The 144,179-nt window shown below is 34.6% G+C and overlaps 4 protein-coding genes across 6 annotated transcripts; 1 reads left to right on the forward strand and 3 right to left on the reverse strand.

Moving 5' to 3' along the window:
- The first annotated feature begins 17,901 nt into the window (after positions 1–17,901).
- Positions 17,902–62,993, forward strand: LOC124359848 (exostosin-3). 2 transcript variants are annotated; one of them, XM_046812934.1, is made up of 17 exons: positions 17,902–18,169; positions 32,202–32,339; positions 32,584–32,710; positions 34,069–34,220; positions 34,614–34,980; positions 39,292–39,564; positions 44,029–44,321; positions 45,240–45,491; positions 46,978–47,085; positions 47,213–47,306; positions 52,424–52,554; positions 56,657–56,782; positions 57,955–58,082; positions 58,218–58,342; positions 59,550–59,698; positions 60,991–61,095; positions 62,593–62,993. In XM_046812934.1, the coding sequence occupies exons 2-17, from the start codon at positions 32,217–32,219 to the stop codon at positions 62,695–62,697; spliced, it is 2,658 nt and encodes an 885-aa protein (XP_046668890.1). In that variant the 5' UTR covers positions 17,902–18,169; positions 32,202–32,216; the 3' UTR covers positions 62,698–62,993. The 2 variants fall into 2 exon arrangements, with proteins under 2 accessions (XP_046668890.1, XP_046668889.1); XM_046812933.1 differs by lacking the exon at positions 17,902–18,169 and adding an exon at positions 31,768–31,923.
- A 105-nt stretch (positions 62,994–63,098) lies between these two features.
- LOC124359849 lies at positions 63,099–70,656 on the reverse strand. The gene is made up of 2 exons (XM_046812935.1): positions 69,995–70,656; positions 63,099–66,007 (listed from the first exon to the last, which is right to left on the reverse strand). The coding sequence occupies exons 1-2, from the start codon at positions 70,482–70,484 to the stop codon at positions 65,967–65,969; spliced, it is 531 nt and encodes a 176-aa protein (XP_046668891.1). The 5' UTR covers positions 70,485–70,656; the 3' UTR covers positions 63,099–65,966.
- Positions 70,657–71,430: 774 nt separating this feature from the next.
- Positions 71,431–93,936, reverse strand: LOC124359850 (probable 4-coumarate--CoA ligase 2). 2 transcript variants are annotated; one of them, XM_046812938.1, is made up of 10 exons: positions 93,433–93,936; positions 89,529–89,645; positions 86,395–86,602; positions 85,869–86,193; positions 83,371–83,545; positions 81,965–82,025; positions 79,243–79,334; positions 73,801–74,028; positions 72,637–72,808; positions 71,431–71,616 (listed from the first exon to the last, which is right to left on the reverse strand). In XM_046812938.1, the coding sequence occupies exons 1-10, from the start codon at positions 93,646–93,648 to the stop codon at positions 71,498–71,500; spliced, it is 1,713 nt and encodes a 570-aa protein (XP_046668894.1). In that variant the 5' UTR covers positions 93,649–93,936; the 3' UTR covers positions 71,431–71,497. The 2 variants fall into 2 exon arrangements, with proteins under 2 accessions (XP_046668894.1, XP_046668893.1); XM_046812937.1 differs by having other exon boundaries at positions 81,848–82,025.
- A 236-nt stretch (positions 93,937–94,172) lies between these two features.
- Positions 94,173–119,940, reverse strand: LOC124359851 (4-coumarate--CoA ligase 1-like). The gene is made up of 9 exons (XM_046812939.1): positions 119,806–119,940; positions 118,909–119,116; positions 114,324–114,648; positions 112,011–112,182; positions 102,500–102,677; positions 101,009–101,100; positions 99,057–99,284; positions 98,048–98,216; positions 94,173–94,480 (listed from the first exon to the last, which is right to left on the reverse strand). Exons 1-9 carry the CDS (start codon positions 119,836–119,838, stop codon positions 94,323–94,325), a joined length of 1,563 nt encoding a protein of 520 aa, XP_046668895.1. The 5' UTR covers positions 119,839–119,940; the 3' UTR covers positions 94,173–94,322.
- Positions 119,941–144,179: the final 24,239 nt, after the last annotated feature.

A 144,179-nucleotide genomic window follows, 5' to 3' on the forward strand; every position in this document is an offset into this window, starting at 1 on the left:
GCCAAGACTACTGTGAGATCGCAGATAGAGTAGTGAAATGTTTGCTACCCTTCACGTCTTCGTACTTGAGTGAAGATGGATTTTCATCCTTTATATATCTAAAAACAGGTATATAAAGAGTGCCCTCTGTTGATAATGGTTGCGTTTAAAATTGAGCGCCATTTCACCAGACATTACAAGTTTAAGTCGATCAATCCAAGCCCACCCATCTCATTCATCTGTTCAATAAAACTGTTTTATACCGTCGCAATACCGTAATTACATTTAAAAGATATAAAATTCGTTCTGGTAAAGATTTTTAAAATTTTTGTCTATGTTTTTGAAATAATCCTGGTTTTGTTTCTGCGGTACTTTGGGATTATACCGACCACACCAGTATGAAGAACACAAAAATAGAAATTTATAGAAACAAACATGATAGAACGAAAAAACAACTCTTCAATTACAAAATTACAAACTTACAAGCATTTCCAGGTATTGTGATCGGTATTGTTGTCGCTGTTATCTTATCTTTCTCGAGAATCCTGATTACGGCAGGCCGCGCGGCATCACGTGATTTGCACGGTACATAATTGCCTTTCCATTTCAATTCAATTTATATTTCTGATTAGCCCCTCTAGAATTTGATATTTTACTGATAGGTACTATCTCGAGGGATGTTTTTCTTTCGTCGACATCAGCGCGGGGCAGCACCGAAGGTGCTGTCGAAGCCCGCGCTGATGGCCGGAGGCACTCGCATTTTGGGTGGCGGAATGTGATCAAGAATAAAAACAAGTTTTGAGTGTTTTTTTAATAAAGAGTTTAGTTTGGTAAATGTTTGTTTTTGTTAAATTTTTGTGTTTGGAGAAATGTAGAGGTAAAACACGAAAGTACAACAAAGCGATGCACCAGCTGAACGGGCGGCGAGGCTCTGCAATCACGTTATCTACTAGACGCTCGACTTTGACCTCTGTCTGAGGATGGGGAGGGGTTTGCGATAAGACAATTCCTGTTTTTATACTGACGAAATAGTCTTCTACGCTAATCTAGTAATCAGTAGAAGCAAAATGTTAAATAACGATTCATGTCTGGGTGTGGTCGGTATAATCCCAAAGTACCGTTTCTGCTGCTATTCAACACATTTAGCGTTTAACTTTATGAAATTAATAATATTTTATTACATATTTCAGTTACTACACTAAATTAAAAAATCTTTAAACAAATTTTTCAATTGATCTTTAAAAGTCGATTTTTGTTGTATTTATTGTAACGGTAAAACAGCAACTCTTACCTAAAAATGGTCTATTTTATGTAAGAATCGTAAACCTTAAACACTTCTGTTATAAAATATTAACTGGTCACTAAGAACCTTGCTGGTCATTTTTCTATTGACTAGTGTCATGTTTTTCAACTTTCTGGCCATCCTTGGACTTAACGCTTTCTTCCGGCCACATTTTCCGATACAGCTGGATTTATAAATACCACTGATATCAAGTGTTTTCTTGATCCTACTAACTGACTTCTGTGAAATATTTAGTCTGTGTGCTATTTCAGTTTGTGTGTAATGTTGTTCTTCCAAAAGAACCTTGGCCACAGCACATTTCCTTGGTGAAAGGTCCGCCTTTTTACCCATTTCCTGATAATTTTATAAATAGCCAATAAGGAAGTAAAAAAGTGGTTTCATATACTCACAAATGACCTTAAACTTACTTTAATAATAACAGAACACACTAATAGAAAGATCTACTGAACCTAAAACATGTTAACCACATGAAAAATTAACTGTAGCCTGATTGTGGTTATGGAGCTGGTAGATTTGTAAAGGCAGATTATAAACAAAACAGGCAGTGTTGCCACCCGCCAACATAAAATTACCAAATTTTCCGCTAATACTATTCTAAAGTAACACACGAATGAGGGTATATACTTTAACATATACCAAAATGAAATTAAACATTTTTTTAGTAAAAATTGAGAAGAAAAAAACACAAAAATGTACTTTAGTCTAATAATTTGGCCAGCACTGTAGTTTCAAATGTAACAAATAAATGAACAAGCCTATATGTTGTGGAGTAAAGTCTGAAGAAGATTTACCGAATGTTCCAATAATTTAATAAAAAAACTCAATAAATTGTCAAAATAAAATGTGCTATACATAACAAAAATATAATTCTTAATAAACAAAAATCTATTAATTTAACTGTAGAAAAGGAAATCTTATATCAATTAAAAATCTATAAAATTTGCGAAAATAAATAATTTAATAGTAAAAAATTATTAAAGATCATTGATTATTTAACTGGAAATTTGATAGGGGTAGCTCATAACATTTGTAATTTTAAATACAAAATTACCCCAAATATTGTTTTTTTTTTTTTTTTTGTGTCGCAACTATGAATGACACTCGTTTATACAGAAAGGAACTAGTAAAACAATATGGAAATGTTAAGTTAACAGCAAACAATGATGGAAGATACATAAATTATTCTGTACATTTTAAATATGGATATGAGTTTGATGGTAATAAACCTAGAAAAACATATGAAATTCTCATACATAGATACATTCAGACTTCTACAGAAAAGTTTGGAACAGGATGAATTTAAACATACTAACAGTTAATTATAATGTTTTTAACTAAATAATAGAACGAAATCCGAATGGTGAAGAGGAAATCTTTAATAATCTTTTATGTGGTAAAGGAATATTTTCTCATGAGTTCATCGATTGTATTGATTTACACTCAATTTTAACTGACGGAAGCTTATTTGAAAATTATTATTAATATTATTTAGGACAAATTGGAAGAGAAAACTTGGAAATTATTCTGATTCATTCAATATTTAAGATGTTCTATTACTTACAGATATTTTTTAAATGTTAGATAAGTTTGCTTAAACTGTTATAAATTAGATCTCGAACATTAAAGAAGAGCTGTTTAATAATGCACATTGTTGAAAACAGCTATTTGATTGAAGAATATTGCTTGTGCTATAAAAAATAACCTAACCTCCTTCATTACAGTTTTAATAATATTGAAGTTAGAGAAATGGCTTTTAATGTTGAACAAAAAGTGAAGTGTTGTGCGTAGGCTATTGCTTTTGGTAACATTACAGAAGCAATTAGACAATTTCAGGTTGCCTACCCAGGAGTTGAACCACCTAGCAATCCAACAATAACTAAGTAGAAAAATCTTTTGTTAGAAACTGGAAGTGTCGTAAAAAGTACTCTAGAGGATCAAATTAATGAGGAAAGAGAAGTAGTAGTATGCGCATCAATGCTCCACTCTCTAGGTAAACCGAAATCACTAAGGAAGGTTGAATTTGAAACTGGTGTTCCAAAGTATTCAATACAGAGAATAATTAAGAAAAACAAAATTAAATTTTACAAAAGGCACCTAGTCCGTAATCTTCTTGAAGATGATCTGGACAGGAGAGTGGAATTTTGTTCTCGTATCATTGAGTTTGATGAGCTAGATCCTAATTGACATACTCAAATTTTTTGTTCCAGACCAGTCCACTTTCTACCGCAATGGGGCTGTAAATAGGCATAATTGTAATTATTACAACACCGGTAAACCACACATTTTTGTAAAGACTTTTAGGACATTCCAAAGAGTACAATGACTGGGAATAGGTATAGATAGGTTTTAAATGAACAAGTCTTGCCTCATTTTACAGTTCCAGAAATGGATCAAGCGATCTTCCAACAATATGGTGCTCCTCCTCATTTCACGAATCCTGTCAAGCGATTACTCGTAAATGACAATCTTCATGGCCGTTGGACTGGTCGTGGAAGTGATTTTCTAGATTAGCCACTCCGATCCCCAGATTTAACTGTGTGTAATTTCTTTCTGAGGAACAAGTTTGTACTCGTAGCTTCAATAATGATGAGGAATTAAAACAATCAATTGAAGAGGCACTTCTCTGGATACTGCAGAATGTCTTTGTAAGAGCTTACGATTCATTTGTTAAGCGCTGTTTCAGTGTGTCGCTGTGGATGGATTAGAGTTCGAATAATTGTGGACTGTAATTGTAGGGTTTTTAATAGGCTATGTTCTAATTTTCTGATTGAAATACTTTATTTTTCTAGAATATGACAATAATTTTACAAAACCAAAAATACTGTTTCTTTTTACTATTTTTAAAGTATAGTTTTTCAAAATGCCACAGTTTGGGTCAACAATGGCTAGGGAGCTGAAATTTTCACAGAATATTTTTAAAACTTATTTACTAAATTGTGTAGAGTTTAAAAATGTTCGGTGCATAAATGGGCAAGTAATATACATTCAAATATTTGAACCTCTTCGTGGGACACCCGGTATATTGTATAAAGCATATTTAAAGGATTGTGATGAACCACAACCAGAAAATGTTCATCATAAATATTATTTGCATTATATATTAACGCAATATTATGTGTGTTTGTGCCACAAATTTTATCACAAAATTTACCTAATGATGATATAAAATAGTTGGATCCTAAAATATATACGATAAACACGGAAGAACGGAAAGATATAATTTTACAATATACTGTTATAAAATACATACAAGATACATATTTCTAAGGTCCATAATACTGTTGTCAGAAGTTCATCTCTGAATAAGTGTTTATTTATGTCCACACTCAGAGACTTAGATAGCCGGATTGAGTGAAAAAAATTAGGAGATTCCCGGTACTCAACTTTGACAATATTTGAGATGCGATAGTGAATATTTTTAAATTGTTAAGCCGTAAAATATTCTAGTTTATAGAGCACAGGACATTTACATCATGGCCTAATGGTCTGTGGATTTGAGCTTTAGGTTTTGTACAGTGTTATAAAAATAGGTTTTGTAAATGTATTTGTTTATTTTATAGGGAATACATATATTTGTAAAAATTATAATTTATTTCAATATTTCCTTTCCGCATTCTAGTGTGTTTTAAAATGAGGTGACGCTATATTATATAGAAGGAGTATGTCGCGTATCAGGTTGCGTTGGGGTTGCAAAATTTCAAGTCTATAGCTCATTCCTTTTTCGAGATCTCTTGTGGACAGACTGAGAAAAACAGAAAAGAAATTCTTCTTCTTCCGTCAGACAAAAGAAAAATTGTGTCAGTTGAGTGATAATAAACCCAGCCACTTTCCATGGTTGGGCATCCACCTTTGTAGAACTTGTTGTTGTGTTAGTAGAAATGAAGTTCTATGCAAAGTTTCTACAGATTTAATCTTTCTAGTGAATCTACATTTTTGTTCATTGAGTTAAGTTTCATAGTTTCAATGATAAATAATAAAAGTTGCTGTGAACTAGGAAAGGGATTGATTACAAAGAAGTCATATCTTGTCACCGACATTTACAATTGATTTTCTACTCTATAATTTTTTCCTCTTTAATCTAAGAACAAAATTCTACACACAAAATCACCAAAAAATAATATTGTATACTTTTGGGTAATTAAGTTACTTGCGTTAATATATCTCATGTTATCATCTCATGTACACTCAGTATGTGTACAAATTTATTTATTCTACTATTTCCTTGTTGCCATCATGTTTACCTATAAGACCAATGTAAAAATATTTGCTACAGCTCATCCAAATCCCATGATTTAACATGCACCACCATAGAACTCAGCGTTTCCTATATAGAAATGAAGCTTCATGCAACATCTCAAGTCTATAGATCAGCTCGTTTTTGTGAAATTGTGCTGACAGACAGAAATCCGATTTTTCTAGCCGCTCAAGTGATAGGCTTTGCTGACGCTCAGTCAATAATGTATTGAAAATCATAATAAATACAGCATGATAACACTCAAAGAAACTAAAATTCTCAAGCTTTTTGTCATTAGTGTTAGCTGACATGTCACACCGTGGCAAGATAGATTAGAGGCGTAATTAAGGTCGTATGCTCCTACTTGTATTTTCCTTTTTGTGTCATATACCAAAAATGCTTTAATTGTATGAACCGCGTTCAATTGTGTTACAGTTTAGTATAACAAGTCTTGTCTTCAATGATATTCTAAGCCGGCTATGTATAATATCGACGAGTGCATTATAATGATATAATATATGAATTAATCGTGTTTATTCATAACTCATATAGCACATGTACACACACTCTCTACGCATAAAAGGGCAACCGAAAACGGTTTGTCGAATCACCTAGAGTTTTTATTCCATTACTAGCTGTTTCTCGCGGCTTCGCGCGCTTTTCGTAAGCTTTGTCCGTGTATATGCACTTCTGGATCAAGTGAAACGCCGCCGATGTAGAGTTAGATTTATTGCCACGATGAATAAAATCTGTATTATGTTTACAGCCATTGTACACGTACATGTACTTTTTTATAAAGTGATCTAACATTCAATCTTTAAGTTCAACCAGAAATGTATCTTAAAGACAAAATAGGCTGTACATTACAACTTAGCGCCTTCATATAGTGTTTGGCTATTTAATATACGTAACTGTCTCGTAATTGCAGTTTATAGTGTTCAGGCGCTTTGAAAACTTAGAAAACTAAGAAAATCTTTTGGAGCGCTAAATATATACGAGAAACCGCATCATACAGTCCAAGAGCGTAATTGCGTGATATAACCTACTGAGACCCCATACACCACTGTCAAAATTAGACCATAATATCTGTGTTTTAAAAACGATACCTAAATTATTTCAGCTTATGGTATAAATAGCAACTGTCTTCATTTTTACCCCTAAGCTGCCGAAAACATAGAGCCAACTCTCGAAGAACTCCGCGCTCTGAGACAACCAAGTTCGAGGTCGTGCAAGACAAGTAGACGATTTTATTTGCTCCAACTCTGTGCGTTTTATGTGAATCTTAATTATTGATTATCTCCATACTTAGTCACCTTATCAGAATGTATTGAACTCCGGGGACTCCACTTATTACCCTAGTGTTATTGAATCACGGGTTGTTGCTTCTTTTACAAATGTCTACAGGTTTTGACGCAAGGTCCTATCACTACTTAGAATTATGGGCCACATTATTTCCTAATTTGGTACATAAAAGTCAATACTTTAAATTAATGGCGGCAATACTTTCAATACTCTTTCTTCATGGCGGCATCGCATCTTTTACGTATCATTTAATGTGTATCACATCCCAGCCAGCATTAAACTAAGCCGCAGTCTCTGTATCAATTACAGCATTTACATTTAATGCGATTATTATTTAAAAGGCCTTCCTTATGGTTTTCCTTAATCTTTTGGATTACTTTTTGGAGTCAAGAATTTCTATTAAAAAAGAGCTACAATGAATGCTACAACATCTTCAACTGTTTAAGAGTAGCGTCATCAATTTCAGGTACTAGCGAAAAAGTGGTCTCAGCGTAAAGAGCATTCTTACAAGCCACTTCTCCGAGATACCGGCAAAGCTGCTGGATCAGAGTACGGTGATTTTCCAGTATGCAAATGTCTTTATATGCTATCGCTTCTGCAAGAGCAATGTCCCCTCTGCTCATCATCCCTTCAACTTTTTTGGACTCATGCATATTCTTACTGCCTCAATAGCTTATTCTTTGCAAAGTGCACCACAAATAATAAATAAATAGCTTCATCTTCATTTTAGCGATGGATTTATAAAATTAAATTGTTCAACTTTGACACACCATGTATGGAGTGACCGAGCTTATTGACGGCTTTTTCACAATAGAAATATAGATTAGATGTATTTATTTGGAAATTGTTCTCACATTCGTACTAGTTTTTATGCTTGAGTAAAACCACACTCGAGGTAGTGTACTTACTCGTATTTGACGAATATCTTCCAATATTTCCTTAAAAGTTTAAAGATAATCAAATCAATAACGATTGCTAGTTAATCAATTGAAAAAGAGCAATCGTTCGAGACTGTGATTCGGATCTGAAATTAGTTTTTAACCAAACTACTCTCATCGACTTTTGGATTCAAAGACGCCAAGACTACTGTGAGATCGCAGATAGAGTAGTGAAATGTTTGCTACCCTTCATGACTTCGTACTTGAGTGAAGATGGATTTTCATCCTTTATATATATAAAACAGGTATATAAAGAGTGCCCTGTGTTGATAATGGTTGCGTTTAAAATTGAGCGCCATTTCACCAGACATTACAAGTTTAATTCGATCAATCCAAGCCCACCCATCCGTTCAATAAAACTGTTTTATATTCGCAATACCGTAATTACATTTAAAAGATATAAAATTTGTTCTGGTAAAGATTTTTTTAAATTTTGTATATGTTTTTGAAATAATCCTGGTTTTGTTTCTGCTGCTAGTCAACACATTTAGCGTTTAACTTTATGAAATTAGTAATATTTTATTACAAATTTCAGTTATTACACTAAATTAAAAATCTTTAAACAAATTTTCCAATTGATCTTTAAAAGTAGATTTTTGTTGTATTTATTGTAACGGTAAAACAGCAACTCTTTACCTAAAAATGGTCTATTTTATATAAGAATCGTAAACCTTAAACACTTCTGTTATAAAATATTAAACATTTCTAAAATCATTTTTACAGATATATGGTTTATTATAGTATATAAAACAGTGGTACTTAAAGGTTTCGAAATATATTAGGTGGTACGGCAACAAAAAGGTGTAGGAACCGGTGGTATAAAGAGTCGCATACAAGCTGGCTTTGAAAGACACTTGAAAATAAAATTAAACGTTGGCTTCTTTCGTTCTACAGTCACATATTAACCACCGGCGGCTTCCATTCGCCTTCAAGATTCAAAAGTTACAGCTGTGTTACCCAAATAAAAATCCAATTAGCTGCTATTATATAGCTATCGATCTCTTGCCCTTTTAAGTGTATGCTATAAGGCGTTGGAAAGGCTTATTTATAATGTCATATGTCCTCGATGCCAGCATTCCTAACGATCAAGCTGGATTTAGGCCTGGTCGTAATTGCGGTGACCAGGTCACTACTCTCATTAAGGATGGATTAGAAAAAAAAAGAAAACGCCAGGCAAGAACGTAGACAGGAAAAACTTTTGGGACGGGGTTAAGACAACTGATATTTTCCGTAGTAGTAGGTAGGTAAGGCTCACTTTTTGTTCGTTAAAAGGTTCTTGACCATTTCTATGTTCAGAACGACCTTTCAGCAGTACATATCAGTAATAGTACATCATTTAAATAATAATAATAATAATAATAATAACCGTATACTGAAAAAGTAATTTAAAATAATTTGAGGGGGGAGGTCCGAGCCTCTTTGACGGGAACCACATTTCTTCAAGAGGAAATTAATTGAGGCAATATACATTAAATTGGCAGACCAACCAATCAGTCAACCATCAGTCGAGATTAGGCCGCTTTGGTTGCCAATTCTAACAAATGAACTAAAGAAAAAACCAAAAAAAATCAAACGGATTAGATATTTGTAATAAACCAATGCGGAGTCACAATATGGTTTTAAGAAGTTCATCTCGCATGAACCAATAATAACGAAAGGGCCCATTCCTGTCCCCCTTCCCTTTTATTTCCGCCATCTTATTTTAGCCAGCCGTGACGATTACCATTGGCTAGTCCCTCTGGTCAGTCGTAGGTGGTTAGTAGACGAGTGAAGACGTATTGTGACCTGTATTCCGTAGTTAAGTTTTAATGATTAGTGTTTTGTATATGTTTTTATTAAGTGCATGTTTATAGAGTTAGTGAAGTTGACAAACAACATGTAGGTTGTGATTCCTGACTTAGGGGTGCCACAACGCTTTGGTAAGATTTGTTTATTTTAACCTAGTTTGTAATTATGTATTAGGTTAGTTCTTTACCTGAAGAAGAGATCAGATTGCAGATCTCGAAACGTAGTGTTACTGATTTCTTGTTTCACTGAACGATGGCAAATGTCCGGAAAAATCCTGTTTCCTTCAAAGAGTGATCAGGATTGGAAAATCCACAACTGAAAAGCCTCGCTCAGTAAAAGTGACCTTTAAGGACTCAACAGAAGCCATTTCGTTCTTCAAAAATTTCCACCCAGATTCCTGCAAAGAAACCTTTCCGAACTGTAAACTAGATATATCTCATGATCGTACGCTAATAGAGCGGTCTAATTTGGCCGAATTCAGGAGCGCCCTCGATGCCAGAATAAAGGCTGGTGAACGGAATCTCACTATAAAGTACCAAAATGGGACCCCAAGTATTGTTCAGACGTCAAAAAACTAGCTTCGTCTCACCGGCATATCTCAGCCTACTACCAAAATGCAAATGGTTTAAGGAGCAAACTAGATGAACTAAAACTTTCTATAGCCATGTCTACACATGATATAATTATTATTACTGAAACCAATCTTTCTACTGATGTAAACGATGCTGAACTATATTTTGGCAACTACACTATTTATAGATGTGACAGACAGGGCCGTCCGAAGGGGGGGGCGAACGGGGCGGTCGCCCCTGGCGCTGCGGCCAAGGGGGCGCCGCGCAGCGGCTAGGAGGTGCCTTACTCATAGTCAATATTAAATTTTTAAAACAAAATTTCAACGATGTTCTACTATATACATACAAACCACCAATCCGGTGCCTTAATATTTGTTAAAAAGAACTTGGTTTGAACCATATACTTAAAAATACTGTTTATTTTTAGTAAGTTAAGTTTGGCAACACCGCGCGGCAAAAAACAACTTAGACCATTTGACAACACCGCACTCGCAACTCCAACTGTCACTGTCATTGCGTCTACACCGTATAGGTTAGGTTGCTAACTACTCTCGTGTGTTTAGTGTTTGTAGAAACTTAGAGCTGTGAAATTAAGCGAATGTGTACGTGAGAGGTGAGCTTCGTATTGTATTAGTACCTAAATATACAAAAGCTACAGACATGTGGTAGTTAAATATGTGTTGGTTGTCATATGTATTGGTAATAATAATGTAAATGTTGTTTCGACCAAGGTACTATGTGCACTCTAGCTTGCATGTCGTAGCGTACGCATAAAAACTACGCAACATGTAGACCAACAGATTTAAACATTATTTTTTAATTTTATTTTAAGTAAACAAGCATAATTTTTTTAAGAAGTTTCATTTTATTTCAGATTATTTTATTAAAATGTCTAAAAAACTATCAGGTGCTCAGAGACGAAAATTAACAAAAGACAGTGAATTAGGTCACAGTGCTCTTTTAAGTAAAGTACCCAAGTTGACAAAATTCTTCACAATAGCTGAGGGCACTACCCAACAACCTACTTCATCTTTACTCGCTACTTCAAATACCCAGGACTTCGACCATGAATGTGAACAAGACCTAATTTTAACTGAGGTAGAGGAGACTGCTGAAATACTGAAGGAGGAAACCAGTGACAAGCTTAAGAAGGGAACTGTTGAAATGTTAAACTACCAAAATAAAAATTTTTCAAATGACCCGTCAACTTGGCCTGAAAATTAAACTGTCAGAGAGAGAGATGAAATCATAACAAGGGGTGCTCCGTCATTTAAAAAAAGTAATGATGACTATCCACTAAACAGTGAAAAGCGTCATTTTTCAAATGATTTTCAATATCGCCACGCAGAAAATGGCGAGAAAGTGAAAAGGCGGTGGTTAGTTTATTCTTGCTCTTCTGATGCAGTGTTCTGCTTTCCATGTCGTTTATTTGACAATAATCCACACTCCAGTTTTGGCAAAAAGCAAGGATTCAATAATTGGAGAAAATTTCATGAGCGAGCTTCATCTCACGAAACGTCATCTGAGCATTTTAAGTTTACCCAGCAATGGATTGAAGCTGAACGTAGAATCAACCAAAATGCAGCAATTGATACTGAGCTCATGGGCCAAATACAAAAAGAAGCCGAGAGATGGCAAAACATACTAAGAAGAATTATTGCTATTATTATTTACTTAGCAGAACACAACTTGGCTTTTCGTGGAAACTCAACAAAACTTTTTACAAAAAATAACGGAAACTTCCTTGGCCTTATCCAGTTACTAGGAGAGTTTGATCCGGTTATGATGGAACATTTAAGATGCATTGAAGAGAGTGAATATCGAGTTCAAATGTTGTGTCAATATTCAAAATGAGTTGATAAACTGTCTGGCAAAGGAGGTGAAAAACAATATAATCGAGAAAATAAAGCTGTCACGGTACTTCTCAGTTATGTTGGATTGTACGCCAGACGTAAGTCATAAGGAACAAACATCTCTCACCATTCGCTATGTTCACGAAGAAGAGGAGATCGATGGTGAAATTGTTATTGAAGAAAGTTTTATAGGCTACACGATTACTGAGGAGTCAACAGGGGAAGCATTGACCCAATTGTTAACAGAAGAGGTAGAGTTATGTGGTTTGGACATGAGTAACTGCCGCGGGCAAGGGTACGACAATGGCGCAAACATGGCAGGAGCTAAAAAGGGGTCCAATCACGAATATCCTCAGAATATCCCTTAGCTGTATTTACATCCTGCGGATGCCACAGCCTCAACTTGGTTGTTGCAGATGGAGCCAGATCATCCGTCAAGTCTACTCTACTTTTTGGAATCCTTCAAAGGATTTACACTATTTTCGCATCATCTCCAAAACGTTGGTTCGTTGTCAGTGACCATGTTAAAGGTTTAACTTTGAAAAAGGTTTGTGAAACAAGATGGGAGGCTCGAATAAGTTCTGTATCTGCCGTTCGATACCAGTACAAAGACGTCCTTGACGCTCTTGTAGAACTGAGTGAAACTGTCAATGACCCTACAATCTCATCTGAAGCTAAGTCCCTCCAAATTCACATGGACGACTTTTCATTTCTGGTTTGCCTTATTGTTTGGCACGATGTTTTGTTTGAGGTAAACTTGATAAGTAAAACCTTACAAGGTAAAAGCACTGATATTGCTTTAACATCAAATCTGCTGCAAAAAACTTTACAGTTCATAGATGATTTTCGTAAAGACGGTTTAAATGACTCAGTTTCAAAAGCCAAAGTGATTTGTAGTGAAATTGACGTGGAACCATTGTTTAAAGAAAAACGCCAAAGAACAAAAAATAAGCTTTTTGATTATGAAAGTAAAAGTGACTACAAATCAACCCCAGAAGAAGAATTTAACGGGGTTCGGTATGCCCTATCCTTCCCATGTTAATTTGGCCAATTTTATGTACCTTTTTCTCAGAAACCTTTAAAGCTATCATCATAAAACTTTAGGACACTACTATTTAGACCTTTGTTAACATTTAGAGCAGAAGACATTATAAAAATCTATTTTAAATTTTTATTAAAAAAATTATAATTATAAATTATTTTACAAAAAATTAATAAATTATTATTTACAACAAATTAAATAAAAAACTTCTTTTTTAACTTTGTTCCGCTCTAAATGTTAACAAAGGTCTAAATAGTAGTGTCCTAAAGTTTGATGATGATAGCTTTAAAGGTTTCTGAGAAAAAGGTACATAAAATTGGCCAAATTAACATGGGAAGGATAGGGCATACCGAACCCCCTTAAAAGAAACGTTTTCTACCCACTATTGGACATTATGCAGGCTTCCCTAAAAGAAAGGTTGATTCAGTTTTCAAACCACAACTTGAAATGGGGGTTCTTATACGACCTTAAACAACTCCCTCACGCAGAAGATTTGAAGGAATGTTGTGAAAATTTACAGAAACACCTATCGTTTGGGCAAACCTCTGACATAAGCGGAAAAGAACTTTATCAGGAACTCCTTCATGTCAAAACTATTTTGAATGGAGTAAGCCTAGCTAAGGCAACCCCATTACAAGTTTAAAAAGTGATTAAGAAGACAGACAGAAAGGACCTATACACAAATTTATGGATTGCACTTCGAATCCTTCTAACTATTCCCATATCTGTTGCCAGTTGTGAAAGAAGCTTTAGTAAGCTTAAATTAATAAAACCTACTTGCGTTCTTCAATGTCTCAGGAGAGACTGTCATCCCTTGCCATGCTGTCTATTGAAAATGAAGAATGTAAAAGGCTGAAGTTAGAAGACGTTATCAAGAAGTTTGCTAGTGCAAAGGCCAGGAAGATTTATTTTTAAAAATAAAACTATCTCTGTCAAAGGTAAATAATAGTTATGACATTAAGATTGAAATAGTTATGCATTGCGTTTATATCTGTTACTACTATTAATAGCCCTAAAGTTCCATAAAAGTATTGTATGCCAAAGAGCCAAAGTAATAATTTCTTTATATCTATGTATGTAGGTCTATTCAATATTCTATTATCTATTCTAAAACATGTTTAAATGTACATATATAATATATTTGGTAATTTGTTACACACAGAAAACTGGAGTATTTATTTACATATAACAATTTCCAAAAATTCCTTATCACTTGGTATGGCTGTACTGACGAAATGTAATTTTTATGTGGGGGCCCCCAAAGCATGATTTGCCCCGGGCGCATTAAATACTGGGGACGGCCCTGGTGACAGATCACAATTAACCAGTTCTAAATCGAGCAAAGGTGGGGTGATGGTTGCTGTAAAAAAACAATATTCAGTCATCTCGGTTAATATCTGGTGTTGATCACATTGAGTACCTATGGATCAGAATTGAGCCCTCCAAAGGCACTGCCTGGCTCCTTGTAGCTTGCTATATACCACCTCAACAGCACGTCTCCAATTACAGTAGTCTTCTTTGTTCTATTGAGGAGGTGATAACAGACCGTGTCTTCGAAGAAATTATAGTAATTGGGGACTTCAACCTACCCGATGTTGATTGGGACAATCCCTATAACTGTCGCCACACTCCTGCCTCTAGAGTAATGCTCTCTCTAATGGATACTTATGACCTTCAGCAAGTTAATCGTATATTTAATGGAAGGGGTGTCTTGTTGGATCTAGTCTTGTGTTCTAATAAAAGTGCTAGCGTCTCCTTGGAAACGGATTCTGCCCGTAGAGGAGAGTCATCATCCGCCCCTCTCTATTTTTCTACCTTGCAATTTTAAAATGACAGAGGAATACTTCACTAACTACAAGTTTGACTTTAAAAGATGCAACTTACAAAATATCTACAACTCCCTTTCAGATGTGGGCTTAACATCCATATTGAAGAATCCTAATCTCAACGAAGCAACTGACAACTTTCTCTCTACGATTTCCGATGCAGTTAGGCTCAACTCGCCTATGAGAAGAGTTGGTGTATCAAAATTAGGTGGTTTTCTAACGTTTCTAGAAATCTAGTGATCACTAAAAAGATTCTACATAAACGGTACAAGGAACAACCAACATCCTACAACTACCTTAGTTTCTCTAGAGCAAGAGCATCTTGCAAGATTTCTGCGAATAGAGACTATCATCAGCATTTGAGAAGAGTAGAGCAAGGTGTACCGGGGAACCTTCGTTTCTTCTGGAGCCATGTAAATGCGATCAGAAACACTTCTACTGTACCCTCACGCATGGTTTATAACGGCACCGAAACAAGTGTACCGCAAGAGATGTGTGAAATGTTCAAGGGATCTTTTTCCTCAGTCTTCTCGAAGCCAATAGAAGCTTTCACTCCTGCTAGTGGCGATCACCTTGGAAATTCCTCATGTCTAGGTTTCAGTCCTCAAGAGGTATTCGATAAATTAAAAAAACTTGATGAGACCAAAGGTTGGGGACCTGATGAGATTCCTCCTATGATTTTAAAATATTGCCGAAGTTTATTGGCTATGCCAGTTTGAGACCTTTTCAACGCATCACTGGCTACAGGTGTTTTCCCGGAAGCGTTCAAGTCTGCCTATGTTGTTCCAATCCACAAAACGGGACCTGTCGATGATGTCACAAATTATAGACCTATTTCAATTCTAACGTCATTATCTAAGGTATTTGAGGCACTCTTCCTGGACCGCATTAAGCTAAAGCTAGCTAGCATAATCTGTTCTCAGCAGCATGGTTTCATAAGCGGAAGGTCTACCGTGTCAAATTTAGCACTTTTTCAATCAAGAATCCATGAAGCCTTTGTCTCTAACACTCAGCTGGACGCAATATACCTGGATTTCTCTAAGGCATTTGACACGGTGGATCACACTTGTCTCTTGAGGAAGATGCTTGTCCAAGGATTTGGGAACATGGAAGTTAGGTGGTTGGCAAGCTACCTCCCAAATAGACGACTATTTATAACATTTGCATCGGCCACCTCTTCGGAATTTGTTTCTTGTTCTGGAGTCCCTCAGGGTTCGTTACTTGGACCTTACCTCTTCTCACTCTTCATTAATGATCTGCCTGGGGCACTTCGGGGGGATTCCCTTCTTTTTGCAGACGATGTAAAAAATTTTTCAATCATATCGTCAGAAGACGACTGCTTGCGAATCCAGGATGATCTACTTATGATCGACAGTTGGTGTGAGACCAATAGAATGAGGCTCAATATTAAAAAATGTCAAGCAATAACATTTCATCGTTGTCACTCATATATAAACTTTGAGTACTTTGTAAGTGGCGAACCCATAACTCGTGTCCAAGAGGTAAAAGATCTTGGTGTTTTATTGACACCTTCATTGAACCCTGAGCCCCATATACGGAACATCTGCGGCAGGGCAAACAGGATGCTTGGTTTTGTTCTCCGCTTCTCTAGACATTTCAGCAACATATTAGCACTTAAGACTTTGAACTGTGCCTTGGTACGTCAAATCCTTGAATACGGCTCCCCTGTCTGGAATCCATATCAGAACTTTCTCATTGACGAACTAGAGAGAATCCAGAGAAGATTCGTCCGAGCGGTGGGCGTCAGGATGGGTTTCACCTATCAACAAGTCCCCATCGAAGACCTGTTCCGTGATCTAGGGCTTCAGCCACTTGTGAGTCGCAGATTTACCGCAGACATTATGTTGCTCCATAAGATCCTCAACGGCAAAATCGATTGTCCTGATGTATTACAAATAAATGTTTTTATTCAAGACTCCATCATCCACCCGATCTAGCGACCTGTTTGTCAGGCAACATCACCGCACCAACTACGCTGCAAATAGTACGATGGTCCGTCTTCAGAGATGCGGAAACAGTGTTGCCGATGTTGTGGACTTTTTCCACGACAGTACAACAACACTCTAGACGAAGATAGCAGGTCTTCAAATTGGAGTGGAAATGCATGAATGACTTTTTCTACTTACTTTGTTACCTGTATATTGTTATTTTATGTTGCATATTTATAGTGTTGTTATATTTGTATAGTTATTTATATTGTTCTATTTATCTTGTTATATTTGAATGTTACTTTTATTTGAAGTTATTTATCTCTTTTTCACTATCTCTAATTGCTAAAAAGTAGTCTAAGGTACGGTATTTCATAAATCTTCCACTTGCTACCAAAGATTAAGGTAGGTACCTGCATGTCTTAAGTTATTACCATCAGTTTCTGTTTTTGGCTTTTTCATACTTAGTTTAGTCTGGTTTTAGACCATTTAACTTATTAGGATGAATTACTTATTTTGCTTGAATGGGCTCGATATGTCTACTGTTTTTTAATGGTTGCTGTTGTATTGATATATTGTATCTTTTGTAGGCCTATCTCGTTTTATATTTATATTGTTATACTTGTTATTGCTGGATGTATCTTTAAATTTATATTCTTATACTTGCATGTTACATTTATTTAAGTCTTTACTAATTTTGCACTACTACTTATCAATTGCCGAAAAATGATGCCTTTCACTTAAATCAATCTTTTGCTACCATTGATCATGGTATACTTGCAAATTTTGTTCATAATTATCAGTCACTATTTTTATTTACAACTAGGATACAGATTAGCAATTTTACATGGTCCAACTATATCATCATTTTAGTTTAGCATCTTGAGTAGAATTATCTAATTATTTGTCTAATATTTGTAAAAATGGAGATATGTCCGTTGATATGTAAAATAAATAAATTGTAGTAAAGAAAATTAGGAAAATAGCATTTTGACGTACAAGTAGTGTTAGAAAAAAGACAATGTGGAAACGAAAACAAGAAACTACAGTCTTTGACAAGTTTAACTATAGCTATGAAGTATATTATGATTATTTTGATTAAAAGTAGGCACTACAGTTGGCTGTAGAATGGAACACAGATGTTTACATGTCCACTGTCCAGTTTGTGTACTCTCTATATCAGAAGCGTCTGCATTGTTTTTGTAATGATCTCTCGTTCTTAGGTTTTAGTAAATACTAGATAAAAACCAAACCTTTTACTTACAAAGATGAATTCTTAATATGTCTCAAGGTTAAAGAAGTGTCGGCTTCTAAATATGAATGTAAGGTCTAATCATGATTGATAATCTAAAGCGAATGTGAGGTTAGAATGTGTGAAGAAACGTAAGTTGAACAGTTAGGCCTATAAAATACATTATTGTACTACTTTTAGTGTCTGAATTTACTAGATCAATAGTGTTTATACTTTGATTTAAATTCTATAAGTTTATACCACCAGTTTTTGTGAATTTGACGAAGAAGACCAGAAGAAAAGGCACAAGGCCTACAATTTAGGTTAAGCGGTAGTAGTCTTTGATAAATGTTTATTTTCTTTTTTATCTCTTAAAAGGCACTATTAGTTGAACGGGCTGACGGTAATTCTGAAGGTTACAATAAAATAAATAGATCTAGTTTTTATATTGAATACGAGTATCAATCTCTATAGTCATAATAGGCTAACAATCATATTTAAAAGTAAAATAATTTATGTAGTACACATAGTGTACTACAAATACACAGTACATAGTGTAGTTGAATTAGAACTGGAAATGGGTAAACTTTGATAAGTGGACTACACTCGTTATTCGGTTGGGGAAGGGTACGATAAGCAGACCCGGTTTTTTATATCGAAGAATGTAGTCTTCGATACCTAATATTCGCATCTCAAATCCTAGACTATCATAAAAGTATCTATAGTCCTCAATAACAATCATATATTTTAAATTAAAATATGAATTTAATATTATTACAGTGATCAAACAAGTTATTATAACAAAAATTATGAAAACTGGAGACAACCATATTTGCTCCTCTCACAGTTACAGTTGTTTCTTTCCCACAAATTTCACATAATGGGGTTTTCTGTAAGAGCCCAACATGTTGAAGCCACAAAAACAATATATTTTATTTATGTCTTATCATCTTTCAAAGCATTGTCGTGTAGTTTTCTAAAATTGACTGCCATTTTTAATAATTAAAATTACTTATGTAAAATTGAAAAATATTACCCTACGTGTATTATTTGTTTACGTACGCTGTTGATATAGACTATTTAAGTTAATAATTATTCAAAATAATTAATCCGTATCATTGATTATATCGATGGTTATGATTAAGTAATATCGTTTGCCAATTTCGATATAAAAATCCGTGTCCGCTTATCGTACCCTACCCTTTGGTTGTTTTTATCGAAAGGTTTGATGTTTTTATTTGAAGGAATAATTCGATATTACAATTTATTTAACGTAGCATATGATTTCAACTTATTAGTTTTTATGTATTTTTATCAAGTAATTTTAATGTATATAATAAACAGCAAGAAGTAGGCCTAACTAATATCTAGTCTTTAAATTGCGATGAATATGTGGAATATTTCTCACAAATGACAAGATTTGTTTAAGTGGCTTCAACATGTTGGCTAAAATAACAAAGGATAAATTATCAATAATCTTTACCATGGAGATAGAAATGATGAATAAACTTCTTGATAGAGGTAGAAACTATGGAAAAAATTACAAAAGACAGGAAAAAGTACTGAAACTTTTAAATTGTATTCAAATGCAGTTGGTACATCTAATCTTTCTGCTTATATTCTCGTGTGAATATTAAGAATCCTCTTATACCTAACCATCCTTAGTTTGGTATCCTCCCTCAGCCAGAAACCTCGATTCCTCCTGTTCCCCAAGATAGATAGACTAATTGAGGTATGACCGCCTAAAAAGTCTTTCTGAAAATAAACGTAATATTTAAGAAATTTATAAAAGTAGTTTTAGATTATTTTATGTAACATGGCTAATGTAAACATTATTTTAGTATACTTATAAGTGTTTACTAGATCCTACTAAACATAATTATTAGAAAGATGTACTGCTTTAACTAAAGTCAATTAATATGTTATGATAATAATCAGAACAACTATTTCATTTTGACTAAAACTATTAGTACCAATAAATAGCCTGTAAAGGGTAAGAATTTTTCTTATAAACAAGAACTATTAGGCCTACTATGATAAGATCTTGATGGATAAAATGAACCATATATATATATGGTTTGTTTGTATTTTAAGTTGGACCCAACTTACATAGTGTTATTATACTTCCCATAATTGGATGACAAATCAGATCTATATTTTAACACTTCTATTGTAACCTATAAAAACATTATTCTTATTGCGTCTATTTTAGATGGATATTTTGATTGAAGATTAATTGTGCAAATTATTGAGCCCATACACAGCCAGGTCAAATAGATATACATTTCTAATAATTTGTATTTTAAGTTGTATAAATAATGGTTGACAATAAGTTAAGTGACTGGTACCAGTAATTACTGTTATAATTTTTTTTATTAAAATGCTATTGATTTTAGCACTGTTGCCCCAGAATAATAACCCATATCTAAAAGCAGCTTGAAAAAAAGCAAAGCACACTGCTCTAATACAGTTTTGTGGAACACAAGTAATTAGCAACCATGCGCGCATGAGATCTAATGCTGGCAACTCTGTATTGGTGAAAATTTCCCCGGATGACATTTACTATTACTTTGCTGGCTTGCGTGGTGATAATAAAATGAGTGCAGAAAGGCTCTCATTTTACAAGAACACTTGTGAGAAGGTGCTGGATAAATTTCAGTTTTGTCAGGTGTGTCGGAGTGAAATTAAGAGCATTATCAACAGTATCAGCACAGCAGCCTTTTGCAGAATTTACTGAATTTCAATCTACACGGTCAGAGCAGTTTGTCCTATCATCCATATTATTAATCTCTCTTACTCCTCTGGCAAATTTCCCTATGAGTGGGAAAAAATCCTGATCATCCCTCTGACCAAAAATAATAATCCTAAAAGTGTGTTTGAGCTTAGGGCAATTTCCATTTTACCAGTCCTGTCAAAGGTATTGGAGAGGATTGTGAAAAATCAGTTGGGTCCTTTCTAGAATACACCAAATTTTTGCCTGATAGTCAATCTGGTTTCAGGAAGGGTTTCACCATGATATCTGCTGTACTAAGTTTGTCGAACCAGATGTTATCCACTAGGGATAAGAATTTATGTAGTGCTCTAGCAGCTCTTGATTTCTCACGTCATGCGTTTGCATTTGTGAATTTATGATCATCTTTTGGAGATTGTTTTCAAAGGTCAGGGGTTCCTCAGGGTAACTGCTTGGGTCATATTATGTTTCCGCTGTATACTGCGCATCTTAATCTTGAGCTATCATTTTGATCTCTTTACCCGTACATACTCCTACACTGATGATACTCAGCTTGTGTTGACATATCCTCTATTACAATATGCTATGGCAAAGTAGCAAATTAATGGTTTATTGAGGATGAGGCGCTGACGATCACAGGCTTCAGTTGAACCCAAGAAAGTGTTCACTTGTTCTTCAAATTCAGTCTCTTTTAGTAATGAACCTTTGGGGGTTTCCTTGTAAGGTGTTCCTTTGAAGGTTTCGGACACAGTAAAAATCCTTGGTGTGAAACAGTTAACCTTCTTGAGCCATGTTCAAGTATCTATCACGGTGTAATGAATAGATTGAGGGTTTTATTTTAATTTAAGGGGTTACTCCAGGAGGAAGCGAAACTAAAAATTGTCAAAGCTGTGGTTTTTCCAGTTATTTTTTATGCTCTTTCTGACTTTGGAGAAAAATTGTCCCTTGGGAGCACAGTCTTGATTGATAGGTTGCAGAACTCTGCTGTAAGATTTGTATACAGCCTGAGAAAATTTGATAACGTCAACCAGTATCGCAATGCAGCTAAGTAAAGTATATTTTCAGGCTTCAGGTAGCGTGCCTTGTTCACAAGGTATTGCTGTTGTGAAAACCCTCTTACGTCAGGGGAATGGTACAGACCTGTGCTGAAATTAGGAACTGTCGCACTCTGCAGGACGCCATGCTCGAGGTGCTTAGGGTCAGGCTAAAGATGGGGAGGAATTGTTCATGTTACTTTGGCTTCCATATACAAAAGCGTCCCTCATAGACTTAAAGTGTATGGATAGGCTTCGTTCACAAACAATCTTGGACTAACTTTGGAGGAGGATTGTTTTACTCCTAAATAATTGTTTTCTTTTAATGTATTAGCTATTTTATTTGTTTTAATTTCTGTATTGGAAATCAGAAACTCTTTATTATAAAATTTCTTAGAGAAATGTATAGCGTCAGTTTACAGTGGATACAATTCAAATTGTATACAAAAATAATGTCACTCTTGAAGGTCTTTCCAGTGCCTTGATGTCAGCCAGTCATTCAGCGATGCATTCAGCTTCATTCCTTTAAGAGCTTTTAGTTCTTGTGGTAGTATGTTGTACAGCTTCTTGCCAGCAGATTTCTTTCATACAGTGTAAGATGGTGGGCTGGTAGTGGGTAGTTTGCAGGATTTGGAGTGTAGTAGTTGTGGTGGTCAGCAGCTGGAGGTAGGTTCTTCCCATCAACACACAGTATAACCTCCCGAATATAGAGGGCAATCATTGTCATGATTTTTAGGTTCTTAAAGGCTTCTTTACAGGTGTCTCTGGGGCCCAGGAAGTTAAGAATCCTTATAGCTTTTTCTGAAGTCGTAGAAGTCGTAGGTTCTCTTGAGTTGTTCCTCCCCAGGCGGCTCTCCCGTATTGAATATGGGTTTCAAATATTGCAAAGTAAGTAGTCTTTGCATTGCAGTTGGGGTGTTACTGATTGTTTTTATTCGCTTCAAGATATAAAGACTATAATTTCTAAGACTATAATTATATAAAGATATAATTTCTTATATAGCTTGTCAATATGTTGTGTCCATGACATTTTTTCATCGATTATCACTCCCAGAAATTTGTTGTGTGGCTTTAGTCAATAGTCAAATATTCTTTATTCAAAAACATATAGTACATTTCTTACATTAGAATAGTGTCAAGTTTCAATAATATAAAATAAAGACTACATCCAAAACTAAATCTAAAAATCAATTGTTATTATTAAAAAATACCCTTTTCAAATTCCTCTATAGAGTACAAAGCCAAACCTGTCAAAAATGCTTTTAAATTTTTCTTAAATATATTACAATTGTCCTCTTTTTTAATTTCTTCTGGTAACTTTTTCAAAAATTTATTTCCTGCAAATGTTTTTTTTTTTTTTTTTAGAACTCCAGACGGTAACTTGGAAAATTAGACTCATTTTTGTGTCGTGTATTGTATGAGTGAATAAAATAATGTTGATCCCTTAGTGGGTTGTATCTTAGGAACATTATGCACTCATAAATAAATAGCCCATAAACGGTCAATATTTTTAATTCTTTGAACTTTTCTTTGACAGAATCATTAAAATTCAGATGTAACATGACTCGGACTGCTCTTTTTTGGACTTTCAATATTTCCGTGAGGTTTTCCATTTTTGTTGTTCCATATACACAAATGCCATAGGCTATGTGAGACTGGATATGAGAATAATAAATCAATTTTAAAGTTTCCAAACTACACAAATTTAACATCTTTCGAATTGCAAATAGGCCTGAATTTATTTTGTTTAAAACCAATTTAGTATGTTCATCCCATGACAAATTACTATCAACCAATAATCCTAGAAATTTTATCTGATCAACCCTCTCAATTACACTGTCATTAATTTCAATATTTAAATCTAAAATTTGATTGGATTGTTTTGTTTTAAAATTTACAAGCATTGGTTTTATCAGAATTTAGAGTTAAATTGTGGTTTTGAAAAAAATTGTTCAATACAAGCCAATTCGATTGAGGTCAGTAACTCTATCTCTTCTACTGTCTTCCCTGAAACTTTCAAGTTAGAGTCGTCAGCATAGAGACAAAGTCCTGAATAAGGCTCAAAATTTAAACATTTTGCTATGTTATTTAAATAACACAAAAAAAGGAGAGGTCCTAAAATGGAGCCTTGCGGTACCCCTACATTTATTGATTTACATCAACATCTGGTAGGGCTGGTACCTGGTTTCGCTTTCTACCAAATGCTAGCTGGTTAGTCTTAGACATATTAACTACCAAGTCATTGTAGTGGCAGTACTGGTATGTCATGTTCAATGAGGTGTATGAGCGTACCGCCAGCTGTTCAGTAGAATTTTCTGAAGAGAGAAGAGTTGTATCATCTGCATACATGAGCGTATGACAGAGACTTTCCAAATATTGAGGCTTTTTTTTGTAAATAAGATAAACAATACAGGGCCAAGGACAGATCCTTGTGGTATACCTCTATTTATAGGGAGTGGTTTTGATCTTACAGTATGGATCTGTCCTCTTTCCGTGTGTCTAACTTCGACCAGTTGGCTGCATTGTTCCAGGTAGCTCTTGTGCTAGTTAAGGGCAGTACCTCTAATGCCCAGATTTTCAAGTTTGTTTAAAATGAGAGAGTGGCCAAGGCAATCAAACGCCTTAATGAAATCGAGCATAATGCCTGTAACTAACTTTCCTGTCTCCAGATAGTCAATTATAAACTCTGTTAGCTCAATGATTGCAGTAATAGTAGATCGCCCTTTTAAGAAACCATGTTGACTTGCTGTTAGTAGCTTATGTTGTTCACAGTACTCCATCAGTATTTTTAGCACAACCCGTTCAATCATTTTTGAAAAAGCTGAAAGTAGCTAGATAGGCCTGGAGTTACTTGCTTGCGTTGGACTTCAATTTGTTTACTTTTAAGGCTGATGGGAATATCCCTGATGTTAAGGACATATTGGTTATAAAAGCCAGAGGTGGTGTAAGTATATTACTGCATTGATTTAATAGCTTGGATGATATGCCATCTACACCTGCTGATGTTTTGGGTTTGAAGCTCTTGATTATGCTTTTGAATTTCTTCTGTATTTGTGTGAGGTGCTTGTTGCCTTAGCATTTTCAGTCGGAGGTCATAATTTTTCTTAGCTTTAGCTGCTGCTGTCTTATCTTGGTCATTACCTGTGAGCTTATGTTTACTGAGACAATTAAGGTATTCCCGTCTTGAGATTAATCGCTTCATTATCTGAAAATGTCTTGTGTTTTGAGGTTTTCTTGAACTTAATTCTTACCAGCGGACAAGTAGCATCCAAAGCCATTGTAAGCGTTGCAGAGAAGCTGTTGTACGCATCATCACTATTTGAAGCATTGTACACTCCATTCCAGTCTTCATTTTCCAGCAGAGCTCTTAATGCACTGATGTTTTCTTCTTTGAAATGTCTCTGTATAATACTGTTGGAGGAAGTGGTGCATCTTTTAAACTGTGCTGTGGTTACCTGGGCTGTATGGTCAGATATACCCGCTTCAATAACTACTGTTTTCAATTTGTCATTTGTTTGAGGTTTGTGCATACACAGTCTATAGAGGTCAAGGATTGAGGAGTTATTCTTGTGGCAGGAAGCAAAAGTCTAGATAGATCGTGTCTGTTTAGTCTCTTGTTTAAAATAAAGTTGTCTCGGCTGTGTGGCTTTAAGCTGTCTACATTTATATCACCCATCATGATCAAGGAATAGTTTTCTGCCCTTGTTTCTTCTAAAACATTGGAAATTACATCAAGAGCTTCCTCAAGTTTTCCATTGGGTGGCCTGTAGATACCTACAACAAAGAGATAGATGTTCCTTTCCTTGAGAGATTTTTACCATAGCCATTTCACAAGTCAATTCTGCGCAGTAATGTGTAATATTCACTGGCATAGCACTTCCTTCACATTCCTCCACTACGTAAATGGCCACTCCACCTTTCCTGTGTAGTACTCGACTAAAATTAAGTACGAATCTAGGAATTATTGTTTTCTTTAGCAAGACATCCTTCAGTCCATGTTCAGTAAAAATAACTATATCCGGCCCTGTGTAGCTTCAAGGAAATGAATTAACCTGTCCGTTTTGTTCTGTATTTCCTGAACATTTTGATGAAGGATTTTTATTACGTTTTTTAGAGATTTGATCTTGTGCGTAGGAATATTTTGGTTCTGTACCGCTGTTTCTTGTACTGAGTCTGCTCTAAAAAACTATGAGGGAAGAAAGCGGTGGAGGAACTTGTGGGTTCGTTCGTGGTTTGTTGATTATTGGAGCTTGAATCTATTTCTATAGGTTAACCGCTATTAAAGAAACCTGCGCAGAAGCAAATTTCTGAGCAGTACCGCGCAGGAGGGGCCCTTCCTCCTGGAGTTGGGGTGGGGAGTGGGACCAGCACCTTCTTGTATCTGTTTATCAGCTGTGTGGATCGTGTCTCGCTCTCACAGTTTTGTTTACACTGCAGCTACTTTACCTGTTCTATAACTATATATTTTTTGTGTATGCGTATATGTGTCGCAGTCTAAGCATAAATTATTAATTGAACAGATTAATGTAGCTATAGATGTATCCAGGAAGCTTGCATTTTGTTTTGAGGTTAGCCGTGCAGTGGCAGTGGCCATTAGAGATTTGTCGTTCAATTCGAACGGGTCAGTCAAGTGAATAAGTGATCCATATCAGAGTGTTTCAAAAGACCCGTTCACCTAGAACGATTCATTCACTTTTTCCTGCCAACTGAATAAGTTTGATACTTTTTTCAAATCAGATATGTTATTTTTAATGATCGTTAAAACTTATAATATTATTATTATTAAGTTCATTTAAAAACTCTTATCCATGAAAAATAGCTTAAAATCATATGGAACTAACTAAAACTATAGAGTTTATGCATTAGGTTACACTAGGTCCTCAAAATTGTTCAGTCGTTATTTTCGTTCACTGCTAACCGATTAAGAATAAAACCGTAATCTTATAACTCAACAGGGGGACTAGGGAGTCTCCCCATTTGTTGGGAATAACCTTACTTATGATAAATCAAAGGCATATCAATCAACCAAGTCCATTGATTATAAGTATTAAACATTTAAAATATTTAGCAATGTATCTGGTAACTTACAATTACATTTTTAAATAAGTTTTAATAGATATATTTGCATTTACTAGATTCCTGAAATAATACATTTATTGCTATATATCTATCCATTCACTGAACGATATGCTGTTTCATCCTCTATTCGAATACTATTTTATAGCAGATCCTTTCATTCACTCGGTCATTACATCCAGTCGTTCATTTTGTTCAGTCAACACGATGACCGGTAAAACACGCTCTAGCGGGAAGGCTTAGTAACTCTGTACTGACCGGTTCAACTGAACGGGTCGCAGCAGTGAACGATACCGACGGAGCTAGATTAGTCAGCTGATAAAATAGAGTGAGCGCCGAGCAGTGGTGGGGATACTTGGAGGGGCGGCGAAGGGGTATTTACCCCACCCTGCGTGTACTCAAATCAACCAAGGTTTTTTTGTTAGCGGTTTACCTATAATGTCTCTGTACTGATTTGTCCTACCTCTGCGGGAATGTTTGGGGTGTTCTTTTGTGTGTTTCTGAATTTTTTTCACAGTTGGCAATTTTTTTGTAAAAAATTCTTCAAATGTCTCACTTTCTTCTAGTTTGTGGGCTGTACAAGGAGGTTGCCTATTGAAAGTAACTGTGGTCATAGTTTCTCTTTGGTATTCCCTATCTTGGCACGTTTGAGATGCTCGTAGCTGACCTTGACTCTCTTTAGCCAGCACTGTGCATTCTTGTCTGAGGATGGTCTGTTTTTTGTATTTAGCTGCTTGAAGTGAGATACTGAAAACATTAGTTTTTGTCCCAGTATTTGCTTTTCTCCTAAGAGGTAAGCTGTGCTGCCTTGACGTATTCTGTGCCACTTGAGGGGTAAGTGTAGATTCCGTTCTTGATTCGATGGCGAAGGATTTTATTGCTAACTCCAAGGGGTGAGCTTTGTGACTGAAGTTTCAGTTGCTGAAGAGTCAGTTTGTGTATAAGAATCCTTGTGAGTTTTATATGTGACTTCTTGACAAGGCAAGGTCCAGTGCATTTTATGCCAGAGAATTTTTTATTACTGTGTGAAGGTATATGAATATTCCTTGATTTCAAAAATGTATGACTTTAATTATTTTGAAAAACAACATTGTAGTTTTGAAAATCACTTAAAATAAAGACATTATTTATTTATCAAATCAAAATTCATGCAAACTTTTCTTTATAATGACATAACATATTAATTTTTCTCAATATTATTCTTCAATATTTATAAAAAAGCTATTCAGAAGTTGTTTTTAAATATGAAGGCAGAATTAATTAATTGTGAAACCAATTTGTTTATAGCAAGTAAATGAATTATATGTTTATACTTTTGACTGTAGTTAATATAGTTAGAAATGTATTGAACATCTCATTTTTCAACTTAAAAAATGCATAAAATTAAATATTTTTCAAAGACCAAGAGCTTTCAAATCAAATACAATTTTACATTATAGTCTGCCACAGGAAATATTTTCAAAATGAACAATAACATTATGTTTCTAGTGCTCCTGGAAGAGCATGACATTTAATTGGCTGAGCATTAGCAAAGCATATCCTTCGAGAGGCTGTAAAAATTTCATTTCTGTCTGCCTGTGTGTTTATCTGTCCCCATGATATCTCAAGACATAACTGACCTACAGACTTGAAATTTTGCATGAGGCTATATAAATGAGTTCGAGTTTGATAGTGGCGCATATTAATACATGAGATTTGGCTTGGCATTAGCAAACATTTATACAGTGGTTTTATGGATAATCATGATGGCAACAAGAAAATTGCTGAATAAAAAATATATAAATAAAATATAATCATATAAAATATTAACATAGGACATAGTAACTCATTTGTCCTAATGAAAGAGCTATAAGCTTGAAATTTTGCATGTCTCAGTGAAGCTTGTTACACAAAATGTGCTGTGGCATAACTTTGTGCTTATAACTCTTTACGTTGCAGACCAAAAAGTTACTTTTTCTGAGCGTATATTATAATTTTGTGGAAATAACGTAAAATTTAGAAAAAACATTTTGACAGAGGTGTTGTAGTATTTTTTATAATATAATGAATGTCAAAATGTAGCAACTTAAGTCTGAAGAAAATGTTATGATAATTTTATCTAACATTTTTATTTTCAAAAGGAATAATTATTATTCAAAACTTAATTAAACTAGATAAAAACAACAACTACAAGTCTAAAGTTTAATATTCAAGGCTAAATTTAGTACAAATTAATATCAATTCCTTCCAATTTTAAATTGGCTGAAGCCTGAAAAATACTTTTTCTGACATGGTGGAAATAGATATTTTTAATTTCATCATCTAAAATAACTGTTTTCTACACTAAAATCAGATAAAAAATTATTGAATACAGCTAAGTATACCGAAAATGAAGATTTCTTTCTACAATAAAACGAATAAGTACTAGTTGCTCTTTGTTCTTTTATTTGCAGTAATCTGCCCACTTTTTTTGGATGTATAAAATCTGTTCTATTGTAATATTTTTGTCATGGCTCACTGAAAAATAAAGAAACTATTGTATAAGAATTAAAAAGTAAAATGAATAAGCTTTACAGTGAAATTTTGTAATAATTATCTTATCTTATCTTCTTCATTATATGATGAACTAAAACATGATATTTATACATTTCTTTGTGAACATCAGAAATGTCGGTCTATTACGAAACAACATTGTAATAAACAGTTTTATTTTATTAATATATGTTTCTTTACTTTCCCCAGAAAAAATTCTAATATTTAGTATGGCAGTGTAATGTGAAAGTACCATTATAATTATATCATAATCTATTTACTGAGAAACAAATTCCTATTTATAAACATTCTTGTTTTATTTTAGCAATATTTCACTATTCCATAACAATAGGATACGTTCATTAAATACATAAGTTTTGTTATGTATATTTTAATATTATTCTTAATTAAATTACTCTTTCCCAAACTGAGTTACTCTTTCTCATACTAGTTAAACCTAAAGAATGTCTTATTTAACCATGTGAAGTTAAGGCTAACCAGCCCTCTCTTACACCACCACCAATAGCCGAGCAGGTAGACTGCTTGTAAGGACAGGATCACTCAGCAGTCACCCATCCAAGCAGCAGCCACATTGCTTCTTCATTCAGTTACCTTCCGCTGTACCCACTTCTAGTAACAGAGTTGAGGATTTTGCTGTAAACTATGCTACTGTTATTGTTTTACAGGAAAGAAATTATTAAAGAATACCCATGAAGTATGGTCACTGCAGAGAAAAGTCATGAAGATTTAAAGATATGACAAATAATTCATAAAGAAGATGGTTTTCTTGTTAAATAGCATGATGACTCAGCACCAAGCTGCTACTCAGGGCATTTCATTTTATTTTTCTTGCCAATATTATACATAATTTGCTGTGTAATATTGTCTAATTTTCTGTGTGCTATAGTTTGGACAACTTAGACTTATCCAGAAAATGGAATGTTAGTACAGTGCAGATGCACTGTACAAGTTTCCTTTACTCTGTATCCAGGAAGTATATCCCATCATGTTTTAATTTATCTGCATCTTATCACTCCATTATCAGTTAGTCATATTGTGCACAAGATTGTTTAAATTATTTATATGATCAGTATGTGTTTAAAGCTAATTTTATACTTCAAATAAACTATTGTCGATGTATTCCATTATTTCAAATGAAATATGAACATCTTTTCTAGATTAGATAATACATTTTTTTGTATCTGAGCAATTCATAGAGCAAACTTGTGACATCTCTTTTTACCAATTCAATGTGCTATAATTGACAGACAATGTTTGGCTTCAATCCTGTTATAGAATTATTAACCTCTGTCTACCAGGTGAAAAGTACATAACCCCAAGTCTGTATCGCCCATTTACAAGCTACTTTTCAGTTCATATAAAATATACCCGTTGTCGAAACATTGACATGTTTGGCATGTTTTAAGAGTGTAAGTTGTAAAAATAATAATTTTCTCAACAATGTTTTTTTACTTTTTACTTGCAGACGTTTTTACTTAGGGTAACAATTTTTTTCAATTCCTTATATCACCGAATCATAACGAATGTGAAATAACTTGTGCAAATAATAAACTAGTTATACAATACAATACACAACAATCATAACGAATGTGAAATAACTTGTGCAAATAATAAACTAGTTGTCTTAAAATAATACCATATATTTTTATTATAAACCATTTAAGAAATAGAGATTTTTCACCATTCATAAACATTTATTTAAAGTGCTAAAAGTTTACATTTTTAAACATACATTTCTATAATAGTTAACATCTAAGATTTCCGGTTCGGACTGTGGAGAACCATTTTCAATGAACAGATGTTTAATTATTGACTGAATACAACTTTCCATTGTAAAGGCTATATATATATATATATATATATATATATATATATATATATATATATATATATATATATATATATATATATCATGAACTTAATTATGTGAGCAATGTTTTGAAGCAATGTGAACAGAAACTGATGAATTAAAACTGTTGTGATTTTACAACATTTTTGGTTTGTGGAAATATGAGGGCATATTGCATAGTACTCGTATAAAGTTATAAGTTTGATACAAGTACATTGTGCATTTTGCCAGTTTTAAGGTTTCTATTTGTAAAAGTGGTATTTATGAACACTTTATACCATGATCCAGTTATTAAAAATATATTAACACACATACCATAAAAAGAGGAAGCCAAAGTTTTTTATTGAATTTGGAGCATGTCCTACATGATACAGGACTATACCATAAAATGTCATTGTTCTACTTCGTATGGCTAGATAAACGACCTTCTTGTGGGGATAATAAATGGAAAATGTTATATCTTTACCTATAGTTCTGTTGACATGAGGGAAATAGACATATGTATAAGTACATATTAGTTTCATATATTTCTTTTCCAGTCTAGACATGAATCCTTCCTCGGTTAGCACAGTGATATTTTTATTTTAAAAGTAGAGAGATTTGGTAGAACCTAAATAATGAAACAGCATATTCAGACTTGAATATTCCAAATGGCTGCTATTCCCCTTCTCACAATAAATGCAGGTAAATTATAAACACACCTGCTACAATTTTAATTAGCGCTTAGTTTGATTACATGATTATATTTCTAATTTTTCTGTCTTCTGCCTTAAAAATTATTTCTATTCGTAATTAAATAGTTATATATAAATTATGGTTATTTTGCATACTGAATGAGTAGTTTTTAACTCATCAGTACAATAAAGCATATTTACGACAAACATGTTAGTTATATAAGTTAAGTCTATAAAAGTAATGTTTTACGAATGTTGTTTTTTTATCTCTGATTTTTTTATTTACAGGTAAATCCACATAAAATGATGTTCACAAAAGAAGTTATTTGCCACAGGCTGGTTCATTTGAAACTTTCTCGAGTTATTGTATTGGTGACTTTGGCCTTGGTTCTTGTTCCACTTTTCACTCATTACTACTTATCAAATGTAAGTATAATCACCTAAATCTTGTGTAAGTAGACTGATTCACAAGGGTCTTTTAAAAAAAAGTATCAGGCAACCCTCATTTCAAACTTTGTTATTTGAGTTTGTTTTAACATAATGTTTATATTTTATAATATCATAATATTTTAAAATGTTGCTCTCATAAGACTCTTGAAATATCATATGAGTAAAATTATATTTTGAGTGGTAAATATAATTATGTACCAACATGCTTATATGTATATAGGTTGAAAGCGATGTGTCTCTGGGTGATGTTCATCGAACTAGATCAAAACTCGAAGCTTATGAAGACTTTAGCATGTTTAGAGGTGCTGATTTAAAATCTAGAGTGGAAGAAATGCTGAGGATAAAAGGTTAGTATTCCGAGTAACATAAATTGATATTGTAATATTAAATTGTTTAGTGAAGCAGTCCAGTTTTATAATATGGCACCTTTAATTTATTGAACTGTTAAAATGCTGAATGATATTAACTGATGAAATTTTCAACTGGTATGGAATCGGAATAGGTATTAACACTTTCAATCATTAAGATTGAAGTGAAGTCATTGGAAAATCTCAATAAAAGTATAAATGTATAAAGAGCAGATTCCAGTACGACTTTTGAAATATTTTTTTCATCTTGTGTTTAAAATGTACAACAGTCAAACTAATCACTTTATAATTATTAATAATAAAGTACAGAGTGAGGCAGACCATCCATGCAGTATGTATAGCTGTTGCACTAACTAACTTTAACACCTTTTCTCATCAGGTGAAAATGTGATTGTTACTATTATGTGCTGCACATAACCAAGTGTATTGAAAAATTTATACAATACATTACAATACAGGTCTCCACTTGACAATATAAAATATATGTAATATGTTGTATGAATTAAAATTTTTCAACTGTGAACTAACTTGTTGATTTTTAAAATCTCTTATTCATCCTCTTGATACTAAATATTGGTTTTAAACAAACTCCAATGAAACATTAAGGTAACGTACTTTAAAGTGTTGACATGGTACATACTTAACAGAGGTGCTACATAATTAGCAATTATTTCAGTTATTTCAATTTATAATCTACTATTGAAAACTTCCACTTATTATTACATCACATGTTAAAACTCATTGCCATAATTTACTTGCTACTATTGTGATAACTATGTCAAATTTCTCACTGTCGTTATGTCTAGACCCCATACAACTTTCTGTTTTCAGTATTAGGAGACAAAATGGAAAGTTAAAAAAAATATAACATATCTTTTGTGACTAAATACTCTTCAAAAGGTTAAAGCAAATATTATTGCAAGCCCTTAGTTATGGCTGTAATATTCATGGGGAGATTAATTGAAAGACACTGAAAAAAATAAAATCTTTTTAGAAAATAAACAATCATATTTTTACTTTTAAGGATGATATTTTTAATTTCCTCATCAAAACTTTATCTTTTAGGGTCATTGGATTGATACTGTATCACATTACTGATACAGCACATGCATAATTGCTATCAAACAACAAACTAGAATATCATGTAACCCTAAGATTTTTTATTCTTAAAGTAAATATTGTTTTATTTTAATTGAATTTTCTGCAACATTTCAATATGCCAAATGTTTTTGAGTAGTTGTTGTTTCTTTAAGTGACATGTTTATTATCTCATTTATCTTATTAAAGTCTGAATTGAGAATATGAATAAGGAATGATGAGTGAAGGTGCTGTGGCAGGATCAGTGAGTACAGAACTCAGAGACCTGGAGGCGAAGCGTCAGAGACTACAGTCAGACATCTCCACACTCAACCACAAGATAGAAACACTCAAGATGGACTTGTTGCGACAGCAGACCGAGTTAGAGAGGCTCAAGTTGTCTGTGGAACAGGTGAGTTTATTGTTTATATTAACTTCTGAGTGATAGATTAAGTAACTTTCACAAAGAAGTATGAATTTCATTTCTGTTTCAATCAGATATTATAACACATACATAAAAATACATTAAAAACATTTATATTTATTTAGAAATTTTGAAACTATTTTATATTTTCAGTTTAATATTTTTTCTATTGAGACTTTGTGATACTATGTTTACATATTTTACACAGCGGCAAAAAAAAAAAAAAAACAGAAAATAAACAATTAAAAATATTAATCTATATCAGTCTATGTATATATCTCACAAATACTATAAGTTTTTTTTCTACATGATGTTTACAAAAATATTGTATAGTTTTAAACAGCACTTTTGCGTAGAGAAATATTAAAAATGTTTGTGCAGGCCCAAGTAGCCCATCGAGAGGCACTCCAGCGAAACACACCCGAGCTGAGTCCCCCTCTACGGCTGGTCCCCTCCTCCCCACCCCTCTACCTTCCCCCTCCCACCACTCTTTCTCCTCCGTGTCGCATGTGGTCATGTTTCGACCACTCTCGCTGTGCCCTCACGTCTGGCCTCCCAGTGTTTCTGTACGATACAGAACTGTTTCCTGCCACGTCATATCTGCGCACAGGTGTCCGCCAGACTGTCGGTTACAATCCCCACTACACCAGCAACCCCACAGAGGCCTGCCTCTTCTTGGTACTCATTGGGGAGGGTGAGGCTCACGATCTCACAGGACTCAAGGAACTGCCCTACTGGGGAGGTGACGGTGAGTGTTGATAGAATAGAATATACATTTATCATGTTGAGAATATTGCACATTGTATTACAGTAATCTTAATGCTTTTTCTATGATATTTAACCTACACGAATTTTATTCACTGACAATATACATTTACATGTAAGCACAAAAATTCAAAGACTCAAACATATTTTGTTGTGATTGTTACTTCCAAGTGTATACCATGAACTTACCCTCTTAAGCATACTTAGTAAAAAGCATACCAGTTAGTGTTTCTGTGAGAATTGAAATTGTTTTGATTACTGTCAACTTTTAGTGTTTTAGTGTTATTTATGGGGTTTATTCAAATCTGAAAAACACATTTGAATCCTCCTGTACATTTCTAGAGCTCTTGCTCCTCATGAATCTTATTTAGCTCTTATCTTCTATCTGTATCAGTGTAGACATTAATCAACTTCAGCTCCCTCAGACTCTTCGACACAAAACTCTGAAGGCTGTTCATATCACAATATTGTTCAGTATTGTGCTTAATGTATAACAACAGACAAGTGATGGTCAAATCCGGAATTTTAAAATCTAGAATCTGATTCAGAAAAGTTTTTCATGATCAAAAATATATACTTCATAAGCAATAAATATTTGTTTCTTTTCAGGCTGATAAAATACAGTTTTGTTATTTACATTTGTATACTTAACTATTCAGAGAACACATTATAAAACTCCTTACATTTTAAATGCTAATACTTATAAAAATCACTATAAAACAAGGATAAACATTCATTATTTGTTTATTTTACAACTAAAAATGTAATGACAATAACGACACACAACAGTAATTTTAGTAATTAATTAGTACGAGGGCTGTTTTTTTTTTTCAACTTCCGATGTGGTATAAAAATAAAACTAGGGAGAGTAATTAAATAAATTTATTATCAAAAGTTAGGTACATTATTAGTTACTTTTCAACATAATCGCCATTTAAATTGAGGCATTTTTCATACCTGGGTACAAGCTTCTTAATACCTTCTTCATAGAAGTTTGCCGCCAGTGATTTGAGATGGGTTTTCACGGCGTCTCGCAGCGCGTCGTCTGTTCGGAAGCTCTGCCCTCCTAGCATCTTCTTCAGTTCCGGGAAAAGGTGATAGTCACTCGGCGCTAACTCAGGACTATACGCCGGATGGTCAAAAACATCCCATTTAAAACCGTCAAGAAGATGCTTTGTCAAAGCAGCACTGTGAGGACGGGCGTTGTCATGAATGAGCACTACTCCCGATGTGAGCATTCCTCTCCTTTTGTTCTGGATAGCTCTCCGCAAACGTTGTAACGTACCGCAGTATCCTTCCGCATTGATTGTGGTACCTGGCTCTAAAAACTCAACAAGCAATACACCTTTTTGATCCCAAAACACGGTGGCCATAATCTTTTTGTTGTTGAAAGATTTTTGAATTTTTTGGGTTTGTTCGGAGAGTTTGAATGCATCCATTGTTGGGCCTGCTGTTTCGTTTCTGGGGTGTCGTACAGAACCCATGTCTCATCTCCTGTCACGATTTTGATCAAAAAATCTTCGCCATCAGCTTCATAACGGTTCAGAAAAGACGTTGCTGAAGCCATTCGCCGAGCTTTGTGGTCATCAGACAACATCTTCGGCACCCATCGCGCACAAAGTTTTTTGTAGCCTAACTTGTCAGTTACGATAGAGTATAGGGCTGACCTTGAAATCTCAGGAAACTGATTGGATAGCTCCGTAATCGTAAACCTTTGATTGCTTCTTACACTTTGGTCAACTCGATCAACGAGGTCTTCGTTTGCGACCGACTTTCGTCCTTGGCCCCCTTCATCATGAATGTCAACTCGTCCATCTTTAAATTTCCTACACCAATCACGCACTGCACTGTCACTCATAAAGCTTTCACCGTATACTCGTTCCATTCTACAGTGAATTTCTGCTGCAGATAACCCTTCAGCTTGCAAGAAACGAATGACACTTCTCAACTCACACTTGGCGGGAGATTCTATCATGGTAGCCATGTTTATGTGTCGCTAGATAAATTGGAAATGGCGTCGGCCGTCCGAAAATGAGTGAGGTTGTAGTGGGAGAGGTGCGCAGTCGACTGCCGCGCATTGCTGGCCGATACCACTCGCCCAGCCATCTAGCGGCACGATCGGAAGTTGAAAAAAAAAACAGCCCTCGTATTATCAAGTATTTCTTCATTAAGTAATTTCATTACTTTGTTTCTCGATTAAGAAGGTTTTTTTTCTGTTCATATTGCTTCTTTGGTGCACTAATACAAGTGACCAAAGAATACTTTGACTGCCAGTCACTACGTACAACACATTACGAGAATTGAAGCTGAATCTCGAATATCCCAACACTGGAACCTACACTTACATTTGAGATAAAATTTGTGTGTAATGTACTGTTGAATAAATTAAAATCAATATGGTATTAGAACAAAAGAAGATTGTAGAAGTTTATTTAATGTCTTGAAAAGATTTTTTTTTACCAAGAAAAACTAGTTTATTTTTAGAAAATAAATATGAAAAAGTAAGTCAACTACTACAATTTTTTTTTTCTTTATTGGTCAGTTTATTTTTGTTTAGAAAATTTGAGTTAAATAACCAAATTTTATCAAATTATCATAGAAATTTGTATAAATTTTATAAAAGATCGATTTATTTAGAATTAAAGTGGGAGAGAAATATACTTAGCACGTCTATAGAGAGCAGCAAATTTTAGTATTGGGCCTTTTTACACTTACAAATACTATAGATACTTTATCAGTATAATACAATAATAACAAAAATGATGGGGTAACCAAACCATTAATATTTTTTTTAAAGGAAATGAAAATTTGTTTAAAATTAATAGACTGCAACATTAAAATATTAGTTATGGTTTGTCATTTACATTAACAATAAGGTCGTGTAAATGGTATTTTTATTTAGTTATTTAAATTGTATAGTGTTCTTTTGAAGACAGGAAATATTTTTATATACATTGTATACAATTCATATTGTGGTTTTTAGTAGTAATTGTTTTAGCATTTTTACAAAATTGCCCATAAAAATTACTTTAAAATTCTATAATTGATTGTATAGCGATCACACAAACATAGATTTTTCATGTGGAAAGGTATTTTAAAGGTTTTTAATATGAAATTTATTAAATTTGAATATGAACCGATTGCAATAATGGTGTCTATTCTAATGTACTGTCCCAAGAATGTAACTTTTTGATTGTGTTTTTTTTTTATTATGTAATGTAGTAAAGTTGTGAAACTGAATACAGCATCATTTGGACACAATACATGTGACTACTGCAAGGCTAATCAGTGCCCCATGACACTCTTTAGTGGATAACCACTCAAGGCCCCTAACTTCAATCTAAGCTTGTGACTGCTACTCTAGATTCAATTTAACTCAGTTCAAACTCTGTATTCAACATTATTCAATGATGGTAGATGTTTAACAATACATACACTTAAGTTCACTGATTCGAAAGAAACAGGAAAATACATAAAAAACACATATTTTTAAATTGAAATTTTTATTCTTTTTCAACCAGTAGAGAGTATATTAAGTTCTTTATCCAGATTGGATTCCAGAGAAATTTCTAAATATACGTTATTTTAAGTATCTTTGTATATTTCTTTCAAATCAGTATACCGTAAAAGGAAGTTTTCAAACCAACTCAATCAAATCAAAATGCCTTTATTTTCTAGCGTTTCTCTGATAAATCAGTTTTTCAGAACAACTATTGTCATAAATTCTTTTAACTAAATTATATTAACATAATTGGGAATTTCATCCATTACAGTAACATTTTTTAATCTTAACTTTAAAAGTACTGTATGACAATGTTTTGAGGTCATCAGAGAGCTTGTTGTAAAGTTTGGGGCCGAAGTATGAATAACTCTTCCTCTTAAATATTAAGCTTACCTTAGGAAAGTGAAGCACTCCCACCATGGCGAGACTTGCGCTGAGATACCTTGTCACGGGAAGAGAGCCTCTCGTAAAGGTTGTTTTCAAGTTAAGCCTGCTGATTTTCCTATCCATTAATAATAATCCTTGGCTTTCAGCCATAATAATACTAAGTTACATCACTAAGATTTGCTCCGATTGGTTAATGTGTCATTCCTACTGAAGTACGGTTACTGTGCCGATTTGAAAAACAAGACACTTAACTTGTCGTCAGTTTTGCCAGTTGGCGCTTTCAAAGTCCAAAAGATGCCATATTAACGGAAGTATTTTGTATTATACATTTATTTTGTTCTACTGTATTTTACCACCAAAGTAAGAGATTCCAAGTACTGTAATACTTCAGTCTGTGATTTTCAGGGAGAAATCATGTGCTGCTGTTCCTATCCCGAGGAAACCTATCACCAGCGACAGTAACACCGGAGCTGACAGGACGAGCGATTATAGCTCAATCATCGTTCACACACCAGCTCTTCCGGCCAGGGTTCGACTTGGTGGTTCCTCCTGTGCTGGGTCCCCCCGGGGGGGACGTCTGGGGGGAGTGTGCCCCACAGTTGCCAGCCAGGCGGAAGTATCTGCTCACCTTCCAAGGTCATCAGCCCACCACTTCTATCATCTCTCACGGATTTAACGGTAAGTTAAAGTAAAGATAGGTTAAATTAAAGGGAGATCAGATCTTGTAATTGCTACTTCAACACATTGACTACCATTTGGCTCAGTAACTTATTTTGTATATGTATGAATGGTCTACTGTGTAAGCTGTGGTGATGACAGAGTCAAATACTGTCCTAACTTGACACTGATAAAACTGAAGTTAAACCTGTGTTATATACAGTCGTATTGATGATTATGAGATTCCAATCTGTTGCATCAACATATCACATCTCAGTGTCCAAAGTGTCTTTATTTTGTATATGTATGAATGGTCTACTGTGTAAGCTGTGGTGATGACAGAGTCAAATACTGTCCTAACTTGACACTGATAAAACTGAAGTTAAACCTGTGTTATATACAGTCGTATTGATGATTATGAGATTCAAATCTGTTGCATCAACATATCACATCTCAGTGTCCAAAGTGTCTTTATTTCAGTACAAATTGAAAGAGAACGTTCCATAACATAACATACTAAAATGTCTCCCAGCTGGATTCTTAGAACAATAACTGAAGTATGTAAAATAAAACAAGATATTCACATTCAAATTTTATTGCATACAATAATAAGTTGGCAATAATCTGAGTGGTTGTTGTGCTGTTATGTTTCAGTAACAGGTAAATAGGTGAAATCATTAAGTTAAATTTCATTCTGTTGCTACATACAATATTATAATAGACTAAACTGGTGGTTTTATAAAGATTACTAGCAGTTACCTGCAACTTCGCATGCAATTGCATAGGTTTTGCACCTGTTTAAGTACTTATGTTTCGGGTGAATTATATTTCCGACATCAATATTGAGTCTGGCTTCTTGCCACGATCGAGAAAATACGTAAAAAAGTTTATATTTATGGCCATTGTAATTTACTTTGTTCTTTTTTTTCATACTTGATTTTGCCTTTGTTTCCCGATCAAGAAAATATATAACACAGATCAGAGAAGCCTACTTCTATCAAAAGTGAACTAAAATAGATTTTAATCAGTCTTTAAACATTATAGTAAAAGAAAGATAGTAACATTGTCTTTTAGATGTAATACTTATTATTTACTAAAAATGTAAAGTTAAAAGTACATTAACAATGACACTACGCGTTTGTTTCTTTATAAACTGAAAAATATTGGTAATATTTCAGAACATTTTGAGCAGGAAAAGTCAGCGAACTAGTTGTAGTTGTAGTTGTAGTTCTTGCAGACTTTAAAGGGAGTCTTCAAAGTCAAATTCAGACCATCTTATGTTTCAGGACAATTTCTGAGGTAGATGATTACTTACCTAATCACTGAAATCTAAAATGGCGTGAAAATAATGGTTATTCCATATAGAATCTACTCACTATAAATTTAAACAAATTGAAAATAATAAACAATATTTACACTGAACAGTTGATTACATTAGGCATGAGCTTGTAATTAATATTTTACAACTTTAGAGACCAAGGTGGGATTTTGTTAGTACTTTAACCCTCTCCCGGGCAAACGCCTCGAAACGCCTCGGCAGGGCGCCTGGCGCTAAAGTCCAAACGCCTCCAACTGCTTTATCAACGCCCTCTGCTTTGTGCTGCTGCTGTCTTACGATTGTTTGGGGAACTAATACTTGAAATATCTATTGGCAGTATCATTGTTGCCCTGTTTATTCATAGTTTTATGACTAGGGACGCTATCTAGGATTAATAATTTGAAACGGTTCATTCATTACTTCATTGATGGTGATCTTGTTGTTTAGTAGTACAATTCTTTCTAACTTGTGCTGCTATCTTACGTAATTTGATGAGCTATTTGGGGCTTTTTATAACCACTTATTTACTGCAATCATTTCGTTAGTTGTTTTCGCAGTCTTTACACTTGGTTTTGTACTTCATACACGGCAGGTTCAAGATGTTTGTATGATAGCGAAATTGATTCCGTTTTTGACAATGAAGTGGATAATGAAGATGATGGTTTCAGTAACGATGAAGTTCCATGAATAGATGTATTTATTGATGAGGAAATTCACCATTCTAACCAAGAAGATAGTGACACTGATGACTTGCCACGTGATCCGGCGCTACCTCGCGCCGCCGGCAACGCGACCGTGTCCCGCCATTGCCTCGCGCCTCTGGTACTTGTACCGCCACTCGGGTCCCGCCTGTCTGGTCTAGACAAAGATAACACTAGACAAAGTCTTAGTGTTATCTTAATCTTTATATTTATAACCCTTTATTTACAATAATTTATACAACAATTAAAACAAGATTTTACATGTAAGTTTGACTTTTTGTTTGATTTTAATTTACCTCATAAGGTTGATATTTTTTTAAAATAAATACAACGTTATTATAGAGGATTTAATCATCTTTGTAACGATGTACAATAAATAATAGTTTTATTAAAATAAAATTCTTAACGTAGTAAAAACGCGAATAAGTTACTGCCTTTGAAAGAAATATCATACTCATATTTCTTTTACCACTATAAATAGCTCTTCTTTTTTAATCTGTAGAGTGTAATACATTTGATATTTTGTATTTATGCTGATAAAAAGTGTTATAGGACAGTTAATTTTGTTATTCAAATCCCTCACGTATTCAAAATAAATTCAAATTGCTGCAAATAATGTAATTGTGACAAAATATTTAAATGATTTGGTTTTTTAAAATCAAAATTAGGTAAAACAAAATTTTATAAAAAGAATACATTTTAATGTAGCAGATAAATTATCCTATTTCAGTAAACCATATTTTGCTTTTAGATCTGTATTTATGTACATGCATCGTTGCGAGTCTGCTGCGTAAATTCACGGACAACAGTGGTTGGCAGTACGCAAGTTATCTGTCGCTAAAATGTGTTTATTGTTGTACATTATGAATGAAAATGTCGGGGAATTTCTTCAAGCCAACACCATTTATAGTTTATTTTATGGTGGTTTTATGGCAGTTAGTGGTTGTCATAATGTATTACTGCCTTTGAAAGAAATATCATACTCATATTTCTTTTACCACTATAAATAGCTCTTCTTTTTTATCTGTAGAATGTAATACATTTGATATTTTGTATTTATGCTGATAAAAAGTGTTATAGGACAGTTAATTTTGTTATTCAAATCCCTCACGTATTCAAAATAAATTCAAATTGCTGCAAATAATGTAATTGTGACAAAATATTTAAATGATTTGGTTTTTTAAAATCAAAATTAGGTAAAACAAAATTTTATAAAAAGAATACATTTTAATGTAGCAGATATATTTTTAAGGCAGTAACTAAACATTTATAACCTTGGAATGAAACTACAATTTTTGCTTTGATCGTCCTGGATTTTTAAAAATATGTACTTGACACATGTGGGAATTCTACAGGAATTTCATGATTGAAGTTGGCTAAACACCTTCCATAATAAAAACATGTTTAGCTATCTTTAGCAATGATTTAAATACTTTATTTATTACAGAATGCATAAATATGAATAAGATCATGACTTTCCAAGTGTATTTTAATCACTTCTGTTGATTTTATTCATTACTTAGGTACAAAATACTTAAAAAATGTTGGTATCTGAAACTGAGTAAAAAGAGCTGCAGTTTTGAGAATCATCAGTATGACTATACCGCTAAGTTTTGAGATATTCATGTATTGTTCATTGTAGTCAACCCATCCCTACTTTTATGTTTGTGGTAGATTTTATTCTATAGTCCATTTATCAAACTTTAAGATTAAGTACCACCTACTACTGCTGTGACATGATGACAGGTTAGTTCAATGCGGTGTACAGCAGTGCCAATGGCCAACTGATCTAAGATTGTGAAGGAAACAGGATTTTTCCGGACATTTGCCATCGTTCAGTGAAACAAAAAAATCAGTAAAAATCAGGTAAATCAGTAAAATCAGGTGTTACTGATTTTTTGTTTCACTGAATGATCGCAAATGTCCGGAAAAATCCTGTTTACTTCACAATCCTTCCATCGACAAACATGATCTAAGATGTCGGACTTTGGATCTTAGTTAGAGATAGTGCAGGTTCAAGTCCTGCCTGTGACCATAGCACTTTTTATCAGTACCATTGACCTTGTACTGCATTAACTCTCCCTCTTATTCTGTTTGATAAGATCCTCAAACATTCCAGTGGACCTTAAGGACAGGCACAATGCCTTATTAAATTATATTTAAAAGAGGATCAGCCCCCCTTGTTAAAAAAAACTCAATTGACTCCCTCCAATGAACAAACAGTAAGGTACGAGTGGCTGCTTGTGAAATTGGCACCCCAATGTTCAAACTTTTATGGGTTTCTCTCACCTAATGGACATAACTCCAGAGGCTTGTCCTGCTGTGGTTGGTGTATCACTTTCAACACTTGATAAATGGACTATAACCATTAGTACTATAATAGACTGTGATAGAGAATTATATATTAAGGTTATTTTATCAAAAACAAATAGTCCTTATATAATAAGTGAAAAACTGTGGTTTCAGTGACAGAACTACACAAATACCTGACACATTCAACATCGGATCTGTTCCGGCTGGACTGGAGTTGCTCAAACATGGCTGCTGTAGCGTCTGCAGAAGACGATTGGGAACTATGTGGCACTGAGACATCACGCATCAACATTCTTCGAGAGTCCACATTTGCATTGATTCCTGCTCCTCACAATGTATCCTTCCTGTCCTCGGCTCTCAATCTGGCTCGACTGTACGAGGCTCTGCGCGCTGGTGCCATACCTGTCATCATCGGTGGCGACCGTCTCCATCTGCCATACTCAGAAGTAATATATTTCATATTGATCTTTTAATTTTATTTGAGTAAATTTGAAAGTCTTATATTACATGGTTTTGAAACAAAAATATTTGAAAAATCAAGTGGCTAATAGTACTGCTACACGATGGACGATAAAGCAGTATGCAATAATGTAACTACAGTTTTGTTTGATAATTCATTATTTTTACTAAAATACACAAAACCAATTTAGAAAATATATAAATAATAATACTTACAAAGACACTAATAAAACCCACAGACTTAAAATTTTTGAACAATCTCTATGTTTTGAAATCTTATTTTAGTATATTTATACCAGTTCTGTAGGCATGGTCTTCCTCCTCAAGTAAAATATTGTTATGCTTAATATTTTTTAACAAATTTTGTATTCTTTAAGATTTTTTATACATTTTTGCAAAACCAAGGAAAGTGATCTATACATTACCTTGTTGACAATGACGGTTTAAGCAAGATTTTTTATATCTAAGTTCAACAGTTTTTTTTAGAATAAATTTTAAATAGTAAGTGAAATTTAACATAATATTTTAAATTAATATTTTAATAAATTAATTAATTTAACATAATATAATAATTAATATTTTTTTTGCTTTGCAATAGCAATAAAGACTGTGTGATTTTTACACCTTACTTAACTAAACCATAGTTTTACCTTCAGACTTCTGTCTTCAAATCAAATTGGTTTCACTCTTAGTACACCTGAAGTATGTGTCTGGAGAACTTACCACTGGAGTTTATTAGTGTCCTTCATTATGGTAGCTCCTCAGACGTCCCTTTACACTTGTGTACATTCACACCAGCTTGATTCCTGCCATTCCTTGTAGGAAATCCTTCTTTCTTTAGCGTTCATTTGTAGTTTACTCAAGCATTTGTTTACCAGCCACATAGATTCTTGCTTGTGTTACAGGTGTTGTCAACCAAGAAGTTTGTACTGTCAGTGCCCCAGAGCCGACTGTCGGAGTTACACTTCCTGCTGCGCAGTGTGCCTGACAGTGACCTGCTTGCTCTGCGGCGGCAGGGCCGACTCGTGTGGGAGCGTTACTTTGCCTCTTTACAGGCTGTGATAGACACAGTGGTTGCAGTGCTAAGGGACCGACTCGGCCTTCCTCCTCGGCCAGTCACTGATACTCCAGCAGCTCTCTTCACTCATGATACTGTGGTCAGTCAAGTCTGAGAGAGGAAACGTTCTTCCAATTTCAGGGGTTTACAAAGAGTTTAAATACTAAATTCTACACATATAAATTCATCTCAATAATTGTTGTTTTATAAACAACCACCGTCTTGAAACCTTTTGATAAGTTCTGCAGGATTACAGACCTTTGTTTAAGAAAAGTCTAAGTAAAACCGTACCAATGTTGATTTGGAATTTAACATGTGAAATTGGTGGATAATAGAAACACTGTAGTATTTTTAAATTTGTTGTATAATATAGTATATGGTTAATATAAGAAAAATGTTGATTATCCATCATTATGGTGGCCAAAATCATCACTTTTGAGCAAACACAAGTACTAGAAATCTTGAAAACAATACTCTCAATCTTTATAACCTACAGTTCTAACATTCTGTAATCTAACATTAATATTAAAAGATATAATATATTTTAATATTATTAAAGATGATATCACTCTTCTTTTTAATATAAATAAATTTTTATAACAGAAACATAGATTATTTTATTAAATGACTACTTATTTTAAAATGTGCCAAATAACTATACACTTTTCAAAAATGTTCTAGAATTTGTAGCTTATACAACTGCACTAAGTACCATAGTGCAAAATATATAAAAAAAGTCTATTCAAGTGGAACACACATATAAATAACACTACATGGGGGAGGGGGGGGGAAATGGCGTACATGTAACAGATAACAACAATTTCTCAGCCATAACTGAAACCTGATTCATCAAAGGTGTTTCTTAAAATGATAGGTGTATAAGAAATGGGAGGAGTTGTTAACATACTAACTGAAGATTATTGCACATAATACCAATGCAAGAGTTTATACTCACTTTCATTAAAGTGGAGCTTAACTATATAGATGGATGGGTGTCTCATTGCTGCATTAAAGAAAATGTTATCTTTATTTTGCTAACTGATAGAAACTGACTGTTTGAAAAGTGATGGTTAAACAAGTTTGACTGTATAATCTGCAACTAGTAATAGTGTAGTTATTAAATTAGCGGTACTTAAATGGAAAGTAGTAACAATTTTTTCAATGTAAAATTAAATTAAATATCATAATAATAATGTTACAACCTAAGTTACTTCAAAAGAACAATAAGTGGATTTCAACACTACCTGAATATTACAAACTGTTTTTGCCCCTTTACTGTTCCTAATGCCAAGGTGATATTGATAGAAAACTAATTTCCTTTCTTAATGGAAGGTGTATTCCTTCATTTCATTTGGTAAAATTAAATTATTAGTAAGTATCAAACTTTTTTACTAACAGGAATAATTGTATAAATAACAGGTAGTCCCAAATTTTTTTCAGATATGTTGTGAATGTAAGATTTAATATGTTTAAAGCTGGTTATTAGTTGTAAATCTGAACCTTCATGTACCAACCAAGATTTAAACTATAAGGAACTATATATATGTCATGTTACAATATCATTCACACTGACTTGTGTTTTCCAGCCAGTGAAGACAGAGCAAGTGGTGGAGCCTGAGGAGAGCCTAGGACCGTTGGAACCCCCTTACCCCTCGCCCACCTTCCGTCGCAACTATTCTGCTTTCCTTGTGCAGGTACAATACATTTGTTTTTGTCAGTTCTGTAGTGTTTTAATGTAATGTTTCAAGTTTTATTTTTATTTTGAATATAAACGTATTTGTGTAGCTTTAATTTTTATATGCTTTTACATTCTTCTTGCAGGGCTACGAACTGTGGAACGAATGGGGTGACCCTTTTCGACTTTACCCCCATCTGCCATTTGACCCGGTACTGCCTTCAGATGCCAAATTTGCTGGTATGTTTGTTTGTTTACTTATATTTCTTACGTTTGTGTTCAGCAAATAATACATACAACTATTCGTACTTTTATCGAGCTTATCAACCATTTTAAAAATTAGGTGTATTAAATTAAATTAATTTTGTGCAATATTTTTGAAATATACCACTAATGTCTGAAAAACATCTGAGGTTTTAATATATAGATTAAAAAAAAATATATATTACAAATTTGTGTAAAGAGCTTTTTGATATTTTGAAGAATATAGAAAAAGAGGACATATTCTGCTTATTTTACACACAACAAGAATAAAATACACTGCATTACAATGTGCTTATTCTGTATTATTTTCTATAAGTATAAATTTTGCTATAACACATTTTTTACTGTACAATGATGAATTACCGTATAAACAAAAGAACAACAAATTTTTCCAAGTATAAAAGACAATAATTTTATAGATTGATTGGTTGGCTTATTTTTATCATATTAATCTTTAAACTGTTTGCTCCGTGATTTGATTCAATTAAATTTACTTCCAATATACAACCAACCTATCATTACATACATCACACGAGTATATGACATGATAATATCACAAGAAGAGTATCCTCTCCTGAACCTGCCTACAACTCAGTATCCTTACTCCCGTACCATCTTGTTTAATCTGTTATTTATCTAATTATTTATTACCTGTGTAGTGTTTTACAAGTATAATCAATAAAATAATAATCCTTTTTAATTCATTATTAATCTCATTTACATTTCCTTTTCATACCAAGGAAATGTAATGAATTGTTTAACTACCTAAAACAATTTTTGCTCAAATTATTATTGCAAATTTTTAAGAGGATTTCTAATTTAGACTATCAAAAATTAGAATTTAGTAAAACATATATTGCACCTCATCAGCACCTGGCACTTTATCAACACAAATTTAATTTCGATTATAGTAAATTCAGGGTTTTTATTTTGTATTTATTATAATAGTGTAACATATAGTAGAAACCAACAATAGGAGGTTCAAAAAAGTTCTGAAATAATTCATTCAGTCATGCGACATATTGTTTCCTACAGCATAAAAAAATGTCTTTTATGTATTTTTAGCAGTCAAATATTGCTGTTTGTCTGGAATAACGTTTAACTTCTTTATTGGCTTACTAGTACTGTATATGATTTCCTTTTATCATTGCATATGTTTTGAAAGAATCTCCCTGCTACTTAATAATCTGATTTAACATACAACAAATTAGTATTTCCGATTCAATAATTTAAACAGTTTTCCATATCTGTAATACACATCTATCAATCCACTCCTGCTTAACACGTTCGCTGCTAAAAATTAAGTAATGTATGTTGCTAGAGGCTAATTTTTTTTTATTAGTATTCACTTACCAATTTAGTTGTTGTGACACGGGTTGGTACAGGAAGGTCATCAAACACCAAAAGAGCCGAATTTCGCCATTTTGAAAACGTGCAGTAGATCTACCGCACACGCTCCTGGGGCCAGTCTCTCTTCGAAGCGCGCACCGTTTTCCTTATTGTTTTTGAAAAAACAGACCACTAACGATTGTTTATAATAATACTGGGAAAACAAATCACTTAGTATAAACTAAAAATATATTGATAAAAAAACACTAAAAACTACTATTTACAACACAACCATCCTCCCCAAGGTACGCTTCATTAGTCATGGAATTGGTCAAAACAATGTGGGACACACAAACCCAGGCTGTCCATCACATTCTAAACACTGCCACATCACGTATTTCTTTCTGCCATTTGCATAGCAAAACTCTGCACCTCTTTTGTTTTACTTCTCTTTCCACAAGCCACTTTTTCTGTAATCCGTGAGGGTACATGGGGGACGCGGCGGCGCTTCAGAGGTCGAGGAGGCTCGGGAACGTCCGGGAGTAGCTTGTCAATAACCTCCAGACGGAAGTCGTTACAATGGCATTTTGTTTTCTCCACTTGATGTGCGAACTTCGTTATATAGAGATAGTGTGCATTCACTAACATCATCTGAATTACGTGGACAAAAATCTTTTTATACCACCGCAGTGTTTTCCTTTCGCAAGGATAATATGACATCATTTGGTCACTGCGGTCCACGCCTTTCATAAAAATGGTTGTATTGAACAATTGGTAGTGGTTTTAGTCTCTCCAAACCACCTCGATTAATTGAATTCACCATGTCATTTTCAAATTCAGTGGATATGTAAGAGACAACGCGTTTGTCTTTCCATTTGGCGACAACAACACTTTCGGCCGTAGCGGGCGATGGTTTCACCCTTTTTCAGGGTTGCTGATTTGACTTCAGGAGATACGTATTTTCTGTCCAGCCGAAGAGTTTCCAGTGCAATATGTATTCCTACGGAGCAGGCTTGAGGCAAGAGTAAAACTATTATAATAATTATCCATAAATAAAACTGTGGCCACAATTGAGTTTCCCTTGCATCAGCTTCAATACACATTGGCTGCATGCCCCTTACCACCGTAATCATCTAAAAAAACTCCGCAATACATAAAAAAACGAAGTATTAGGCCATGGGGGTCACACAAACTGTACAGTTTGATGCCGTACTTATGGCGTTTCCCTTTTATATATTGCCTAAAGTACAACCGTCCCCTCCATAAAACCATTCCCTCGTCAATGCACAACTTTTTTTGAGGATATATAAATTGAGTCCATTTTACTGTTGAAGTAGTCAATTAGAAACTGTACTTTAGAAGCTCTGTTGTTTGGGTTAGGGTACCTTTCAAAATTAATGCATCGCAAAATAAGCATGAATTTGTCCCTGGCCATGAATTTGGGGAAGCACGTTGAAAACAGCTTACAAGTTTTCCAATAGTCTTGTATTCGGGGTAATTGTAATATTCCCATGTGCAGCAATAGGCCAATAAAACATTTGAGATCCTCCACGGTAATGTCTTTCCATTTATGGATTCGTGAGCCTGGGGTTGTAGTAGGTCCACAGAATAACTCCAACGCGTATCTATTCGTAGTAGCCACAATGCCCTCCAAAAAAATCACATCCACCAGCAACAAGAAAAAAAATTGATTGGGGTAATCTCATTAGGCAAAAGGGACTAAAAACTTTTCCTCTTTTGTAAACGGTACATCTTTCATACCTATAGTTTGAGGACTCCATTGTGGTGGTCTTACGTCATAGTCTGGGTCTTCGACCTCTGACTCATCAGTCTCGTATTGTTCATCGTCGAGGTCCGGAGCATAACCAGGGGGACACCAGGGTCGTCTTCATAATCAGAATCACTATTAGCCACAAACTGACGTCTATTCTGGATTCCACTAGTTCCAGGAGGCAAATCCATGTCTATTGTATTATAAGAATAACACTAAACACACAACAAAAACGGTAAAATTTGAAGTAGTCTAAAAAACTAACCACAAAACGCTAACTGAGAACAGCGACCACAAAAACGCGGGGAAAAGTATATCCCCACGAGCGGCAAAAACGGACAACCATACACGACGAGTGCTGAGAGCACACTGACTGGGTTTCTAAACAATGGCGCTGTGCAGTAGATCTACGTCATGCGCGCCTGGCGCGAGGCAGCCGTGCAGTAGATCTACCGCAACCGCATTGAACGTGTTAAAATTCAAATTTAGTCTCAATGTGTAATTATGAACAACTATATGAGTAATACATTGACCATCACATTCACATTTTCCAAATTTGCAAGAGCAAACCGAAATTCTTTATCTGTAGATCTTCTAATTCCTAAGATATCATTATGTCATTACTGATGTCCATGATTGGCCTCAGCATGCTTTCAATTATAAGCAAATAGTAATCACAACCATCACTATCATCTTTACTCAGGTGTTGTTAACTATAGACCATCTGACTTCTCAACCTTCCCTCCTGAATAAACTGTCCTAGCCGCGTTGTTACTTTCTACTCTCTCCTTTCTTGAGGAATTACAACAAATATATTATCTATTGTGTACAGTTCTATATTATACATGAATTAGTTTGAAAAACTAATTCATGTAATTGGTGGTGGTTCGGAAGTCACCTTTAAGTCGTTGGTCCCCAGGTTAAGTGTTAGAGAGGGCTTCTTAGCCCTAACTTCGCCTGGTAAAAATAAGACATTCTTTACTTTTTTACTTTTTAATTAGTTTAAATAAATTAAATTAATAAGGTTTAAATAATTTATTTCTTTAATCTTTATTTCATTTTAATAGTTAGTAAAATAAAATGTAAATTAGTCCAACGTAGCAAATATGCTATAATTACAAGGATGTTTTTCGATTTATAACTTCTTTTATTTTGTGTCCATTCAAATCCCCTACAGTAATTAAGTTGTTTACAAACTTGTTGGCAAAACAAATTCTTAGATGATTAAAATCTCTATCCCTTGAATTAAAGTTCAAGTAAATGGGCAACAAAATATCTGCTCCTTGTCTAAATTAGTTTTAAGTGGAATGTGAAAATTTTCTTTTCAATAAATATTAAACTTAGCATATAGGCACATTTTATTAATTATAAAAATTAAACCCTCACTATATTTCCTGTAACTGGCTAACAATAAAGCAAAATCAATACGTACTTAAAACAATAAAATTCACTAACAAAACATTCTCTGGTTTTTCCATGATAAATGTTTGTAAACATCAACGTTATCATAACTACTACTAAATTCAAAATTTATACATTGTTCATTTTATTTTTCAGTTTACATACATTGATTACGAGGTTATGATGAAAGAGCGAAAAACCACCTTATACATATATGTAGTGATATAGTTTCCTTATATATTATTTCAGTTATAGTAAATCAATTTCCTTATTCATATAGTTGGAACATGTACTTAAAAATAATACAAACATAACTGTTGGTACTTAAACATAATACAAACATAACTGTTGTAGCTAATAACTAAAAACGTTCTCATATACCAAATAGTTTTTTATTTTACAACTAGTTTTGTAATCACTATTAACACATTTATTGTATGGTGGATATTTCTGCTAGTATCCACATCTGTCTATAATCTTGCATAGTGTGACAGAGAATGTATATGCTATTGAGTGAAGAGCAATCCATCAGCTCACCTGTTTACAATAATTGAGAACATTTACACTTGTCACTTTGTTTATTGTGTTTCAGGGTCAGGAGTAGGTTTCCGTCCCATAGGGCGGGGGGCGGGAGGAGCAGGCAAGGAGTTCTGTGAGAGCCTAGGTGGTAACTATCCGAGGGAACAGTTCACCATAGTCATGCTCACGTACCAGAGAGACCAGGTAAACAATCTCAGGTTCAATCTGGGTCTTGATGTAGTGTATTGATAAATTATTTCACAATAAAAATATTGGTTAGTAATTTCTTAACCTATTCATGGTTTTTGACGTAATATTAGGTTCATAGCAATTGCATAAAAGTGTGTTACTGATGTAATACTACACATTGTTATATTGATCTTATTTTAATCTGTTATCTATCATAATATTGCATAAGGAGCGTTTCTATGACCGCATGTTGCGCAAGTAGTTCTGACTTCTACTAGATGACTTCTCTGGTCTCTCCCCCCTCCACAAGACATTACCTTATTCCAACGCTCCTCCCACTTCTGGAAACACTCCTTAAATTCATTTTGCGGAATGGCTAACAGGTCTTTCGTCACATTTTGTTTCATTTGTTCAACATCATCAAATCTTTTTCCTTTCAAAGGAATTTTTAATTTCGGAAATAGCCAGAAGTCACAAGGAGCTATGTCAGGACTGTAGGGAGGCTGTTGTAGTTGGTTGATGTCGTGTTTGGCCAAAAAACGTTGAATAAGATTTGAGGAATGAGCTGGCACGTTGTCGTGATGCAGGATCCAGTCACGGCTTGTCCACAGTTCAGGTCATTTCCTTCGCACTGCATCTTGTAGCCGCCTTAGGACCTCAAGATAATACTCCTTATTCACTGTCTGGCCTCTTGGAGCATATTCGTGATGAACAACGCTGTCCTGGTAAAAAGAAACTGTCATCATTGTCTTGACATTGCTTCAACTTTGTCTTGCTTTTTTCGGCCTTTGCTCTTCACGAGTTTTCCACTGTGAAGATTGAGCCTTTGTTTTAGGGTCGTAACCATAAACCCATGATTCATCACCAGTAATAACTTTTTTAAATAGCCCTGGGTCACTTTTTATCAAATCCAGATTGTCCTGTGCGATTTCAAGTCGACAGTTCTTTTGGTCTTCTGTCAGCAGCCGAGGAACAAATTTTGCGAAAACACGGTTCATTTTTAAATCTTCGTGTAAAATGTTACAAACTGACGATTTTGGTATTCCTAAATCTTCATCCAGCTCTCGGACAGTCAATCGACGGTTTTTATGAATTGCTGCACGAACACGTTCAACATTATCAGCGTTTCTGGCCGTTGAAGGCCTGCCAGATCGGTCATCACTCTCCACTGATATGCGGCCATTTTTAAACCGCCTAAACCACTCTTTTATTTGTGTATCGCCCATAGACACGACACCATAAACTTTCCGAATCATAGTAATCGTCTCTGATGCTGAATGGCCAAGTTTTTGGCAAAATGTAATGCAAATCCGCTGTTCAACACGTTCAGTCATATTGAAATGTAACGCACACACACGACAGTACTGTACGGAACAGAGCGCTGTGACTCACTGAGTGACCGGATATTCAATGCCTAATATGGGAAGGATTAGGCTCGCCCCTCCCCTCCAATAACCGGTTCGAGCCGGTCGGTTACTCCGCGGCCGCCTACTGGTCGGTGGTCGGATACTTTTTGGACAGACCTCGTATGCTCACTAATTTGAAAAAGTAACCATAGCACTTTAAAGAAGTATAAATGTTGCAGTGGAAGTATTTTTAGCATAAAAAGCTATGGAAAAGCATGTTTACATCTATTAAAAAAAAATCATTCATCAGAAGATGAATGATTTTTTAATAGTTTTATTTTTCTTCAAATTTTATGGAAATGTACTGTCATAGTTTAATTTAGACTGAACAAATGCTTGATACATTTTTATTAATACATCATCATGACAAAGTTGTCTAATAAATTAAAATCTATCAGTAGTATAATATATACGTCAAATTGTATAAATGGCAATTGTATAAATAAAAGTCGTTTGACAAGTGTTTGGTCTTCCGATCATATGTTAGTTTGCTTATTTAAACGCATATGTGACAGATACGGCCAAATACAAAATAATTGAATCGGAAAAAGTAAGTGCTCTGTGGTGTAATGGTAGCACATTCACCCGGCAAGTGAGAGATCCGGGTTCGACTCCCGGCGGAGCAAGTACTTTTTGTGATTCAATGTTTATTGAAATAGTATAATATATATATATATATATGTGTGTGTGTGTGTGTGTGTGTGTGTGTGTGCGTGTGTGTGTGTGTGTGTGTGTGTGTGTGTGTGTGTGTGTGTGTGTGTGTGTGTGTGTGTGTGTGTTCTAATTGGTTTTACATGTACTTTCAAAAGAAGGTTTTCATCATTGTGGAGTCCCAAATGCTTCGCAATGTTGCCCTGAGTAAGAGTGACATAATCGCACTGATTCTCTTGACAACTCAAATTATAGTACTTCAAAGGTTTATCATAGTTTCAAGTTTGATTAAATAAAAATGTATATATAACTAACGATTTATATATAACTATTTTTATAAATTTATATCTGAGAATTTAATGCAAGACCATAGTTTCTAAACAATAATTTTAGATAGTATATATCTTGTTGTATATAATTCCACATAAGTTGTGTAGTTGGAAAGCTATAAGATAAAGCTGCATCATCAGTGAACCCAGATAATTTACCATGAAAGGGGCCTCTATAAAGATTATTAATGAAAATTAAAAATAATATGTAGCCCAAAATAGATCCGTCCAGCACACCACACAGAATTATTGTGCTAGTCGAGCTTTCATAGCTACCAATACAAACTACTGTTTTCGCTCACGTAGATATGATCTGAACCACTCATGAGTTATAACATGTACTCCCGCCCTATCCAGCTATTTTGTAACAGCTCATGACTGACTGTGTCAAAGGCCTTTGTGATATCCAAAAACAAACCTGATGCTTTGAAACTTTTTGGATTACTAAAATTTAATTGAACTTGTGTTATAAAATTTTGTGGAGCCATTTCTGTGTTTATTATCTCTCTAAAACCAAATTTTATTGAATCTATAAAGTTAGTATGGTCTAAAAATTGCATAAGTCTAGGTTTAACGATTGATCCAATAATTTTGAAATAACTGAAAGCAATGATATTGACCTGTAATTTTATACAGACATACTTTGTCCTTCTTTAAATACACCACAATTTTTGAAATTTTTAGTTTTTCAGGAAACACTTCCTCAGTTAAACTCTTATTAAAAATATGTGTTAGAACTGGAACTATGTGTGATAAGATACTTTTACTATGAAATTAGAGATAGAATCAGCCCCAGATACCTTATTTCTATATATTGAGTTTTATCAATTTGATTATGAAGTAAACAGGATTGTTGTGGACATTTGCCATTGTTCAGTGAAACAAGAAATCAGTAACACTACGTTTCAAGGTCTGCAATCTGATCTCTTCTTCAGGTATAACTAACCTAATACATAATTACAAACTAGGTTAAAATAAACAAATCTTACAAAAATAACCTTCAAACAAACAATTTGATTAGTTCATTTTCTGCTACAAGAAGCCAAAAATAAGAATGAGGAGTCGAGCAAGTTCTGAACTTCTCATGTTGATCATTGGGGTTCATTAGGTTCTCAGGCCAGATCAGTAGGACCACTGATGAAAAATCTGTTAAATTCATCTACAATAAAATTGATTGCTTGTTAATTCCTCTCTATATCTAGTACTGATGTTTTGTCAACATTGCTGGGACTTGCTCACTAAATTTTTTAATTAAATCTCACTGCTGATGTGGGTTATTTGAGCATTTAACCCCTCGTAATAACACTTTTTAGTGTCATTAATCCACTTTTTAATTTTCTTCTAAATATATTAAATTTTATTTTTAAATCGCTCATTGGTCGGATCGCGTTTTCCTAAATTAAGCAATCTATCTCGATTAGTCGTAGTTTTAAGAAGACCATTCGTCATACATAGTTTGTTTCTTGGATTTATGTTTGTTGAATTTATTTTTTATATCAATTTTAGAAAGGGTGATCACCCTGTTTTTGATATTAATAAACTTATTAAGCGAATTATTTACATCATTGCTTATAAACACACTATCCCAAGATTCAAGCTTTAACAGTGTATTAGATGCTATCACTGTAAATAACAATAGAAACTAAAAGTATATATAACAGTATATTCTGCTATTAACTTCCAAACTTCCTTTATTTGCATCTCCTAATTTGTAAATTTTATGTGTTGTAGGTCCTATTAAACTCACTCAGTCGTCTACAAGGTCTGCCATACCTCAACAAAGTGGTGGTTGTATGGAACTCCCCCCGACCTCCACTGGAGGATTTGCACTGGCCTGACATTGGTGTACCTGTCCAGGTCAGTACCTTAGAGATATACAAGGTCTGCCCTACCTCAACAAAGACATGGTTGTATGGAACTCCCCCGACCACCCCTGGAGGATTTGCACTGGCCTGACATTGGTGTACCTGTTCAGGTCAGTAGCTTAGAGATATACAAGGTCTGCCCTACAAAGTGGTGGTTGTACGGAACTCCCCCCAACCTCCCCTGGAGTATTTGCACTGGCCTGACATTGGTGTACCTGTTCAGGTCAGTACCTTAGGGATATACAAGGTCTGCTCTACCTGGACAAAGAGGTGGTTGTATGTACCTCCCCCAACCTCCCCTGGAGAATGTGCACTGGCCTGACATTGGTGTACCTGTTCAGGTCAGTACCTTAGTGATATACAAGGGCTGTACTACCTCAACAAGGTGGTTGTTGGTAAAAAAATGTAATGTTTATTTAAGGAATTACAAAAACCATATTTTAATGTTTTTAACTAAAGTAATGTACCTATAAACTGTATAAAATTGTGTCCATAAGTGCTTCTACGAAGAGCAGAATAATCTAATAATAATGGCATGGCACTTTTAACACAGAAATGTCCTAAAGTGCAAACTTAAATTCTGAAAGCCCATATTATTATTTATAAAATTAAAGTATAAGGCAGGGGATATTTCTTGGTTATTAAAATATAACTATTTCTTAGAACCTCTGCAAATGACTTTAAAATATAATTATAGTCTACAATTAGTTTTGTGTCATAGGACAGTTTCCAAAAGAATAGCAGAAATTTGATTGGTGATAATTTTTTTTTTTAATTAGTCCAAACAAGCTAATAGGATTAGATATTCAAGAATTAGAAATTGGGTTTTCAAGATTCGAAAAATCTTGATTTTCCCATAACTACATGAATCCAGAACTAAAACTAAAAATATTTTTAAGTTCTTCAAAATGTAATATAATATCCATCATAGGTGTTGAAGGCAATAAAGTTGTTTTAAATTGTGTTATTTTTAAAACTAAAATAGTGTTTGTTTACATGTTTTAAAAATCAGTGCGAGTTCTTAAAGGTGGAGATAGAGTGTACTCTACTTGTGATCCAAACTTTGTAGATTTACTTTAACTTTTCCGTTTAGTGATCGTTTCAATTCACCATAGAATTTATTCCAGAACTGTAATGAAACTGAAGTATTGATCCATCCAACAGGTGGTGAAAGCAAGTACTAACAGCCTCAACAACCGGTTTGTGCCATACGATGCCATTGAAACGGAAGCTGTGTTGTCAGTCGATGATGATGCTCACCTCCGACATGATGAGATCATGTTTGGCTTCAGGTGAGAGTTAATTTAAGATAATATCATTTCATAAATATAAAGTTTTATTATGATAAACTGTAATAATAACTTAATATGCTGGAGCTATATCCAAGGGAGTCTGGCACAAACATTGAGGTATGTTATCTGTACCAGAGTGTGGAGAGAGCAGAGAGACCGAGTCGTTGGGTTCCCAGGAAGGTTCCACGCTCTTGATCTAAACTATGGAGGTTGGCTCTACAACTCCAACTACTCTTGTGAACTCTCCATGGTGCTCACTGGTCAGTCATGTTTATCAGTATTTTATCACATTTGAATTGGTTATTTATTGAATAGGTTTTATATTAATAAGTGCAAATACCAATAGAAATATTCAAGATCTTCATAGTCTATAACCTATTAAGAAGCTGAATGCTGCAGTTCTGGAGATCAGAGTAATTGGATGTGGAGCTTAAGAGCTTTTGAGATTAATCCTAATAGGTGATATGAACCTCGCAAAGAATAGAGCGAACAGGTTCCTTTTCTTTTTTATGATAAATAAATCAATTACAAAATCTGATGGAGAGTAGAAGTTATCAAGTGTTTGAGCTTATGTCATTTTCAGACAGACTGTAGAGAACCAAATAGAAGGATCAAAGGGTTTTGCTTTATGAGTGAGGAAGTACAATACAAGTGGAGAGGCTCCATGAAAATGTCCACCATAGTAGAGTCTCTCATAGCTTGTCAGGGAACACAAAATCGATTTGTACATAATAAGTAAACAGTGTAAACCACATTGGTTTCCAAATATTTTATACACCACTCATCTGGGTGTCAAACACAAACTTGTTATTCTAAAGTCTTGGTACAAACTTCAATGCTGCATTTTATCACTAGTTTTATGAACTACACTTTGTGATGGAAGACAAAAACTTTGATTGCAATATTGTCCATCACAGTTTTGTAGGGTAATTTTTACCACAAAGAATTTTCTGTAATACGGAGAAGGGTTAAAATGTCTTAAAATAAAGGTTGGGATATATTATAAATAAATATAAATTTATTTCAACTTCAACTACTTTGCACATAATCAATTTTGGACAGTTTATGCGTATATGAGCACAACATTTCCTTATATACAGAATATGTACAGTTTAAATTTGTTTGCTCCACTTTTAGTAAAATTCAAAACACAGGTATTTAGTGCCAACCTTTTTTATTGTTTTAATGTAACAAATAAGTTTAACTATCCATGCTATTTTACACTTTGCCATAATTCAATAATAGTTATCAATTAATCAAATAAACTGTGCCAAAATTGTTCAAATTATCTCTATCATGGTTATAGTAAGTGACCAAACGATATCCTGAGTATTATTACTAAATGAAGCCACTAAAAACGTGTTTTTTTTACTATCACAATACTTTCTTCTATACTGTATGCATTGATGTAATACAAATTTTAACATTTCAATAGTAAAATCATTTTAAAATGTAGTTCTGCTGTAGGAGCTGCATTCATACACAAGTACTACACGTATCTCTACACCCACTGGCTCCCACAGGCCATCAGAGACAAGGTGGACGAGTATATGAATTGTGAAGACATCGCCATGAACTTCCTCGTCTCACATGTCACCAGAAAACCTCCAGTTAAAGTAGGATTTTTATAGTACAATTTACTCATGTATAATGATAAGGTGTCTTAATGTGGCATACATGATTTATAATTTGTAGTACCAAATTCTTTTAAAACATTGTTTTCATAATTTGTTTTAAATTTTACTTATTATTTTGAAATAGAAATGTTAATTTCAAAATAAGCTCCTTTTTACATTTTTAACCACTTTATTGCAAAGCTACATAATACAAGTGTATGTATAAATAAATATGTGTATACATCCATATCACATATGAAAACACTTGACAATTTTTCAGAAAATCATGGTTGAAGTTTTTCTGTGTTTATGTATATATTATGATTTTAAGTTTAAAAAAATAACTTTTCAAATCAATCCGCCTGTTTTGACCTAAATAGTTATACTACCACAGCAACAATTAGTAACAGAATTAATCAAATTTTTCTCTTTTAAATAATTTTGTCTTGAAGTGTAGTAAATCTAGTTATTTGCCGGCCACAAATATGAGGCTCTACTTTCTTAACACTGTGTAAAGATTAAAAGTGCTGTATAAATAGGAACTCGTCTCAAATCCATAGTTATTTCACTTCAGAAACTTAGTTTTTAGTGTATAAACAATAATGAATTAGTAATATAAAATTATCTGTTAATACTAATTATTTATATTCAGTATAGATTTTCTCATAATAAACTCTATATTGAATATATAAATTATAAACCATTAGTATTAACATATAATCATATTTGTATATTTTACTATACACTAAAATCTAAGTTTGTGAAGTAAAACATTTATGGATTTGAAATGAGTTCCTATTTATAAAACTCCAGTTATAAAATAATAAAACCACAGATTCAGATGCGCACCCGGTAACTAGCGGTGTACAATTGTACAATTACACTCCATTGTTATATCTAATTACATCCATTGTACAGTTACAGTTGCTCCTAATTATATATAAAGCATGAAAAACAAAAAGTTTTTAGAAAAAAAAATATATATGTGCATATATATATATATATATATATATATATATATATATATATATATATATATATAATTGTATATATAGTCACATTGCATCACACAGACAGTTTGTAAATTATAACAAAAATTGTAAAACTATTTCACAGAACTTAAAATTAAATTGTTCAAGTAGAGAAAATGGGTGTCGAGTCGGTGGGAGGTGTTAAAAAACATCAATTAGTAGCCTTGAATTCAGCTCAATATGAAACTTACTGCTATTCAGACAATTATTTTTTTAAATTACAACACCTATGTAAATAAGTAAATAAAAAAATATTTCTAGGTGACTTCTCGATGGACTTTCCGATGCCCTGGATGTCCAGTGTCTCTCTCTGAGGATGACACACACTTTCAAGAGAGACACAAGTGTATCAACTTTTTTACACAGGTCAGTAATGTCTAAACATTTATGTCATTTTCAAGAGATTGAAGATTCTGGTGTGAATCTCAACTCTGATATTTGTTGTACATTTAATAATCTTTGAGACCTTTTTAATAAACTGTTTTAAGCTTTTAGTTATTTGCTGATGGCTCTTTCTAAATTATTTTCCTTTATATTATGTTGAAGCTCAAACTCGAAACAAACCCAAGACTCACACAGTGTTGCTCATTGATTTGTCAGCCAGAGACATATAAGACCCAACAAAACATAAGAACTCAGACATCCAGTATAGCTGTGTGTGTTGTGTTCACTTATACCACACAGTATAAATATTTATAAGTGCTACCACGTATCAAATATTTCTATATGGAACATTACACATTTTCCACCGTATATTGCTGCCCATTCTTCAATAGACGTAGTTTGTCATTGCTGAAAATTGGAGAATACAGAAAAAAATTGTAATGAGAACAAAATTTAAAGAGCATTAGGTTTTATGTTTCTACAAGCTTTAATTGGAAAGAGGTATATCAACAAAGTATTACTAGTTGTATGTGTATTGATGATCTCTGATAATCAATATACAATAATAATTTAAAGACAATATAGCAAATAATGCATGCAAAACTTTTTAGTTACAGCATATTTGTTAAAAGGTTTGTTGCCTTAGAAAAAAATCTTATACAACATAATACTCTGTAAATATCATATTTTTTCTTCTACATATATTGATTTACCTTTAAGAGAATGAAGGGTTCATAATAGAAACTAAACTTTCATAATTGCAAACAAAATAGTACAATACAAGATTTATTGCAGCTTTGGTAGTTTTTATATATTATTCAAAAAACCAACAAACTTCTTTTATTCAATAATTTTTTTTATTTGTGAATTAGAATATTACAAAAAAATGTTAAATCTAAGATTTAGTCAAATACATTTTATATTTCCTGTTAAGGTGCTATACATTGGAGAAACATTTATTCTTTACAATTTTTTTTGTGATCGGTTTTTTTTGTAGTGTAACATTCAAATGTATCAATATTTAAATTATTTGTGTAAGCTACATTTATTTCTATGGACACTGATATTTTCAAAATGTCTTGTGAATAATAGAGGAGCTGTTTTTGAAAAAATTTAAGGCCAGTCCAGGGGTAAGGTAATTCACATTATTTGTTATAAACGAGTTCTCTATTCTAAGAAAATTGTATTTCTTCAGTTTTGCTATTATTTACTATTAATCCATTTGATTTAAACCATTTCAGAGCTACCTCAATTTCATTATTATCTCTTATTAGCAGATTATCTATTATAACACTTCATTGTGGTTAAATAGTATGGTGTCATCTGCATACAGTACAGTTGGGCAAGGATGTGGTATGAGGAATATTAACATTTATTATGAGTAAAGGTCACAATATTGATTCTTGTGAGATGTTAGTTTTCTTGACTTCTTAAAAAGATTAATGTTAATGTGAGTATCATACATGTTTATGTTTTCAGGTGTTTGGCTACACGCCACTGTTGAATACACAGTTCCGAGCGGACTCGATACTGTTCAAGACGAGAATACCTCATGATAAACAAAAGTGCTTCAAGTACATCTAATAATATAATGTGATCTCCAGCTCTAGTCGAACGGCGGTAACTACTCTAGGTGATAAGTGTTGTACTAGGTGCTAGACCCTCCTGACCTGGTGATGTCCGTACTTGGTAGTTGAGCCAGATCGTGGATTTTACACAGCTCAAAGATGATATTTATTTTCTAATTTCACAAACAGGTTTGTAGGCTATTGTATTCAAATATTGCATATGAAGCATATGAAATATGGCTAAAATAATTTGCATTTCATTTGTATTAAAATCTGTCCATAACTACTTAATTTCCAAAAAAACTCCATTAATTATTATATGTTATTTTCGTGAGGCCTTTTGTGTTCAAGAAACACATAACTGAAATAAAAGTGTCTGTGATGATGTGTTCCTTGAACACGAAAGGCCTCACAAAAATGAAATTTCTTCATTATTGGAGGGTTTGTTTATAAATTAAGTATTTGAATCCAATAAGAAGAAGCTGGTAGAATATCTTTCAAGAAATTATAAAAACATACTTGTAGGTAAGAAACACATCCATTGTACTAAGTTTCTTGTTTACAATTTGATACTACACAGACTCAACAATACAAATTGTGATTATAGTACAATAATCTTTTCACATAGGGAGATTTGCATTTTATAGGTTTAGCTTGTGAATTTTTTTTTAATTTAAATTTAACGTTTCTCTTTCATGTAGATTGATACAGAAAAATATTCACCTTGACCATTTTCCAAAAATCATAGCCTGATTCATATATACAGTACATGTGTGTTACTGTAGTTGTCTCAAAGCAAATGTTATTATTTTATCAGGTTTGAAAATATTCATTACTTAGAAATTTGCTGTGTTTTCCATTGAAAATTGCATAACTTTATTCAAAATGGCTACTCCCAATTCACATCTCAGGTCAAAAGTGACGTTAGAATTTAGTTATCATGAATTTATATTATTTTATATAATGAAATATGATTTGAAATTGTAAATAACACTTTTATCACACTTTGTAAATATTTGTATTTTATCCATAATTATTTAGTATAGAGTATAAATTATTAAAGTCTAATTAATAATTAGTATACATAAATTTAGAATTTTAATAACAATAAATATAGTAATAAGATAATTATAATTAATAACTAGGATTTAACACTTAAGCTTAACTTGTAATTTTGACAAAAATCTGTACAAAGTATTTTAAAATAATCTCATGAAAAGCGGACTAAATAAATACAAGACATAAAAATAACACTATCAATCATAGCAACCAATTATGTTGTGGTCAATCATTGCATCAAGAAGCTAAAATGAAAAGTTATTGTGATGTCTAAAATGTTAATTTTGGCTTTCATTTGAATTGTTTACTTTGAATAATTACTCGAATTTCCTTAGTAAAAACAATGGATTTCATAAAAATGTCTATCTATTGTTATGTATTTGTAAATGTTATAATTATAACCTGATTTTCTGTGGTAGAACACTACTGATTCCAATTTTAAATTTAGATAATATATTAATTTAAAGACATCTTTAAAAATAATTTCCGGCTGTATAATTCTTTCAAGTTTTTTAAAGTTCTTTTATAAAAAATTAACACCAATTTAACTGCATAGAATAAAGGGATTGTGACTAGAGCAGAGGACTGTGCCATAGATCAAATATAACAAAAATAGTAGATCCTAATTATCAGTCAATAACACAATATATTGCTTGACATTTCGTCATAGATTGCAACTAATCTCGATTACTTACTACTAGTTTATCAAAAATTTTAATTACTTGTCAAAGTGAACTTAAAATAGGTTATTTTATTTTTAGCACTGATAACTTCAAAACAGAATGTAACAGTATTACAAAATAGTATATCAAAAAAGAATTTTTTTTCTTGTTTTATATAAAGCACAGACTGTGAAAAAAACCTTGCCTAAAAGAATTATTGATTGTACAAAAAATTATAGGAAGTTGAGTTTACTTCTAATCAACCAATGCGTGAAATCCATATGCGTCTTCTATTTTATAAAATAAAGGTTTTTGTTCATCGTAAACTACAGTTTACACTCACAGAAATCCAAAACGTTTTTACTATAGTTTTTTGCCAGTAAAGTTTTGGTATTAGATTTTTGTGAAAGTACAACTGTTAACTTTAAAAAGACAAGACTTTTAGAATCTACGTTCCAAAACAGAATGTGCAAATCTTATTAAATGTCAAAAATACCAATATTACAATGACTTTGTCTCAAGTAGTAAATTTTTCAAAACTTTTGTATACAAATCAAAACAACAATTCATATGCTTTAGCAAGAGCCAATAAGTTTCCCTTAATTTGTAATGGAGAAATTGCTATTTATGCACAAAGACAAACTTATTTTAAATTTAATTAAAATGATATTTGTTATATTTTGTGTACAATAATCAAAATACTCATGTTATATGTTGACAATACAGGTAAGACATGTTTTGTACTTGTCTATATTTAGTATATAAATATATTATCTACTTAATTTTTTTATATCGAATTAGTCAAATGGCATTACTTATTTAATACTAATATGTAATAGAGAATTAGATTTCTGTACAAAATTTAATATTTTCAAACTACAGAATAACTTATAAACACATTTTATCAGGTATCTAGAAATAACTACATATACATTACATTACAAAGTCGTTTATTAGAATAAATGTTCTCAAAAACATTTATCTTTAACATTTTTTTTTTTTTTTGTAAAATAGGAAAATCCATTGGCGTATGGTCAGGGGAACTGGGTGGATATTCTATTGTCACTCATCATCCAATTACTGTCATATAATTTCTTCATCAATGTAATTTCACACCGTTATTACATAATAAAATGTGGCTTTGTACCAAATGGACAAAACATATGAGGTTGGATACCGCTGAGGTCATAGTAATGAATACTCGATTTCCAAAGGTTACTTATATGTTTAATTGCGGAAAATAAACATAAAAGCACCACTTCTAGATGTTAAAATAATGTATTGCCACGTTGCTGCCAAATAGAGTAATAAAGAACGAAATTATATCATGAGTGTGGGTCTAATGGTTCCAATGTTCTATGGGAATTTTGCATACAACCTTAATAATTATTTAAAACTTTAAAATTAACTTCCCTTCACGTTGATGTCGACTCACAAGCGCGGGCATCAGCATCTTGGCTTGACATTGCAGCTGTAGTCGGAAAAACTGAAGATTAGTAAACTAGAAGTCTAAAACATAATGCTGGAAGCACTCAAAGTTAAAATCAGAGGCTCGAAGTTGAACTCACGGACATGGCGCACGAGATGTTGCAGCAGGAACGGCAGCTACAAAGTTCATGAGAGAAAAAATTAATATATGTCAATTAAGTTACTAATCCGCCAAGAATTTAGTTCCAAGAACATCAGATGTAACTTATATTAACCAGTAACGAGTAACAGAGTTGTGAAAATATGTATTATATAAAATATAACAGTACAGCCTTGTTGAAAGTTAAAACTGTTGAAATCCTCGTAAGTTATTTTTAGTACTGTTCCATCAAAGAACAAGCTAGCATTTATTCCACAACATGAGACAGCACCATAAACATTAACACACAGTTGCTTCTCAAAGGCAGTTATGTGGTTCTCTTTATACCAATTGGTACAATTGTATGTTTTCACATGGCTGATGATTTTAATGTTGTCTCATCACTGCAAATTATCTATCAGTATCATCGTCTCTAAATTCATTCAGCTCAGACTCTCAAAATTGAAGTTTACAATTAGGATTATCTCCAAATAGCTTGAGATATATGTTTTGAATTTAGTCTTTTGTAAAATTCTCTGTAGAAAAGTTCTAAAAACATCTTGTTCGGGAGATGGCCGACACAAACATTTTTTGTCTCTGGATAACCGCTTGGAAAACTCTGAGTTTCATTACTGCCTACCTAACCTGCAGCAGTCTTCTACAGATCTACTATCATCAAAACATTTTGTTAACTGAGTACACCCTTCCTCATACAAATACAATTATTCCACTTCATTATTATTCAACTATTGCAACAACTTATCAAGCACATACTCTTTCTCCTCATAAAACATATCTATAACAGGTGTTTTAACACATTCCATGCAGCGGGCCCCGATTGGGGTGGGTAGACGTTCCTGTCATGATATGGTATACAGAATGCTTCAAAATTGTCTACATATGTTAGTCCTCATTATGGTTTTTGCTACAGTGAATGGGTTAAAGTATCATCAATGACAATTATTGTAACGTGTAGCCATGAAATTGAACATAGCTCTACTATTTTTAACAAGCATTTAACTACACTGTAATTTTAATTAATCTCTCACCAAATCCACACCTTCAAATACACTTAGTAGTGGCAGATAATTCCTTCAAAGTAATTTGCTGCAAATAAAGTCAGCTGTGAGAAAAATTTGCTAGGCTAGGCCAATAGGTTAAATGTCACTCAAGAAGGTTGTGGTGCTTGTAGAAAAAAGGATAATTTTTATGATTTACTCATCACAAAAGCTAAGATTGAAAAAATCACTTTGTATGATCTATTTTATTTAAACTATCCTGACATAAATCAATTTAAAACTATAAATACTATACAATGACAATACTTTATAGCCAATATACTAATCTTAAAAAATAAATAATAAATAAGACACAACTTAATAAAATTATATTTAATGTTGACAACTCTTTGTAATTTGTTTAGTCTTAAACTCTATTTCTTAAAGACTTTATTAAGTTTACTGAAAACTCTGAAATCAACATGTAATAATGAACACTACACTTAAAAATAATAGTACAACCTATTATACTATGATTGAATAGTAATATAAGATATCTGTAAATTAATTCATTTATTTGTCACAAGACAGTTTCACTTTTACACTCAAAGTATTCAATATCAACAAACAGGTTTTCAGCAAATTGTAAAATAGTATAATATACAAGATACTCTAAACCATGTATCATGTAACAGGCTTTGCAGAAGTGCATGCAAAGTTTCAAGTCCATAAGATTTATATTTACACTAAATCATAGTCAACAATATTTAACAACATATTAAAATCTCATATTAAAGTGTATTTAGACAAGAATTCTGCTTTGTTCTTCTTTCATGAAAAATTCAACATTGATTCAAGTGTAGTCAGGAAAAATCATTCTTTGTTAGGAAATTCTGGTTGTATCAAATGAAATCTGGTTTTTATTAAACTTGCAAGCTTTCTAAATATTACGCAAATGTAATCTTGTTTATTATTTAATTAATTAAGCCCTTTGAAGTGCTATTTTATTTCAAATTGGGCACTACAAAAACTGTTAATGAACTTTCATAATAAAAAAAACTGCATACCGTATAAAATGTGATTTTGTTAGTTTTACAATGACAAAGCAATGTTTTGGAATTTATTACATAATTATAAAGTGTGTAACTTTTGTTATTATTAGATTTTATTGTAATCAAATGTAATGAACTAGCTTAGGTCTTAATGCTTTCTTAAACCATGTTTGCTGTAAGCCTAAAATTAAATTTGCTAAAAAAGACGAACATGCTTTATTTTAGATTACAATAAGAATGCCATTGTTTTAACATTTTGTTGTGCCATTGTACTGGTTCATATTGAATCATGCATTTTAATTAATGACAAATAAAATAACATTTAAATATGTACCCAGTGCTTTATTGCTTCCCAATTGCATTATCGTCTGGTTAATGTGTCAATTTGAAAATTTAAATGTATTTTATACTTTTGTACAAAAAGTAAATATTCTTTATAAGTTATTAAAATGAACAGTTTTCTGTATAAATTTCCTGAATAGTCAATGTTTATGCTGTTCTATTGCATGGATATTCTGCTGAATTGTTATGGTTTCAACAATATTCTTGTGTAAACTTTATAACTACCCAACGTCTGATATTGTAAATTTTAATTCAACTTTGTTTTTGCTAAATGCTATGTAAATTTTCACTAAACGATTGTTATGTTTGTAAATGTCAGTATTATATCTCTTACTGGCCATTCTTTTCAATCCCGAGTCCACCAAAAAAATGAGTTTTTTAGGAGACTTACTCACCTCATACTCTACGACAAAAATATTGTCCTTGTGATTGGATTTTAGTATGTACTCACGGCTCTTATGCTTGGGTTTTCTGTTCGATTCGATAATGAAGTCATTTGCTAAAGAACAAAATATTCCACTCACAAGCTGATGGTACAAGTTTTGTTGTCCAAGAGACAATTTTGGAAGATTAGAATTTAATAAGTACTTTTTAAAATTCTCTCTAAACTGGTCCAGTTTCAAATTGGTGAATTGTGCTGTGAAAGTTTGATAGTCAGTTATACTGATATTTAGCTTGCTTGCCACCCATTTTGACACACTTTCTGCTAAAACATCCTTAATTTCTTTATTCGGAATTGACAAATTCCACGGGTGTATGTAGCAGTTAGACTCACAAAATGCAGATGTCGGATTGAAATAACCTCCAAATAATAAAACTCTATGAAAATTCTCATGTATGTTCTCCAGCTTTATTGGTTTATTTATGTTCTTTCTGCTTATCACCTGTCCTAAGAGGAGCTTATGTAAATACTCTTGTGTGTTGTCAAATAAAAGTACTTGATCCATCAACATCTTTGAAGAGTTCAAGGTGTCTTTCCAGTAATAACCTAACTTACCTCCATGTAATATGGAGGATAAGGTAGACCACAGGTTGTATATCATCTCACCATCGAAATGATATCCATTGTACCAGTCTTTAATTTCATCTGATGTAACTTTTGTATTAACTTTAGTCAAAATGACGTCAAGCTCATCTTTTGTAATTCCATAAAATTTTGAAAATGTCATATCCACTATAGAGCTGTGGCGGACATCACTTATACTTAAAATTTCATTCATCCAGCCAAAATGAAATGTACCTGTTAGTATTCCTCTTTCTAGGTATTGGTTATTTCTCAAAGCCTTTCTTATGAACTTGTATATCATTTCACATACATCTCTGAATTCTTCAGATTTACCACCAAATTTGAGGTAAGCATTCAGAATGGGTGTGTCAAAATCATCAACAAAAATATAAACAGTTCTTTTAAAGTGGTGAAAAAGTAGTTTGCTTAGAAAATACAAACTGTTCTTCATGTTATCAACAATACAACTTTGACAATTTTTCTTAGTGAAATTATTCATCACATATTGATTTAAATAAGGATATTTTGCATATAATTGCCTCATGGTATGTAATAATGCATCTTCAAATTCTCTGTAAGTATTTCCTGTAATTTGTTTCAGATTTAGTAAAATCACTGGGTTCTTACCTTGATGATCCATTGCACTTGAAAACTGTGCTATTTTCAAAGGCTTGAGTTTTCTTATTTTCCCTTCTCTGAGGTCAACACAGCCTCCAGTAAAGAGCAATCTGTTGTAGGCACTTTCTTTGCTCACCGGTACACCTTTATCATCTACTTCAATTTCAAAAAATCTTTTAAACATGTTTATATTTACAGTCTTTCCCCACTTTGTTGGTCTAGTTATAACCAATATAAGCCCCCCACGTGACAGATACTCATTAATCATCTCACTCTTGTCCACAAACACGTCACCAAACAATCGTAGAGTCTTGAAGTCTTCCGTACCCAGCAATATTTTACAAGTGTTACTCTCCGTTGTCACATTAATAAACTCAGACAACTGTTGAGATGTAGCTATGTGCTCCAAACAAGAGATGTTTCTTATAGCCAGAAAATGTCTCCATTGAAGTATTAAGACTGTGACACACCAATAAAACAATACTTGTAGATCTCTCATCTGTGCTTAATCACACTCTGAGATTATCAAAATAGATTAGTTTATCGTATTGTTATTGTTTACACATTATAAGTTGCTCACTAAATAATAAATATTTGTTGCGATATTTGTATAGAAGAATACCTTCAGAATACCACGTTTGAATTTTTATTAATTATACTAAATACTCATTTTTCCTAGTACTGTTGTACAATTATAAACAGCTTTAAATTTATTTACTATATTGAGTAAGGCAGACCGCGTGGAGCAGTACCCATTTGTATGATGATCATACCAAGTAATTAACATATCTCTCTCCCTCCCTCTCTTCCCCCCTCTCTCCCTCTCCCACTCCTAGGCCCTGATATCTAAATAAAATTATTGTTTACTTTTAAAGTACCCCAATAATTTGGGTGTATAAATGTTTTTTTGACAAATGTTAAATGTAAGCATGGGTTGCTTGATACATAATTTCAACACCCTGATTGCACCAAACAACTTGGTGTCTATATAAGTTAATTACTTTTACCCCTATTTACAGAGTGTGCAGAAACATTTATAAATGAATTATTGTGTTATATTGCTATACTATGAAAATATATAAACAATGTTGTAATCAAAAATCATTTCTACGAAATCTTATCAATTATTTTTACTAAAATTACTATTCAGTTTAATTTAATTTAAAACTTCAAACAATTTCTATACAATATCACATTACTTTATAGTCAATTTTCTTATGCATAGAATAGATTTACACAGTAAGAACGTCAAAATTTACACTAACCTTACCCTTGGTATTATTAATCAGTAAACAAAATTATGAAATATGTCTAATATAATAATAATGAGAAGCCTATAACAGCTTCTTGCATTTCTAGCATAATTTTTCCAAACCTGGAGCAGTGATAAAAATTAGAGGGTCAGAGCATTCAGAGGATTAAGCTCGATATTATCAATAAAAATATTCAGTCAATAAAAAAAACTATATTTTTAGTAAATTCAGATAACTATTTTTCAGGATTATATTATATTCAGAGATTCAAAACGTGTTTGACAATTAGGTTTTTGATAGGCTTGCCTGTAGCAGTGTAAGGGAAGGACTGGAAGATGTGAACACCTCCTCGAATCTTCTTTGTATTTGACAGGTTTACTGCGTCACAGAACATAAATCAATGATTGTGTAAACAAATTAACCATTTGGTACTTATTTAATTATAAATTGACTGCAGTGGCACGCTCAGACTATCCCATCACTATATACCATATAGTTGCATACCAAAGTAAACATTTTATTTGTCTAGGGACAATAATAGATTATGGATTCTGATAGTATAAAAGTGTCCGTTGTTTAAAAATTATAATTAAATAAGAATTGTTATCATTGCTTAGAACAACAACTATATTATGAGTCTGTGTTTTTAAGTACTTTAAAATTTTTAACATTTTCAGGTAAAGTAAAATTGAAATACAATTAATATGTATAACTATGTTACAACTTATAAAGTTGAAACTTGTGATTAATTTGTCTAATATAAGTCTAGTGTAGCATAATAAGTCTATACAAATGAATTATCCTTATATTACAGAACTACTTTGTCAAATATATCCAATTTGTAAAAGTAATAATAACTTTTCACAACGGCAGAGAAAATGCCCAAAAATATTAATTGAATACATAGTGTTTGCACAATATATGTCTAAATGGAACACTCAATAAGAAATATTGCTGAATAAAATGTTTTACTTTTACAATTAGTCATCCAAGCTTTCCTTACATTTAACGTGTGTTTGTGTGTTATATACAGGTTGTACAAACAGTATGTAAAGACTTAAATTGTAGGAAGTTTTACACTCTTTATTTTACTAAGGGGGCTTGTTCCAGTTGAATTGTTTATTTTTTAAATAATAAGCCACAAACTAGAAAAAAAACATTTTTGGCGGATTAAAAGAAATTTATATTTGCCAACATCGTTTTAGTTGGAAAACATAAGATGCGTGTTCAGTAACCTCATAGACATAAAACAAGCTAAAAAACAAACAATTACAAGCTAAAAAAAATTACACCAGAACTTTCCACTTTCCCTCTCCCTTTTTAAACACTATCTGACTAGATTATGATAACTTTTTTGAGAAGTTATTAAACAACAATAAACCTGCCAGGATAACTTACAGTTGGCTGTAGCTTCAATCAACTCAGCATTCGCTGTGATCTGGAACTCAGGGTGAAGAATAACAGCTGCTGTCACAATCTCACCATCTCTGTCATTTGGTATGCCAAACACAACCGCCTCTTTGACTTCTGGTAATGTCAACAATTGTATCTCTATATCCATTGGAGCAATCTGAAACAAATGCACTAATTTAACTGTTGTTTTATTTATTTATTTATTTATTTTTATTTTATTTTATAGATTTTACTTCAAAAATTATGAAACCTGTACAGAATATATCTGACTAATACATAATGTTGATATATATATATATATATATATATATATATATATATATATATATATATATATATATCTTACTTAACATTGTAAAGGTCTCAATATTTTTAAACCATACAGTGACTTCACTGATTGCTGCACTTAACCTATTAGTATGCTATGAAATAGCAGTAACACAATCATGCCGTGATGAGACAGTCTCATCATGAATCTTTCACTACATAGTTGTCCTGTATTCTGGTAGATAGCAGCATTGAACAGGCAGTAAATCCATCACATATTTAATACTTCAGGCTATGTAAAACATTACGTTTCATTTGAATGTAGCCAGCTGATGTTTGTTTTGACAATCAAAAAGGAGGACAAACACACACACACACACACACCTGTGTTTTCACATCTATAGTCAGTGCAATGTAAAATTGTATGTTTCAAGGAGTGTAATTTGTTGTAATGTGATAACTATATATATATCATGTAAAAGTTAAGATATTGCAATTTGTTTGTAAAAATAGCCAAACAAAATATGAATTCCTAATCGCTTAAATGTCATTATAAATTATTGTGCCAATAGGTTAAAAACAGTTCAATAATGCTCTCAAATATACAAATAACTACTTTTGGACTTTCACTAAGAGGAGACAATTTCTAGATTAAAAGTAAGTTGATTAAAAATTTTAAAATGAAATAGGGGCTGTAATTATTTAGACATGTTTGAAAGAAAATTTAGAAGTGTACACCACCAGGCCAAATACTGTGAGTGATACTAATTATTTTTGGAAATATAATTCACTCAAACCAGAAATGCTCCAAAGCCTACAAATTGCATGCAAAACCGCAGATAACTTCTAGTTTTAAATATTTTTAAGATATATGTTAATTACTTGATATGATTTCCACTTGATCACTTCCTTCTTGCGGCCAGTGATAAAAAGAAACCCTTGACTGTCGTAGTATCCCAGGTCTCCTGTGTGGAAGAAACCCTCACTGTCAAACATCAGCTGAGTGGCCTCTGGGTTTTTGTAGTAACCCAACATCAAAGACTGGGACTTGAAGCAGAGCTCCCCTTCTTGGTAAGCCCCCAGAGTGAGTCCAGTACCTTCTTCCATTACCTTAAAAATATTCTTCCTACAAAGTTATTCGTCCCGGCATAGCCCTTCCTAACGTTTAACCTAATATGATATGATGAATAAGTATATACATATATTAGAATGGAAAATTCTCTAAATATAGATGTTGTTAGGTTATAAATACATTTAAAAATGATTCAACCAGTAAAAGTTTATCCAACAGGTGAGATATATGTTAGTTAAAGAAGGTAACTTGTTCTAACATTGACTGCAATAACTATAATAAAATTTTTATTTTGGTTGAATGCTGCAGCTATTGTATATTACAGATCAACATTTTATTGTTATTGTAAGCCAGCAACATTCTGTTTGCGAAAGAATAATAACGGGAATGCTAATAATTAGAGGAAACAATTTCTATTGATATCAGATAGTTGTGGAAAAAATATGTCACATTCTGGAAAGAAAGCTAAACCACCATTATGCAGTGACAGCTGTTTCTTCAGAGCACTATTCCACTTTGTTACTAAAAATATGCAAGAGTGTACACGATACTTTAGTTGGGAAGATCAAGTTATATCTATGGCTGGGAGCAATGTCTGTGATCAGGAATCTGATTTTGAATAGTGTAAATAATTTTAATATAGACTTTCTTAATAATGTTGCTTCAAACACTGTTACTGTTCCATTCCGATATGATCGTCCCGAACTCAATTTTAATATTTATTGCATTAATAGCAAACTTTTCAAAAAATGTAATAGTATAAATTTGGACAGTTTTATCAACACAGGCAACTTTGAAATATGGCATTTCACCAGACATGGCCAACACCTGTATAAGTATGGAAAACTAAAACTTGCAAATGAAATAGTTAAAGAAGTGAACTATTTACATAATCCAGATGTATCCAATATACAGCAAGCTCTTTCTGGACTTTTATAGATCTTGCTCAATCTACTTTCAACAAGGAGAGAATGTTAATGGTTGACAATGAAACATTGCTGCCTTCTGATGGGGTTCTCACTTCAGTGTCCAATACCTCAGCATTAGAGTACGCAGTGTTCCCTACAGCTTTAAGAGAACAAAGCGAAATCTTCATCCCTTTGATAGATAATTCTATGACACCTGACAGCGAATCTTCATCCTCAGATAGATAACTTTTTGCCTATCTGTGTAACCAAAGACAGCATGATTCATAGACACGATTGCTCTACAATGGACTTCCCCACACATCTTAATAGCCACATCTCGACTGATTAGCCTGAACTTTGCAGCTCTCCTGACCTCATATCTGCAGTCCTTCTCACGCCTCTCGGCTCAGATAGTCCAGGTCATATCCCATACAATGAAGTGTTAGAGCGGAACCCTTGTGAAACTATTTTAGAAAGAGTCAGTAGTCGTGTAATGTCAGTGCAAGCACTCAAACTAAATCCACAAAGTCTGTTAATAATTTAAATATTTTTCATTGCAATATTCATGTACTTATAAATTACGTAAAATTATATAATTTTAATGATTTCCTTGACAATTTAATTCAAATTCCTGATATGTTTTGCCTCTCTGAATACTGGAACTCAGAACACAATAATTTCTACTTACAAAAAATTCACAATTTTACTTTAATCACAGGATTTTTAGAGATGTGTTAAGGGGTGGAGTCAGTGTGCTTGTTCATCAAAATTTAAAAGTAAAGCCAAGATTTTATATAGCCCAGTTCAGTAGAGGGTTATTATTTGAATGCTATGGTGTTAAACTAATTTCTAAAGTGAAAACTATTGTTTTATGTATTTATAGGCCATTAAATAAAAATTCCATTAACAAGGATGGCATTAAGTTCTTTTTCAATCAGTTTTGTATTTTAATGGAATTTGGTAAAAAAAAAAAAACGGATCCTAAAGCCAAATTTCTTGTTGTATGTGACTTTAATTTTAACATGCTCGAACATAGTAACTATAAAGCTGGTTAGTTTAACACACTAAATTCATGTTTTTTTAATTTAAAAATTTTGATAAAACCAACTAGATTAACGAAAGATTCTAGTACCTATTGACAACATTCTAAACCGCTTTGATCCGCATCCGTGTAATGCATTCACTCTCGATACAGGTTTTCCTGATCACTCTGCTCTGATTCTAGTCCTTATAAATAATAAAGCAATCCTAACATGCAACACAACAAATAACTCTATATCCAAGAAAAGGAATTATTCCATAAAAAAACATTATATCATTTAAATCACATCTTTCAAATGAAGACTGGCACGCTGTCTATGATATTCAAAATAATGATCCCAACAAGATATATCGGATATTTTTGCAAGTTTTAAACATTATTTTGATCACACTTTCAATTTTTCCTCCAAAAATAAATAGGAGCTATCAGTTGACAAAGAAGGTCACAGCTGATGTGTGAGTGTCAGCGGCTAGGAAAAGGGAACTGCAACTGGACATGCAATGTATAAACACTAGCGGTCCTATGTTCAAAACTTATGTATTAAATTATAAACCCATTTATAAAAAATGTGTTTGTTCTGCAACAATTAACTACAATAGTTTAAAATCAAAAACTCAGAAAATAAAAGTAAAACTGCTTGGAATATTGTAAAACAAGAAACAGGGTCTTTTAAAAGATATACTCCTATTACTGAAAAACTTATAAATTATACAGTAATCAAAATGAAATTGCTGATGCATTTAACTCATTGTTCTTGGATGTATCGAGTAAACTTTAGCTATCCTCTAATTTTATACAATCTTCTTTTTTCTTCACAAACAGATTAGGCCTAATAACCTACTGACAACTTTTGGATCTGTGACTGATCCAAATGTTTTTGAGACACTAATGCAACTAAAACATACAAAATCTTCTGGCTGGAATGAAATACCTGTATTTCTCCTCAGTGAATGTGCCAGCTTCCTAGAGAACCCTATGGCTTATTTAATTAATTCCTCTCTTAAAACTAGTGTTTTTTCTGATGCTCTTAAATGCAGTAATGTAAAACAAATTTATAAAGAAGATCCAACCCAACTGGATAACTATCGTCCAATTGCTGTTCTTCCTGCAGTATCTTAAATTTTGGAAGCTGTAGTTCTCATCAAACTCTTAGTCACCTTGGGGAGAATGGATGTTTTTATTCTTTGCAATTTTGGTTTCGAAAGGGAAGAGGAATCCTTAATGCTATTAATGAGATGGTCTCTAGAGTGGCGAGTGCTATTGATTGTTCAGTTGTCTTGATAACAGATTTTACTATGATGTCAGCAATAAAATGATTTCTATTTTTACTAAGGAATACATTGTTTAGTGTTGAATTTGGAAACAACAGGTCAACATAAAAACAAAATCTAAACTTCTGGGTGATCTGTTTAATGTAATCATGGTTTTCCTGATGTTAACATTGGTTAGTATTGGTTTATATCTAATCTCATGGGGATGCTGAGTATTGTTAGATTGGTGTTTTCTGTTATTTTCTCCAAAGATTAAAAATCAAAGCCTCTAGACGAGTTGTCGGTAACATCATTTGCACTCACAAGAAATATGGCATGATCGTCTTCTTTCAGGTCTTCAGTAAGCTCAAGTAACTTTTTTGGAGAGTAATTAAATGGTGCAACGAAGCAACTCACGATCATAACACCATACTGTGTACTAAATTTATTTTGAAGGATAGAACTCAATGATTTGCCATGACTATCCACAGTCATTATTATCTTCTTCTTCATCCTAACAAGTTTTGTACTATTATCAATTCTTTTTTGTTGTACAAAAAAAGTGCTTTAGATTGGAAGTTTACTAACAATTGGTGTCTTTAATATTATTTTGATAATGTCTCTTTAAATTTACATTTGTTTCATTATGGATGGTTTCATTATAGGCTAAATCAGTCAAAACATGATAACGGTTATTTAAATGAACAGAAAAATTATTGTTTGGTCTCTTAACACATTGTTTGCTTCCCTTCCTCTGTGGAACCAGTGTATAGGGACTACTGTAGATGAGTTTCCAAATTAATTAAACTTTTTTATTAATATTTTTGTTATGTTCCTCTTTCAGTTTTTTTTTTATTTCTGCTTCCTTTTTCAGTACCAGGTACTGGAGGGTAGAATTCTCATTTGATAGTATTTTTTTTTTTTAATTTCTTGGTTTGCAATCATTAAATCATTATTTATTATACTAATTACAGAGTTCAGGTTCTCTATGGTTTCAGTGACTGCCTTATTAATTTCTGTTCATATTCATCAGAGATTTCATTCGTTGACACATTATTTGTGTCTATATCTGCATTTTCATCTGGTTGAAATGCATTTGTTACACATCCATGAGTGTTCATCATTTTCAGTATCATTCTTAAATTTGACTTTATTAACTTCTGTAAATTTCAGGTGATGCCACATTGAACATTTTCCCTGGCACAAAATTGCTGGTTTAGTTTTAGTTATATTTTTCAAAAAAATTCTGCAAGAGTGCTTTACTTTCTTTTTCCTTCCAGGTGACAGTTTTTTCTGATAAATATTTTAAATTGTTATTAATTTAAAAATATAGTTAATGTTTATTGTAAATGAAATAAATATATTTAAAAAATGTAAAACAACCAAAATTTGTTAAATTAAAGTATCATATTTGTCAAAATGTCATAATAATTATAGCAATAATTTATGAGGATGCAAAAACATATTACTCCTGAGAAGATTTGGACTGGTAATCACTGAGAGCTGTTCTCATGAGTCTTACTTTACCATCTGAGCTATGATGACATATTGACTATCCAGAGATAATGTAAAAGTCAGCTCAATTCAAAATGAAAATTAAATTAAATTCTTATCTTGGATGATGGGCTTTCCAAATAATCGGTATTTACTGGTCATCTGGTATCTGTCACACTATAGAAAAGACTTAAAAGTCAAACACTTTGTCAGTAATAAACTGTATCGCAAAATTATAGTTGTACAATTGAGTTATGGTTTAGTTACTCTCAAACCATTGCATACTAATAACAAACATATTTTTGGAGTTAAGCCCTTTGAAAATAATTCTCTATGTACTCCACTGAATAAAAACTACTGGCCATGCCTTCACATGTGTAAAACTCTTCAAATGAGGTGGTCTATGTATATAGATGTTATAAAAATAATAACTAACCAATTGTTTAAGTACATATGTGTAATTTATGTTCAATCAAGCTTTTTAACACATACAAATTAGTAAATTTTATCTTTTCTATAATGTATTTTTAGGTGAAAGTTGAACAGTTGTAAGTTTACCTTCAGTTCAGTATTGTGGGATAGTCTACCAACAGAACCAAGTTTGTTCATGGAAGGAGTATTACTAGTGAGAGTCCCTGTCTCTGTCATACCTATTTAAAACAAAATATCTTCTAATTTTTTTATTTAACTGCTTTGATAACTTTAAAACTATAGAGATGTTAAATATGAGACAAATACTAATGCTAATATTGATGTAACATTAAAAAATATATAATTTAATGATTACAAATAACATAATAATTATTTGTGTCATAAGCATTCTATTTTAAATGTATCAAACATGTTGTTTTTTACTGTTTTTAAATTTCTGTGTCATATCCATGAATCTTGTGTGGAATATAAGATTTGTCCAAAAGGTATCAGACCTCCCTTGTGTAGGAACCCTTTGATACTGCCGTAAAGTATTCCCTGCATTCCGCCCAGTCCGTAAATCATAGCACTCTTCAACATACGTTATGCACATGTGCTAGTGTCACATTTCACTATGAGCAAAGGGTTTGCAGAAACTTGGCCATTCTGCTTAAATAAAAAAATCTCTGTGATACAGAAAGCTTTTAACGCTGACCGAATAATGTTTTAGGCAATACAAGATGTTTGCATTTGAGTGGAGAGTGACATGCAATCTGGTAGGCCTGTAACAGCCAGAAACACATTTCAAGTCTTCATGTAAAATGTCAAAAACTGCAGATTTTGAGTTGCAAAGATTTCTTCCAACTGCATTACAGTCAGTCAGCAGCTTTTGTTGATTGCTGCAAACACATTCAATATGTGCAAGATTTCTGGCCAAGTTGTGGGTCACAATCCACTCAAATTTGGCTATCGTTGAATTGACTAAATCACTCTTTTTTCTGAGTATCACCCATAAACTCATCACCCAAAGCTTACTGTATCAAAGAGACTATCTCAGAAGCAAAATGGCTAAGTTTCTGACACAACTTCACTGTAAGACTGCTCAAGACATAAAATTATAGTGAAATGTGAAGCAAGCACATAGCATATGTAGTAGAGTGCTGTGACTCACTGATTGGGTGAAGCACAGCAAATTCACACAGCGGCGGACTCAGAAGAGTACCCCCGCCATCCTCATAGCAGATCTGAGATAGTCAGTCACATAATATTCAGCCAGCAAAGGAATGTCAGATACTTATAGGATAAATCTCATATTAGTGCATTAATATATAAATTTGGTGGTGCATAAAATTTGGGGAGGAGTCACCACCGAGGGGTCTGGAGAGTTTGAAATATCCCCCACAGAATGGGAGGGTTCCAGGATCCCTTCTCTTTAAAAGTTTTTAAAAATATGTTCCATTTCAAAATAACACATTTTTTAGTTTAAAATTTACTCTTTTACAAAACAAAAATATTGATTTGGATAATAATTGGCTAGGGGTCCATGACCTCTGTGACTCTTCCCTTAAATCCACCACTGATATTAGTTGTATTAAATTACAATTATTTCTATTAGGTAATTATTTTGCAAATAATATTAGTGTAAGCATTGGCCCAATGACGAACTAAGCCAACAATTCATTTATTAGTCTGATATGCCACCATTAAACTTGTCAAATGTATAATCCACAGTGTTTTAAATTATACACTGTTGTGGAAGTTCAGGAAATAGTTTATTGATTTTTAAAAGAAGTAAATTAATTTATGTCTCACTTTGAAATGCTCATTGAATTTAGTTAGTTTTAAAAATAAAGTCAAAACTTTTAGTTATTTTTGAGGAGTTATAACCAGCAATCACATTCAATAAGTTCTCGAACGGCACAAATATTACAATCTGTAAGGCTTGTCCTTGGGCGCCAATCATGACTTTAGTTTTTATTTAGGACGTTCTTGTCCACCCTTGAATTCTCTCGCCCACATAAACACACAATTCTCAGACAGTGTATTATCTCCAAATTGTGCTCGCAAACGAGTTAAAATTTCCTACGGTTTAATGCCTACATTAATTAATAACTTTATGATTATTCGTTGCGCACAAGACGAAGCGACTTCTTGCTCAGTCATGGCTGTACTGACTGTAATACTGAGCTTGAACACTAACCAGAACGGTTCTCCTACTCCTCATAACAGAATCACAGAACACAACATTATCTAGATAGGACCTGCATTCTAAAAAGAATGATAAAATTACTGTTCTACCCTGATATATAGCTTTAATTTGGTTCTCAGCAATTAAGAGTCAGCATTAGCCAATCAATACTACTACTTGTTCTCCTGAAACTAACCAAAACCAAATAAATTCAGAACCTAAGATAAAATATTGGTCAAGTAGTATAATTCCTAATCAAAAAATTAAGAATTAATTAGTTACCAAACAAGACTACAAAACGCAGACATGGGATACGAGTGCATCAGTTATTGCATGCTCTCCAGTAATTAAATGTCTGGTGTCTCACAACAGAAATTATAAAACAATAATTTTGTTCTAGTTGTATCCATGTTTTGTACAAAAATAAATATATGCATGGCTTTTATTTTTAACTACTTTTGATCAACTATAGATACAATTCAATATTATCTTTGCTATTTCTTTATTTATTTACAACTAAAATGTAATTATAAAATAATAATTTTAATCTTTTTACTATATTACCATAAACCTGGCAAATATGGACTTTTCCACTGAACAATTCATCTCGAACTCTGGTTATACTTTGAAGTGTAAATGACATCCCAATGGTAAATATGACTTTGAGAAAATCCCACCTACATCTGACTGGCCAGTCCAAGAGCTGCAGCAGTACAGCCGGGCTAGTGACCCATAGTAGGACCTAAAGGTAACATTGAGAAATTATGTTCAAAACCTTGAGCTAGGCTTGAGGAATTTTCATTCTTTACAATTTGTAGGCAACAATAGACAATTTTTATATAGAATAGAAAATTTGAATTGATCAAGCTTAATACAATTGCTTGTAGCTTTATGATGACATTTTATTAAATTGCTTGCGTATAATCCAAATTAAATCTACACACAAACTTAACCATTCTAACTTGAACTTAGGATATTAATAAACACTATTGGTTTGGTATGAAAACACATTTGTTGTGCATTAGAAGTTAATATTTCATCTATTTTAAAATACTCTTCTACTTGAAAAGTAAACATTAAAAGGAAACCTAAAAGCCAAATTTGTTATTATTAGCAATGTAATTATAGGCATTATATTTGCATCAGTTCTTATCTCATCAACACATTCAAAATTGTATCCAGGTTCATTTATGTACTGTTGCTAAGAAAAATCTGTATTAAAATTTAATCTTGAAAATGCTCATCTGGTTAAGTTAGAACAAATGTTACAATGAGCTTGTTTATTTGTGAATTCCCATAGGAAATTCAATGTCACTCAGTACAGACCATCAGTTAAGATTCAACTACATATATTATAGCTAGACAGTAATTGTACAATAGCCTTAACACATTACTGCAGCAGACACTTTACGGAAGAGATGCTGATTGCTCTCTTCGATGTCTCTCATTATAGACCAGCAGTAAACTCTATAACACCTTTATGATGAAAGTAATAACCCCTTTACAGCAGATACAGAATTATTAGGATATTAAGGATTATTAGGATAATTATTAGGATTATTAAGTTAATTATGTAAATTTAAGTAAAATTGATTACCTAATATTAAAGATGAAGAATTTTTATTACTGTATACACAGAATATACCATTAAGTGTGAGGGATCAAACATTGTATTGTAAAGCAGAAAATAATTTCCGATAAGAAAACCCTTTTTGTTTTTACAGATATGAGAAACAATTTCTTGTAAAAAGTGATGGCTTATTGTTTTCTTTTGTTTTTAACTTGTGAATCATAACAACGGAATCATATTATACAAATTGTAAGTTGTGTTATACCTCTATTCATGGAACAAGAACAAAATTGTAAAAATTCTTGAAAACAAACTCTAAGTAGTTTAATAAATACCCACTAAAACTTATGTTTATAATTTCATAAATAAGATTTTTAAACCTTTTTGTGGGCAGGCAATTTGCTTGCAGCATACTAATTATAAAATATTATAATTCACAATTTTGTTTTATAACATAAACTATATGTTATATAGAGACATATTAATAAAGGCATTGAAATAAAACTTGAAACGTTACTTGAAACTTGTGCAGAGCTTTGATGAGCACAGCTTCACAAGGTGGGCCACGGAAGAAAACAATCCTATGGCCATAATTCAGTTTTAAGAGCAAAGTCGTAATTGTGCTGTTCCAAAAGATAGGGGACGATATCAATGTTGTGTATCTTTTTTCTGATATACCAAAGTCTGTTTCACTGTAAAAAATTAATAAGCAAATTGTATATTAGGTAGTTGATTTATTTGAAAAGAACCTGTTATTTATTTAGCTTAAGATTAGTTACAGCAAAAATTGTGTGTTTTTATTGATAAATAAGCAAACATTTAAGTGTGGTTTATAAAAAGATTGCAAACACACTTTTAAAACCTTTCTCAAGTTACGGACAAGATAAGAAAAACAATTCAAACTTACATATTTTCTAGGAAAAAACAATTTAAAATATAGTTAAACTATTGGTTTTACTAGTTATAACAGTAAAAACCAATCCTTTTGTAGGGAAAGGTCTTGCTATGGTTTTTCCGAGATGGCAGTCATACAAACCATTAATCTTTTTCATTAACAACGTAAAATGAATGCTACATACCATTGCTAAGTGCTTTGTGAAATTGGCCAGTGGCTAGAAAGGTGAGATATACCTACTTGAAGTACAAATTCTGCTTCATGGTTTCTAACATCCAATGCTTGGCTATACATTTGCATTGACTTGATACAAATTTGACCAAATTCATTGAACATCAACACTTAGTTTCAATGCATTGTCATGTGACTTTCACATGAATAAATAAAATAAATAAATTAAATAAAGATATGGTTATTGCTATCTTACAAAAATGCATCAGCAAAGTCAAATATACACCTAAGTGGTATAGTCTGGAGGCAATATTATTAATCCAACATAATATAAACGTTTTTACCAAAAGTTGCCAAGAATTTCTCTCTTCCACCTATCTTCATACATAATAAATAATACAATTGCATAAATAATACAACGGAATAAACTTAGGTACTAAACAACATCCTGATCAATCCCTATTACAAACTATTTAAAATGGACTGTAAAATTGTAAATAAAACTATAACCTATAATATTAGCACCTATCTAGAAAGTTAAAGACATTAAAATATTATACAACTAAAACATTAAAATATTATACAATTAAAAATATTACAATGTTATATAATTAAAAACATTAAAATATTATACAATTAAAACATCAAAATAAATAAATTAATAAATAATATTTATTGTCATTTTTCAAAGAGCATTGACACAGAGCATGTATTTTTCCCCTCAAAGAAGAACTGTAAGGTCAAAACCTTTTTTAATGACAATGAAAGGGTGGAAACATTTGTACGGAAAATACACTTAATCACTTGATGCTGTTGCATGAGCTTGCAGATGAATTGTTCATTTACGAATTAATTAATGATTCAGCTATAATTAAGATCACGAATAAACTTAATGAAACTTATTTAGTTTCATAACATCAATAAAATAAATTTGGTAATATAAAATTGATGCATTTTTAAACTTGATTGGATAATTGATAGCCTATCAAGATGCAACTCTAAAATTAATGAAAACTAACAATACAATTGGATTACAAATGAGTTTATTTTGAAATTTAGAGTTTTTGGCAAAAATGTATATTTCATATAGATTATTTCTGTATCTATGGTTTTTGGCAAAAACAAAGCATATTTTCATCTTTTTTGTGTCTTTTTCCTACAATCCAAAGGTCTACCCCTGGTAATAAAAATATGTACATTTTTTATCTGATATTAACCTTTAGCTCTTTTTTTACCAATCACTGCATTTATTCAAAAGATGTGTGAATGTGTTGCTTCCATCCTTTCTCCTTGGCAGAATACACAAATAATATTGGATTTCTCAAATTCCTCTCGGATTCCTCAGAATTTGCTGAATTATTATAATTATTTTAAAATTATATAAAACGTCTTGTATGCACAAAAAAATTAGTTGCTCCAACTAAAACTTTTATTTTACTCTGGGAAACCTTGTTCTTTTATAATTTATTTTTTTCTATTGAAGAAAAAACTTCTCCAGGAAACAAAACCTTACTTAATAACAATTAGTAATTTATTGATGTGGAAGAAATGCCAAGTTACTATCCTGCAACTCTCATTCTATATGTTGATGTGCAAATTGAATGTGATTGAATGTTGTGTATTAAATAATGGTTTATTTGTTTTCAAACACACAATGGTGCAGTAGACGTCACCATAGTATGCGAGTATATTTAATAATAGTATACATAATAATCATAAAAACTAAAACCTAAATAATAGCCAAAGATTGGTTATTATAATTGCCAATAATAATCAATATAGTTTAAAATTATACACAGATCAAAAATATTTTAATATTTTCAACATAACATATTAATTTTGTATCAGTACGATATATAAAATATTAATTTTGTATCACAGTTTTGTATTAATATTGCTCTACATGATAAAACACTTTTGTTGTTGGATATTGAACTATTGGTACTCACCTAAACATTTTACTTCTTGTAAAGTATCGCTCTGAAATCAAAGTTCCCTTAGCTGATGCAGTGGTTCCACAAGAGAAGAGGATGAAGATAGGGTTAAGAGAATTGGCTAAGCGGAATTCTGCCTTGAAATCTGGCTCCACTTCTCTCATCAGCTGATTTATGGTGAGGTAATTCCTTGGTTGTGGATGAAGAGAATTCACAACAACTCGAGGGAGCCGAGCTGTTGTCATTTGAGTCAAAGCATATTCAACTTTGAGCAGTGTCTTGCCAGTCTCAGTGAACAAGAGACGAGGATTTACCTCACGAAGCTGAACTGCTAGTTCCACTTTGGATGAAAAACAGTTCAACAATTTATTTGAGTATAATTTAAAACTATTGCATAAGAAATAGTTGCAAAGATAATTTTATTTTTTTAAATTGACCATTGTGAATAACGAACTTTTAACAAAACTATATCCAAACTTTTACTTGATAAAAAAATTAAACTGCAAAGTCCATATTCAAAATATGAACATAAAACTATTACCAGAATTATAGCTGCTTTCTAGGATTGCAGTTAATGAACCAACAAGCAGAGATGCCAGTATCATTATTAGAGCCTCCAAACTATTGTAGCTGAACAATGCTACAACTTGACCAGGTACGATACCTATCCAGCGCAGACCACATGCCAGAGACTGAGCATTGTGTATCAACTCTCCATAGGTCATAGTCCTCCCAGTTTCCACCTCTACCTGTACAACAAACACTGATACCAATCAATCAATTATTTATCCTCACGATATGAATTTTACAATTTTTTTATGCATGTAAAACGTCAATGTTTTGCTATAGATTATAGATTTTTATAACAATAAATCCTAAATGGAAATATTTTGATAATGATTGACAATAAACTAGTCAGATGCTAAGTACTATCTAATGAGATGTACTGCTTCTCCCCCACCCCTCACCGCCACCACCACCGTGAGATCCTCAAGAGTTTCTTTAAAACTAGAACGTACTTTCAGCCAAGTATTCCCTACATTACATTTAAAAGCATTAAAAGTATTGAGATTTTTTATGTGTTCTGGAAGTATAGCCTACTTAAGATTTAGGACTGTCATACAAGACTGAATTGTTATACAACAAAAGATTGAAGTTTTGGGGTAAAATATTTGTTTTGTTTCTGGTATAGAATTTTAAGTGTGATTTTTTTGTTTTCCCCATTTTTGATGGGAGGTTATGACAATTTCTGAACATGAATATAAAGGTGTGATAAGTTAGAAGTTTATTAATGTGAGGATATCACTAAACCACTTTCATTCTATACAACTGTCCAGCCAATTCACCTGGAACCTTCAGATTATTGTAAATTATCAAAGCTATCAGCTTTCAGCTAACATTTGAAAAACGTTAATATTTTCTTTTTTGTGCGGATTTTACATTTTTGCGTTAGATAGATTTTATATAAATCTATTTATTGCTATCATCCTTATTACTGAATATCTAGGAATTTTTTTGTATTTTCTCCAATCGCAATCCTCAGAACTCAAAATCGACATAATCCAAAAATCTATAAATATTGGATGTATACATACATTTAGCAATATAATACTAGCTCGCGAATATGATAAATTCTGTGATTTGTAATACATTAAAACTAAATTCATTACAGAGACAGTAACTAATACATGGTACAGATGAGTTCATTAGCCAGTTACAACCAATACAAAGCTTAAAGATGGTGGCTGTTAGCATTATACACAAATTTTGACCCAAAATTCTTTATAGATCATAAGATTTTCTGATGGCTGTCAGAATTGCAAAAATAATTGTAAACGTGACAACTTTTGTAACTTTTATTAGATGTTGATTAAACTTAATACAAAGACATAGATGCACAATAATTTTTCATCTTCATGCATATTTTTGATGTCTTATGGTTTCAAGATGGTGACCGTTCACAATTTGAAAAAGAAATGGTTATTCTTGATGAGAAACTAATTTACTTTTTTCACTGAATGATTTTTGCTTTTTCGGTCATAGAGCAAAACCAAAATGGATTTTACCTGTACAATTCTTTCTTCATTTACAACAACATGAAATTCCTTTTATATTACTACAGGTCTAATTTATATGAACATATTTCTGTCACGTGTTAATTTGATGAAAAAGTTAGTAAGCATAATATGATTGATTTATACAGGGTGTCCAAAAAGTCCCGGGTCAGTTAAATATTTTTCAAAATATTTAAAATAGAGCTACAAAACCTAACATAAAGTTACTGGACATAAAAACATATTTTATCACATATTCAGTGATCCGCTACTTCTTTAGGGGGGGCGGCCCGCCAGGAGTCAGAAGAAAATCTTAAATGTAAGCATAGGTTGATATGCATATCAAATAAAAGGTCATATCAAATTAGTAGAGTACAGAGCCGCAAACCCGACCTCAAACGGATACCCCGAGTCAAAAATGACAGCCGTTCAAAGATGGCTTGAGTTTGCAACTTAGGTTAATATAAAAAATAAACTGATGAGCTTTTTGATTTTGACTTAACTAACCCAAAACTGTTTACAATTAATTGTTGTTGTAGAATAATAAGTTTCGTTATTTCTGAGAGGGATCGGAGTTTTGGGTTAGTACAGTTAAAATCAAAAAGCTCATCAGTTTATTTTTTACATTAACCTAAGTTGCAAACTCAAGCCATCTTTGGACGGCTATCATTTTTGACTCGGTTATCCGTTTGAGGTCGGGTTTGCGGCTCTGTACTCTACTAATAAAGACCTTTTATTTGATATGCATATCAACCTGTACTTACATTTAAGATTTTCTTCTGACTCCTAGCGGGCCGCCCCCCTGAGGAAGTACCGGATCACTGAATATGTGATAAAATAGATTTTTATGTCCAGTAACTTTGAGTAAGGTTTTGTAGCTCTATTTTAATTATTTTGAAAAATATTTAACCGACCCGGGACTTTTTGGACCCAAACTCTAGCCATCTTTGAACGGCTGCCATTTTTGACTCGGTTATCCATTTGAGGTCGGGTTTGCGGCTCTGTACTCTACTAATAAAGACCTTTTATTTGATATGCATATCAACCTATGCTTACATTTAAGATTTTCTTCTGACTCCTGGCGGGCCGCCCCCCTGAAGAAGTAGCGGATCACTGAATATGTGATAAAATATATTTTTTTCGTCCAGTAACTTTGTGTAAGGTTTTGTAGCTCTATTTTAAATATTTTTAAAAATATTTAACCGACCCGGGACTTTTTGGACCCAAACTCTAGCCATCTTTGAACGGCTGCCATTTTTAACTCGGTTATCCATTTGAGGTCGGGTTTGCGGCTCTGTACTCTACTAATAAAGACCTTTTATTTGATATGCATATCAACCTATGCTTACATTTAAGATTTTCTTCTGACTCCTGGCGGGCCGCCCCCCTGAAGAAGTAGCGGATCACTGAATATGTGATAAAATATATTTTTTCGTCCAGTAACTTTGTGTAAGGTTTTGTAGCTCTATTTTAAATATTTTTAAAAATATTTAACTGACCCGGGACTTTTTGGACACCCTGTATAATTTTCTTGTATTCTTTCTTACACTGACTTTGGAAAGGACAGATTGCTGTATTTGCAAAACGATCTATTCATAAAAGCAAAAAGAACAATTCTTACCAGGGCAGTTGAATTAATATTCTTTTTTCTTTTCATGTTTATAAATAAATATTCTACAAAAGAATGAATAATTGGTTTTGAAGGAATCCATTGTGCACCTTTGAGGACCAACTCTTCCTGCAAATATACATCAATCTAAATTTTGATATATGTTATACTATTAATGATTTCTATATTCTATCAAAATATTAGAAATATTTTACCAAAATATTAGAATAATTCACTGTAAAACCATAATGCTCCTGGCAGTGAATATTATCTTTGATTGTATTAATTGTACAAGAGATAACTTATACAATGCTACAAATTGAGGAACGGAAAAAGTAAGCACTCGGACTGCCCTATGTGGAATGAGAGACTCAGGTAGTAAATATTTGAATGTTAACAATGAAAGTTACATAGCGCGCCTAGCGTCGGACTTGAGAACTAACTGAAGTAATCCACAGCCCTCAGCACACCCCATCCTTATGAATCATTTATCTGTGCAACTAATAAAATCAAAGCTAATATTTGTTATAAAGTAAATATTTTGATTTGGTTTATAAATTAAATAATCTTATTATTTTTTTTACTGCAGTTGTAAACAAACAAAACCAAATCATGGCCATCATTAACACTGTGTTTGCATCAGGAACATAAAAAATTACTTCACTTTCTCTTTTTCCTTATTTATTTTTTACAGGAATACATAGAGAACACCATCTAGTATGATTTGATTAGGAAAATGAAATAACAGCAATATTATACAAATTCCAGATGAATGAAATAAACCATGCTTCGATATGTCTCATGTCTGGTACACTGGATGTTTGAATAATAAATATGACATTCTTTAAAACCAAAATCCCGATACTGTGACACAATCTAATCTATCAAAGATTGCTGAATTGAATAAATAGGGCAGTAGGTATAAGTATTTATTTGTAAGTTAGGAGCATAGGGAGGAGAATAACCAATCCTATTACTATAATATTATTTATAACTTTGTTTTGTATGAATAAATGTGCCTTAACCAGAGGCCAAGACATACACATGTATGAGACACGTGGCAGAGCAAACTACCAGACTGGGAGGCACAGAACGCCTACCCTCGCAAGCGGGTTGCATTTCCTCAACAAACTGCCCAGTTAAATTTAAAGATTCCCCAACGCCTAAGGCGTTAAATACTCGCCTCAAACGCTTCTTGGTGTCTCAAGCATTCTATAATGCTTGTGAGTTTTTGGCATTCAACTGGGAGACCGCACAATTAGAAGACTGACTCTGCTGTACTAAGTGGGTCGCATTGGCGATGAATGAAAGAGGCATGATTGTAAAATTGTATGTATGAATGTGTATTGTGTGTATGAATGCCTGGAATTTTAGAAACCCCGTATTGATGTTTGCCATACAATGTAAATATTGTCACTGCAATAAAAAAGATTTTGATTTTTTATTTTTATAGTGTAGAGCAACAGCCATGGAAGAATTTATATAAGTGGAAAAATTAATGTGTTGTGCCTAAAAGGTTCTTGCTATGGACAAAACTACATAATAAGTGGGAGTTAATACATTACACTTCGTTATTTCTCATACTGAAAACCACGGTTAGATATAAGCTTTAACTTAAAAGGTTGCTGCTGTTCTCTAAGAATTAATATCAAAGCACTTGTCACAGAAATTTCCTGGTAAGACAAGTAGTTTTGTTGTTTAATTTTTTGTTTGCTTTAGTAACGCTTAACACAGCAATTTTCTGATAAACTTGCCTCATATACTAATATACCAACTATCCGTTCAAAATGCTATGATCAGTGGCGCAAACAGAAATCTTCTCTGGAGGGTGTCCAGAACACTGGGGAGTCAAGGATGTGGAAAACCATCCAGATCAGTAGGGAGTGCGGGGGCCCTCCCTAGGGAAATTTCTGAAATATTATGTCTGAAACTCGTTATTTTATAGTACTCGTACATTTGAAGAGCGAAGATCAGGTCAGAATGAATAAAGTTTAAAGTAAAACCACTCTACACTAATCACAAAGAAGCTTATAAAAGGATAATTACAATCTCCTGCAACAAAAGCAGTATATATAAAGTGTATTTAACTGAATCAAATGTAATTATAACATTAAACAAATATTGAACAAAATAGTTAAGTTTAAATCATAAATTAAGACCAAAGCTAAATTTTGAATTCTACTCTCGAATCATTGTATCGAATCTACTCTCTTAGTATACAGATATTTCTTTTGATATTTTGAAAGTTGACCACAATCTAACTAATAGAGCTTTAATTACGAGAGTTATATTAAAATTTAGCTAGTTTATTTCTGCGTGTTGACATATAAAACTGTTTACTAATAAAAACTTCTAGTTTTTATATCGATAACATGAAAAAAATACAGATTTTGGCCCTTTTCAATCAAACTACAACTTTTAAAATTCGTAACTTGTGATCCTATTAAAACTAAATGTTTATATAAGACAGTTACAAAAGCAATGTAATTCAGTATGAAAGTTTATAATTGTATAAAAATAAAGTTATTATTAAATTACCATTTTAACTTTTAATCTTGACCGAGTGGTTTACAAAATCCTGCATTGATCAGATTATGGAGCTTTTAGTCACTATCATGCAATTTTGTGAAGAACTATTTAAAAAATTTAATTTTTAACACAGATTAAATTGAGCAGATTTTGTTAATTTACCTCAACTGGCATCTGTTCATTTTAACACGCTAATCACCAGACTGGTATCTCGTAGTGACAGGAATGACAACAAACTAAATAATTGTGGTACTGAACTACTTTGAGCTTAACAACTCACTCACTACTGTGACAACTGATCATATTGGGACTACTGTAACAAATAATTTCTTCTAGGTACTCATTTGTCCATTTATTTCATACTCATTTGATTCATTTACCGCATAATGAATGTACCCTGTTACAGGTACTTTTGCAATACAGATACTACACAATATGTTTCCCGCCATTCCTGGTACGTGTTCAGACTTGTTTAGCAGTAACAGTACCTGGAATATGTACCTGTACCATTTTATGAGTACTCTGTAACACATGAATCTAAATCATTACAAGTCAGTTAAAGAAAGTACTGGGTACAGGTAATCCATGAGAAATAGAACTAACTTCACTTTCTTAGTTGCTGCATGATGGTGAAATTAAAATATTTGGGTTTTAAACAAAATTGAATTATTATACAGGTATATGCAATGCCGTGTACTTTGTAAATTGCAATAGTTATAAAGTTTGAATTTATATATTTGATTATGATTGATTTCAAAGTTCCAACATACAGTGTTGTCAAAAATAGACTATTAGGTTATTGATAATTTAAAAATAAAATGCTATTGGTGGGAGGACAGGTCCCATTTGTCATCCCCCTTCCTCACCCACGTCAGTGAGCTCCTGGATGCTACAGAAAAACCAATCACAAAGTCTGAATTGATCATGATACCATCACCAATGCCTTTCCCCAAAACTAAACAGTTATTAAAGGGATAATTTAATTTGACTGATACAGTTTGCCATTAAGATAATGATATAATAACATTTTACCCAGTTATACTTTAAGTGGTTGTACTAGTGAGTATTTTGGTAATTAAAATAGAGAATGATGGTGGGACTATATCTATCCCCTCCCCACATCCTAACAGGTAAACAGTAAGTATAGATATAGATTTCTCTCTGTGAACACTAGTTTTGGAACTTACATTTTTGTTTTTATTTCAATAACTATCTAAATATTGTGAATAAAGTACAATTTAAATTAAGAAGAATTCTGGTTTTCAAATCACACAAACTGGTTTTTTAAACTGGTATATGGATTAGATTATTGATGTTAGTAGCATTATTTGTCAGAGACCTATAGCCTAATACAAATATTTCATGGCCTAACGAACAAATAACCTACTTGTGAATAAATAGTTTTCTTGATTATATGAAACAAAATTTCATCGTTATCCTTCTTCTTGCCATAGTTCCAAAGTGGACCTCTTAATATGAGATCTTTTTCTAGAGATTCTTCAATTTCATCGCCCTCATTTTGTATCTCACTTCTGGAAGGTTCATCTGGTTTTGATTCTAATATCAACCACTTTCCTTCAGCGTATGGTTGCAATGTTTCCATAATTGTTTACTCCAACAAATAACTTTTTTAATTGCGTTGATTTATTAATATTTACTTAAGTAAAATTGACATATATATATATATTTAAAGTTATGTCAGTTTTTAAAAACGTTTATAACGTTAAGATTAGGTATTTCAGATTTTTTCAATAAAACCCTTTTGAGCAACAAAGTTAATACCTACAAAACAATAGATTTTTTATTGGATATAATTTAAAACTTTATTCAAGAGTTATTTTGATAAAACTGAGATTTAGTCCTAAAATCAAAACAACACTTCCTGCTCCAATATTTGTTTATCTCCAATATATTAAACATATTATGTTAATTGTAGTAACATCTGGACTTAAGTCTTGAAACAATAAAATACAGTTTGAACTGGATCATCTGTTTAATATAAAAAAGTAAAGCTATAGAAAAGATATTTAGAACAATTTCACTCTATGAAAACAAGGATATTATGGTACATGTGTATATAATGAGTATGGTGATGAGTAACAACTAACTAAAAATTGATATAGTCAGTTATACATACAAAGAACAAAATTTTTAATTTTCAAAACAACAAATATTTAAAAACACATTTATGATGGAATATAAACTATTGATAAGGGTAATAAAACTTGCATATAACTGTAAAATATTTTCTTTTTAAAATTGATGTATTGAGAATCTTTAGAAGCAACGGTCAAAGCACTCCATCTCCCTCATATGGAGACGATCAAGAACTTCCTTAGCTATGAGCAGTTTGATAGGCTTGCCACTAGCAGTGCAGGGGAATGTGTCAAAGAAGTGAATACCTCCTCGTATTTTCCTGGAGTGAGATAAGTGATCTGTAGGAAAAATATTATAAATTATTAAGTTGAAGTGCTGTCATATCCAATATAACATTTAATTGTGTTTACCTTTTCTATATTATTCTCCATTTTTATGATATTGTATATTTCTTGGCTAGGGATGTTAATAATTTGAAAAATTATAAACAAAGACTAGATCAAATTCAGAATTCCTTTAATTTATCACCTCTTTTGATGATAAGATTTTATATCATACAAAACATTATTAGTATTTTTATGCAATCAATAACATGTTTGAGATTTGAATCTCTTAGTATATTTTATAGGGTTTAACCCATTGGCTTATACATATTTTTATATCAGCTCAACTGAAGTTATCCTATTAAAAATGCTAAAAACATAAGAGTTTTGTTATATGTTTATAAAAAATTTATTTTTCAAGTTATTTGGTTATATTTTATATCTTTTTGGATTAACATGAAATGGGCTTTAATAATAGATAGATAGTGATATATTTGGTCATAATTTAAAAACAATAATGCTGTACAAACTAAACAAGTTTTGGAATTTTGTAATTTAATATAAAATAAAATACCCCATTGTTGCTTTTATTTTATTTGAAACGTATTTCTCTACCTAGCCTATATATATATATATATATATATATATATATATTATATATATATATATATATATATATATATATGCATAGTTTGTCAGAATAAATGTTTTTTCTAAATAGTGAAAATTCCAAGAATATTGATTTTTTTTCTCTTGTAGTACACTAATATTCTTGTAGTAACTTATTATTCATTTAAATTTCAATTAACTGTAGTATTGCAGTTTATCTTATGTGTTACAACAATATTAGTCTAATTATACTAACATTTGGTTGAAAAAGGAGTTTAAAACAAAAAAATTATTTAGATATGTACTTGTCACGGAACGGTTCCGTGATATAAATTTTGAGCCCAGACTAGCTGTCACGGAACCGTTCCGTGATACAAGGCCAATGGATTAAATGGACAATAGTTAAAAAATCCTATTTAACAATTCTTAGATTGTGAAAAACTTTTAGTAATAACTTTTAAAACAGCTTTTAGACTTTATATTTTTCGTTTTTCCCCCTGGGATGTCTATAGTATTAGGCACTCAATAAGCATCTGATATATCATAAATTTGTAAATATTTAATAATATACTTCTATTTATTCATTTATTTTATAGATATGTTAATTATAAAATTGCATATTTATTGTGAATATTTTGGTATATCTTTAAGGTAAATAATTTGTACGTGTGTTGGGATGTATGAATAAAATGCTCATATTTAGACACCATGTGTGTACAGGAGTTTTCATAACAAAAATTTTTTTTAAGAAAATGTATTTTAAATTTGAAAAAGATTTTAATGTTACTTATCTATATGATAACAAACATACACTATAGTTTAACAAAATATGTTTCCATAAGGATTATGATATAGTGATGACTGGACCCATTGTAGTTTAACATTCCTCCATAAAATGTTTCACCCTGGCACTTCCACTATTTTATTGTGCATCATAATTTGTTTAGTTTCAATCCTTTCTTTGCTACAGTTCTGTTTGTCAGTCCTATCTTTACCAATTCCATTCTTATTCTGTACCACAGAACCTGTAACCAGTGGCATATTACCTATTAGGACTGATAGCCTGGACCAAGGAGCCATACACCTAAAGGGCCACAGGAAACAATTGTTTAATCATGATTAGCAAAAATATTAAACATTCTCTTTAGCAGGTTCTCTTTTCAAATCAATATTTTGATAAGAGAAAAATATTCCCCTTACACAGACCTATATTCTATATGGGGAACTAGCTGTTACCCGCGGCTTTGCACGCAATCTTAGAACCAAAGTCCTTATATTACTTAGAAAAAGCAATTATGATGTAATATGATGGGAGTCCTACAAAAATTTTAAAACGTAAGTAGGCATACATCAGGTAGATATTATTTAAGTTCGTGGTAAATAGTATCAGAGTTTAACTTAATTATTATATCATGTTTGGCACATGTAGGAGCATTTCTGGTTCTAATTAATTATATACATAACGTCACAGCTGAATCTGCCTCGTCATCCCGATCAAGAAAACACAAATCTCAGATCACACAGGTCTCGGAAACTTACTTTGGTCAAAAAGCGTATATTTCCAGTCCTTGTCATATATTTCAGGTCTAAGATATTTCCAGTACTATAGTAGAGTTTGCCTTGTTGTTCTGACGAAGAAGAAAAATATATATATATATATATATATATATATATATTTACGTAGGACCGAGATGCCTACTTCGGTTAAATAGTGCCTACTTAAGACCATTTAAATTCACTTACCTACTATGTCACAGTTTAGCTTGCCATATTGCCTCGATCAAATTTTATATACGTTTGATTATCTAGTTCTCGGAAATCTACTTTGGTCAAAATCGTGTTGACATAGTTGAGTTTGCTAGGACTGAAAAGCCTATTATGACCTAGGGAGAAGTCCTACCTACTTCTTATGTACTTCCAGTATAAGGGGGAAATCCTTATTAAGATTATGCAACATTCCAAAATAATCGTTATTAAAGTTTGGCGTTACACTTGTTTTTTGGACTGTAGCCAGGGAAAGAATGAGTCGTTAAGGTATGTTAGTATTCATTTCTCTGTTTTTCCGTAAGCCATTTTTAAAATGTAATATCATAATGTCAAGGAAGCCCACCAGTTTAAAGTAACTTATGTGAAAACTTTCATAACTTTGTTCATTTAGGTTAGTTTTATAACAGTATTTAATGCATTAGATGATTTTAATTCGTCACTGGCGCAATATGGAGTAAAATTTATATATTAATGTTTTATTTACTATCTGCATTACACTTCCGATCAAGCACTAGTAAACAGATGTTTCAGAAAGTTTGTCGAACTATAGCTGTCAACAGCTGTCAAAATACGTTTCGTTCTTATCATAACATTTGAATGTAAACAAACTAATTTTTCAATTTGAATTCAACTTTATTTGGTGAAATGAATGTGTTATGGGTGGTAAAAAGCACTCTCAATGTTAATTCAGACCAAAAGCTATACCTGTTCCAAATTTCAGCACAATCTGATAGCAGTTTCAGCGTGATTCGAGGACAAACCTCCAAACATCCAAATATCCAAACATTCAAACTTTCACATTTATAATAGCCTATTAGTGGGATTATTCATTAGAAATTATGGAAATGTACTGTATATGTTATTGTTTTTTGTATGTAAATAAAAATTTTGAATTTTTTGAATTTGATTCAATTGTACATTAATTTATATTGATACACAATAACACACAAGGCAATAACTGTAGTCTAGTCTTTTAATTCCCATAAATATACTCAATAGTCATAATGAAAATGTATATTATTACAAACACCGATATTGTAAATGAAGAATTATTTTGAGAGGGTTGGATGTACAGTAGTACCTACAGGGCCCAGGTAAACCTCGACGTCTGTTAGAATTAGCTAATTCTTAAAGCCAGACAGATTGAGGCAAAATATGAGACTAGCTTCTCCTTTAAAACTAACCTGCTGACTGGCAATAACTTACAATTAGCTTGTTTTTCCAGTTCCCGTGGAGTAATATCTTTAAATTCAGGATGGAGAATGACAGCTGCAGTCACATGTTCTCCGTCTTTGTCATCATAGATGCCGAATACTACCACTTCCCTCACCTCAGGCAGTGTTATCAGTTGTGCTTCTACTTCAGATGATGAGATCTGCAAAGCACTTATTTCTAGATACTCTCCAGTACATCTGATAAATTTGATCCTAATTCACAGAACTAAGGATGACAGCTCCAGACATGCGTTCTATATCCACTTCTGTTTATATTCTCATTCATAGATTGTCATGTGCTTCTGTTGTTATTATACGCCTAACATTAATTTATAGGATTAAGGATAATGTTCTCTGTCCTTGTCATTGTAGATACCGATTGACTACTACCACTTGTTTCACCTCAGTTGTTTCAACTGACATAAGTAAATCCATTTTGCAAATAATAATATTTAACGTATTTAAAGCTTTTTAATATATATTTATTTATTTGAAAGATTAACTCTTTTAAGCTAATTTTCTAGTACCATTAAAACTAAGCATTGAATAGCTATAAAATAAAATTCTGGTACCTGTGCTATTATCTACTTGTTAATAGTGATCCTTTGGAATAACAGACAAACAAAACGGTTTGTAATTAATTGTAAACATCTGCTTTTTGTTAGTTTGTTAACTAAGGTAATTTAATCAGAGTTGGCTGGTCACTTTGCTTATCATGAGTGTTCTCGAAACATGTTACAAATACATATTTCCATATATTATAGTATTTAACTTTTTCTGCTATAGCAAAAATATATTTTACATTATTAAAAAACTATATATGCATTTTTAACTACAATTCCTAAGACCAAATTAAAACAAATTTTGGCCATCCAGTTTTGTCCCATCCTACTATACAACATTTTATATGTAATCACTTCAAATAGACTGCAACTTTCTGAAATTATTTGGAGGAAAATACTTAAATTTCAATATAAAAACTGTAGATAAGTCAATTTTACCTGGTATGACCTCCACTTAATAATATCCTTCTTGCGGCCAGTGATGAAAACAAACCCTTGACTGTCATAGTATCCCAGGTCTCCTGTCTGAAAGAATCCCTCACTGTCAAACATCAGCTGAGTGGCCTCCGGGTTTTTGTAGTAACCCAACATCAAAGACTGGGACTTGAAGCAGAGCTCCCCTTCTTGGTAAGCCCCTAGAGTGAAGCCAGTACCCTCTTCCACTACCTATCATTGTATAATAGTTGTTAATCATAACATTGATTTATCAAAAATATTCAGGATGTGTAATTGTATTTTTATAAAGAACTAAGGATGTATTCTAGGGGTGATAATTAAACCTTTTGCTCCATAACTCTTTTTCAAAAATGAACCTTTTCGGGATCCATTACAGTTTTTTTTTATACTTATTCAATGAAATAGTGACCATTTAGGCGTACTTAATTGTATCTAAGTTGGTGCTTCAATAGATAATAATATTAGACTTAAAGGCTGTCTCAAATCTTTTAATCGTTCCCCGTTGCTGTTATGCCAGCAATTTTTTGCCAAGGAGGCTATACCTTAGTAGACACATCCTCAAACTGTATTTTCTGGAAAATGATGCCATTGCTTGCCAAATAAAGGTCAGGACATTGATCATCCTTGTCCTAGCATAGCATGGCTTCTTCTCATAGAAAGTCAGGTGGTAAAATCTGTGTTTTTCTGGTGTACTGGTTGGTGTCTCCTAAGTTTGATGATTTTTGTGTATGGCCAGTTTGAAAACTTCAAGAATGTAAAGTGATACTACAGTAATAATATTGTTTATTTTGATCATTCCGTATTTTATATCTGAATCAAAGTCTATTGAGTGTCCAGTTTATTGTACAGTTCTGTTGGTCAACAGATTTATACGTAGAATAAACATTAACCTGGCTTTTTTCATGTAGGGAGAAAGTAAGTGTTAAAATTAAATGAAACACAAATTTTTATGATTAAGAAAGAAATAGGCACTAATGTCTCATAAAAAATAATTGGTAAGAAAGTTAACTTATAGTTTAATATAATCGTTTTATATATATATATATATATATATATATATATATATATATATATATATATATATATATATATATATAATAATATTGGTTTAATATAATATCTTGTTCTTCTTCATCGTACGAAGTTTATCCTAAATTCAGGTTCTTTAACCATCATGAACTGTGATTTCATTCGCAATTCCTTTGCAACAATACTAATCTTTATTTTGAAAATTCTATTAGCAGACGAGATTTGTCTTTACATGAATTTATACTTAGGCAGTTAGTCCTTTAATAATGATGATGATGCCTCAAATTCAGTGACTCAAAAACTTATCTTCATTGGTGACAGAATATTTTAAAGTGGGTTTTCAAAAATAGTTATCTATTATGAAACATTGCCATACATTATATCTGAAACTAATGAAACATTCCTTTCATAATATGTTAGTTAGGAAATATAAAAATTATCCATACAAATTAATTATGGCATGTTGAATTAATAAGAGTATTTTAATATTAATATTTAAGTAAAAACACAGTGATATCAGTGCATCTAAGTTTTGTTTATTACTTTTCCTTATTTTTATGTAAGATACCAGTAAGAACTTTCAGTTTATAATTTTCACACAAAGAGTTTAATACATTTTTATAATTACATAACTACTGCATGTAGCTGATGCTTTGTTAAACTTAGGATAACCATATAAGAACCTGGGTTAAATATTAAAATATTAAAAGCAGTGAAAATATTTATTTTATTTTTCTGGATGAGTTAGATTATTGTATATTGACAAATAACCATTCATTATTACAATGATGTAATAGTAGCTTTATATTCTTCTCAAGACATTATAAATTTAATTTATTGGCAATATTAAGCATGTATCATTAAAAAGTGCTTTTATACATATAAATATTTGCTATAGATCTTACCTTCATTTTAGTGTTGCTGACTATTTCACCAACAGATCCAAGTTTGTTTAATCGAGGAGTACTTCTGGTTAATACTCCCGTTTCTGTCAAACCTGTAAAAGCTACAACTTTGTAGGCAACTAAAATAATAACATAACAACAATTTTCAGCGTTTTTATGAAGTCTTTGTGTATAGTATAAGGTTATGAGTAAGCAATACATTGTTTTTAAAAACTAATTTAATAATTTACTCTGACACAAAAATTAAAATCATATAGAAAAAACTTTTTTGTGGAATTTATTTACTACAAATATTTAAAAGAGGTGATTTGGTAATATCAAGGCTTATGAATAGTTATTAAAAGTTAATTTAATTTTGTACTGATTTTAAATTTGAATTGTAATAGTCAAGACATTAGGCTCCTTGTTTGGGAATAGGAGAGCCAAGATCATGCATTTTATTCAGAATTAGTTTGATAGATTTTGGCACAATAAATAGCCAGTTTACATTATGGCTATTATCTGACAGGACAGTGAGACTTTCTGCATAATCATTTAACTGAACTCTTTCCTCAATTCTCTTCTTACTCGCTTTTTTCCACTCAGTAATCTGTTTTTGTAGTCTGTGAGGCAGTCTCTTTTGTAATTCAGAGAGCTTAGGAAAAATCACATATTGATGCTTGAAATCATTAGTTTATGTCGTGTGATATTCCAATGCATTAAAATATTGGATTATTTTTAATAATAATTGTTTAGTAAATTAATAAATGAGATTTCCTGCAGTTGTCATGTCTAGTCTCTGGAAGGTTCTGATTTCTGGTTACACAAACTATTCATTCTGATAGTGTAAATATCAACTATATATCAATATCAATACTCAGTAATCTTGAGTTGAAATTTACAATTTTAATCTTGTCTCTTAAACTAACTCATCAAGTAACATGATTAGGATACTAAATTATTTCAGTTAATATAATGTTCCTTGAACAGTTAAAAAGTATTTAAACATTCGCTGTAATTCAAAATAGCTTAATTTAACTTACAGATGTTATTGTGTTAAGTGATTATTTGTAAATATTTATACATAATTTTTCTCTTGAAAATGTATAGTATTTTACACAAAATATGGAGAATAGTACACTACTTCTATTACATTTGAACACACATATGAATATATTTATATGGATATAATTTTGTTGCTTTTATTTACTGTATCTATTACGAAACATAAGTTACTTAGCATGAAAGCATGTGCGTGTGTGTGCACACGCACACACACAAACACGGTTAAATTTATATGTATATTTTGTGCCTTTTAATTTCTGTATCTATTACAAAACATGAGTTACTTTCTAGGGAGAGCAAGAAAAATACAAGACAATTAAAACATTATATAGAAAATATATTATATAGAAAATAATTTATGAAACGTAAAACGTTACTATGTGTGAGTGCTTTAAAAACCTACGGCTAAAATATCAAAATAGGAAATAATATAATTCATAATATTACCATAAATTTCGCAAACATGGACTTTTCCTTTGAAAAGTTCGTCTCGAACTTTAATAAAATGTTCTACTGGAAAATTCATTCCAGATACTAAGATGACTTTGAGGTGTTTGTAGTGAGGTCTAACTGGCCAGTTCCACAGATCCATGAGAGAAGCAGGCCCAGTCATCCAGATAGACACCTGTAAACACTGATAATTTAGCAATGAGGTCAAACTGGCCAGTTCCACAGATCCATGGGAGAAGCAGGCCCAGTCATCCAGATAGACACCTGTAAACACTGATAATTTAGCAATGAGGTCTAACTGGCCAGTTCCACAGATCCAGGAGAGAACCAGGCCCAGTCATCAAGAGAGACACCTGTAAACACTGATAATTTAGCAATGAGGTCTAACTGGCCAGTTCCACACATCCACGAGAGAAGCAGGCCCAGTCATCCAGAGAGACACCTGTAAACACTGATAATTTAGCAATGAGGTCTAACTGGCCAGTTCCACAGATCCAGGAGAGAAGCAGGCCCAGTCATCCAGAGAGACACCTGTAAACACTGATAATTTAGCAATGAGGTCTAACTGGCCAGTTCCACACATCCATGAGAGAAGCAGGCCCAGTCATCCAGAGAGACACCTGTAAACACTGATAATTTAGCAATGAGGTCTAACTGGCCAGTTCCACAGATCCAGGAGAGAAGCAGGCCCAGTCATCCAGAGAGACATGTGTTAACACTGATAATTTAGCAATGAGGTCTAACTGGCCAGTTCCACAGATCCATGAGAGAAGCAGGCCCAGTCATCCAGAGAGACACCTGTAAACACTGATAATTTAGCAATGAGGTCTAACTGGCCAGTTCCACACATCCAGGAGAGAAGCAGGCCCAGTCATCCAGAGAGACACCTGTAAACACTGATAATTTAGCAATGAGGTCTAACTGGCCAGTTCCACAGATCCAGGAGAGAAGCAGGCCCAGTCATCCAGAGAGACACCTGTAAACACTGATAATTTAGCAATGAGGTCTAACTGGCCAGTTCCACAGATCCAGGAGAGAAGCAGGCCCAGTCATCCAGAGAGACATGTGTTAACACTGATAATTTAGCAATGAGGTCAAACTGGCCAGTTCCACACATCCAGGAGAGAAGCAGGACCAGTCATCCAGAGAGATACGTGTAAACACTGATAATTTAGCAATGAGGTCTAACTGGCCAGTTCCACAGATCCAGGAGAGAAGCAGGCCCAGTCATCCAGAGAGACACCTGTAAACACTGATAATTTAGCAATGAGGTCTAACTGGCCAGTTCCACACATCCCTGAGATAAGCAGGCCCAGTCATCCAGAGAGACACCTGTAAACACTGATAATTTAGCAATGAGGTCTAACTGGCCAGTTCCACACATCCAGGAGAGAAGCAGGCCCAGTCATCCAGAGAGACACCTGTAAACACTGATAATTTAGCAATGAGGTCTAACTGGCCAGTTCCACACATCCCTGAGAGAAGCAGGCCCAGTCATCCAGAGAGACACCTGTAAACACTGATAATTTAGCAATGAGGTCTAACTGGCCAGTTCCACACATCCAGGAGAGAAGCAGGCCCAGTCATCCAGAGAGACACCTGTAAACACTGATAATTTAGCAATGAGGTCTAACTGGCCAGTTCCACACATCCCTGAGAGAAGCAGGCCCAGTCATCCAGAGAGACACCTGTAAACACTGATAATTTAGCAATGAGGTCTAACTGGCCAGTTCCACACATCCAGGAGAGAAGCAGGCCCAGTCATCCAGAGAGACATGTGTTAACACTGATAATTTAGCAATGAGGTCTAACTGGCCAGTTCCACACATCCAGGAGAGAAGCAGGCCCAGTCATCCAGAGAGACACCTGTAAACACTGATAATTTAGCAATGAGGTCTAACTGGCCAGTTCCACACATCCAGGAGAGAAGCAGGACCAGTCATCCAGAGAGATACGTGTAAACACTGATAATTTAGCAATGAGGTCTAACTGGCCAGTTCCACAGATCCAGGAGAGAAGCAGGCCCAGTCATCCAGAGAGACACCTGTAAACACTGATAATTTAGCAATGAGGTCTAACTGGCCAGTTCCACACATCCCTGAGAGAAGCAGGCCCAGTCATCCAGAGAGACACCTGTAAACACTGATAATTTAGCAATGAGGTCTAACTGGCCAGTTCCACACATCCAGGAGAGAAGCAGGCCCAGTCATCCAGAGAGACACCTGTAAACACTGATAATTTAGCAATGAGGTCTAACTGGCCAGTTCCACACATCCAGGAGAGAAGCAGGACCAGTCATCCAGAGAGACATGTGTTAACACTGATAATTTAGCAATGAGGTCTAACTGGCCAGTTCCACAGATCCAGGAGAGAAGCAGGCCCAGTCATCCAGAGAGACATGTGTTAACACTGATAATTTAGCAATGAGGTCTAACTGGCCAGTTCCACACATCCAGGAGAGAAGCAGGCCCAGTCATCCAGAGAGACACCTGTAAACACTGATAATTTAGCAATGAGGTCTAACTGGCCAGTTCCACACATCCAGGAGAGAAGCAGGCCCAGTCATCCAGAGAGACATGTGTTAACACTGATAATTTAGCAATGAGGTCTAACTGGCCAGTTCCACAGATCCAGGAGAGAAGCAGGCCCAGTCATCCAGAGAGACACCTGTAAACACTGATAATTTAGCAATGAGGTCTAACTGGCCAGTTCCACACATCCCTGAGATAAGCAGGCCCAGTCATCCAGAGAGACACCTGTAAACACTGATAATTTAGCAATGAGGTCTAACTGGCCAGTTCCACACATCCAGGAGAGAAGCAGGCCCAGTCATCCAGAGAGACACCTGTAAACACTGATAATTTAGCAATGAGGTCTAACTGGCCAGTTCCACAGATCCAGGAGAGAAGCAGGCCCAGTCATCCAGAGAGACATGTGTTAACACTGATAATTTAGCAATGAGGTCTAACTGGCCAGTTCCACACATCCAGGAGAGAAGCAGGCCCAGTCATCCAGAGAGACACCTGTTAAACACTGATAATTTAGCAATGAGGTCTAACTGGCCAGTTCCACAGATCCAGGAGAGAAGCAGGCCCAGTCATCCAGAGAGACACCTGTAAACACTGATAATTTAGCAATGAGGTCTAACTGGCCAGTTCCACACATCCCTGAGAGAAGCAGGACCAGTCATCCAGAGAGACACCTGTAAACACTGATAATTTAGCAATGAGGTCTAACTGGCCAGTTCCACACATCCAGGAGAGAAGCAGGCCCAGTCATCCAGAGAGACACCTGTAAACACTGATAATTTAGCAATGAGGTCTAACTGGCCAGTTCCACACATCCAGGAGAGAAGCAGGCCCAGTCATCCAGAGAGACACCTGTTAAACACTGATAATTTAGCAATGAGGTCTAACTGGCCAGTTCCACACATCCAGGAGAGAAGCAGGACCCAGTCATCCAGAGAGATACGTGTAAACACTGATAATTTAGCAATGAGGTCTAACTGGCCAGTTTCCACAGATCCAGGAGAGAAGCAGGCCCAGTCATCCAGAGAGACATGTGTTAACACTGATAATTTAGCAATGAGGTCTAACTGGCCAGTTCCACACATCCTGAGAGAAGCAGGACCAGTCATCCAGAGAGACCTGTAAACACTGATAATTTAGCAATGAGGTCTAACTGGCCAGTTCCACAGATCCAGGAGAGAAGCAGGCCCAGTCATCCAGAGAGACACCTGTAAACACTGATAATTTAGCAATGAGGTCTAACTGGCCAGTTCCACACATCCCTGAGAAGCAGGCCCAGTCATCCAGAGAGACACCTGTAAACACTGATAATTTAGCAATGAGGTCTAACTGGCCAGTTCCACACATCCAGGAGAGAAGCAGGACCAGTCATCCAGAGAGACATGTGTTAACACTGATAATTTAGCAATGAGGTCTAACTGGCCAGTTCCACAGATCCAGGAGAGAAGCAGGCCCAGTCATCCAGAGAGACACCTGTTAAACACTGATAATTTAGCAATGAGGTCTAACTGGCCAGTTCCACACATCCCTGAGATAAGCAGGCCCAGTCATCCAGAGAGACACCTGTAAACACTGATAATTTAGCAATGAGGTCTAACTGGCCAGTTCCACAGATCCAGGAGAGAAGCAGGCCCAGTCATCCAGAGAGACACCTGTAAACACTGATAATTTAGCAATGAGGTCTAACTGGCCAGTTCCACAGATCCAGGAGAGAAGCAGGCCCAGTCATCCAGAGAGACATGTGTTAAACACTGATAATTTAGCAATGAGGTCTAACTGGCCAAGTTCCACAGATCCATCCAGGAGAGAAGCAAGCAGGCCCAGTCATCCCAGAGAGACATTGTAAACACTGATAATTTAGCAATGAGGTCTAACTGGCCAGTTCACACAGATCCAGGAGAGAAGCAGGCCCAGTCATCCAGAGAGACATGTGTAAACACTGATAATTTAGCAATGAGGTCTAACTGGCCAATTCCACACATCCAGGAGAGAAGCAGGCCCAGTCATCCAGAGAGACATGTGTAAACACTGATAATTTAGCAATGAGGTCTAACTGGCCAGTTCCACACATCCAGGAGAGAAGCAGGACCAGTCATCCAGAGAGACATGTGTTAACACTGATAATTTAGCAATGAGGTCTAACTGGCCAATTCCACAGATCCATGAGAGAAGCAGGCCCAGTCATCCAGAGAGACACCTGTAAACACTGATAATTTAGCAATGAGGTCTAACTGGCCAGTTCCACAGATCCAGGAGAGAAGCAGGCCCAGTCATCCAGAGAGACAAGTGTAAACACTGATAATTTAGCAATGAGGTCTAACTGGCCAGTTCCACAGATCCAGGAGAGAAGCAGGCCCAGTCATCCAGAGAGTTGCTTGTAAACACTGATAATTTAGCAATGAGGTCTAACTGGCCAGTTCCACACATCCAGGAGAGAAGCAGGACCAGTCATCCAGAGAGATACGTGTAAACACTGATAATTTAGCAATGAGGTCTAACTGGCCAGTTCCACAGATCCAGGAGAGAAGCAGGCCCAGTCATCCAGAGAGATGTGTTAACACTGATAATTTAGCAATGAGGGCTAACTGGCCAGTTCCACAGATCCAGGAGAGAAGCAGGCCCCAATCATCCAGAGAGATACGTGTTAACACTGATAATTTAGCAATGAGGTCTAACTGGCCAGTTCCACACATCCCTGAGATAAGCAGGACCAGTCATCCAGAGAGACACCTGTAAACACTGATAATTTAGCAATGAGGTCTAACTGGCCAGTTCCACACATCCAGGAGAGAAGCAGGCCCAGTCATCCAGAGAGCCACCTGTAAACACTGATAATTTAGCAATGAGGTCTAACTGGCCAATTCCACACATCCATGAGAGAAGCAGGCCCAGTCATCCAAAGAGCCACCTGTAAACACTGATAATTTAGCAATGAAGTAAAAATAAGTAAATAAAAATAAGTACACACTTGCAATTTACTTGGATATGCAGAAGGCATTTGATGCTTTGGATATTAATATAATTATAAATAAATTAAGATTGTATGGTATAGGAGGTAACGCACTAAAGTGGTTGGATCCTTTTGTTATCATAGAAGACAGGTTGTCAGGGTGAACAAGGTTTTGAGTGATGCAATGTATTTGCGCTACGGCACACCACAAGGGGGGGTTTTAGGGCCTATAATGTTTTTAGTATACATAAATGATATGTTAAGTCTGAATTTTAATTCATCAATCTTTGCTTATGCTGACGACACAGCTTTGGTGTGCTCAGCTTACAACAGAGACTCATTAAAATACAAAATTCATAGAGATTTGGAACAAATCTCTGCTTGGCTAATTCAAAATAAGTTACTCATTAACTCATCAAAATCTAAGTGCATAATGTTTTTTGACTGTGATATTTCTAAGGAAACTCTAAAAAATACCTTTGATTTGGTTTGCCATAAACACCAATGTTTGTACTCTTGTACATGTGAAAATATTGAAATAGTCGCATCTGTTAAGTATCTAGGGCTTCATGTTGACCAATACTTAAAATGGGATCAGCACGCTAATTACCTGTCAAAAAAACTTAATAAGATTAACTACGGGCTGTATCATATGAAAAATTTTGTTGGTGGTGATCATTTAAGAACTCTCTACTTGGCGTGGTTTGAGAGTACCCTGAGGTATGGTTTAATTCATTATGGAGGAACCTACCCAACCATAATCAGGAATATTATAATGTGTCAGAGACTTGCACTGCGCACGGTTTATGGGTTAAGGCGGATGGAGAGCATGAGTTATTTGTTTTCTGAACATAATATTTTGAAATTTGAACAGTTATATGTTTATAGCGCTGTAATGCATGTTTATAAATTTTTACAACAATATAAGTTTAGAGAAATTAATAGAGTTACTCGCAGTACACAATACATGTTTCTTGAAACACCATTTTTTGTAAGGGAGGTTTGTAGAAAACAACTATGTTATCAGGGACCTACAATGTTTAATTCAATAGTGCAGTATTATGGAAACAGCATAATATTTGAAGCTAAGCCTAAGGTGAAGATGAAAGTAATATCTTTTGTAGTAAACAACATTAAATTATATGAATATGGGTTTTTTGAGGGCAAATTTGTTTTTTGTTTTTAAACTTATGTGACTTATTTTCTTTGCATGTTCGTGGTTTCTAGTCAAAGTTGTTGCATTGTTCGAGTTGTTCACTTTGGCCTTGTTATTTGTTATACTGTTATTTATTATAGATATATTTATGGAGTATATAATATTTATTTTTGTGTAGGCTACTTGAGGAAGTTTATTGTTGTTGTTGTTATTTGTTGCACTATTGATAAATATATATTTGTTGTTAAACCTTATTGTTATTTGTTATTGATTATGAAGTTTATAATTGCTGTTACCATGTTATATATTTTATATCATATAATAACTATTTGTATATCTTGCTACAGCTGTTATAAATCACGTAATCACTGTCGTAAGGACATTGTATAAATTAATAGTTAATATAGTACATGTATAATAATTACATCAATCCCACGCGCAACCTATGAGTTGCATGGGAACAATAGAAAAATGTATTGCATGTTATTCCTGAATAAAGATGATTTGAACTTGAACTTGAACTTGAATGAGGTCTAACTGGCCAGTTCCACACATCCACGATAGAAGCAGGCCCAGTCATCCAAAGAGCCACCTGTAAACACTGATAATTTAGCAATGAGGTCTAACTGGCCAGTTCCACACATCCCTGAGAGAAGCAGGACCAGTCATCCAGAGAGACACCTGTAAACACTGATAATTTAGTAATGAGGTCTAACTGGCCAGTTCCACACATCCCTGAGAGAAGCAGACCCAATCATCCAGAGAGATACGTGTAAACACTGATAATTTAGCAATGAGGTCTAACTGGCCAGTTCCACACATCCACGACAGAAGCAGGACCAGTCATCCAGAGAGCCACCTGTAAACACTGATAATTTAGCAATGAGGTCTAACTGGCCAGTTCCACAGATCCATGGGAGAAGCAGGCCGTCATCCAGAGAGACATGTGTTAACACTGATAATTTAGCAATGAGGTCTAACTGGCCAGTTCCACACATCCACGACAGAAGCAGGACCAGTCATCCAGAGAGACACCTGTAAACACTGATAATTTAGCAATGAGGTCTAACTGGCCAGTTCCACACATCCCTGAGAGAAGCAGGCCCAATAATCCAGAGAGACACCTGTAAACACTGATAATTTAGCAATGAGGTCTAACTGGCCAGTTCCACAGATCCATGAGAGAAGCGGGCCCAGTCATCCAGAGAGTTGCCTGTAAACTCTGATAATTTAGCAATGAGGTCTAACTGGCCAGTTCCACACATCCACGACAGAAGCAGGCCCAGTCATCCAGAGAGACACCTGTAAACACTGATAATTTAGCAATGAGGTCTAACTGGCCAGTTCCACACATCCACGACAGAAGCAGGACCAGTCATCCAGAGAGACACCTGTAAACACTGATAATTTAGCAATGAGGTCTAACTGGCCAGTTACACTATCCACGAGAGAAGCAGGCCCAGTCATCCAGAGAGACACCTGTAAACACTGATAATTTAGCAATGAGGTCTAACTGGCCAGTTCCACACATCCCTGAGAGAAGCAGGACCAGTCATCCAGAGAGACACCTGTAAACACTGATAATTTAGTAATGAGGTCTAACTGGCCAGTTCCACACATCCCTGAGAGAAGCAGGCCCAATAATCCAGAGAGACACCTGTAAACACTGATAATTTAGCAATGAGGTCTAACTGGCCAGTTCCACAGATCCATGAGAGAAGCGGGCCCAGTCATCCAGAGAGTTGCCTGTAAATACTGATAACTAAGTGTTATGAACAGTTAAACATAAATGTACAGGCTATAGGCAGTAAAAATATTTAGCTCTCCGCAGTATCTTTTGGCAGATTATAAACAATTTAAAATTATCCTCAACTCTTTCTTCTGAACTTATTTAGTTTTTGGACAAAATATATTTGATTGATAATTTCTACACTACACAGTGGTTTCATCCTTTTGGTTGCAATTAACCCTGAGTTACTCCTATTGATTATTAACTTGACATGTTCATCCTATGCCAAATTATTGTCAAGCACTAATCCTAGAAATTTAACTTGTTCATTTTTACTTATTTTAACATTGTTATTGGACATACTTAATTGATTTAGTTTTTTATTTTGTTTAAATTTTAAAATGTGTATATATGTATATATATATATATATATATATATATATATATATATATATATATATATATAATTTCAGGATTTAAAGTTAGGTTTCTCTCTTTGAAACATTTTACTTAGATTTGACAAGCTAACATCTGCATATTTTCCAACTTCTTTAAATGTTCTCACTGATGTTTTTAGATTTGTTTAATCTGCAACAAACACAAAATTAGATGAAAAATTCAAACAATTGTCTATACATTTTAGTTTTTATGCCATGATTGGCAACCAACATCATCAGGTACACTACATACGTGATAATCACAATACAATCAGTGACCGATAGGAAATGACAATAAATTTGTTAGTGGCCAATGCAATAATAACAATGATACAAGTAGAAGAGAAGAGGTCCAAGGTTTGACCCTTGAGGCTATCCTATTTCAACATTTTGTTGCCGATTTTAAAAGTACGACTTTAATGAACCCATTCAATGAATTTCTTTTGATCCCCAACTAACTTAATATTGATAGTAATATCTGATTATTTACATTGTCAAATGCATTAGTTAAGTCCATGAATATTGAAATTACTGTTTCATTGTAGTCAACTGAGTTAATGATAGATTCAATAAAATTTACTGTGGCGGTAATAGTTGATTTACTTTTCTTAAATCCTATACTATTATTATCGATTGTAACATGCTTTGTGTGTTGAATATGCCTGCTTGATGAACAAATTAGACTTCAACCTAATTTAGTGACTGTACCTTATATTTATGTAGAGCACTGATGAGTACAGCCTCTGAATGTGAACCCCGTAAGAATATAGTTTTCAGTCCTTTGGTAAACTGCAAGACTAAACTGGCTAATGTACTAATCCAGAACAGAGGGGTAGAAGTCAATAAAATGTGAGACATTCCAACTGTGTATGGTGACTCGCTGGAAAATTATATTCATGATATTAATCACTACACAGAATTCAAATCTCAGATATACAATATTCTGCCTTTAAAAGGACAATATGCACAGATTTGAACCCTTTGATTTGAAAAACTACTCCAATACATTTATCCATTTAATAAAAGACTTGTTTGTTTTATAAATACATACTTTCATTACTTATATGTCTTCAAAGTTTGAAAGTGCAGTGTAAACCATAGCTATATTGTAATTATTAAACTATCCTAAGGAGGCTCCTAGCTTAGGTTGTAATACTGTAGCAACATTAAAAAGTTGTAAATTTGTTAGTTGAATTTTCTTCGGTGAAGTGGTAGAGAGAACTTCATAGTCATAACTTCGCCTTTAGTACGTAATTTTTCATTAAATTTTTTTATTTCCCAAACTCTACAAAACCTCATCCTTATCTTCCCGCTTGCGCAAATTCACCAGAAATTAAAGCCAAGAAAACTTTGTTTGAAGGCTACTAGTATCTATAGATGGAGACTATGCAATAAATAATTTATCTTTAGTTAATTGAGATGAAAAATGGGTAGAATAGTATTCTTTCCCAATTATTAAAAAATATTCCTTCTAGACAAATTTAATAATTGCTTAATTACAAATGTAAATTTGTTTTATGGTATTAGTCCAAATAATTCTTAGGGAAGATGTTTTCCTAATTAAAAAGGTATGTATTGTTTAGTTATTTTATTTCTGTAACACTATATGTAGATAAAGGAAATTAAAATATTCAAACATACATACTCTAGGAGTGTGTTTGGTTTCCAATTATTGGTTGACCCAAATCTTCTGTTACAACTAACTTTTAACTTTCTGCAACATTCAACTTTGTTTTCCTTCATGTCAGTTCTTTTTCAAACAATAACCATGTCCAAGTTTGTAATACTGTGTTTTTATATTGTGAAAGATAGGAAACCACACACACATCATTAGGATTGATAGTGGAATTTATATAATATTCCTAGGCATTTAATATCTTCACTACCGTCAGGCCCATACTCAGGCCAGTTTTTTCAGACAATTTTACCGGGGTCCGGGCCGGGCCTTCCCACATGTCTATTTGAAGGGAGTATGTCAATGGACTGTCGATGGTGGCAGGACATGACGAGGCCCAGCCTAGTATATTTTCCGGGGCCCGCTAAGGCTGAGTATGGCCATGACTACGGCTATATACTTACGAGGATGAGTCAAAAATTCATCTCATTTTTCTTTTCAAGACTTCATAGGCGAAATCTTTCTCTATATTGGGTAGGGATGTCAAGAGAAGGGTGGTGTAACTCAACCACAGCAGAAGAGCTTTAGTAGCGTCATATTTGAGCAGAAGATGTACACTTCTGATAAAGAACTCATTTTATAAATTTTTTGTCACTTGAGTGTGTAAAACCTGCAGAAATTTTGTGTTAACTAATTGCATAGTTTGCTGAAAAACCATTTTAAGGGTCCAAATCTATGAATAACAAAACATTTTGCAGTGAGTGAGATCCAGTGGAAAATGGAGTGCATGCACCGACGAAAGCAATGTTTTTATGCACAGAAGGTTTTTGCTATGGTTTTTGGAACTGCAGAAGTGTACGCATTGATTTTCTATATGAACAAAGTATAATTAATGCTATCTACCAACTTCTTGATATCTTTGAAACTGATCTGTCAGCAAAAATAATTATATACTTCTTTAAAATACAATTAATTCTGCCACACAAAGCCGCATTAACTCAAGACAACTTGGACCAAGTTCATTGGGAAATATTTGAACATAGATCTTATAGTTCTGATCTGTCGCCAAGTGACTTCCAAATGTTTAGGCCGCTCAAAGAAGAATTAGAAGACCATCACTCTGTCAACGACAAAGGGGTAATAGATTGCAGATGTGACCAACTTCATTCTTTTATGATAGAATTAAAAAACATCAATTTGGTAAGTAAAATTTTTTAATAAAAAAAGATATTATGTCGAAAAAATAATATACTGTATGCTTAAAAATTTAATTTACTCTCAATAAATGTCCCACAGTAAAAGTTCAGTTGATATTTGACTCATATTTGTAGTTACCCTGAATAGTGTTCATAGTTCCTGGAGGTGTACAACTAGGTCTGTGAAAGTCTACATGTTAATATACTTACAAGAAAAACCTGTTATTCATAAAGAACCGCTCTGATATCAAAACTCCCTTTGCTGATCCAGTAGTTCCACTTGAAAAGAGGATGAAGAGAGGATTAAGAGGATTAGCCTTACGGAATTCTGGCTTGAAGTTAAGTTCCACTTCTCTCATCAGCTGGTTTATGGCAAAGTATTTCTTAGACTTATTGTGCAGAGAATTGACTACAATTTGGGGTAGTTTGGTTGTCATCATGTACTTCATGGCAATCTCTACTTTAGACAATGTCTTGCCACCTTCACTAAACAGCAAATGTGGAGTGATTATACGAAGTTGAGTTGATAGGTCCACTGAAAATAATCAAATATGTGGGAGTCATTTAATGAAAGTTGGTGTATGCAGAACAACTTTTTTATCCGTCAGCTTGTAATAAAATTTTCTTGCAAGTACCTACATAACGTTTACCTCACTATTTAGTGAAACTATATTTGAATGAAAAGTGAGAATAGGTACGCTCTATTGGGCAGTATGTGCAATGACCTCAGGTTACACACTAACACTTCCTCCTCCGTTTTACACATATTGCCCCGAGAAGCTGTTGCAATGTACATAATTAACTCATCTTGTAACTTATTTTACACTACTATTGTTAATATGTTGATGTAATTGAACATGTTGACTGTTGACAGAACGGCTCAGGTGTTAATAAACCAGTCTGTATTTGTATATAAAATATGTTTAGTTTATTTTTTCCAAAATAAAAGTACCACCTTAATAGAATAGGTTAGGTAATTAACTCTGAAGATTCTGTTGTGTTTTTATCATCTATATTACCACAAGTCTTAGTCACACCTACGTAATATCATTGTTAATTAAAAGTTACTGTATTGTCACATCTGTCACTTATTAAGACTTGCCTCATTATAAATGCTGTTTTGAGGCTTGAACTGAAAGATTTGAGGGATGAGATTGAGCAAACAGCTCATGAGTCAAGTAGGGCACTCAGACAACACAACACAAGGTGGAGCAACCAACATCACAGAGGTTTTATTTACATTAGTTCATCAAATGCCCAGATCAACAAAATTAAAAAGACAATGCGACACTTACCATGTTTACCTTATACAGGGTGTCAATTAAGTCTGGAACCTCTTTTTTAATTTTTGAACCACAATAGAAAGAAATACCAAAGTTCACATGTGCTTACTGGTGATAGTAACGCACACATCTGCCCAATTACCGACCGGATAATCTCTTTGGGGGACGGTCCACAAGGAGTCAGACAAAATTCTTAAATAGCAGCATAGGTCAAGTTTGGTATCAAATTAAAGGTCTTACTTAGCAGAGTACAATGCCGCAAACCGGACTTCAAAAGGTGGATTCATTCAGTAGTTATAGCTATTTGAATTTAAAAACAATTGAACAATGTAAATTATTAAGTATTACAAGTAAACACCAATTTTTAAGTACCTGTGATCAAAGTAAGTGTTCAAAATGTTCCCCTCCCATCATCTGACGATGTAGTAATCAAAGCCAGGAATCAATAATTATTACCAATAACACAACTACTGTTAGAATGTGAAAGTGGCAGATAGAGTCATACACAGCATCCACAGAAACTTAACGTTTGGGCAGGTATTACAGGAAATCAAATTATGGGCCCATTATTTATCAATAGTAATTTAAATGGTGACTCGTATCTAGCAATGCTCCAAAATGAGATAATTCCTGCACTACAAGCTACTCTTGGTCGACAATTTCAAAGAATTTATTTCCAACAAGATGGCGCGCCACCAACACTTTGCTCTCCTTGTTAGAGAATACTTGGATACAATATTCCTTCGTAGATGGATTGGAAGACATGGTGCAGTAGAGTGGCCTGCTCGTTCCCCTGATTTATCTCCGCTGGATTTTTTTCTTTGGGGATACCTCAAAGATAAAGTTTATCGTACTAAGCCTCGAGATTTGGCGCACCTAAGAAATCTCATAGTCCAAGAAGCTCAAGATATTCCTCGTGACTACCTTCAAAATGCAGTGGATGGCTTTTACAACCGCCTAGGACATTGCCAGACGATGGGAGGGGAACATTTTAAACACTTACTTTGATCACAGGTACTTAAAAATTGGTGTTTACTTGTAATACTTAATAATTTACATTGTTCAATATTGTTTTTAAATTCAAATAGCTATAACTACTGAATGAATCCACCTTTTGAAGTCCGGTTTGCGGCATTGTACTCTGCTAAGTAAGACCTTTAATTTGATACCAAACTTGACCTATGCTGCTATTTAAGAATTTTGTCTGACTCCTTGTGGACCGTCCCCCAAAGGGATTATCCGGTCGGTAATTGGGCAGATGTATGCTTTACTATCACCAGTAAGCACATGTGAACTTTGGTATTTTTTTTTATATTGTGGTTTAAAAATTATAAAAGAGGTTCCAGACTTAATTGACACCCTGTATACATTAATATTCAATATTTCTGTGTATTAGGGCATCGCTTCAACATGAACTTCAAAGACCTTATGGTTTAGGACAATTTCTAAGATAGATGAGTATATACCTAATCTCCAAAATGTAAAAATGGCATGAAAACTAATGGTTAATCCTTTTAAATTTACACACTATAAATGCAAAAAATTGAAAATAGTGGTTAAATTAATTAAACATATAACATATGGTTGTGATGAGATAAAACAATGTTCACAGTTGACTACATTTTACAGACTCTTTCAATTCATATTTCACAACTTTAGATTCCAAGATAAGTTGTGCTCTTTGCTACTTTAAAGACCAGTGGGGCATAGTCCGGAGGAAATTTATGAAATAAGAATAGGCCTATATTTATCCCAGGGACGTAAGAATTTCCATGTAAAATGTCAGGACAGTCAGTTGAATAGTTTACACAAAAAAGAAAAACAAACAAATCGACTTTAGTATTTATAACATTATTAGGATTAGATTAATGTAATATGTAAGTTATAATGTATTATTTTATGTAAATAATGTGAGTTAAGAGCAAACATTACAACAAATTATGTAAATGTATTTATTTTTCACACCTGTAAATTTAGTTAACTTTTTTGTTCAATAAATTTGGAATTTTTTGTAGAGAATTATATTGTTTTTTTTTTCGTATTTTTGTCCTAAAAAATTCAAACTTTTAATTTATCAATGAAAACAAAACTAGACATGCCAATTTATTCCGTAAACTATCATGATTCGTATGCACCAATTCATTTCTTTCAAATTTCAATATATAAGTAGTAATTATGATGATCAAAATTTATGTTTTAAATTGTTCAATAAACATATGGGTACTTTTTTTTAATTAGTAAACTTTTACTAACTTTCAAATATTACTTTTATTATTATTATTATTATTATACTATAAGACTATATTCATTGAATTCGTGGTTCTTATACATATACAGGTTTTTCCTATCTTTTGTATATAATTCAGTTAACACATAAAATATTTACTATCTTTTTCAAAGGACTAGGCTTGGAATTTTAGTTCAATGACAAACATTTTCTGTCCTACACATAATAAGTGGTCTAAACGATTACAGATACTTATAATCATGATAAGAAATGAAAGAACATTTCCTTGTGAAGAGAACAGCATGCAACATGATGGGATAATTATAAAAAACATATTTTTCATCAATTTTTCAAAATATACCTTGCCAAGATACCAAAAATGCCTTGTCAGTATAGTTTAGTATAGCCATCTAGGGTTAAACATTCTCTCAGTCAAATTACAAAAATTATAAATCAGCCACATATCAAAGTAAATTAAGATTTTTAATTTGATTGCCCTAGAAAAGTTGGACCATATCTTTGAACACATTTAAAATAGTAGTAGGGGATTATTGAAAAAAAAGAAAGAATTCTACTCTGTAGACAAATATCTGGTCTGTGGTATTAGTTCTGTAAATGTTTATTAGATTGTTTTTTATTTACTAATTTTAATAATAATTTTTATTCATATATTTCTATTATTTTTAACGACTAGTAGTTTTCTATCTTAAATTAGTATAGGTGGTTTCTGTTACAGTATTTATAGTTTTTATTTGTTGTTATAAATTTATTTGTATTTTTGACCATTTTATAATTATTGTAAATTAGATTCTTGATTATTCTTAGCCGTAATATATTGACTTTATCCATTGCACAAACATGTTTAACCACAAACAAATCTTGATTATTGAAAGTCAATCTTCAAAACTATATAATTCTACATAAACCTGTGTTCCCTTTATATTCCTGATCACCACACACTGAGGGAAAAGTAATAATTACTTCTAATCCAAATTATAATAAAGGTATTTAAAAAGACAAAATAGCTTCAAGGAATAATAAAAAGCCAACAATTCAGAGTACTTTCTTAAACTTAATGAACGTAAAGTAGATCACCAAAGTAAAAAAAACTATACAACATATAAAAGCGAAGTTAGAAAGAAATCATGCATTACATAGTTGTAAATCAGCAAATAACTATGAAACAGTTATTAATATATTTGTTTGGTGTTACAGTAAGAAAACAGAATAAATAGTATGTTATGAAATTAATAACGACAATACAAGTTTATGACATATGACTTACCAGCATTGAGAGTTACATCCATAAGAGCAGCAATTGATCCAACAAGCAATGATGCCAATATCATCGTCTGAGCCTCCAGACTATTGTAGCTGACCACTGCTACGACTTGACCTGGTAAGATACCTATCCAGCGCAGACCACATGCCAGAGACTGAGCATTGTGTATTAACTCCCCGTAAGTTAGAGATCTCCCAGTCTCTATCTCCATCTGTACAAAAAGTGACGCCAATAACATGGTCTGAGCCTCCAGATTGTAGTTGACTACTGCTACAACTTGGCCAGGTGAGATTTATATCTAGCACAGACCATATATCAGAAATGAGCATTGTGTACAACTCCCCGTAAGTTAGAGACCTCCCAGTCTCTATCTCCGTCTGTACTAAAAGTGATACCAATAACATGGTCTGAGCCTCCAGATTGTAGTTGGTCTAGCACAGATTTCAGCGGATGGAGAGCATTGTGTATCAACTCTGTAAGTTGTAGATCTCCCAATCTCTATCTTCATTTGTATACAAAGATTGATATCAACACCATGTTCTGAGCCCTCAGACTATATGGTACTAGTTGACCAGGTGTGTCTGAGATAGAAACATATTTAAAATTATTTTATTTTTATTGGATTACTGTGGTTTAACAATATCAAATCATTTATGCATCAATCAAAAGATTTTGTGGAGATTTTTGAAATGATCCTTTTTGCAATTAATAACTTTGTAAATGATCCTCTGAAATCAATAACGTTGTGTTTTATTTTATTTCAGTAAAACAGTAGAGGATGCAATCATAAATATAAACTGTCACACATTTGTTATGAGGTAAGTAATGTTATAATACACGTAAAATTTAAATTAAACCAAGATTAATGGTTTTATATCTATTAATGCTATGGTAACTTACCAGAGCTATCTGGTCTGGGTTGATTTTTTTCATGTTTTTAAATAAATATGAAACAAATGAAGATTTGATGGGTTTCAAAGGTGTCCATGGTGTTCCTTCAAGAATGAACAGAATCTGTCAAAATAAATAGAACAACAGAATAGTACAATTTATTATTACAAGATTTATGTCAAAAGGTAATATATAAACACTTAGCAAAATCTTCCTTAGATTGTTAGAAACAAATTTTCATATTTTTATACTTATCGATCACGTAATATTTTACCCTTTCAGAAAGTCTAAATTTATACAAATTATTGTGTTTGACTTATATAAAACAGGTTTTAAACTTAGAATTTCCCTGGCCAGCTGTTGATATTGGCAATAAATTAAATTTATCATAAAACATTTATGTCAGCACCAATGCAGGATTGGAAATAAAGCAGTTTGGCCAGTAACCCTATTTTACAAGACCTATGATTACATCATCATATTTCAAATGTTTACTTTTACAACATATATTTAAAGAACAGAGCATAGATATTAATCCATACAAGTATAAAAGTACTCAATAGATTTCTATTTTACCTATTGCAATAGGTTTGAGTAAACAAGTCTCTATATATGTACCACCATAATTCTGCACCAATTCTTAACACATTTTTTATGAACATTGGCATGGGCATTCTACAAGTACATAGCAAAGACCATTTCATTTTTGGCGCCAATCGGAGCAAAACGGGTTGAGCCCTAAGACCAAAAAATATTAGCTTGAAAATAATTATTCTATTATACACACACAGATTAATTATTCAATACGTTTTGAGCTTAAAGTCCACTATTAAAGAGCTATAAGACTTTTCCTTGGAACTGCAATCCATGACTTAAAATGTATAGATTTGAACCAAAATTGACATAATTTGTATGGAAAAGTTTGTAACCTAGATTAGCTTTTTTGTGTCATGTGATTGTAGTCCTTTATAGTCCTTTTATAGTCATACGTGACAAAACCAATTTCCTTACCCCCCCCCCCCACCCCCCCCCCCCCCCACCCCCCCCCCCCCCCACCCCCCCCCCCCCCCACCCCCCCCCCCCCCCACCCCCCCCCCCCCCCACCCCCCCCAATTTTTACTACTAGCATTTTGAAGGATAACAGGATTCTTCCGATAAACATTTCCCATCATCGTTCTAGTGGGGGCCCACCAAAAACTCAATCTATCAAAAAAAATCCAAAAGATTTTTGTATCAACTTAAACGATGGCAAATGTTCGGAAAATGTTTTCTTAAGCAATTGTCTTAAACAGACTTTAAAATAAAAGTTACTAAAATTATGGATTAATGGGTCAATACAAAAGCTTCAGTTTAACTATAAAAAATTTGCATACCATTTTTACATATTAGGAATGTAATAAGATTCGTGAGTAACACCTTGAAAGATTGTTTAAATTATAGTTTTTCTGGTGGATTAAATAATTTTTGTATCAAAAGGTCATAAAGCAGTGTGTTTGTTGAGTGAAAAGCATAATTTTCCCTTTCCGAGTTACATAAATGGAGTATCGGTGGAACCCGACAGAACATAACGAAACACGGACTAGACTGACAAACAAACGCAAACAGTATTGTATTTTTAAAAGGCACCGCTGGGCTTCTTTTGTTGGGCTGAGCGTTAGCGAAAGCCTGATCAGTATAAGGTCTTGAAAAAAACCTTTTATTTTTTGACTGTCTGACTGTATAAATCTATCCACATGTCAACTCTGCGGATTAAATGAGGCTATATAGATTTTTGCATTAAAAGTTATCTAAGGCCTGGTTACCCACAACAGTGGTGTGGCGTTTTTTACCTTGTAAAATTAGGAAAGAAAAAGTGAGAATATTACTTCCAGACCTTGTCGCTCATTAATTTCAGCTCATTTAACACATGTACGGAGAAGTTGTACTCGAATTACCTTAACCCGGGCACCAGGACACCTACAGTTCTGGGAGCAGTACGGATTTGATAAGGTGCAATACAAGGATGTCGTGAGACCCTGTGTCTAAATAAGTTTTATTTTGCCAGATTGCATCAAATATTTGCTTTGTGCAATGTTATCGGTTTATACCAGATTTTTGATTAAAAAATATTGGTGCTTAGAAAATCCAATCATTATTTTCTTGTTTCCTTTATTCTTTGTGCGCCTTATCTATCGGATAACTTACGATATAACTCATTATCTATTATCCACTAAACTGCTCGGGTTAAAAATAAGTCATGTTTCCTTCAATGCACTATTAAAAAAAGTGTTGTTATATCAAGTATATATTCTTCTATATTCTTTGGCAACGCTTACCAAGTTGTGTGGAAATGATTTTGTTTTGCTTTCTGTACTGTTTTGAAAATCAGACCATTGATATAGGTATACATTTAATGATAGACAAATTTAATTGGAACCACCTTCTTTGACTAACATCTAACAATGTTGAAAAGATTATAACAACGAGCAGTAAAGAACATTGTTTGCCATCAAGAAATTATAATTGTGACTCGACATGAGTTTCTTTTATAATTTTTTCTAATAGAGTATTAAAATAATTATGGTTTATAATTTTTCACGAATATTCAGAGGCTCTAATTAATATTTTTGTTATAGCTACTATTCCCTTTAAGTCCGCAGAGAGATTAACGTGCACAGTTAGTTTTCCCTTACTTAAAAGTAATACTGTATAAGTAAGAAAGTAATACTCCTTTCCTCCCCTTTTAAGTTCTGTTACAGTAAGAGGTTGATGGTTGGAAGGACATTTCTCTTTTATAAGCTAAAAATTATAAATGGTTCTCCATAGGATGGCTACATTTGCATCAAAAATAGGTCTGAACGCACTGATATGTCGGACCTTCCTGGGACATTCCTTTTAGGCTTAAACAATGGCGCTTTCTTTTACCTTTGTTGTTTATTTTCCCAAAACTCTTGCGTTGTTATTAAGTTATTGAAGTGTTTCTGTGAAAACCACAGCATTGATATTCCTCAGTGGGTTTTTCCTTGGCTATAATGGACCGTGGACAAATACTTTTGGTTCTTTAAATTTGTCTTAAATGTATAAAAATATTGAAAATAAAATTTTCCCTTCTTTTGACTATGTAACTACGTTCGTCCCCTTTCAATTAGATTGAATTTTGTTTCCTATTTTCAAACGAAAACATTCTTACCAAAAGGCAAACGCTCAACACTATGTTACGCGGAAATCAAAATCAATCGCAAAATAAAAAACAATTACGAGTTGGAAAGTGTCTCGCCTCATAGAATAATTTGGTTAGGGTGTATTCTTTATTGTACCTGTTTTTATAGAATGGTATATTAAAGGACTATGGACTAAATCGATGTTTAAATACTTAAGTACACCACCTGTTCCCACGGATACCTGACTTTTTGTATGATTAGTATTTCTTTAGGCTCCTCTGAGATATAATAAATGTTTTCATCTAATATTTTTCCTTTTTTTTATTTACATAAAATTTACAATGAGCTCTCCGTGGACGTCCATTGGTATACCGGAGTTCTCAGATGATGTTGGGCCTTATAATAAACCTTCGTCTTTATTACCCGATAGAGGACTATTAATGTTGCATAAGTTAACTGTTGCAGATATTTTAGTATTTATTGCTATAATTTTAAAAAACCCCATTTTTTGAATTACAATTTTATGACTTGTGAGTTACATGACATCACCATTAACACGTGCCATTGTTCTGTAGGTTAGCTTTTTCCGTATCGCTATTTCAAGAATAAACAAATATATAACACATCTAATAATCCCAGTTAGAACGGGCCGACCAGCGCCACTTTGGCCGTACCAAACATTGGGCTCTTATGGAGGTTATTCTTGGGCCATTGAGGAAAGCAGCAATGGCGGTAGGCCACGCCCCCTGCCCCCTCTCCCTCTCCCCTCTCCCCACCACCCCCCGCCCCCTCTCCTTGACCCCCCTGCGACGACCCCCCAAGCCAATGGGGAGAGCAGCAAGCCCCCCCCACTTACGCGAGCGATGGCGGACGTGACGCGATGGCGGGACGGTGTCATTGTCCATGGGGATGAACAAAAAAATTTTTGGTGTCTCGGCGGACGCGGTATTCCGAACCCCGGACCCCTACCGACATGCGAGGACTGTCGCGCTCGACCACTGGACCACGGACACGGGAGACGAGTGGTGTGCGTGGCGCGCGGACGATATGGCTGCTGTACAGTTGGCGGCGCGGGGAGCCGCCGGCGATGTCACCAACGAAGTCTCCAATTAATAACTACAAGATGTGCATTTTCCAACGCGCTCTTCTCCTCTCTCTACCGGTGGACGGATGCAGGTGCACCATTCCAACGACTCACAATATATAAACTTACACAGGAGGTGCATTCCACATGTAAACCAAACATGAAACATTAAATCTATTGGCGTGAGCATGGGGAGCTTCGTGAGCACACGTGCGGATCATTAGTCTTCAGTCCATACCGGTGAGTCAGCTATTTATAGGTGCTCCAGGTTACCGAACATGTACCGGAGCGTTATATAAATAGAGCGCGCCGACCAGATGGGCCAGTCATTAACAGTGCTGCTCATCTCCTGTGGTAAAGCCCTGTTCTATACTTTTTCACTTAACACACTCATTCTGTCATTGTCACTTGTTGTATAGGCTAACATTGTTCCATCTCAACGGATAGCCGTTCAATTTAAACAATTTAACAAAATATCATTGTAATATTTGGTTTAACATTAAAAACCCCCTCAACTACATTTTTCTCCAATAGCCCCTATATCCCCCATGTCGGTGGTAAAATAATGCTAGAGCCTGTATAATTTAGTAAAACCAACCAGTGAAAACGTATGTCAAAAAGTTTAGACTTTACGGTATGAGGACAACGTTTTAAAGATTAAACCAGTCCTCCTGAAGGAATATCTGATACTGGATTGGAATTAAGCTGGGGTTCGGAGAAGTGATGTAGAGCAAATGAAAGCTTAAAGCTTCAGATACAGAATTACCTACGGTTTTTCATTCTGAACGTTTTAAAAATTTCAAGAATAAAGGGATCCGGGATTACGTTGCCTGGTTAGATACCAGTGTGATGAAGTTAACCTTGGACGTTGTTATGGACAAATCTTCTGGAGGGTATTGTACAGAGTAACGCTTGTATCTGTCACTTCTAGTGATCTACGTTTCAAGTGTCTTGTACGGTTGTCAATCTTCCCGTAGGTAGAGGTAGTCGAATAGGCCCGGGTAAATACACATCGCTTCAGCGAAGGAGTGCAAAGGACGAAAAGGTATCGTATGTAGTCATTAAAGATAGCTGATAATCTGTGTCCTGCCCGAGCCTATAGTGGTAGCAAATAGGCTTTGCCCAAAAAAAGCTCCTCACTTTAAAGCAACAATAAGGCAGGACATGGCAAAGACGAGACAAACCTTTAGAGCACAGAAAACTTAATGGCATAGGCTAAGAAGTTATTATTTCAGAAGTAGGGGGCTGGTATAGCTGTAACTTGAAAATGTTTCAAGAACCACCCTCTTTGAAGAAAATATAACATAACAGTTTATTCAGCGTATAATGCAACGAAGGGCGGGACGTATACTTCAGTTGTAACAATACGGAAGCCTTCATACAAAATAATAACTTGTTGTTTCTCAAAGGTCACTTAAATTGATAAACTAATTTGACCCAGCAGCTTTCGCTTTGCCTGATTTATATTGTGAAGCTTGTTAATGTGCGCCGTGATGACCCCAGAAGTGGGTGATCACCGATGTTCTAATGTGCTGCTCTGCTTGTAGCACAATCTCACCTCCCCTTGCAAGTCGAGCATTCAGGCATAACTCCGTGCCCTGAGTGTAAATGTTCGTCACTTTTACCCCCACCATAACCAGCGCTGCTTTGCTGCTCGCACCCAAGGTTGATCTCTGCAAAAAATCGTACAGAGAGTGATCTCGAATGTGAGGAAAAACATATACAAGAACACCTAGAGACAACACAACATGAATGCGTCGTGGAAAAAGTATTATTGTAGCAACTTGCGCAGAAATTTAAACCCCGCTAATTCATTCAATTGTTACATGCGCCCCAAAACAATAGTTACCCCAACTGAAGAATGAGCAACTTTTCTGTACATATTCTATTGACCTGGGGACTCGTCGGGACGCGAATTGTTTTAGAGGGAACGAGTATTGACCTGACATCAAGGATTCACACAAGCTAACTTGTGCGTTCTCAGAAACAGTTCCTGTAGCCCAATGTATTAAAATAATAACGAGTTTTGGTGGAAAAACTCGCCTCCAACGCAGAAAAATCTTTCAGAAGACGACCCAATATCCAGTTTTATGAAACTTGTAATGGACAATTCGCAAACCATACAAAGAACGTGTGCGTCTTTAGCTCATAACGGACAAAAGGATTCGACTTCCAATTCATCTTGTGATACTTTTCTGGATAAGTGACCAAATTCACACCGGGAAAAAGTCATTTACTACGTGGGACAAAAGTAATTTTGCTGGGAGTTTGAAAACGTTACGTTTCCATTGACTTCTCTCAACTACTTTCCCCATGTTCACTGTTCCGCTCTTCCTAAAGCCTTTGATCTTGGTCCCGAAATGAAGAAAGGCTACTTCCCTCATCTGTTCAAACACGATCGCAAAACCCAATAACTACGTGGGACCCGATAACCCAGCAAAAGTATTCTATTGCCCAGAGTCCAAATGTTTGAAAAGGATAACCTACAAAGACTTCGAGAAATGGCACAATTGAATACGGTATGCATATAACTATGTGTTTGACTTGTCAGAAGGGAATTGATTAGATTAATTTGCATCTCTGACGTTGACATACTGGCCAAAGGCTGCGCCGTAGTATTAAATTTTAGATCCCTAGTTTTAGCCGATGCAAATGTCGACCTGTTTTGGAAGCTGTCACCTTAGCTATCGCGCATTGTAAACCTAGCGTTTAGACGTAATTTCTTAAAGCCTGAAACAATCGGGAATATTGCCAAAGAAAGGGAATAAGGATTAGTGGACAATCATTGTCTGGCTCAATTTCTGCCTACAATGGTTGACGTGGGAATGAAGTGCGGCGACTGGCTGTTAGAAATACAGGCCGCGCAGGAAGATGAGCGAGAGGGTCAAACATTGAGGGAATGAAGGGGGATGGATTTGATGGAGACAGAAATATATGAATTTCACGGGTTGTAGTTACTAATCACGGATGTCCAACAGTGTTTCCCGTACAAAACGATGCTGAAAACCCGGGGTTGAAAGAAGATCCTTCTGACACCCTCGAAACTCAGATACGAGGAGGACAAGCGCCAAAAATCAAGAAGAAGCTGGTCACGTACACCTTATGAGGTGGTAGAGCTGTGGGCAGTGTGACTTTAATAAAACTAAAATCAGAAAAGGAGCTAACATATTTGGGGGAAAAACTCAAATCCCGTGCGTTGAAACACCTTACGCTCAATCCACGAGCCGCATTTTTCGGAGGAAGAACCGGAAATGCCATGACGTATTACAATGTGTAAGGAAGATGAGACCAAATACAGTTTGGTATGTGGTCGATAGGCTCCCTATTATCCTACGTTTGTAAACACGGTAAAATAAAACCGAATATCCCATCCTACACATCTATAATTGGTGACAAAGAGTGCACGAGGGAGAGGGGGAATTGCAGGTTGCGGGCCTTGCTAAAGTGCAAATTGCTACTCTCCAAAAAGATCTTTATCATCCAGTGCTTCCAGCTAGAATGATTGACAAATTAATGTTGTTGTAACTGTGCAATGTCTGTGGCGAAAGAGCTCAACAAACGATGACTGTCAACACAGTGACTGAGGAGAAGGGCCGTTGATTGGCACGGACTGGACGATGGATTGAAGTACGGATAAGGCAGTTGGAAAAAGGGCTAGTAGAAGTTCGTTGAAAATGTACGTGCTGTTGGGAGTACATACGTAGCCACTTTCGAAAAACGGGCGGATTGGGTTACAGACTTTATCGACAAATTTTCTAAAGATAAAACAACGAGGGCGTCAGGGTCACTATCCATCGATGCGTGGTTCAGACAGACGAAGAAAAGGAAAAAATATGTGAAGGATTATTACGACCACGAGGGAGGAAAGCTTTGATCTCGCCATGACAAAAGGATAGAGAAAAAACGAAGGCGCCTCCGCCTCTCTAGCAAAGTTTAATGCTTAACTCGTTTCTGGGGTTAAGGTTTGGGCAGAGAGAAAACCAGACAAATAACGCTCATCACCATGAGACCCTGAGGAAACTGTTTAAGCTGTGTCTGGATTCTAGCGTTGCCGTAAACAGAATTAGGGAAAAATTCAACGATGGACGTTGTCTGGTAGAGCTTGGGCAACATTTAGAAGAAGTGGGCGAGTCATTAGCCACTGTAACTTTTGTACCTAGCTGCCTACACTACAAAGTCACAGCCGTTTTATAAAGCTTTATGCTCATTCTGGAGGGCCCAACTGGGGTAAACACAGCGTATTGCTACTACGATTACCGACAGTGTTGAGGTACGTATACAACAAAAATGCTTTGTACAGAGTTAAAGACCGGCGCGACTACCGTAGGGCAGATGGACAGACGAGGCTGGCCTAAAGGACTACGGTTCCCGGATCTCATTTGGGTAGAATTTGTTTCCGGTTGGTTCCAAAGAGCCGTAGATGCTTATCGCGTTTTTTCCACAAAACAAAAACGATTTTGTATCTGTCTGCAAAATCAAGGGTCTCACTCTTAACTAAAAAAACTTCAAAGAAATCTAAATATTTGGGGAAAAAACTTAAAAAGAATGGGTTCTTAGTGGAAAACTCTGGGTTTTAACACTCGATATATGAAGACGAAAACAGAATTAGCGAGACTCAAAGGTCTCCAGGCAAATGTTACTATGTCAAAGAGACAAAGGTTTTCAAAATTACAGGGTCCAAAACGCAGACGCGAAGGTGAGTTTATGGAACCCGGCCTTTATGGTTATTGTTAAAATGTCAAAAACCAGTTAGATGGTACCTTTATGCTGGACAATACAGAATTATGTTAACAAGTAATGTCCCCCCCCCCCCTTAGTCTATTGTCACAGTCGCTGAATTGAGTTTGGATCGAAAATGAGAAAAATATTGAATATATTTACCTCTGTTCTGAATTCCCCTTTAGTTAGTCGTACCTCCATCCACCATCACCACGGGACACCGGAAAATATTCTGGTTCTTCATCTTCCTCACCCGAATATCTGATTGCGAAATTCCGCAAAAAACTACTAAATTCAATAGCACTGGAGACCACGGATGAGCACGAGAGGATGATCGGTGATAGTTGGTTTATTTTAATTTAAAAACGTTATCAACGAGAAACGAGTATAGGTGATACGCACCAAAAAGGCATATTTGGTAGCACTCTGCAACTCGGGAGCCGAAATCAGTACTGAGAGCGGGATTACGTGGCGAACGGCGCCTCTAATAAGCCAACATGTGGATCAAACACATGTGGTGGGACGCACTTCCTGCGCTGTTGTATTCGCGGTTTTCCAGAGCCGGGGGTTGACGAGGAGGTTTTGGTTTAAAAACCCACGTAGAAAACCAAACTTTTTCCTTCGGTCGTTACGGTGGTGTGACCATGTAAGGTGCGAGGACTCCACGACATGTAGATGGGGTTTTGAAACCTTCACTGGTCGGGCACCTCTAGCGTCCACACCCTGTTAAAGCGCTCGGAAACCCGTGTTTACGGTCCAGCAGGTGTATAATGATAGGAAGTATGCAATAAGGCTAATTTAAGCCACTAATCCGATGTTATAGCCTCTGCAGACTCTAGGAATTTATATAAACTCTTTCCACATATCCCTGAAACCACCCCCTACTTAAAAAAGGGGGAATATAGTCCATCATACTCTCGGTCTTTTATCGCTGCTCGTGATGAATACCTCTTGTTCAACGGGACAAGGGAAGGGGGAGGTGGGAAACTCGCGTTGTCCCCAATCCCAGCATACAGCGTTGGTGGTTGGGGCTGTATGGGGTATATTCCCCGGTCGGGCAGTGTTGACAGTCGATCACGAGTGTTGAACAACCATTCGGTTAATTGCCAGAGGCGGATAACGGAAGGCACTGAACTAGCGTTCTTTTGAGAGCATGCCACGGGTCTACAGCGGTGGTGGGGGCTGTAGAATTTAGGGGGTTTTTAAATTATAAAAGATTACTGTAGATATTCATCTTTTGTACGTAATGGACAAGCGTTCAAGCAATAGCTATACGAGCTACACAGGACGGCTCGTACGCACAATTTTCAAGAGGCCGAGGACGGGTCCACCTTGAAAGGTAAAGACTATTTGTAACCAAGCGGATCTTGTAGAGATGCTACCGTGAACGCTGGTGAAGAAACAAAGGTCTGAAAATTACATACTTACGATGATAAATTTGCTCTTAACAAAGTTTGCTTTTGCTGGTACCGCCTAAAGAGTAAAACCGGATTAGAAGGTAAGCGAGAGCGTGTAGAACCAATTTAGAAGAAGGCATAAGATGAAAGAACTTTTTCAGGGGAACGGATCAGGGTAAAGAATGGTTTCAAACATTCCTGTTTAAAAAACTGATGACGGCGTACGAAATTAAATCACTATAACACTTACTCAGGAGCTCTTAAAGCAAGTATAGTAGAAGGATCAATCGGACACAGCTAAAAAGAAAAAATGTGGAAAAACTGTTTACTGCTAGAGGTAATTACTCGAGGTGGCTTTCTCCCTGTTACCGAGAATACGTTAAGGGAGTACAACCCCCGGGTACGTTCACAGGGAGCATCGGTATGAATCACCCGAAGGATGTGAGGGGAAAACCCGTAAAGCTGATTCTGACGCGGTATCGAAAACTCGGAGAAAGAATTAAAGGGAAAAAAACAGAATTTCGAAGTCAAAGTTCAACAGTGAACGATAAAGTAAGTGAGAAATTATGCAAGTAACAAGCGTGTTTTTAAAAAAGGTTACAGTGCCGAACTGGGGGACGAATGAAATTTTCACCAGGTTGTTACGCCGTGTGGAAACGAGCAATCCAAAGACATTACATTCTTTTCGGATCGTCCTTAGGCGGGACTGCTGGAAAAGGTGGTTTTTACAAAGAGGGGAAACTATAAGCCCCAAAAGCACAAAATTGGGTGAGTTTATCTAATTGAAAAAAGTACTTGAAATAAAGATCAACAAAGATAAAGTACTGTGTTAGGGAAGGGGACAGGTTTCGATAAAAACAAGTGATACGTGGTTTAGACAACGAATCAGCATATTATCTGAAGGGAACTTTAAATGTATCCGTCCAAGAGATAGAGGGTGAGAGAGAGCGGAGTCTGATAGGTGCAAGACTGTATATTTAAACATAGATATTTACGATGCGCAGTCAGTAAACTAAGCTGGAATGCGTATTTGTCGTGGAAGCAGTCTTTGGATGCTACCCGTGTACTAATTTTGAAAAAAAAAAACCGGGTATAAATGTGGAGTGGAGGGGGCAGATTTGGGAAAAAGCAAGCACGGTCTTTCCTCTACCAAACTCTACTACAGCTGTTTAAAATTGCAGGGGCTCCTTCTAATTGCCGGTAAAAACCCAAACGTGCTGTTCAACCTCTTCGTTTGATCCAAAAAGGCCTTGTTTACGAGAACGTGTACGTTTTTTTCTAAATCAACTTTATCAACTCCCAAATACCAAATTTCTTGCAAAGGTATTGCCTAAGAGAGATTGGTTACTTTCCTTTCAGCTGACAAATAACATACCCCGTTATAAGGTCTCCTAAGCGAAGCCAAACCGCATCTCCATTTTAATGGTTTTCGACGACCAGTCGCGTGTGAAAAGTGCATGACAAACATTTTTTGTCCCCGCGCTTTATTTAACTATGGGCACGTCACAACAATATCGATGTTTTCTATCTTGGCCAGACGTACAGCAGGACTCCCAAACAACTGATACGAGACAATGCAAAAATTTTTTTTTAATACTCTTTTAAAACAGGATGACACTGAATCTTAAAAAACTAGCTGCCGGTTGTCCGCTGATCACATACTAATCCATGTACATGCCGTTGACTCTTTGAAAATAACTATGCACTCTTAGCGTGGAAATGACAAGCAATGGCATTTCCCTTGTCCTAGACAAGGATCGCGACCTTTATAAGGGCAGATACCGTTTGTTCCGGTTGGGGTTGACACTTTCCTTGAGTCACTAGGAGTACGCGGATTTATTACTACAACGTGACGTTATGAAGGTAGGCAAGATGCCGGTTTACGGTGGTATTCACGAGGACTTACGATAAAGGTAAGCTCTAATCTGTTGCACGTGGTAATTACAGCAAGATAACGAAAAAGGTTTTGACTCTGGTAACTATTGGGCAGTAGGACGTGGTGAGCACACGGTCATGCGTTTTATAATAGACTTTGTTGGCGTCATAGTAAGACCAGGTTTGCTACAGCAAGGAGCTTACCGCCAATAGTGCTGTTGATTGATTTCATCTAGCCTGCAGCTATATACAATCAGAGATAGGTTGGATAGGCGTTTATAGCCGAGTGTCCAGGAGAAGAATGTACCTATTGGAATTGGTAAATTTACCATTGAGGGGACATGCTAATACGGTTAACGGTGCGTGAACCCCATGGAAAACCTACTGTCTCGGTTTTAGACCGTTCCCCCGACTCTTTTGGCAAAGCCGATATTGAAAAAACTCATGTAACAGTCCACGGTAGTTTGAACTTTACTCTCAGGATATACTTAAGGATGTTGAAGTATGCTTGTGATATACCTTAAGCCACTAAGTGTATAGTGTTGATCTGGAGCGCAGTCTACCGCAGTTAGATCCCCCGTTACACTCTATAGACGGTTTGCACATACGTGCGGTTTTCCGCGGTTTGTTACTTAAACATAAGTTACAATGTAAGTTTACGGCCCAATTGCCTAGTAGTGTGTAACATGGGGAAGTTTGGCGGGGGTTTTAACACTTTGGTTTTTTTTTTTTTTATTTTTGACAGTTTTTTTGTTTTTTTATTATTTATTTTATTTATTTTTATATTTTTGTTTTCTATATTATTTTTTATTTATTTATTATTTATTTTTTAAATGTTTTTTTATTTTTATATTGTTTTTTTTTTATTTTTTTTCAGATATTTAAGTTTTTTATTTTATTTTTTTTTTTTTTAATTTAAGGTATTATTTTTATTATTATTTAAACTTTGCTGCAAGTGAACAACATATGTCAACAAGGACTTCTTTACCACAGCAGAATTTCTTGAAAATTGCCTTACAACAGTACCACTTGCAGTGCGAAAAAATCGGCATCTCTTTGGTAACGAAAACCGGTGGAGTATAAAAATACGAATAACCAAACCTGTTTAGAGAGCTCCTGGCATGAATTTTCCGGCCGCATAACTCGGATGAGTTTCTTCTTCTAAACCTCATATCTGGGTTGCACACAACACTAACGTTGATCGATACCTATTCAACGTTTGAAGGAGAGTATATGGACAGGAACAGTGTTCAACGATCAGTATACGCGTATCGCTGAGATCCCTCAGTGGGGCGGCACGGTATTTAAAAGAACATAGTTATTTTTTAGAGATATGGACGCTACGAGAAAACGCGATTACCTAGATTCAATCCTGCAGACAGACAGATATTACTAGGCCCCTTAAAATTGAGCCTTGGTGTTTGCACTTAAAGAAAGTGATTCCGTTACATTAGGAAAACACAAGAAGGAGCGGGAGATTGTTTTTTAGACAAGTAGAAACTGCAATGACAGAGGGTAAGGTTTGACGATAGAGTGGACGGTAAGGGGGCCTAGTTTCGCGTTTGTGATGAACGAGTGCAGATTATTCGGCTACTTCATCATTTTTTCGACCTGATGAGGGAAATCCTATATAAATTTAAACAGATTAGAGGCTGTGGGTTCAGTGTCCAATCATGGACGCGAAAAAAAGGAAGCAGCTTTTATGACGGAGCGGAGATTTCAAAATTAAAGAAAGCTATAAAAAACAAAAAGTATAATCGGTTTAAGCGGGGGTGAATTGGAGTACCAGAGAGGAGATGTTTGAGATAAAGCAATACCAGCCGCTTGATCAAGGAACTTAGCGTTGACCACACAGGAGTACACGCAGCCACTTTAACACACCGATATGTCAAGGAAGGAAAATCATGGAATAGAGGAAGAGTGAGTGCAGCTGATGACGATGATGAATAATCAGGAGTTTTCTACCAAAAATGTAATTTTCTTCGCCTAATCTTTCCCATTTATAAAACCATCGGTCTACAATAGACGCTTGATTTCTGGAGCAGGGAAAGAGTGTTTGAGACCGACGACCCCATAAAGGTGTTGGTGGAAAAACGCGAAATTTAACATAAAATGCTTTCAACACCTACGGGTCTACAAGACGGCGTTCCAATATATCGCCGACAGCTTTGCTCATCGATCTGACCAGAAAGTACATGCATGAGTGCTTATGAAGGATTTGGGTGGGGCGTTTCATCTAAAATTTTCAATTTGACCATCTTTACGGTCCTCTCGTTACGAAAAAAAAAATACTTTAATGGTTGGGCAATAAAAGAATTGCAGTTTGATGAGGACGGTAGTATTCGAATAGTGGATGTGGCGATATAAAGTGCCACAAAGAGGGTCTGTACGAGTTGATTTTCAAGCGGAATACCTGCTGATGAAATCTACAAAATTGACGAAGACTCAAAATCGCCTTACAAACGATATATGAAGGAAAACTACGCGGCTCTATAAAGGGGTAAACTATTAACCCCAAATGGAGTTATCCAATCGCAACACGTCGCTCAAGTATAAGTATGTAATTTGGCAGGACTTATTTCTTACCAAAGTAGTTAAGGGTTTTTGGAGCATGACACGGAAAGCTCATGTGTGGACTAAATCACTATCAGATCCCGATACGGTTTACTGGAACGGATCCAAATGAGTCGTTGTGCGACCGTTCTTAGGGCTCGTGGTGGCATCCGCTGAAGCTGGACAAACACGAACCTACAAAGACGAGATTATAAAAAATAATTCCAATTGAAGAATTGAAAGAATCAAGGGACTATTATCTCACGGTGACATCGGATTAACGCGAGTTTCAGGACACTTGATGAGATTGACCTTCAATAAGTTTGGTCCAGAGGCCACAATCTCTGAAAGAGCATAGGACATGCAGAGAGTTATGAATACTGTAAAAACAAAAGCTAAAGACAAGATGTAAGAAGACTGTACTCTCAAAATTGCAATCCTTCAGGAATCAAGCGGGCTTAAAATTAAGCAGGATCAAATAACTATCAGCTTACAAAATACAAATGAAAGAGCTATAAGCACGTCTCTAGCATGTTCAACTATTTCTCACTCACTGGATCAACTCTAAGATACACACTACCGCGGTACCTCCACGCTCGCTTCACCACACGCCTTAGATGCTGAATGGAAATCAACATAGATTTGAGCTGGGATAATAGATATTTATAAAGAGCAATGTTACGGGAGGAGTCTTCAGCACTTGCTAAAAATGAGTAGCGACAAGTTTGGAAGGAGTTCGCTTTAAGCGTACAAAGGCCTCATAAAACAAGTGTCCGAAAGGCGAGGGATTTCAAATTGGTGGACTGCCGAAGGTGACTTATGACCGTGCAGGAGGGGAAACCGTCTGAGAAATCTAGGGAACCCGGAAGGATGAACTAGACGCAGTTAATCTACAGACGTTGATCCAGTAATTTAGGGAGTATTCCTGCAGACCCGAAATGATTACTGTTTACGACAAGTTAAACAGCTTGAAAGATTCGCAAGAAAAATTTTCTATGAAGCGCTTTTAGCCGGTTCAATTGTTCCATTGGATCACAATAGAGGAGTACACAGTACCGTAGCTGTTGGCTAGGTTTCAATGCACACTTTAAACGTTGATGGCACATACATATATCGACTGGGATAAGATATTTAAAAGAGTTAAAGTTGTGGGACTCGCCCCATCACTGTGAACACCATGAAGTGTTGACAAGTTTGGACGGTCTGACCAGGCAAGTTTGGAAAATGGGCTGGTTAAGGGCGACCAGAAATGGAAGATGGATTCAAGCTGACGGCCGAAGGTGGACTAACAGACATGTAACGGGGAAAGGTCTAAGACATGTAAAAAGTCCAGAAGAAGCATGATCTCCGACGCGCACGACGTTAAGATCTACAAACGCTGACCATTAAATCGGTGATAATCGGGAAAGATGGAATTGACTGTCGGAAAAACAGAGATTGCGCAATATAAAGTAAAGCTACTAAGACCACTACGTTGCTCTACCCACTCGGTCAATGGCCGAAACACATACTCGTCAAAAGATTTTAAAGGATAAATCTTACAAGTTCCAGCGCTTTAGGATTACCAATCAAATTGGGGAGCCTTAAACACAAACCGATCGACGCTGTTAACACTCCGGTTTACTTCAAAGAAATAAACCATAATCAAAAAACGGGGCAAGGATGGTTGGGAGCTTGGAAACAACAAGGCTAACAGCTAGTGACCGTCCGATCCTGTCGAGCTTTCGTGGTAACGCCTGTGACGCTCAAACTATTTTCAAACGCAAATCACAGTTACAAAGAAGCAAGACGGTTGGGAGTTTGCAAACAAATAAGTTAGGTCGGTTAGTTGCAGACTCCTACCGAAATGCAGGATGCTGTGACAATGAACTATCTCGTTCGTGTCTTAAGTGATAAGTGTTCTTACAGATTTTTATTACGTCTCGCTCCTCCTGGTGATAGTTGTTAGCTCGGTCGCTAAAGCTCCAGTGGATTCGTTCAAACGTTGTTGCTCCGTTTTTCTTAAAACGCCCCAAAACGTAAAATAATGTAGATCGGATAGACTATATTATTATAAAACTGACTGGGATTGCAAAGCCATTACACTTGCAGTCTGGTTTTTTGGGCCATCGGCGCGGATAAAAAATGGCAAAAGCGCAAAAGGGGTCCGTCCGTTCAGACAGAAAAGCGAACCATCGGGAGGAGCAGGTTGGTATTATCTCTAGTGTTATTATTAACAAGGCGATTGACCTTGTCTTACCTTATTGAAGCACACATCCCCTCGGCTATTCTTTTCTGCGGTCTGGCACATTTTTTGAAAAAAAGAATCGCTCTAGGGGTGAGAAGCGGGGGTGAAATTTTTATTGGATGAAATAGGCCTGCCGTATTTCACGATATAGCTTACCGGATTAAATACCAGTGACTCGGGGAGCATTCGCAATTCAAGCAGGGACAAAGAGATTGGCAAAAGCGGGATTGGGATAGAGTTAAAAGCGTCAGACGCCGACTATAGGTGAATGAAAGAGCAGGCTGCTTTAGCGGTAACTGGTGCCGCATGAAAGCTAAAACGGCTTTCGGTTGGTGGTTGGATTGGTGGTGGGGGAAAAGACGAAGGAAAGTTGTTAGGAACGAAGACCGGAAAAGGACGATAAGGTAGGGGGCCCTTATTACCTAAAAACCTTATCCAAAAGGGGGAGCTGGTGTTAGACGAAGAAGAAGAGGAGTTGTTTGTAAAAATAAAATCTCGATCCCGATAAGGGACCGTGTTGACAAATTTCGAGATTGATTACACTACGCTAAGACAACTAAGCATTTCCCAATTTTAAGAGGGGGTGTTTATGCGTGCACACGTTACCTCAAACAGGGGCCAGCCCAGAAAAAAATTACGACGTCAGCTATAGGTTAATCTGGACTCAACGTTACGGTGACGGTACTCCATTGGGTTTGCTACAGAAAACGCCCCGGCATAATGTGAGCTATTTTGGACGAGTTCCGGGAAATCTTCGCGCCCTCTTGGGAACTCATATTACATATTTCGGACCCACCGCTGACATACAGTTATAAATTATCTCAGCAAAGTTCGTGCAGGGGTTTGTGAATTCGAGTTGTATAGGGGGACATCTGTGCTTAGAGTTTCTCAGCACGGGAAATGAGATGTTTATGCGCTGAGCGGGCAAAGGTTTCAGGAATAAATTGTGAACGTATTTCCTCCATACGACACCCAGTGATGGCGGATTACGTAATTGGATTTGATAGATCCTGAGCACGTTCAATTCTATTCCCAATATTGAAAAAGAAATTAGTATAAACGATAAATTTTATTACGGAAACCATGATGAAAGTGTATAACGTTTGAGGAAGGTTCTTACGGAAAAGTAGAAGATATTGCGAATTATATTACGAGGGGAGGAAACTACAGGAGGGGATCACAGTCCGGCTTGAATGCAATATAAACAATACTCTTAAGACCGAGATTAAAAGCAACGTGCAGCTGATGACATTTCATGCGCAAGCACAAACGGCACAACTATGCCATCTCGATATGTGGGCTTCAGCAAAAAGGTGGTTGCTGACAAGCTAATTCAAAAGTACAACACTTCAAGACCTGCCTGTGGAATATTCTCAAGGTGTGAACAGCATAAGAGTTGAGTGCACGTTTGTTCGCGGCTCGTTTGATAAAGGCGCCGTAGAGAGTCACGTTATTCACGAGAGTTCTTTCCACAAGTAGAGCCGGGGTATAAAATAGCGTCGACGAGAGACACCTGGTAACAGTGATTTTATTTAAACCGCTTCAAACGCTATCAAGAAGGGGGTTTGCACAACCATAAACCTGTTCGGAGCTTATAAAGATCAAGGACAAACAATCCTGTGAAATCTCAGAGGTGAAAACATCGTTATATCTGTTGAGGTTGCTCATATAAAGAAAGTGGGGTGCTCATGGGTCTAGTATTTAAGGGAGGGTTGTGAACATAATTCAGGTCATTAGGACCGTCGCGCTCGATTAGTGTAGTGATAAACCTTCTGCTAACGCAAATTTTTCTTGCGCTCTTCTTGGCTTTTAAAGTTAACAACGGCGCAAATCGTGAAAATGCTCTGATATTAGAGAGTCCCGCTGAGTGACAAATGGGAAATTCATTACCGGGTGACTGGAATATCACACACAATAATACCGTATGGCTTCAACCACGTTTTTACATAATAACGATGAAATACGGTTACCAAATCAGTTATCAGGACTTTATTTATAACAGTCTCTTTTGAAAGCACACTACAGTTTCGTTGTGGGGTTACAGTAAAGCGGTAAGAAAAACGCTGACGGCTAACAACAGATGCGTAAAGGTGTCTCTATGGTTAACAACGCGATTGCTATTTTCTCTTTGATGATATCCCGATACGAGATTGGGCGTGATGTGGAATTGAATTCGGCTACAAAGAATGTAGGCTCATAGGCCAGTTCGTTTAAAAAAATATTATTATCAGCTCGGTGCGGAAGACGAAAATAACTGGGACATAAATGCAATGCTGGTTTCGGGCCCCCCGCTGGTGGAATCGAAAGAAGAATTGAACCCAGAAAGTTCCTTCATTTTTCTGTGGCCTTGCCTTAAGGTTGTTGTTGGGATTCGCAGCACGGATTTACAAGCGAATTAATTGTGAATGTAGAAACAAGGAGAGTATTGATACTGCATGCGGTCGGGCGACTAGATGCCAACGCTATTATTAGCGGATGGACGCAGCGACCCATCACGATTGAAGATCCACCAATCTTTACTGGCGGGTGCCTACACATCTCTTGTATCCGACTTGGTTTCGTGCTAAAAATCTACGTCCTAGTTGAAAAAAGATAACTCCACATTTTTATCACATTATACCGTTGTAGATCGTTGGGAGTTGGACACGAATACCCTTGTATCTGCCGCAAAACTGAAACGTCAATCATGGACTATAAAAAACTTCTTCTCAATTGGAGAAAACCACGATAACGTTTGATTGTAGGCTTTCCAGACAGAAAGGGACAAAACAACTTAAAGAGAAGGACATGTTTTGTTTTGACAGTTGTAAGTTTATCGAACATCCGCCCTGTAATTTAAATACAACAATATTTTCCCTTATGGACAAACTTTCACGGGAGACACCGCTATATTTTATATGAAAATGTTTGTACAGATTTCACAAAACTCACCTATTATGGCGATTTAGGCGGGTCGTCGGTGGCCCTGACGTCAGTGCTGGGACACGTTAAAACTTAAAACACAATCTAGTATGGTGATTGATTGTTCACGCCCAAAATGAATTCGGTCAAGGTCTGGACCTGTCCGATGTGCGGCTAGAATTTGAGGCCTACGGGAAAGCGTTCAAGGCCAAACCACCACACAGCCTCACTGTCTATCATGCTTCAACTGACTGTACTTTCGTTTACACCAATGCTTCACGGGCACGGTATAAGAAGATGATGTAACGTGAAAAAAAACACGATGCAAATGGACAGAATCTTTCAGTTTCAAATTGGACGCCACGATGGGAAGGTTAACGGAAGAATAACATATTGTTCCTTTGATTTGGCATCGGTGAAATCCGTAGATTAATCCGCAATCACCAGTTAACAAACAATGAAACGGCACGAGTGAATGGCTACATGGCATTATTGTCGAAATGTGACGCTATACCGCACCCGGATTGTGCAGGATGTACCAGGACCACTTGTGTTTGTGTAATGATTGACAGGCGCGAAAGATGTAAATAATTCAGACTGTTAAATGAAAATTTACGATAAACACTTGTGCAATAAACGAGCGACGGACGCGAATGTCATAGAAGATGATAGTGCCCTATTACGATAATCCTCTATGGAAGAAGGGGAAGGAGGAGGAGGAGTGAGGAGGCTATGTAATTGTATAAGCCAGTGACTTAATACGTCATGTCGTACTTTAATGGTTTGCTCCCAAGGGTGTATTAACAGAGTCATTCTGTGATCAGTGGAGCGAAAGGAGTGACAGAGCATTTACTGGCTACAGTCGCGTGATGCCTGTTGACTGTGTTCAAGGGAGGAGGAGGAGGGACCAGCTGGTGAAGTCAAACCAATGGTAAATAGACAAAGGTTAAATCAGTCCGCTTAAAAAGCTCCAAAAACGAAATCTCCGGAATCTAGTTACCGGTTGTTAGCTGTGGTTTCATCTAAAGTCTCTTTACATTTTTGAATGCCTGATTTGTTATCCAAATACTTGATTGTAGGACATTGGTTTGCTTGATCACGGGGGGAATGGGTGTCGGTATCTTGATGAAAGGTAAAGGGGAAACGTTTGCGTTTTGGAAACCTTGAAATGTTCAAACATTCATATTAGGGTGCGCGAACCAAATCACCGGGAACTCCTTGGAATCGACAGGCTGATGCATAGATTCCAGTATGCTTCTAAAAAGCGCAAGAAAAGTGGAGAGAATATGGTTTGGTACGTAGAGTATTTTGGTCCTAGCGAGTACGTTGTACTTGTTACGACGGAAAGAATACATTAACTCTGTCCGTAGACCGAGGTGGACTCAGTTCACCATACTGTACCTGCCCTGCGTAACACGTCAAATCCAACGAGTTGTTTTTTTTTAACGGAGGATCATATTGAGAATTCTTACGGTCGTAGTGATGTGTTTCAGGCATTGTCCTAAACAACGGAAAGTCCGGACGAGGGTTACGTTTGATACCGCCTGAAGGCTTTACCATCGTCACCTTTGTCGACAGACTTTTTGATGACGTCCAGTTGCTACAATACGGTTGGCCAACATTCCAGCGGCGGATGATAGTGTCGGCAGTAGTTGGAATTTTTCAAGCTTTTCAATCGGTAACAAAAAAACCGTTTATAATCAAAGAGTTTTGCCATTGTCGGCTTAATTCAAATTTTTTTCCCCCATATGTCAAAATTGTTTTCAAAACTCTCCGTTTCCTAGGGACGAGATTAAAACAAGAAAATGCGGTTTACAACAGGCTCTGTGGAGTTTTCAGAGAAGACAACTTATCCACAAGATACTTGTGGGGAAGAGAGCGATGTTCCCTGTACCAGTGGGAAGTGTCATTCGCAACCTGTGCAAGGGCTCCGCTCGTTTACCATAATTTATTACACGTGTGGTCATGACGAAAGCGAATTTTTTTAAGGACGGTTTTCACCTCTACACGTTTGTGACGCCTGGACAACCTGGCATGTTATTGACAGTAAGTTAAAAAATCCCATTATGCAGGTCGCAGTTCGTAAGGAACGTCATCGGTTTTTTCCTGTCTCCCTACCGCAACAACAGGCGGCTCGGTGTATTGAAAGATGTACGCGTAGTGCAGATGCACGCTGCTAGATGTTCGTTTTGATAATCGCTGAATAAACAGGATCTCACCAGTCCGCTTAGTAGTTCATTCAGTTCACCGGTCACTGTTGAGGATTTTACATCGTTAGTCAGCATGGCGCGATGTACAGCTGTGCTGGCTGCTACGCATGCTTGTATTGGACCTTCATGGTTCTCTGAGAGCCCAAAGCTCGCACTGTCGGTGTGGCTCACTGATTGCGTTCATTTTTGAAATTTGAGTTCGCTTTCTGAGATTTGCGAAGCTTTTATCGGGCAAAATTTATACTTTTTTCGTTTGACAATGTTGAGAAATGATTTCAGCTATAAAAGTAATTTGGGACCACGATTTTGGAAAATGCCTCAGCCTTCCCTGAATTCTATGTTTACGTGAAATTCGATAGCACAGAACCTTTGACACCTTACTAGTTGGGATAGTTAATAAGTCGTCACCAGGGTTTCTATCGGACGCCGGTTTTATACACGATTTTTGCTGAAAAAGCTGGACTGGGATTAACATACTTTATTGTACCCAAAACTTAGTGGAAAAGTTTCTTCAGGACCATTGTAATTATTATAGTGATTGACACGCGGAATGTGTTCCCGTAGAAAAAACTCCAGTTTTACGATAGGGCCACATGAAAGGGCTTCACCGAGTTAGTAAAGTGGGTCTTCAACACCGATTCTCACTGCATTGTGTTTCACGAGTCACATTGAAAGGCACTCTTGAGTAAAGTTGGTACTTGTAGGGGAATCTTTACTGAGAATCCGGGATCTCGCTCATCCCTCTGTTAAAGTTACAACGAGTCACATTGATAAGGCTTTCTTCACAAGATAAAGTGGCTTGTATGAAAACCGACCCTGAGAGAGATGCTTCAGCTTCACCTGGATGAGGGGACAAGTGTCATATTGAACAAAGGCTTGCACCAATGTAAAGTGACTTGTTCGCGTCCGCTTCTCAGTAGTAGTTAATGTAGGATTAGTACAAAAATTGTCCATTCTTCGGAAGAGAGGAGGAGTTCGGGCATTGAGTTGGAGAAAAACTACTCCTGGAAAATAAAATGGCTTTAGCGGATGAGCTAAGGAGTTTGGCATTTAAGTTTAAAAACTTCAAAGCTCAACGTGGGGCAGAAAAAACACTTGCACAAACTATAAAAGTTTTTGCGGTAAGTACTTGACAGTTGAGACGGAAAGGTTCGGCATTTAGTTGAGAACTTTAACGGACGTCGCTAAACGGTCTCGCAAGGACACAAAAAAAAAAGTTTCTTTTTCGGAGGTTGGGCAAATTTGTTATGGAGTGGCCAATCACGACAGAGTGGGCGATGGTTGGGGCCCACTCGCAAAGAGAGGTGACACGGAGAGGTTCGGCATTGAGTTGAGAACTTGAACGTGTTAGTGTTCTTTGTTAAGTGAGATTAGGCCTCTGGGGAAATCCTATAATAAAAAACGCGCCGAGACCCCTACGGCCTGGCTCAAAGCCTACCGTGGTGATGGAAAACGTGGGTCAACTACGCTGCTTCCTGTCTATATTCAGCTTGCAGTTTGCCACGACCACAGCCGCGACTACCTCCACTTTCATTCCAAGGTATATATATTACTACCTGTGGCCGGAGCTGATCGTCACAGTCACTCTTCGTCTACGTGTCGGACGCTCTCATTTACAGGTAAGTGACTACACTACACATTTAACTGTTTTCTTTAAGATATTCGACTGCGCTCTCTATTTGCGGTGTGTGTTGCTTTCACGCATAGTTATTCTCAATCCGCTAGCCAAGTTAAACAGTTTTTTACGATGAACTCGTTGTTAAGATTATTCGCTATACAGGATTGTCGGTTTTCCTTTACAGATTGAAAAATGGAAACTTTCTTACAAAGCTTTCGTCCCTGGAGGAGCATGGTGAACCAACACCAAAGATGGCGATAAAAGAGTTGACACGGAAAGCTGGCTACAGGATCCGGAGGCAAAGAAGGTGGGACACTAAATTTTGACCGGAAGGCAGTGATGTTACTCGTAGAAGTGGACAGCACAAAAACAGCCGTCACATTTCTACCGGTGAGATTTGAAAAGCACTTTAGATGACAGTGATCTACAAGAAATGACGTCGTCTAAAAGGTATAAAGTTAGATGTACGGGTGTTAACGGACTTTTGGTAGATGTTAAGATTTGGAAATGTATGTAATCAGAACGCTTTTAATAAACGTAGTACGGACGTAAACACGTGTGTTTTTTCTGCAACGACCCCGCCTCCCGGCTATTTTTAGATAGTGCATCTATGCAGGAGATGTACCGTCACATGTGGTGACCACATGCAGTTGCTGGTG

Source organism: Homalodisca vitripennis, chromosome 4, assembly GCF_021130785.1.
Source record: "Homalodisca vitripennis isolate AUS2020 chromosome 4, UT_GWSS_2.1, whole genome shotgun sequence".
Lineage (NCBI taxonomy): Eukaryota > Metazoa > Arthropoda > Insecta > Hemiptera > Cicadellidae > Homalodisca > Homalodisca vitripennis.

Coding starts and splice junctions, on each gene's coding strand:
- LOC124359848 (XM_046812933.1), top strand. Junction 44,322..45,239: donor TCCATCTGCCATACTCAGAA/GTAATATATTTC, acceptor CTTGTGTTACAG/GTGTTGTCAACCAAGAAGTT. Junction 56,783..57,954: donor ACATTGGTGTACCTGTCCAG/GTCAGTACCTTA, acceptor TCCATCCAACAG/GTGGTGAAAGCAAGTACTAA.
- LOC124359849 (XM_046812935.1), bottom strand. CDS start 70,484: ATGAGAGATCTACAAGTATTGTTTTATTGGTGTGTCACAGTCTTAATA. Junction 66,008..69,994: donor AAGTGCAATGGATCATCAAG/GTAAGAACCCAG, acceptor TGAACTTTGTAG/CTGCCGTTCCTGCTGCAACA.
- LOC124359850 (XM_046812937.1), bottom strand. CDS start 93,648: ATGGAAACATTGCAACCATACGCTGAAGGAAAGTGGTTGATATTAGAA. Junction 83,546..85,868: donor ACAAGAAGTAAAATGTTTAG/GTGAGTACCAAT, acceptor AATTTTTTACAG/TGAAACAGACTTTGGTATAT. Junction 74,029..79,242: donor CCCACAATACTGAACTGAAG/GTAAACTTACAA, acceptor AATATTTTTAAG/GTAATGGAAGAAGGTACTGG.
- LOC124359851 (XM_046812939.1), bottom strand. CDS start 119,838: ATGAAAAAAATCAACCCAGACCAGATAGCTCTG. Junction 114,649..118,908: donor GGATGTAACTCTCAATGCTG/GTAAGTCATATG, acceptor GATTATTTTCAG/TGGACCTATCAACTCAACTT. Junction 98,217..99,056: donor TTAAGTGGAGGTCATACCAG/GTAAAATTGACT, acceptor AGTGCTTTGCAG/ATCTCATCATCTGAAGTAGA.